Raw genomic sequence first — 144,179 nt, 5'->3', positions numbered from 1 at the left:
TTCGCCATGTGAAGACCCCGAGACCTGGCTCGAGACCTTCGAAAGGGTCTCAACATTCAATAACTGGAACTGCGAGGACAAGCTGCGCCACGTGTACTTCTACCTAGAAGACGCCGCGAGGACGTGGTTCGAGAACCGAGAATCCGCCCTACAAACATGGGATCTCTTTCGGACGACGTTCCTAAGCACGTTCACGAGCGTGGTCCGCAAGGAACGGGCCGCGGCTATGCTGGAGACCCGTGTGCAGCTGCCCAACGAAAATATTGCCATCTACACGGAAGAGATGAATCGCCTGTTTCGACACGCCGACCCAAGTATGCCCGAAGAGAAGAAAGTGAGGTTCCTCATGCGGGGTGTCAAACAGGAACTCTTCGCTGGATTGATAAGGAACCCGCCGAAGACGGTCACTGAATTTGCATCGGAGGCTTCCACGATCGAGAAAACGCTTGAGATGCGAACGCGGCAATACAACCGCAGCTTCTCGGCTACAAGCTACGCCGACGTTCAAGCCCTAGGACCCGCCGACCTGCGTGAGACGATTCGAGCAATCGTGCAAGAAGAGTTGCGAAAAATTCTACCTTCGTCGCAACCTCAAGTAGAGTCCATCGCCGACGTCGTGCGCCAGGAGATCCAGCATTCACTCGGCGCGCCTCAGCTAGCAGAGCCGCAGCCGCAAGCTATGAGCTATGCTGCTGCAGCCCGCCGTCATGCTCCTCCTCCACGCCCGCGCCAAGACGCCACACCGCCGCAGTACCGTCGCCAGACGCCGCCGCCGCCGCCACCGACGCCCTACCGACCACCTGTCGGCCAGCGCAACACCCCGAGGAAGACCGATGTCTGGCGTGCCCCCGACAACCGCCCGCTCTGCTACCACTGCGGAGAGGCCGGCCACACGTACCGCCGCTGCCAGTACCGACAGATGGGACTACGCGGATTCGCCATCAACGCGCCGCGCCCGCAGCCAGGCGAACGGCCGCGCGACATTGACGACTACCTCACCGGAACACAGTGGCAAGAACGACGACCTTCCCGCTCGCCGTCGCCCGGCCGCTACATGTCACCGCACCGCCGACCGTACACTGGCCCAAACCGGGGCCGGTCGCCTAGCCCGTATGCGGAAAACTAAGGGCAGCAACCGATGGAGGTGCGGTTGCTGTACGACGAACTACCGAAGATCCTCCGCCGACGACGACGACGCCGCGACGAAACCTTCAGAACACGACGCGACCCAGACAGACCCCTGACGACGAAATCTCGCGGACTGAAGAAGACCCGACGACGCAAAATGGAAGCAGCGGAACACACCGACGCAGCCGTGACCCCACGCCACGACCTAACTGCAACGCGAGACGACGAACTAGCGACCTCGACGTTCTTATCGACGGCCACAGCGTCACAGCTCTCGTCGACACCGGAGCCGACTATTCTGTCTTCAGTGGACCGTTCGCCACCAAGCTGAAGAAAGTAAAGACCGCTTGGAGTGGACCCGAAATCCGGACAGCTGGAGGCCACCTGATAACGCCGATTGGTGTCTGCACGGCGAGAGTCACCATCAGTAACCGGACTTATCCTGCGAGCTTTGTAATACTACAAAATTGCTCTAGGGACGTGATACTTGGAATGGACTTCCTAAGTGACCACGGCGCCGTCATCGACCTGAGGTCTGAGTCGATAACGCTAACCTCAGACAAAGCGCTCCCGCCCCACGCGACGCCAGGGAACCATGCATTGAACGTGATAGAAGAGCAGGTGACCGTTCCACCACGCTCCAGCGTCATTATTTCCGTCGGCACCGAAAAACCTGCGAACCTTGAAGGCGTCATCGAGGGCGATCAGCAACTACTCTTGAACCGTCAAATTTGCGTCGCAAGAGGTATAGCCAAACTGCGTGACGGAAAAGCAAAGGTAGTGCTGACAAATTTCAGCCACGAATATAGGCACCTCAACATTGGTACGACGGTCGCCTACATCGACGAATGTGTGGCCGCCAGCAATGCTTTCGCCCTCTTCGATGCTGCCGAACCCGCTTCAACGAATCGAGGTCCCGAACCAGATTTCGACGTCAACCGGAGCCTTCCGAAGGTCAAGCAAGACCAGCTGAAAACCCTGCTCCTGCAATACAAGGACTGTTTCTCGTCGTCATCGCGGGTCCGACAAACGCCCCTTGCTAAGCACCGCATTATAACAGAACAAAATTCTCGACCACTCCGACAGAGCCCCTACAGAGTTTCGACGCGAGAACGTGAGGCTATAAAGAAACAAGTCGACGAAATGCTACGCGACGACATCATCCAGCCTTCAAAGAGTCCGTGGGCGTCACCCGTGGTGTTAGTGAAGAAGAAGGACGGGACACTGCGCTTCTGCGTTGATTATCGGCGCCTGAACAAAATCACGAAGAAGGACGTGTACCCCCTCCCACGGATAGACGACACCCTGGATCGACTACACAGCGCGACGTACTTTTCGTCTATGGACCTCAAGACCGGCTATTGGCAGATCGAAGTAGACGAAAGAGACCGAGAAAAGACCGCTTTTATAACACCCGACGGCCTCTTTGAGTTCAAGGTCATGCCTTTCGGTCTTTGCTCGGCACCTGCGACGTTCCAGCGCGTCATGGACACCGTGCTGGCTGGCTTGAAGTGGCAGACTTGCCTTGTTTACTTGGACGACGTCGTTGTGTATTCCTCGAACTTCGACGAACACCTCCAGCGACTTCAATCCGTACTTCAAGCAATAAAGAACTCCGGGCTCACCCTGAAGCCAGAAAAGTGCCGCTTCGCGTACGAGGAGCTCTTGTTTTTGGGTCACGTGATCAGCAAGACTGGAGTGCTCCCAGACCCGCAGAAAACAGCTGCCATCGCCGCTTTCCCGCCACCCACCGACAAGAAGGCCGTGCGCCGATTTCTCGGCTTGTGTGCCTATTACAGACGCTTTGTCAAAGACTTTTCACGGATCGCCGAACCACTAACGCAGCTCACGAAGACCGACGTCGAATTCAGGTGGCAAACAGCGCAAGTCGAAGCATTTCATGAACTGAAACGACGCCTGCAGACGCCTCCGATACTTGCGCATTTCGACGAATACGCCGATACAGAGATTCACACCGATGCAAGCAGCATAGGACTCGGCGCCGTCCTTGTTCAGCGGACGGGCGGACTGGAAAGGGTTATCAGTTATGCTAGCCGGTCGCTGTCTAAAGCAGAGGTCAACTATTCCACAACAGAAAAGGAGTGCCTCGCCATCATCTGGGCTACGTCAAAGTTTCGCCCCTACCTCTACGGCAGGCCCTTCAAAGTTGTGAGCGACCATCACGCCTTGTGTTGGCTAGCTAACTTGAAGGACCCTTCAGGTCGCCTCGCACGGTGGAGCTTAAGACTTCAAGAATTTGACATTACTGTCGTGTACAAGTCCGGAAGGAAACACTCCGACGCCGACTGCTTGTCTCGTGCCCCCGTCGACCCGCCACCGCCCGACGACCAGGATGATGACAGTTTCTTGGGAGCCATAAGTGCCGAAGACTTCGCCGAACGACAGCGAGCCGACGCGGAAATGAAGGGTCTAGTGGATTACCTGGAGGGCAGGACCATCGCTGTGCCAAAAGTATTCAGGCGAGGATTGGCATCATTTTTCTTGAAAAACAACGTCCTCGTAAAGAAGAACTTCTCTCCGGCCCGAGCCAGCTACCTTATCGTTGTACCTTCGGGACTGCGACCAGAAATTCTGCATGCCATGCACGACGACCCGACGGCTGGACACCTCGGACTTTCCCGAACGCTCGCACGAGTACAGGAAAAGTACTACTGGCCGCGCCTTGCAGCCGACGTCACTCGCTACGTAAGGACGTGCCGAGACTGTCAGCGACGGAAGACACCGCCCACAAGACCAGCAGGCTTCCTTCAGCCGATCGAGCCTCCTCGGCGACCATTCCAGCAGATCGGGATGGACCTCCTGGGGCCGTTCCCAACGTCGACTTGCGGAAATAAATGGATCGTCGTGGCTACCGACTACCTCACCCGCTACGCCGAAACAAAAGCCCTGCCCAAAGGCAGTGCCGCTGAGGTAGCCAAGTTCTTCGTTGAGAGCATCGTCCTTCGACACGGCGCCCCGGAGGTTCTCATCACCGACAGAGGTACGGCGTTTACGGCTGACCTAACTCAGGCGATCCTGGAATACAGCCACACAAGCCACCGCCGCACCACCGCGTACCACCCACAGACCAACGGCCTCACCGAGCGTCTAAATAAGACCATCGCCGACATGCTGGCCATGTACGTCGACGTCGAACACAAGACGTGGGACGCCATCCTTCCGTACGTGACCTTCGCGTACAACACGGCCGTACAGGAAACGACGCAGATGACGCCGTACAAGTTGGTCTACGGACGGAGCCCGGCAACAACGCTCGACGCCATGCTACCAAACGTGACCGACGAGGAAAACATCGACGTGACCACCTACCTACAGCGCGCCGAAGAAGCACGACAGCTCGCCCGCCTACGGATCAAGAACCAGCAGACGACTGACAGCCGCCACTACAACCTTCGACGACGCCACATGGAATACCAACCCGGTGACCGTGTATGGGTATGGACGCCAATACGCCGACGAGGACTTAGTGAGAAGCTTCTTCGACGATACTTCGGACCGTACAGGGTACTTCGACGCCTCGGCGCACTCGACTATGAGGTTGCCCCTGACGGCATTACGAACTCTCAGCGGCGCCGTGCGCGACCTGAAGTCGTCCATGTCGTGCGCCTTAAGCCGTATTTTGCGCGTTAGCGAGCCTGGGGACTCTATTTTTTTTTCCTTTGTTATTGTAATTTATTTGTGTATGCACTTGTTTTTTTTTTCTTCTCTCTTCTATGTTCTTTCACAAGCATCGGGACGATGCTTTTTCAGAGGGGGGCAATGCCACGCCCACTTCTTGTCTGGTTTTGATGTATTCGGGTTTGACCAGCAGGGACAGTTATCAACGCTCAACGCTGTCGGCGAAGTAGTGTTCTAGAAGCGTCGCGATTGTAGTATATCGGTTTGTTAAGATTGCGCCCCGCACGCGAATGTTCCCGCTTTGTCTAGAGATTACGCCGCCACCAGTGATATCGCTGGAAAGTTCGATAGCGCCTGTATAAAAGCCGACGCGCTTGACTGCTTGTCAGTTGATCGACGAACGACGCCCTGTTCGCCGCTATCATTGTACAGTGTATATTGCTGTAGTTCCAGTTCTCATTTTCCGGCCACAAGTTTGGCCAAATAAACAGTTTCATCCTGCAAACGCCGACTGCTGTCTTCGTCGACGTCACGACCACGTGACAATATACAAGAATTCGAGAGAATCGACCGTGACCGGCGAGAGCGCTTCGGTGGAGCGACTGAGCGATGAGCGATCCACCTCGAATGCAACATACACCCAGGGCGCCTATGGATAACACGTTCGGGTACGACAGCTTGGACAGGCGGTCACGAGTCAGAAATCAAAACGGTGAGCGCAAATGTTACAATTGTTCTAAATTTGAACACATTTCGCGGGATTGCCTGGAGGAAAGACGTGTGGAAAAGTGTCTAAAATGCAGGAAATGCTGGGCATACTCAGAGGCATTGCCAAGAAAGTGGTCCCAGAAATGAGACCAACGCAGTCTCGGGAGACAATGACATTCATTTTTACCATACCTGTGAACTTATGAGTGCTTAAAATTCCTTCACATTCCTGCTCATTATTCCACAGATGCCTTCAACGAGTATGTGGCCGAGAAGCCCAACGAAGTGCCGGGAGCTGAACGTTTGAAAAAGATGAACCGTTTTATTGCAGAGATGCTTAACGATTTAAATAAATAATCAGTTACCAAATATTCTTGCCTGATCGTTTTTCTTCAAGTATATATGTAAGTGCAACAGTGAATTCTTACATCCTTATAATTACACTGCTGCTTACGATATACACATTACAAGCTTGAATTGCTGTATATATTTGCTCTTATTACCACGCTTCATAAACTGGCGTGTCCTTATCAATATGTTCCTTTGCTGCACGTCACTTTGTGACCCAAATCAGCTGATTCGGCCCATATTACCCATATCACCTGTAACACCCATCATAATCAACCTAACCTGTATCACCTATAAGACCTATATAACTATAACCTATATCACTATAAACCTGTATCGCCTATAAACCTGATACTATAACCTGTATCACCTATAAACGTATCCAATAACATGATATGTATGGGTCCTGTATATATAAGAATTTTCAGTAGGGCATGGTGAAGCTGAAGTGTCGTCCAACTGCACTGTTGCCATGCTTCAGCGCATGCTCCACCACCTTGAGCTTAAAACCGGCTGTGTAGCTAGCGTACCCTAAGCAACAGGTGCCCAGCCTTGCGAAGCACGACAAAACAGCCGCAACGGATGGTAGCACACAAACGTTCGACGTTCCACGTTGAGTGCACGGTGTGCGGTTGCGCTTTGCTTTTTGTTTTGTTTGCATGCCGCTGTGCTTGCCTGGCGCTATAAGCAAGGAGGTTTCTTCTGCATTGGACAGACGGCGCTTCGCCGCAAAAAGCGCGACTTTTAAATTTTGACCTGCATCGTTTGCGCTCGTGCTGCTCGCAACTGTTCAGCATGGTTGTCAAACTATGTTTTAATTTTTGTTCAGTTGTTTTGAGATATAATGGCGTGATTTAACATTGTTTCGATCGTCAACAACACCGGCAATATTGCCGAAATAAAATGAACATACACATACTGTGAAACACAGTGCGAAAATACGTCGGGGGACACAGGAAGGCAACACACACGCTTTCTACAAGAGGGCGTGTGTGTGTTGCCTTCCTGTGTCCCCGTCGTATTTTCGTGCTGTGTGTTTCACTATGCTACACCAATATGCCCAAGTTCGCTCTATTAATACATACAATAGGTTTTTTTTTTTTTGAGGACCGAAGTGGGGGGTGGGTTCATTACGCAAGTAAATACGGTAGTTGTTCAACTTAGTGATCGGGGTTGTTAACAATTTATGCAACATGGGTTGATTGAAATGACAATGGGGATGAAAGGATTAGCAGCAGTTACTGCACTGAACAAAGATAGGATGAAGTTGGATTGTAATGTTGTACCTCAAACTAAAAAAAAAGGTCTTGGAAATAATGCTGAACTTCCATAACCTGGAAAGCCATGCTGGCGTGTGTGCGTCTAATCTCTATTTTGTGGCTCATCGACTCTTCCTTTGTTTTGCCTTTTAAAGTGCGGGTGCCAGCGGTGAACTGCCACCACTATTCGCCATCGCAGATAGCGAAGTAGGCAGCTTTATCTTTTGTAAATTTATGTTCATTATCTGTGCAGTACTATCACTGTTGTTTTCATTACTCCGATCATGGGGGCTGAATACACGTAGCTTTCATTGCGTTTTTACTTCTGTGTGTGCATATGCTTGGTTTATTCAACTATAATGCATATTTTTGTAAAATGTTACTGTGCATCTAGAGATCCAATAGCAGTGCAATCTTGCTGCATTACCTTTTCTTAGAATATTTTGACATTCGGTACAAGATTCAGAAATATTTTGGGGTAATTCATAATGTCAGAAAAAAGCAAAAGGGGAATGGATTGAGGCTTTGTCTTTTTGATGTCATGAGTGGCTCCTTTTCTTGGACTTGACATAAGGAATTTCCTTCTGCAATGCGCAAGAGCACTTTTTTGTCGATGCCAGCTCCAAGTGCCCTTTACAGTCTGTGGTGGCCTTGTATCTCTTAGGAGTACAGACTGCTACAGGCTCAGGCTTTATGAGACCCATGGCCACGTTGGTTGTTGCTTTGCATCACCATTGTGTATGCTCCACCCGCAAAGGGCTCGGGTGCTGCATGGAGAAATGCAGCATTGCCACCCGTATACAGTAAACAGTATATCTGCCTTCAGTGGGACTTGAACACTGCTTGAAGACCCGATCCTGGGACGTCTGGGGAAGTAAAGAGAGCCCTGTACCTAGGGCAAAACACAAATTGTGCTGCTATAGTATGTTGCTATGGCCATGGCTCCACACGAAAAGCTGCTAGAGGAAAGATCCCTCATGGCTGTGCTGAACGCCCTCTTAACATGTGTGGGCCTGCTCACAAGAGTTAAAGCAACTCTTCGTCAGTCGGAGCCTCAATGTAGTGTGACCACGCAGGAGCACTATAGGCACTGCTCTTTTTAGTAGTGTATGGAACAGGAATCAGCACATTGTATGCACTCACCATAGGTACAACTCACCATGGGTGACCTCACTACTAGCGATGCCTGAACAAAAGAGTTGGCGGGCAGGAAAGAAAGTTAATTGTTCTGACTTTATGCTGTTAAAAAAAACAGACCGTCCCTGACACGGACAGCTGGTCAGGCAAACTTGTACCGTGGCCTGAAGTGTGCACGGTGCAGTTGTCAAAATGAATCTGTGGCGATTGGTGGTGTACACTCGCCTGTTTGCAATGTGCAGTTTTGGGTGATTCATGGAAGGCAGTATAGCTGATCGTCCGCCCAAAGGCAGCAGTTGCACATTGAATCCCACCTGCTGCACCGAACTGTTGCTGGCAATATTTTTAGCTGCCAAAGCTACCAGCAACGCTAGTTGAAATGATTAATCTGTCTGTGCTGCAAACTGCATAGCTTCGCACTCCAGGGCAAAAGCCTCTCACAGCAACCACTGTATTTGTTGTTTCATGATAAGGTGTGCCTAAGAGGGAATTATGTTGACGCATTAATATGAAGTGGCATGTACTGACTGAAAGATTTGTTGTACTCCCTTGTTGTTGCAAGGAATAGTAAATAACCAAAATTATGAAGAAACAGATGTACCATTGCAAAAAGATTTATTTTTGCATGCTGTCAGTTTCGAGAAGAGCTGAAACATATAGTTGCTAATTTAACTTGCAGAGCTAGCTTGTGAACTGGAAATTGTATAAGTATGCTTCTTTCTGGCATGTTTTATAGCTTCTTCCCACAAACTGTTCATCTCAGACCTGAAGGCAGCGATGGCGATCAGTGGCATTTGCTTTCCGTTGATGATAGAAAAGAATGCATTTTTGATAATGCTGGAGCCACATTTATATAGTATCAAATTTCTAAATTGGGATTATATTATTGATGTTTTTGTGGCTTACTGTTCACCTCTCGCTTTTTGCCCCGTCTTTTAGTATCGGTAAAATTCAATGATTCCCATTTTGAGGGTAGTGGTAATATTGTCATTAATAAGCACTATATGCACCTGTAGACTTACGTATATTCTGTGAACTGTATTTGCTTCAAGAAAAAATGATGAGGAATATTAGAACAAGTTTCAGTATCCCAATATAATGCAAAAGGGCATGCAGTTATGCGGGTGAAATGGGAGACTTACCAGCGACAACTTCAGTACATATGAGCACAACTACTCACACGTCTGAAGGGAGCAACTAACATTTTCAAAAACAAGCTATATCCCTTGAGTCTTACTATCATTCCGCATTATTCTACGTAGGTTCACCTGGGAAATGGTGTCTTCGTCAGTAATGACAAATGGGCATGGCTGCTGTCACGGCCCGAAGACTCTCTTTTCTGCAAGGAGGCGACGAAGCTCCTGTGGGGTGTGAGTGCCCTCCGAAACAGGAGCATAACTGGAGCGCCATGTCGACGCTTCGCCCGGCAGGACAATCATGCGCCACCCAGGAGGGCACTCACACCGTTGAAATTGGAGGCAGTTTCTAGTGACTATTTCATGCTTAACGAATTCCGCTTAATCTAATGACATTCAACTTTATCAGATATATGAACAGATGCTTAATATTGCTCCACATTCCTGCTCATTATTCTGCAGATTCCTTTGACATGTTCGTGAAGCAAAAGCCGAATGAAGTGCCGTGGCCGGACAGGTTGAAAAAAATGAACAGGTTCATTGCGGAAATGTTGAACGACCTCAATAAATAATTTGTCAAAACAATATTCTAGCCTGGTCGCTTTTCCTTGACGGTATATGTAAGTGCAACAACGAATTCTTACATCCTTACACTCTGTGTATTTGTGAGGTGTCATTACAGGATGCATTTCTGTATATATTTGCTTTTACTACATGCTTAATTCATAAACTGGTATGCCTTTCTCAATACGTTCTTTTGCTGCACGTCATTTGTGACCCAATTAAGTTGCTAATCGGGCCCATATCAGCCGAAGGTCACGAGATCGAATCCCAGTCGTGGGATTTGATCACGCGATCTTCTCGTTCCGCGGCATTCGATTCCGCGACCTTTTCGATGGAGGCAAAAATGTTTGAGGCCCATGTATACTTAGGTTTAGGTGCACATTAAAGAACCACAGGTGGTCTATATTTACAGAACCCTCCACTGTGGCGTCTGTCATAATCATATGGTGGTTTTGGGATGTTAAACCCGAACAATTATTAATCTGGCCGGCCCATATCACCTTCATTACCCGTATCACCTGTGACACCTGTATCACCTATATGACCTATATCACCTATAAACCTGTATCACCTATAAACCCATATCACCTATAAACCCGTATCACCTATAAAACCCGTATCACCTATAAAACACGTATCACCTATAAAACTCGTATCACCTATAAAACCCGTACCTCCTATAAACCCGTATCACCTATACAACCTATATCCAATAACATCGTATGTACGGGTCCTGTATATATAGGAATTTTCAGTAGGGTTAACTCTGGTCGAAATGATTGATACCGGCAGTTCTGGATGCCTACTGCGCGAATCGGCGGCAATGCGGTGCGGAGCAGAAATGCTGGAAGACGCCACCGCTCTGTATGGCTTTGGAAGTCGGGGCGTTCCAGCTGTTTGCGCGATTGCCAAGTGCAGGGCTGATTTAATGATCGATGCTGTCGTTGGCAAGGGCATTCCAATACTTGTTGTGCCAGACGAGGCCCAGTCGGTCGACTTGATTAATGGCCGCACGTTTACTGAGCTGCCATAGTGACATATGCTAAGTTGGGCGACAGCTTGCATTTCTGGCATAAAGACCAGCGTCCATTCTCTCACCTGAAGCCCCTTAATTGTTTCATGCCCGAAATTGCGCTCGAATGCTGTTCAAGAGACCACACTGCAGACTAACGTTGTAAACTGGGTAACACTGTCACCGCAGTCAAACGTCGCTGACTCAGTGCTGTTCGATAACTGCGGGCGCGAAATCGTCATTGACATGAAGGGCGGAGAGATTATTGTGCCGGCATTAACGAGTGGAGAAGAAGATGGGCTCCTCGGTAAAGGCCAGCGACTTGCGCAAGCGACAGAAGTGGACATCCCAGGTTGCGAGAAAATAAAGGAAGGTAATTGCAAAGAAGAGTGCGGCGCGGTTGAGTCAGAACAGATTCCCCTTACGGAAACGCAACGGCCGATCATGTGTGAGAAAATTAGAGTCGGTCTATCGGTTAAAGAGGTGCAACATCGCGAGCTCGCGCGTTTCTTATTTGAGTACCGGGATTGTTTCGCCACTAACCTCAGCGAGATTGGATGCACACCCATCCTTATGATGGACACACAGGAGGTACCTGATGGTACCCCCGTCGCTGTTCGACCCTACCGGACAAAATCAGCGAAGCGAGAAGCTATGCGCGACACCGTCGGAGAATGGGAAAAGGTGGGAATTGGGACTGAGTCGTTCTGCCCGTAGCTGTGCCAAGACTCACCCCCACGCGAGTGCGCCGTAGCAGTGTTGGCGGCCCGTGTGAGAACTTCAGTGCGCGGTGAATATAGATTTCATGAGTGAACTGTGACAATTTAAACAAACAGTTTTTTTTTTCTTTCCTTTCTGCCGAAGGAAGCGATTCTGCTTGTGTATCGGCGTGCATGTACTTTTTTTTACTTTATCATTTTTCTTCCATTAACGAGGACGTTAATGATTGTCAGGACGACCGAGTATACGCGACTGCTCCACATCTGTGAGTTTCGTTTTGCTCCTCTTTATGTGTTCTGTCATGCGAGTGTTCGCTAGCCATGTGAAGGGGCCTCCTCCTTGTTTATGGGCTGCTGAGATCGGCTTTCGCCGCGGAGCGCCGGGGCACACCAAGTTTCCTCGAATGCGTGGAATTGGGTCCTCGCCGGCTGCCCAGACCCTCCCACTTCGTGGAACCATCTCTGTGTGTGTGTGTGCGTGTTTGTGTCAACGTGCCCGTTTGTGTGCTCGGACTTGTGGCCGTAAAAACGAGAGCAAAAAAAAAAAAGCGTGGGAAGGACAAGACGAGTCTGCGAAGTGCGAGCGATTTGAACGGTTGTGCGTTTGAGCGGTGCGATTAGGGTGATTGTGCGTTGTTAGCGGTGCAATTTGAGCGGATGTGCGTATGAGACTTTGTTATCAGTTTTGCGTTGTAAATAAGTTTTTGATAATTAAATGTAAACTTCATTTTCTATTTTCAACCGTGCGTCGTGCACCAACCTTTTCCAAGTTTTTGGTGGCCAGGTGACATTGCACACATATTATCGAGGTTAGAATTATGTCAAAAGCTCAAATATGCTGTTATTAGAAATTTAATTACTACCACTATTTCCCATTTCTTTGTTCTTCTTTATTTAGTGAAACATTTAGTTTATCTTTCATAAATTGTTGGGATTTCATTGTTGTGTGCCCAGGTACGTGTACAGGTAACTTCCTCGTGAATATTTCCAGTTAATATTAAAAAAGTGCTGAAATAAGGTCAAATTGCTACACATAGTGTATGGGCAATGGCATTTTACTTCTGAAGGTTACTTTTGTATGTGCATATTTGCTCTCCGCTGATGGTTTTGTAGCTCTAAGCAGCCAAGGTTTCTGCTATGAGTAATTTTCGTTAACTTAATCTTGAAGGGCTTACAGATGAGTATAGGTATCTTTTACAAGGAGTTGATAATGTTTATAATTATTTTGTGCACATTAACATTGGCCAAAACAGCTTCATGCCGCTAGAGAAGTGGCAACACATCATGCGGAACACCACTGATGGGAGGTTCTGCCTGGAGCTGGTGCGGCACTTCTGGCCAGCTGCTGAAGCTGCCAAGCGCAGCCTCACTGGCCAGGCATGCCGCAGCTACTCCACCGGCCAAGTAAAGTTCCAGGCAACCCCAAAAAAGGTGGAGATGATGAGAGGTAAGCAAACGTGCATAATTATTACAAGTGTTGCACTGCAATGCACTTGGTGTTTCACTGCTTAAAGGGGCCCTCCAACACTTTTGAAGGACCTATTTTTTGTTTGCGTTTTGCGTAGACCGATGGCTGGGAATAATTTTAGCATAAGTCTAAGCACCGATATCAAATTGTTTAGTATTTTATCATGCAATAAAGTCACCACATCGCTGCCGACTGCATCGGCGCATAGTGGCGCTCGCCAGTACTATGTGGCCGGAAATGACGAAGATTGGCGCAGCCTATCAGAGGACGAATGTAACGTTAGAAGCAATTGTGGCGTAGCATTATAATTTGGATTATTACTGAGCTTAATTTTTCTTTTCCGAGCTTTTTATTGGTCCTCAAACAGACGCCATCGCAAAAACGAAGATCACTACTGCCACCACTACAATGCGGCTTCCATCTCGCTCTGTATCCAGCCAGCTGCATCACCGTCCTGGGGGTCGGCTTCCAGGCGGCAACGGCAATGCCGTACGGTCGTCGTCAACACCTCTCGCTGGTGTCGAATGCGAGTCCGAGGAGTTTGACTGCTGCCTTGGAGTGTCGTTGTAAAGAACGAAGCGCAAAGCCTCGCTTCGAAGCAAAAGCGCCTTTTTTTTCGCTTTTTTCACGGCGCCCCCGTGCATGCGCTCTCCCCTAGCGGAAATGTCGTGAAACGTCTCATCATCTCGGAGGCTTTGCTTCTGGCAATACCAGTTGTCCCGGCCCCTACCAAACCCCTGCCAAAACGGCAGAGGGCAGCACAGGAAAATGAAAGAGGCGGATTCTGTCAAGTCTGGGAAGCTCATTTCTATCAGCCTCACCCAGCTGTTCATCCGTGTAAACAAAACGGCGTGGTCAGGTACCACGCTGCTTGTTGCTATAGCAACAGCGTCATCAATACATTCGACTGAACAGGCAACAATGGTGTGCGAGCTTCCCCTAGGTAAGAGCTTTCAACCCATTTCATTGGAGCTCCATCCGACGTCACAGCAGAGTGTGAAATGTGGTCATGTGACCCCGCGAAAATTGAGTTGAGGGTAGGCATTTTTTTTTCTTGTATTTTGAATTTTCTAGATTGAATACCTTCGTACAGCATGCCGCTATTGCTGCCGTTCTTGCTGCACTAGTTTGTCCGTACTTCAGTCTACGCAATCCACGAGTAAAAAGGGGGGGGGGGGGGTTGAAGAGTGTTAGGGCCCCTTTAACATTAGTACTTGAGGTTTGATGCTTACCCACAGACACATTTCTGTAGGACAAAATTCAAATGAATTGCTAAAAAATGCAGGGTGGTTAAAACTTGTTAAAATATTGCCACATTGGCATCCTTACATCAAAATACCTTTCTGTCACATTAGCAGTTTTGTGAGACAACTGGGAATCGAAAATGAACCTTTAGATTTTCCTGTGCTGCCCTCTGCCATTTTAAAAGGTTTTTTCGGTGGTTCCTGGGGCAACTGGTATCGGAATAAAAGCCTCTGAGGTCCAGTGGCATTTTAAGACTTTTTTACTAGGTGAATGCATGCGCCGTGGTAACGCAAAAAAGATGAATTTGGTTGAAGCTGGTTACTGTGCTTACTGACCAATGTACGTGCAGCATGCATCTCATGTTGCAGCAAGATAGGTTGCATTTTATTGCTCTGAATTGCTATTGGCCAGTTTGATACAATTAACGTTTCATTTTACATTATCACGGAGTTTAAAGAGAAGAAAACTGCAATTGCATGGATTGCTCATGTTCTACAAAATGATGATTTTATCGCAATTGGTTAGCATATCACAGTCAAGAGGGGTGTGGTGTCAGAGAAAGGAAAAACACTCAGTTTCCTCTCTTGGCTTGCTATCACGAAGAAGTTCTTTTCAAGTTTTAACGGCCTTAACATCTTACACTGTGAAGCAAAATAAATTTGATTACACAACATTAAATTAATTTCCTGGGAGTAAAGAATGAGCTGGAACTATTACATTTCACTGTGCGAATTTTTCACGAAACTAACCTGCTGTAGAATTATGCGGTAGATTTTTCTTTGCATGGCTTATAGACATGATTTTAGCTAGAGTTCATTGTGTTTTTAATCAACTGACTTATGTACTTATTAGGAGGACTTATTGCGTATATTTACTGGTGTGAAAAAAGCAGCTCAAGAATTATCACAGCTACCGCTCCTTTACTTGAAAAAGTACTGGATCATTGCTCTTACAGTAGTGAATGCAACAGGTGTCAGCTTAGTGTATGCACTCACCATGGATGACCTCACTACTAGCAATGCCTCAACAAAGGAGCTGGCGGGCAGGAAAGAAAGTTGTTTATGCTGTTAAGAAGAAATGAACAGACCACCCCTCACACACAAATACCCACGCAAACTCGTGCTGTGGCCTGAAGTGAGCGCGGTGCAGCTGTTGAGACCTATCTGTCGTGGCAATTGATGGTGTGCACTCGCTTGTTTGCCATGTCTGTGACTCATGGACGGCAGTATAGCCAATTTTCTTCCCAGAGGTAGCAGGGGCACGCTGAATCCCACCTGTTGCACCAAACTGTTTCTGGCAGTATTTGTAGCTGCCAGCCACACTAGTTAAAATCAATAATCTGTCTCTGCTTAAGTTGTTTGATGCTGCAAACTGCATAGCTTTGCATTCCAGGGCAAAAGTCCCTTACAGCAATCACTGAATTTATTGTTTACTTATTAAGATGTGCCTATAAGAAGGAATTGTGTTGGCACATTAAAATGAAGTGGCATGTACTGGCTGAAAGATATGTTGTACTGCTGTGTGGTTGCAAGGAATAGCAAATAACCAAAAGTATCAAGAAACAGAAGTACCATTGCAAAAGTATTTATTTGTACTGCCAGTACTGAGAAGACCTGAAACATTGTTCCTCATTTAACTCACAGAGCTATCTAGTGAACTGGAAATTCTAGCGAATAGCCTTCTTGATAGCATGCTTTTAGCATCTTCCCACAAACTGTCCTGATGAGGCTTGAAAGCAGCAATGATGATCAGTGGCATTTGCTTTCTGTTGGTTCAAAATAATGCATTTTTGGTAATCCTGGAGCCAAATTAGTGTCGAATTTCTGAATTGGGATTCTGATATTGATGTTTTTGTGGCGTACTATTCATCTCACTGCTTTTGCCCCGTCTTTTAGTGGTGCTTAAGTGCAATCATTCCCATTTTGTAGATAGTGGTAATGTTGCCGTAAATAAGCTCTTTATGTGCCTGTAGACTTACATACATTTTGTGTACTGTATTTGCTCAACAAATCACGAGGAATATTAGAACATTAATTTATTTTCAGTATCCTAGTATAATGCAAGAGCATGCATTTATGCAACTGAATTGCGAGACCTATCAGGAACAACCTCATTACATATGAAATTAACTACTCACATGACTGAAAGGAGCAACTAATCTAATCAAAAAAAAAGTATTCCTTCAGTTTTAACATCATTCCTCATTATTCTGTGTAGGTTCACCTTGGCAAGGGGGTATTCATCTCCAAGGAGAAATGGGCATGGCTGCTTTCGCGGCCTAAAGACTCCTGGTTTTGCAAGGAGGCAACAAAGCTTCTGTGGGGTGTGAGTGCCCTGCGAAACCGGAGTCTGACTGGAGCGCCTTGTCGGCGCTTCACTCGGTAAGAGGAGCAGGCACCATCGAGGAGGGCACTCACACCACTGAAATTGCAGGCAGTGGCAAGTGAGTATTTCATGCTTCATTAATTTCACTTAATGTAATGACATTCATTTTTACCATACATGTGAACTTATGAGTGCTTAAAATTCCTTCACATTCCTGCTCATTATTCCACAGATGCCATCAACAAGTATGTGGCCGAGAAGCCCAACGAAGTTCCGGGAGCTGAACGTTTGAAAAAGATGAACCATTTTATTGCGGAGATGCTTAACGATTTAAATAAACAATCAGTTACCAAATATTCTTGCCTGATCGTTTTTCTTCAAGTATATATGTAAGTGCAACAGTGAATTCTTACATCCTTATAATTACACTGCTGCGAGATATCATTACAGCTTGAATTGCTGTATATATTTGCTTTTATTACACGCTTCAAAAACAGGCATGTCTTTATCAATATGTTCCTTTGCTGCACGTCATTTGTGACCCAAATCGCTGATTCGGCCCATATTACCCATATCACCTGTAACACCCATATAATCAACCTGCCTGTATCACCTATACGTCCTATATCACCTGTACAACCTATATAACCTATAAACCTGTATCACCTATAAACCTGTATCACCTATAAAGCCGCATCCCCTATACGACCTGTATCCTATAAGATCATATGTATGGGTCCTGTATATATAGGAATTTTCAGTAGGGATCCCTCTGAAATCCTGTTTTCTTTTCCTCTATATGTCACTTTTCTGTATTTTTGAGGGTGTCTGCAGCAATATATAGGCGCCAATGTTCAGGCAGAAAAACCGAAAGAAGTCCGCCTAGGTGCATTGCGCCGTTACCTGTGGAACTTCTTCACTGAAGCCGCGAGACAAGGAAAGCGAGGGCGCAGCACCACCAAAAAAAGGCGAAAATAAATCAGATTAAATGAGCCAGCCTTTTTCTTCTTGCCAAAATGGAATTATGCATGTTGCTTGTTTATCCTTAAACATTTGGGTCAGAATGTGCGTTACAATTTCTACTCATAAATTTTTGTAGTTTCTTTTAGCCAGTAAATTAAGTTTGCTATCATGAACACACACACGTCCCCCATGTGTATTCGCTGCCTGTTCCCATCCACCAAGCTCATCCATCATCCACTATATGCCACTATCCGCTATCCAGTATCCGGTATCTGCTATCCGGTATCCGCTATCCACTATCGGTATCCAGTATCGGTATTTGCTACCCGGTACCCACTATCTGTATCCACTAACCGGTATCCAGTATTATACTGGAGAGTGGTTTCCACTATGCCCACTATTTGACTTTTTCCAACAGGGTTGCGTGTTCTATTCTATTTCATTTTACGGTCCACGGCCATCCAGAAAGCTAACAATAGTGCAACTGCTGGAGTAGAGTCTAAAAGTCTATTGCACTCCAGCTTCAGAAGTTCAAATGAAATGTGTTGCATTTTACAGAGAATGCCAAGTCATAGAAACTACATCCAGAACAACTTCAACATGATAGATAAATTAGTGGTCTAGCCAGCACAATTTTCTTGACATTTTATTGCACTATGTTGTCCTTTGCAGAAGGTGCATAAGAACGCTGAGGAATGCAAGCACAATGACAAGAATGAGTTAAAAGGCTACGGTGCTACCATCACCATGAAGTTGCACAAGCAGTTGGACAAGTGGGAACTAGCCAAAAGAAGACTGCAAAATGCGATTCTCACAGAAGCTCCAGGAATAAAAAGACCACAGAACTACAAAAAATTTCAAGTATGAATAGAAGCAGATCTGAAGTAATAAGGATCACTGGACCGTCCTGCTGCTGGATCAACGGAGGAATCCTCCACCATTGTTGGCTTTATCAGGAGATCCAGCAAGCAGAACATGCCACTCCCTATCATAGCTGCTCACAACCTTCTGTCAATAAAGCACTGCATCAGGAATTGTTTTTCGTTGCCGACATTAGATGCGACTTCTCTTTGCTTTATTATGCCGTTTATTTTTACAGTTTTTCACCCTTCAATCAACCGAAAACTCCTAAGGAGTGTTTTACACCGACGAGCAAGAGAATAACACGACAGTGACGTGGGAGGCATTGCTCTTCAGCATTGCCCACGAGGCCCAGCCCAGGCGGGTCCAGAGGGCAGGCAAAATGGCGAGGGCCAGCAGTGCCTTGAAACAAGAGTCCAACTACACGGTTTTGCCCCATTTTAGAGGCAATGAAACCTTCTGTGTAAATATGGTTCTTCTTGGACATTTCATTATCATTATTTCTCAAGTGGTGCTGCACCCTATGTTTATCAGTCTCCTGAGCGAGTGATTTCGTGCTGCTTCATTTTTGTCACCCATGAATTCGTAGGTTAAAGTTGGGGCTAGGAAAAACATGAGAATATGCCGTGCCTTCTTTTGTAACATGATCACTACCGCTTCTTTTCAATTCCAGTGAACTTGTCAGTATCTGCAGCATGAAAACGTGCATATGCAAAAGCTTAAGACCGTAGGCTTTGCGACTGATGTTAGGAGAAACAGTTTACGAGGCGAATATGTCATTTCATGCAACGCGAATGTGAACAAATATCACATCACAGCGTTCGCTGGACTAGTTCTGCAAACGACACCAGTGTTGTAACTTTGCGTTTCCTTGCCTCTCTCTCTTTTCCTCCACTCGCGGTTGCCGCTGTTTCCTTTCAAGGTCCAAAGGAGACAGAGGTGCCGACTGAGGCAGCACAGTGCTCTCTCGCTAACGAATGAGCTTGACTTGACAGATTTATGGGACCAAGGAGCAGCGAATCGGGGGAGAGGAGTAGGAGAGCGGGCAGAGTGATACGGAGCATGAAGATCAGCGCGAAAATGCACCATGGACCTGAGGCAGTTGCAATCGGAGGATTCTAAACGCAGGAACAATTTTATAGTGTCTTTGTTGTGTGTTCTTATCTTGCATCATACAACAAACTGAGGTTCACCATCGAAGACGTCAGACTACTGTTCTTTACGAGACGTGCAAGTCACGGGTATAGTGAACTAGAATATACTCTAGTGGCACAACCAGCAGGTCGCGCCGCCTCTCTCGGCGGTCCGAAACACCACGAACCGCCGCTAGGGTTTCTCGTAGCGCCACTGCACCTTTTCCTAAGCGCAATCGCGAGGCGCGCGTCACCACTACAGCGCGGCTGCCCGAATCTCGAAAATCGCTTCGTCTGTGGCAACAATTTGACTACGTCACAAGTACCGATGTGTTCCGCTGCATTTTCTCGCACAGACCATGGTGGAGCAGCTGTCCGTATATTGTCAGGTGTCCCACTCAAAGACACGACCTCACGTTAAATATTAAAAACTGCGAATCAGTTTGGTGGAAATTCTATATAACTTTCTCAACATCGATAACAGAGATTTCTTGGGCCACAGGGTCACAGCTCAAGGCATTTCACCGCTGCCTCAAAAGGTGGATTCAATACTGCACAGCCCCGCTCCTACTGACGCTGTTGGTCTGCGTTCGTTTCTCGGCTTAGTCGAGTAGTACGAAAAGTTTGTTCCCTGCCTTGCTGCAGTCGTGGATCTGATGCGTGCACTGCTCCGCAAGAATCAAGTTATTACCTGGAGTGACGCCGTTGATGGTAGTTTCCGGAAGGTCAAGTTCTTGCTGTCATCCAGCAGAGTACTTCAGATGTTTGATCCCGCTCTTCTGGTGGTTGTCTCCACTGATGCGTCTGACTGCGGCCTTGGGGCCGTTGTTCAACAAGTGGATGGGCACCAGCTACGCACAGTCGTCTCCGCATCGCGCACTCTATCCTCAGCGGAGAGGAAGTATGTAGTTGGTGAACGGGAGGCACTTGCCTGCGTCTGGGCCTGCAAGCGTTGGCACACAAACCTTTGGGGACGGCGCTTCACGCTTCGTACGGACCACCAAGCCTTGGTCTCCCTTCTGTCATCTCAAGGCTCAGGAAGACGCCCTCTTCGCATCGCGCACTGGTCAGAACGTCTTATGCGCTATAATTATACGGTGGAGTACCGCAAAGGCTCAGAAAATCAAGTTGCGGATGCCCTGTCCCACCTTCCAGTGCCTGTTTTGCAGGAAGATGCCTCGGTCAACGAAGAGGTTGTGTCTCTCATTGGCCCACTCTGCCTCACCACAGAGCAGTTCCAGCAATCCCTGCATGAAGATTGCTACCTTGGAACAAGTAAAGGCTTACGTCTCATCATCTCGGCCTCCCCACAAGCCCATCTCGGGTGAACTGCAGCCATTTTTGCTGTGCGTGAAGAACTGTCTGTGGTCGACGACTTGCTTTCGCGTGGAGAATGCCTCGCAGTCCCTCCGTCCCTTGCCCCACAGGTTATTTCCACTGCACACGAAGCACACCCTGGGACAGATCGCACCAAGGCACGACTACGAGAGCGATTTTGGTGGCCTGGAATGGACAGACAAGTGGAGCTTGCCATCCACAACTGCTTAGTTCGCCAGAATGCAGACAAGAGTGCCAAGACTGAAGTAACTCCGCTGCAACCTGTACCCCTTCCAGAGCGGCCATGGCAGAAGGTCGCCATCGATATTGTCGGTTCCATGGAAAAAGTGCCACACGATTGCCGGTTCGTCATCACCCTCGTAGACTACTACTACAAGTGGCCAGAAGTACAGTTCTGCAGCGAGGTGTCGACGCACACAGTGACAAGCTTTCTGCTCAGTATTTTCTCGAGAGGGCTACCCTAATGAAGTTGTGTGTGACAAGAGGTCTCAGTTTTGCTCTCGAGAATTTAACCAGTTCCTGAAGGATCGTGCCATTCGCCTCTCTCAAACATCGTTGTACTACCCCCAGGCAAATGAACTTGCAGAACGCTTCAACCATGTGTTCAAAAACTTCGTACAGACAGCTTTGCTGGAACATCGGCCACTCCGCCCTGCGGTCATCGAGTACCTTGGCATCTACTGGTGCACACCGCACGCGACAACAGGGGTCGCCCCGGCTCTGTTGCTGCATAGAAGGCTGCCGAGAACACGTCTAGACGTACGTCGTCGGGTACCCGTCCTCTTCTTTCTCAAAGACCCAGCCACCGAACTCAGTTTGCTGCGTCGTAGGGTGAAGCAAAGGCAAAAGCGCAGCAAGAAGCAAACAGATCTTCGTCGAGCCGCAAAGACAACCAACATCGCTGTTGGAGACTTCACCTTCAAGGGAGACCTGTCGTTTGGCAGTCCCCGTAAAGTGGTGGAACAGCGCGGACGGTCCTCCTTCCGCCTCAAGTTTACAGACCTGGCGTGGCTCTGTGGTAGAATACCTGATTGCCATGCATAATGCTTTGCTTCTGGATTTTCACGTTATTCACGAGACAGGATTTTCACGTTATTCATGTTATGCCCCGAGAGTCATATTCGTCAAATCCTCTTACCCTCCCATGCCAATTTTGGTCTACACCAAGTTAAGGAGGCGATCATGAGAGCACCCACATGTAGGCGGCTGCACACGCACACAGACAGACAGACAAACGCTCAAAGTGCCAAAGGTTCGCTATGAAATTTTTCGCACTTAAAATAAAAGTGGCTGCCCACTCGCATATCTCACAAGAAAATGCTTAGCAGCATCTCAGTTTAGCATTTGTTGTTTTTCCCAAAAAGTCTCCAGCAATAAAGGTCGAGTTGGAGTCTTCAGTAAAACATTCATTTTTACGGATGGAGAAAGCCTAATAGACTTTTCTTTGATATCCTTTAAAGGAAGACACTTCTGGCAAAGCAGCAAGAGTTGTGGCCCACCTGTTTGTCTACAGGACTGTCTGTTGTAGGGGCACTCTCCCAAGCCTTACCGTATACTATATCGATGATCTTGTACATCCGCCAGCATTTGGGCAAAAACTTGGACTGATGCACTGTGTTATGCACAATGCTGTGCACAAATTTTCCAAAAGCAGTACACAATTGAAAATCTTGCATTGCTTAAGGAAACACTGTATGGAAACTCATTTACTTTACTAAGTTTAATTCCTGACTATTTTACAGCCTCTATACGGGCTTGCTCAACTTTTATTCAACCTCTTCACACATTCAGTCCTTGGCTCTAATGTGCCAAGCCACCACCACTATTAATAGGCAGCTTTTAATTCAAAGCATGTTATTGCCCAACTCCAAGGTAACTTTCCAGCCATGGTACTCAGATTCTTTTTGCGTGTGGTACTTTTGGATGAGCCATAAATCGAGCTATTAAAGATGATGGAGAAGCGCTTTTCCAGTTGCAATTGAGAGCGCTAGCTGGCATGGAAATATTGTAACCATAGGTGCACTACTGATGCATAATAATACAGGCGAATCATGGTTGTCAAATAATGCCAAGTTCTCACGCTTAATTTTAGGAATGTACATTATCTTTTTTTTACAGATATGTGAATGAAGGCGACCCTGTGAATCTGCGGGAATTACTGAATGCTTTTACAAATCATGGTAGGTGGATCTACGGTCGGCACCACAGGCCTTAATGCAGGAAAGTGAACTTCACTTTCCTGCATTAGAACAAACTAATGCAATATAAAAAAACTAGTACACCAACATGCCTATTGCACAGTCACATATTTCTCAAAAGTGATGCTAGCCTTTGTCAACTTATTGAGTTGCCTTCGTCAGTAAGCAGACACCAAGTTGTGTGTGCCAGATCTTCAGACTGTACTTGCACACTGGCATTCCAAAGTATATGTGTCACAGTGTATTGTGATGAATTTTTCAACACTACTTTCATATTATTTTACTTCAGTGAATTAGTGCTCAGGTTGTGCTGTGTATCTTGTTTCATGTGTTCTATATTGAGCAAAGGTTTTATGCATGTAGATGAAAATGTATCTTACACTGACATGACACATGTTGCTGTTTTGATTCCAATAAAATAGTACAACTAACATTTCTTGTATCGTTTGAGGTATAACAATTTGTCGTGCAATAAAAAAATAAGACCTTGCACATGCAAAAGAAATTGCTGTAAGATATGCTGGTGCAACGGTTCATTGGAGCTCATACAGCATAAAGCTCAATACTGCTACTTTTCTTTTTGATTCTTGTTTTCATGAAAGTTTTCCTGCAGCCTTTTGAAGAAGCCCTGAAACTGGATTCAAACAACGTCACACTCAAAGCAATGCCCCAGCTGGCAAATGTTCATGAAAACATAACAACTCTGAGAAAAGGAGTGTCGTATGCTTATCAGCTATTCAGCTCTGACACTTGCATCTCTAAAGGGGCTTGCATCTCTAAATGCCACAGCCTGAAGAACACTGCGGTGACATTACAGCAGTACAGAAGCTTTTATCAGTGTTTATTCTCACCAGCCTCCTCCTCTAAATATTTCAAAAATAAATATTTTGCATATGCTGCTTTGTTGTACCCTTATTTACACGCCTTTGCCAACAGTCTCTAAACAACAGCTATGGGACGAGCTATAATCACTCACAGAAACGTTCAAGTACACTCGTGTCGCACGAAGACGAATGTTTTTGATTTTACCATAACTGAGATTCAGCTACCACACCCATGGTTTGGCTTATGTGTGTATAATTTTTTGCGGTGCTAGGATATTTTAACACTTTTTTCTTGCCCTAGCAACTTTTCTTAAATGACTAATACTGCCAGTTCTATATTCACAAGTAACCTTTACTTTTACATAACGGCAAAGTTAATTGTCACAATGTGCATCCCAGCAGAAGTTTTGATACAAAGGCTGGAGGCACCTTTCAAATGTGTTAATCATTCCCGCCACCTCATTTTGGAAATGTTCTATCCCTTGTCTTATCTTCAAAAGAAATTAGTTTTCTTGATGGTAGCTGGTGAAAATGCAGTGTAACACACACGTGTTGTGATCAGGTAATTGGGTGCAGCTGTTCCTTCTTTCTTTTTCACTGTATATATTTCCGAGCTCTGATATTAAAAGTTAGTTGGAAGTAAGCGCTCGTGCCTGTTGTGTTTTTTGTCCTTTGTGTAAGAAGTCGACGCTATAAAGCTTGTAACTACTAGACGAGTTGATGGCATAGTAATGAATTTTCCTAAAATCTAAAAAACTCTTGGGTATTTTAATTTTTTTTTTTTTTGTTGACATGGCTCTTGCGAGTGTCTGGCTGCTCTATTGCAGGGGCTGCAATGCTCTAGTGATCCCAAAAGAAAGAGCAACTGGATAGGTAATTGTTCAAAGCTTCTCCGGGCATCCGTCTATGTGCTCAAAACAAGGAAGTGATGAGGAAGTGGGGGCCAGTCATTTTGCTCAAAAAGAAGACCTACTTGTTGGCCACTGACCTGAAGCGGCACAAGCGCTGTGCCCAATGCCCTGCTGCAAAGGTCACCCTGTTTCTTTTTGTACGAAGTGCAAAACTGCTCTATGTATTAACAATAATTCGAATTGTTGCATGTCCTTTCACAGGAACTCAGATACAAGTATCCCGAGCCCCAAGAAATGAGTTGTGAATCTGTTACATTCATGCCACATCCGCAGAAGGTTCCCACAGCCGAACACATCGAAGAATACAAGTGGCATCATGCTGAAAATGTTTGCCGTTGCTATGTACTGTGAAAAGGTAAAACACACTGCTCACTTGCAACAGATGCACGAAACGGCTCGTTCACTGCATGTAGCACGATGACGTGAAGCCTGCACCATTCGTTTGGAAGAAATGTGCAAAAAGCGCAATCGCACCATGCAACATGACATGGCCCCAACCGCACCACTGTCCCATACACTGGCACAAACACTGTGGGAGAGCACGCGCGCCCATTTCCTTTCCTTAACGCTGGCGCGATCGCGAACTGACAGCGGGAGCCAAGGAGCTGCTAGGAGAAGAGCACTGTCGCCCCTTTCCGGGCAACCCCTTCTTTCCCGCCGCTCCTCGCGGGAAAGGGAACTCGCCCTGCGAGGGAAACAACCCTCACGGTGTGGAGGGAGACGGGAGGTGAATAAAACAACCGAGCAGACGGGCAGACGGTCTCTCGTGCCCTACTGACCTGCGAGGTAACACCTCACCGCCCCAAGCTCCGCAAGCCGAACATCGACCGAAGGTGTAAGTGTTACCCTTTGTTTTCTACGAGAGCGGACTATCCCTCTACGCGACATTTACGCGTTATTGCTAGTGTAGCAATAAAGTGTTGTTTGTTGTTCTAGCCTGTTGCCTTATTCTCCCGAACCCGTCGTAGCTGCGATGACTCGCGCTACGGGAAGGGGACGTTGACACGTGCACGGTACGACTATTTGCGGCTGGGACTGGAGTTAGGCTTCTGCACCAGCCGTGCATAGAGCGGACCCCCCTCAACACGCACTGTATTTTTCGCTGTATAAGTCGAGTTTTTTTTCTGAATTTTTCGTCGGTGCGACTTACACAACAGTGCGACTTATATACAGTCAAAATCGGGTTTGATGCTGCGGCGGCCGCGGCTTCAGCCGCTTCAGCCAGCTTCGGCAGCCTGGATATCGCCGTGCGCCCCCTTTTGCCATGCACAGAAACCGCATTTTACAAGGAAATAAAAATAGCGGTAAATTAACTCTCTAGAAATAGCACAGCTGATGCAGCTTAGCACAGAAAATAAATAATCAAAGAGGGGTGAAAATGTGCAGGGATTTTTAAATTTTTAAATTGTGAAAGGCGAGTTTGGATTTCAGAGCCGCTTCCTTTGCCGTCACTTCCGTCCGCCATAGCACTCGTGGCTGCCGCTGCTGCTTTGGTGCGCGCGTCACGTGTGTTGTTGTGCCAGTCGTAGCGTGTGGCGTAGGCTCAGCGGCCTCGCTAATCTGACAACGGCACCATGACGCCACATGGAAGGCAAAGTCGGCGAAGTTTCGACGCCAAGTTCAAGCTGCGCACAGTTGAATTTGCCGTAGAACATGGAAATCGTGCTGCAGGGAGGGAATTTGATGTCGCTGAAAAAATGATCCGGGACTGGCGCAAAGCCCACAGCGTCCTTCGGACAATGAAGTCGACAAAGAAGACCAACCGCGGCAAGAAGGCATGCTAGCTGGACCTAGAGCGTAGCCTGCGAACGTGGGTGCTGCAACAGAGAGCCGAAGGAAGAGGCCTATCAACAGTGCAGCTGCGCCTGAAGGCGAAGGCTCTTGCAGCGGAGACTAACGCTGTGGGGTTCAATGGTGGTCCGTCGTGGTGTTTCCGCTTTATGCGGTGGAATCAGCTCGTCATGAGAGCCCGCACTGCAGTGTGTCAGAAGCTTCCTGACAACTTCCAGGCGCAGCTGGAATGCTTCAGCTCATTCGTGCGGGAGGAAGTAGTGAAGAACAACATCAGCGCGAGCCACATCGTCGACATGGATGAAGTGCCGTTGACCTTCGACATCCCGCTTGGGAGAAGCGTCGCCGAGAAAGGCCAAAAGACTGTCACGGTGAGGACAACAGGCCACGAGAAATTACACTTCACGGTTGTGCTCGCCTGCTGCGCAGACGGCACCAAGCTGCCTCCCATGCTTATTTTTAAGCGAAAAACTTTGCCAAAAGGTATTTTCCCTTCTACATTGATGGTTCAGGCGAACACAAAGGGTTGGATGGACGAAGAAATGATGGGTGTGTGGCTTGACCGCTGTTTTTCACGTCGACCCGACGGATTCTTCCACGTGAAGCCAGGAATGCTGGTGATGGATAGTATGCGGGCACATATCACCGACGTTGTCAAAAGAAAGATTGGTTCGAAGAATTGTATGCCTGTGATTATACCCGGCGGCATGACCAAGATGCTTCAGCCAGTCGATATTTCGGTTAATCGCAGCTTTAAGGCCGTCCTGCGACATTTGTGGGAATCATGGATGTCGGAGGGAGAACACAGCTTCACTAAAACGGGGCGCATGAGACGCGCTGAGTTAGGGGAAGTGGCGAAATGGGTGAATGAAGCATGGAATTCAAGGCCGGTTTGATCCCCTGCGTGACCGATGTTGAGTCCGAATCGAGCGAGTCAGAGGACAGTGACGTGCCGGGAGTACAACCCGAAATAGCTGCGCTATTTGTCAGCGACTCGGAAGAAGAAGACTTCGATGGATTTGATTAAACGCTGCTAGCCATCGCAATAATAAAAATACTTCTGACTGAAAATATTGTGTTTATGTATGTTGGGAAGAGCTCGCACGCGTGTGTGCAAACAGCTGGAAACTTGCAAACGCGACGGCCACCTCAAGCATGAATTTTCGTAGTGCTTTCTCATGACGCGGCACTCGATGGCCGGGTGAGCAGGTGCGTCTTGTACACCGGTGCGACTTATATACATTTTTTTTCAGAAAAACTGCCATTTTGAGGGGGGTGCGACTTATACATAGACTCTATAGACCAGAAAATACGGTACTTGAAGATAAATTTCCTGGATAACGCTTTAGGAACATCAGGCAGCGTGTGACCACCTATGGTTCACGTCCGACATGTCAAAAATTCGAGATCGCTTTGTTTCACTTCTTAGTGCTTAGTTTCCCGAAGTCACAGACACTTTTCGAGTGTGCAAATACTTGCAGAACGACTTGCCAAAGAAAAGATGCCCTGGTTCTGGCGCCCAAGCGGCTTCATTAACCCGCTCAAGCCAGGAAATCTGCCCCTACTCAATGTACTCAATGAAAGTGTAACGGAGGGTATGGTATCTCACACATGACGTGTCCAGCGATATGAGCATCCATCCTCATGAACTTGAACAAAACAAAGGCGCTCAAGTCAATGCTCGTATCATGCATGGTGCATAAAGTAGAACCAAATGTGTGGCTCGACTACATTTCTAACAGCTGCTTTACATGCACCGCCATGTATCACGTCGTCAACATGGATGAAGTGCTGCTGACATCAAACATTCCGCTTGCGAAAAGTGTCACCGAGAAAGGCCAGAAAACTGTCACGGTGAGGACAACAGGCCATGAGAAATCAGTTTACTGCTGTGCTCACCTGCTGTGCAGACAGCACAAAGCTGCCTGCCATGCTCATATTTAAGCGTAAAATCTTGTCCAAAGGATATTTTTTTTCCGACAGTAGTGGTTTAGGCAAAAACGAAGGGTTGGATGGATGAGGGAATGATGAGTATGTGGCTGTTTTTCACATTGACCCGATTAATTCTTTCACGTGAAGCCAGGAATGCTGGTGATGGACAGTATGCGGCCAAATATACCTACATTATCAAGAAAAAGATCAGTTCAAAGAACTGTGTGCCAGTGATCATACCCGGCGGCATGATGAAGATGCTGCAGCCACTCGACATTTCTGCCAACCGTAGTTTCAAGGCAGTTCTGCGACATTTGTGGGAAACATGGATGTCGGAGGGAGAGCACAGCTTCACAAGAACGGGTCGCATGAGACGCGCAGAGTTTAGCAAAAGTGGCTAAATGGGTAAGTGAAGCTTTGGATTCAATTTCTGAGAAAACTATCGTATAAACGCGTGTAAGGGCCACACCCGTGTATGGGCCGCACCCCGTTTCTATTAAGTACATATGCGAAAAAAAAAAAATCCGCGTAAGGGTCGCACCCACACGTTCATTAACCCACACATATTCAAAATGCGCGCGTACATGCGAGCTTTTGAACGTCGTCAATAGATGGTGCAAAAAAACGCAACCATCATCATCATTATTAAAATTTATAGCGGTTTACAGGTACAGTACGTCACTAGCATATTTTTGTTGAACTTTCTTCGTGCTAAGGTGTTCATAAAGTTTGCTAAATATTTTAACTATTTGATTAGTGTTCATACACTCGTTACCTAAAGGTTAAACCGGGATTTTATCCTTCGCGTCTTGCACCACTATACAAACGCACTCTCCATATCTGTATGGTGGCTAGCATAATATCGGCATTAGCATCACCAACTTGTGCAGTTCAGCAGCCGGCCTTTTGCAGGAGTTGTGCACGCCGTATTGTCTCTCGTGCTTGTCTTCTGCCAAGCGTTCACGTTGTGGCACGATCGGCAAGCACCTGAATAGCTACACGGCTGGCAACAAGTTAAAGGTGATCGACTTTGCGCACAAGCATGGGAAACGCGCCGCCGGCAGAAAATTCGACGTCGACGAAAAGTGCGTTCCAAGATGGTGTGCGCAAAAGGAAGCTCTGGAAAACACGAACAGCAAAAAGCACGCTTTCCGAGGAAAGCCATGCAAGTTTCCGGAACTAGAAGAAGAGTTGTTCCGTTATGTGACAGAAGTGCAGAACGATGGATATGCACTAACAACAGACATGCTGTGCGTGAAGGCACTAGCCTTGGCACGTTCGAAGGATATACCGGCCGGGACTTTCAAGGCTAGCGCTGGCTGGGTACGACGATTTCCGAAAAGGAAGGATCTCTCCTTTCGGGAAGGACCACGTTGTGCCAGCGGCTGCCAGAAGACTACACCAATAAGGCGCTTAGTTTTCGCAAATACGTCATCGGCCTTCGCCATCAACATAATTATCTACTGTCTCAAATAGCGAACGCAGATCAAACTCCTGTGTGGTATGACTGCCCGGAAAACTACACAGTCAAACTGAAAAGAAAAAGAGCGTCGCCGTGCGGACCACCGGCGCTGAGCGCCAACGCTGCACAGTGATGCTTTGTGTGACCGCGGACGGCTGGAAGCTACTCCCGTACGCTGTGTTGAAAAGAAAAAGGATTCCCAATGAAGTGTTCCCCAAAGGAGTCATAGTTCGAACCCAAGAAAAGGGGTGGATGAACTATGACTTGGTGCTCGAGTGGGTGAAGTGTGTTTGGCAAAACCGACCGGGAGCGTTGTTGGCCAAACGGTCACTTTTGGTGTTAAACAGTTTCCGCGGTCACCTTAGCGATAAGGTGAAGGAACAGCTGCGCCCTGTCGGCACAGACATGGCCGTCATTCCGGCCGGTCTCACTGGAATGCTGCAGCCTTTGGACGTCAGCGTTAATCGACCTTTTAAGGTTGAATTCCGAAGGCTCTACACTGAATGGATGGCAAGCGGCAGCCACGAGCAGACGCCGACCGGACGGCTGAAGAGGGCACCGCTTGCGACTGTCCTTGGTTGGATACTGTCGGCGTAGAGCTCAGTGTCGACGGACGTTGTGACCCGAAGCTTTAAGGTCACCGGTATATCCAACACCTTGGATGGCGCTGAAGACGACTGCTTGTGGGAGGATGGTGCTCCGCAACACACCATCTCGGACACCGAGTCTGAGGACTCGGTGAGCGACGATGATTAAGCACATATGCTCTACGCTGCAATAAACGTTCTTCATTTGCTAGCTGGTACTTTTTTTTTTCTTTAAAAAAATATTGCACGATGCGTGTATGGGCCACACCCTCAAAATTGGGCCTCGTTTCTTGAAAAAGAAGTGCGGCCCTTACACACTTTTATACGGTATTGTGGCGGGCTTTCGCAAGGCCGGCTTCATCCTCTGCGCGGCCGATGGCGATGTTGGAGAGTCCGATTCCAATGAGTCGGAGGACAACAGTGATGTGCCAGCAGTACTACGACCAGAAGTAACTGCATTGTTTGTGAGTGACTCAGAGAAAGACGACTTCGATGGTTTTGATTTAAACGCCACGAGCTACCAGAATATTAAAAATACTTCTGAAAGTATTCTGAAGTTTCTATGTACGTTGGCAGGCACCCACATGTGTGTCTGCTAGAAACGTGCCGAGCACATAAAAATGTCTGGTGGAAATGCCCTTTACACAAGCCCAACGATACAAAATGAGTTGATTGCGATAATCGGCAAGCAAATACAAGACGGAATCGTTAAAGCTGTGAACAAGTCTGGATTTTTCTCTGTTCTCACCGATGGCACAACTGATGGCACCCAAACTGAGCAGTTCTCCCTCTGTAGTACGGTATGTGGAGCATGAAACGATGAACATTAAAGAAGATTTTCTCACTTTTGTGCCAGTTTCAGATCTCAGCGGATCAGGTCATGGCGGAAACGTTAAAAAGCTGAGCTTGTTCGCCTCGGTTTAGACCTTAACCCCCGAATGCAGAGATGTTACTTGGCTCGTGCCTTCAACTTGACTTGAGCAAGTCGGCCCGAAGCAAGCAGCGGACTTGAAAACGCCCAAGTCGGCCTTCGCGTTTCATAGACGTTAGGCTGTCTTGCTTGGTCAAGTCAAGAACGAGCTTCAATGCAGAAACACGCTGCTCGCCTGGTACCAAGGTTAATAATGAAGTTGTTGGCGTAAGGCACGTGTTACAGCAAGGAAAGTTCGTATATTTGAAAAGAACTATCACATCGAAGTGCTACAAGCATATTTTTGTCACTTTACTGTTACCAAGCGGCACGTGGTTCCAGCCGCCGCAGCGATGCGCAGTGTTGCTTGTGTAAACCGTCCGTTGCCCGCTGGTTTCAGTGGCCGCCCAAGTGCGGCGCGTTACCCCAAGCTTGCTTGTTTTGGTCTGCGCACTAATAGAATTTCCCATAAAGATGCGAAACAAGGCATGGTTTGCATCGTGTCTTTTCGTCGTTTTTTTTCCTTATCGAATGCGGAGTATACATGCGCTGCCCTGGCTCGCAAGTTTTAAGCGAGGTATCGCGAATTTTCAAGGTACTAGCCTTTCTATTCGCCTATGGACATGCTTGTAGCGAGCTAGGTCGCAGTTATATATGAATAAATAAAAAATGCAACAAGTTCTGGAAACAAAGTGTATAAAGCCCTTGTTCAGGCCCATGTGGGTGCCGCCACCCAACAAAAGAAGCTAAAGAATAGAAGTGGAAATGCTAATTATTTGTCTACTTTTGTTGAACATCTGATTCTTGGTAAACAAGACAAGAGGCGGGGGTCGGGATCATGGGCTGCAGCGGAATTTTGCCTTGCGGGGTGCAGCAATGCCGCGCTGCATGTTCGTGAGGGGAGGGGGGGGGAATGCACATGGTCAGGATATGTTATCTGCTGGAAGCTTTGTCACGAACAACGAAAAAGACACAGGCCTGCCATGTGCATCCTGCGAGGTGAACGAAGAGCTCATCCACGTATTTGTAAGAGAGCACCTGTTTGTAACACAAAGCTACGAGGAAGTCCCAAGAAAAGCTTCGCGTTGTCACCAAAACATTTGTGCTGTTCCGTGGATTAAACCCGCACTAGGGGAAGCTTTTTTTTTTTCTGAGAAAAGCTTAAGGAATTTTTCATATCGTTGTGCTGCAAACTGATGCCTGTCAAGTTTCTCAATCCCACACAGCTGCACCGAACGAGACAAAAATGACATAAAATGTTGTGTACTATGAAAACATTTTTCGGCTCACGCTACGTCCCCCACGTCACTTTTCGAAGCGAAGTCGTCGAATCAAGGAGAAAGAACCATTCGCTGAGATGTCAACAAGGCACGTTGTGGTCCCAAGAGACACCTCAGCGCAAGGCGGCCCCGCACTTCACCGAGAACGAAAAAAGTGTGCTGATCGATCTTGTGAGGCAGTTCAGGCACATTATCGAGTGGGAAAAAAACTGATGTTGCGTCAGTGACAAAAAAAAAATGAAACGTGGAAAGAAATAGCCAAGCGCTACAACGCCAACCACAGGATTACCAGGCGCCACCACCTGCAGCTCAAGAAATGCTGGAACAACCTCAAGCAGAAATGGAAAGAGGAAGCTGCAAGAGAAAAGCGAGAGTGCCACAAAACTGGTAAGAACAACATTTTTTTGCATGACTGGTTCACTTGAGCTATTATTCTTGTGACCTTCCACATGTTTTGTATTCGGGAGATGAGTGATTGGGGAGCGTAAATACACCGGGGCTATTAATGCGCACGTGTGTGCAGTCGACACATCCTGTAACGCCAGGGAATTCGGCCACTTCATAAAAGTCCCGCATAACTTTAGGAAATCCCGCCAGCTGCGGGAAGCGCACCAGCATCGAGTACAAGTGCTTTGCGTAGGGTCACTTTTCCGACTGCGCGGCACACTGTCGACTGCAGAATGCGGACGAGATCTCCGGTGACTGTCTGGATTGTGCCAGCAGCGTAAAACCTGAGCGCCATCAGTAGCTGCAACATGGGAGGCACAGGCTGTCCTCGGTTGTCCCCGCTTTCTTGGAGCGGCAACATAGCCAGAAGCTGCCACACGGCGTTCTTAGTGAACCTGTAGCGAGCGTGGAATTGTTCTTAGTCGTGCAGCTCCATCGGGTTTCCTCGGTCATGTAAGGCGGGTCGCGGAATCTTCATCAGGCAATGTATACCTCAGAAAATGCTACGTCCATAGCGTGGCAAGCAAATTCAAAAGCGGACAACCTATCACGCGACGTCCATTCGAGAGGTGGCCATGTTGGAATAACGCATCAAGACTGTTTCAAGCTAGCCCCGCAGCAGACTTGAAACTCGTCCTGACTTCGACCGAGCCAAGTCGTCCTGCAAGTTGTCCGCAAGTTCGAGAACGATTTATGGCGAGCGGCAAAGCTGTCTTGAGTCAAGTACGAGTCAAGTACGAGACAAGTAACATCTCTGCATTCGGGGGTAATTGTATGAGAGGTCAAGGCTACGATGGAGCCGCTGTCACGAGTGGTTCATTTCGTGGAGTTCAGGCTCTCATAAATACTGTGAGACCAGGTGGCTTGAACGTCACGAAGCCGTAACTGTCTTCAGTGAAGCGTTGCCTGACATCGTCGAGTCGCAGAAAGAACTCATGGAGAGCGAAACTGGGAGAAATGCGACTGCTTCCGCGCTTCACAGTCGTCTGTGCAGCTTGTGGGAGAGCACACGCGCCCATTTCCTTTCCTTAAGGCTGGCGCGATCGCGAACTGATGGTGGTAGCCAAGGGACCACTAGGAGAGGAGCACCGTCGCCCTTTCTTGCCGGACAACCCCTTCTTCCCCGTCACTCCGCGCGCCAATCCTCGCTTCCCGGCTCGCGGGAAAGGGAACTCGCCCTGCGAGGGAAACAACCGTCGTGGTGGGGAGGGAGACGGGAGGTGAATAAAACAACAGGGCATACGAGCAGACGGTCTCTCGTGCCCTGCTGACCTGCGAAGTAACACCTCACCGCCCCGAGACCCGCCAGCCGATCATCGACCGAAGGTGTAAGCGTTACCCTTTGTTTTCTACGAGAGCGGACTATCCCTCTACGCGACATTTACGCGTTATTGCTAACGTAGCAATAAAGTGTTGTTTGTTGATCTAGCCTGTTGCCTTATTCGCCCGAACCCGACGTAGCTGCGATGACGCGCGCTACAGGAAGGGGACGTTGACACGGTACGACTATTTGCGGCTGGGACCGGAGCTAGGCTTCTGCACCAGCCGTGCGTAGAGCGGACCCCCTCATCTGGCGCCCAACGTGGGGCCCGAACCCACGACCCTGAGATTAAGAGTCTCATGCTCTACCGACTGAGCGAACAGATGGACCAAGATGGAAGCTTCAGTAGCCGCCGGGACGTCTCAGAGAGACCACCTCCCCGCGGCGAGCCCCCACACCCTCCATCGTCGTCGTGGCCCCAGCGCGCCCAGACATCGCAGCAGACGCCGTTGCGGAGGACCCCCCGCAGGCGACAACGCCGCCCGTACGCCCCGCCACTTGACCGCCGCTACCCGGCTGCCCTTTCTCCTCAATCACCAGCCCAGCCGAGAGAGCCGGCCGCCTCGCCTCAGAGCCGCTACCGGGATGTGGCCACCTGGACGAGCCAGGATGGAGTGGACCCCCCGGTGGCGTTCGTCTCATCGAGGCCCTGGCGCCGGCAGGAGAGGGCCCGCGTTGGGACGCCTCCGGCCCGCCTGTACCGCCTTTTCCAGGGCAGGACGGTGGCGGACGCGGACCGGAGGGCGAACGGGGCCTGCCTCCCGGTGCCCGCAGGAACGCGGCTATGTCCGTGCGGCGCCGTAATGGTGCACGAGTCTCATGCGCAGAGTAAGCTGCACCGGCGCCGCACGGGACACACCCTGCCACCGAGCCGCGACGCCTCTGAGGAACGCCCCAGCGAGGCGGCCAGGGCCATGCTCGCGCGGGCGGCCCGGGAGGCGGACTTCGCTCAGTGGCTACTAACTATAGCCACTGGCCATGCGGCCAGAGCGGGTCCGCCTGAGGGTCTGCCGGCTGAGGCCGGGACGACGGAGGCCGGGGCGGCGGCGGCGACGGAGGCCAGGACGGCGGCGGCAGCGGCAACGGCGGAGGACACGACCGTGGCTGCGCTGGGGGCTGCGGCGACACCACTGGGGGCACCGGCGGCACCCACGGCAGAGCCGCCAGGGCAGGAGGGAATGGACGTAGACCACGCCCTCCTTGCCTTCCTCGATGACGAATAAAAAAAAACATTTTTTTTTATTGTTCTCATGGTTCAGTCTCTGTCGTCCGAGGGCTTTCTTAAGGGGAGGAGGATGTGGGAGAGCACACGCGCCCATTTCCTTTCCTTAAGGCTGGCGCGATCGCGAACTGACGGTGGTAGCCAAGGGACCACTAGGAGAGGAGCACCGTCACCCTTTCCTGCCGGACAACCCCTTCTTCCCCGTCACTCCGCGCGCCAATCCTCGCTTCCCGGCTCGCGGGAAAGGGAACTCGCCCTGCAAGGGAAACAACCCTCGTGGTGGGGAGGGAGACAGGAGGTGAATAAAACAACCGGGCATACGAGCAGACGGTCTCTCGTGCCCTGCTGACCTGCGAAGTAACACCTCACCGCCCCGAGACCCGCCAGCCGATCATCGACCGAAGGTGTAAGTGTTACCCTTTGTTTTCTACGAGAGCGGACTATCCCTCTACGCGACATTTACGCGTTATTGCTAACGTAGCAATAAAGTGTTTGTTGATCTAGCCTGTTGCCTTATTCGCCCGAACCCGTCGTAGCTGCGATGACGCGCGCTACGGGAAGGGGACGTTGACACGGTACGACTATTTGCGGCTGGGACCGGAGCTAGGCTTCCGCACCAGCCGTGCGTAGAGCGGACCCCCTCAAGCTTGAACTTTCTCCTCTCTCTCGCAGTGAGTGAAAGGTTTCTCAGTGTAACGCTTCGTCTGTCTCAGTACCTGCAAGGCAATTTCGTGGACATCAGCGTCGCCCTCGAGCATATAGACTTGGTGCTGAAACAGCTTGGCAACATCAGAGAAGATGCTCATGACCAGTTCAAGAAGATTTTTGAATCATGTGAAGGAGCGGCGAAAGGATTCGATGTTCAGCCAGAGATTCCAAGAAAAGTCGGTTCTCAGAAGTACAGAGAGAACCACGATTCCTCTTCTCCTGAAGAATATTACAGACGTGCATGCTTCATTCCGTATTTGGACGATCTGCGGGCTGCATTGACGGAGCGCTTCACCGGTCACAGAGCGACGTTGTACAGTCTTCAACTCATGCTCCCGAATTACGCCGCTGACAGCAGCTTTGAGTCACTACAGCAGGCAGCAGAGTTCTACATGGCGGACATGGAACCGAAAAATCTCAGAGTGATCAAAGGAGAGTGGGAGATATGGAAGCAAAAATGGGAAGCAACACCTCCGGAAGAGATGCCGAGGCATGCGACTCAGGCCCTCAAGCACTGTAACACCAACCTGTTTCCCAACATCAGCACTCTGCTCAAGATACTTGCCACGCTTCCCGTCACCACAGCTGCAGCTGAGAGAAGCTTTTCGACGCTGAAGCGCCTCAAAACCTACCTTCGCAACAGCTCTGTTGAGGAACAGTTGAATGGGTTGGCTCTGATGTCACTCTACAGAGAGTCCGTTGACGTGAGCAACGTAATCGCAACGTTTACAAAGAAGGCACGGAGACTTGTCTTTTAGGCTTCCGTACTTAAGGAGCCAGTACAAAGAACTTTGAAGCAAACAGACGCACAGCACCGCGGACTTGTGGCACCTGTCGAGATCACTGCCGACCGTTCCACGCCAGACGCCGGGTTAAGCTATTATTGAGTGTGCCACAATAAAACGAACATTTCTATTCTCCGTCTTTTAAATGTTGGCTCTGAGTTTCTTTTTTCATGGAATTATTCAGACGAATTGTCCGCATAAAATATTATACTACTATGAAGATTCATCTAAAAACAAATTTCGAAACTATCAATAAATAGTATTTGGAAGGTCAGATAGCTTACATACTGCCATTTTTACCGAAAATACTATATAATGAAAATATGTGTTTTCTCAAATAGTCAAGAACTTCACCCCTTCCCCCCCCCCCCCCCCCCCCCCCCCCCCGAAAAAAATTCCTGGCTACGGGCCTGGTGCAGAGGCAGTGGCCCCCTCAAGCATGCATTTTCACAGTGCATTCTCACGACACCATACTTTAAAATCGGTGGCCAGATGGGCAGGTGTGTTTTATACACCAGTGCAACTTGTATAACTCATTTTTTGGAAAAACTGCCATTTTGTGGGGGGTGCGACTTATAAACAAGAAAACACAATACTTTGAGGGTCAGTTTCTGTGCGGGGGTGCTGACACCGTAAAGAAAAGTGTAATTAGGCCTACTGACAACTCACCTACAGCAAGTAAAACTTGTTTTTGCTTCCAACGCCCCATGTGTCGCAACCACCTGACGGGCGTGCTTGCGAGAAGGCAAGCAAAGGGAACTGTCAAGTTTTTGCCAATGAAGAATTGACATGTGCGCAAGTTGGGACTGGTTATGCATCTTTGAAATGGGCAGTGCAAAAACAAGGACACCAGAAAAAGTACAACACACCACAGAGCACCTTCTCACAACTAACTGTGAGAGTTGTGAGAAGGCGCTCTGTGGTGTGCTGTACTTTCTCTGGTGTCTTTGTTTTTGCACTGCCCATTTCAAAGTTTTGCCAATGAAGCAGTTCAGTAGGATTATTCTGAAAGCAACTGGCTTTACTCGGAGGAAACAGCATTCTTCAACCATAGTGAAGCACCATATGAAAGCGGTCGGAAACGCGAAGAAACTTTAAAACACTCAGTCGTGAGCTCCGAGAGCAGTGCTACGGAGACCTGGCACCCTTTGACCCAGATGGCGGGGAACAAAGGTCGCCCGTAAATCGGCTCACTTTTCTGCTTACAGTAGTGATAGCAAAGAGCACGCAAGTCAACACTCCCTTGAAGTGCAGTTGCATGCAGTAGCTGAGGTGATCCCACTGTAGACATGAGTACTGCTTCCAGGTCACAATACCCCAATTGCGTTTTTTTAAATAAAGCAGTTCTCCCTTATCACAGCACAGTCACACCCAAGTAGAATGAAGGTAGAAGCATAAAATGGCTAAGGAAAAATATGCATTCCAGGCTGATGTACTTCGTTGTTGTATGCATGCATGTTTCGTAAAAGTACCAGTTGACGTTGCATGCCTGGACCTTACTGCAGAAGTGGCCTTTGATTGTTAAAATCAGCTGTCTAGAGCACAAATGGTTCTTTGATGCAGTCATCCAAGTAAGCTATATTGTGTGAAGTCTTGGTGATTATCCATGAAGCAGGCTTGCATTGTGTTGCTTTCCCATACCTCACACGTGTATAAACACTGTGCACCTTCATTTTCCCGCAGAACAAGTGGACGCCATTGTCATTACCATTGGATCGCAAATGACAGGAGCCATGACCACGAGACCGTCGGTGCATCGGAGAAAAGTTCCTGCTTGGTGGTGTGTGTACCACTTTCACACCCCTACAGCTGCATTTTTATTGTGCTTCCGTACAAAACTGGTATGTCAAACCCCTACACCAGATGCAGGATCTTTTTAACCTAAATACTTATGAGAGCATTTCTGTTTGTCCTATATGTGCATCGCTATGTTGGCCCATTGTTAGCATTCAACACGCCAGTGTACGGTTCATGCACAATGTAGAGCACAAGCGGTTTTTTTAACCTTCATTCATTTTCTGTAATGTATCATGTATGAGTATGTTGGTGTCTCTGCAAAGCTGCCCTTTTGCGAGACAGCATTGTGCCTCTGTGTAGAAAAATTACACCATCTCCCACAAAAGGGAACCATGTGTGGATGTGAAGCAGCGGGGAGATGGTTCGCTCGAGAAACCAGATGGTCACTAATACTTGCATTTTCCACTGCTTATTCTCAGTAAAGCCTTTCCCTTACTTGCACTGCCTCTAATTTATGAGCATTAGACAAGCAATATTAAATGTATTGCACTGATGTTTCAGCTGATGTTACCACTTGCTAAATTTAGGTCACATTTTCGTTAATGTCTCGTAATTTTGCAACTGTTAAGCCCCTAAGCCTGGACGACAGGGCAGCCATCTTGGAAGGCAGAATGGGCCAAGCACAGAATGAAAGCATTATACGACTCACAGCATCAGTTTTCAAGTTGGTGCTGCGGTGCCGAAAGCTTGATGGCATCGTGAAGGACATCGTGTATCCTCGGCAGGTAAGCACCGAAGCGATGCACTATGGCAAAAATCATGAGGACAATGCTGTTCAAGCTTGTGAGCAAGTAATGGCACGTAGGGACAGATCTGTGGCTTGCGCATACACAGGGCTTCATGTGCATCCCCAATATCCATTCATTGCCGCTTCTCCTGACAGAATGGTGTTTGAAGGTAGTAACACTGGCCTTTTGGGAGTTAAGTGTCATGAAGATTCTGAAACTGGCAAGCAGTTTGTATGCCGTCTACCCGTCCCGTGTTAATTCACTGTTAATTATATTTAAAAATGGGGCATTTGTAGCTGGAAGCTTTGCCTGCACACAGCTAGCAGCATCATTTGCAGCCAATGCCACAGCATTACTCGTGCCTGTCCGTAGTTCACTGGAGTGCGTCGTTGTCTCCCACACTGCCTCTTTCTCTGTTCTTGCCTTTCTTTCTTTACTCCACATTAGAGTAGCAGGGCAGAGACAGAGCACCTCTGGTCAACCATTATTATACTCCAGGTGCGGTTTCCGTAATAAATTAAGAGGAAATTGGCCTCTTGGAACTTTCGAAAGGAAAGTGTAGTGCTTGAATTTCACTATGTTAAGTGTGTTTTGTCATTCTTTGCACCTTATTATGTTAAACTTGCGGTTTTACTTTTTCATAGGGTGATCGCCTCGCCTGTTAGCTCAGAACGCCCAAAGAATGGAGCTGAGACAGCGATTCGCTTGCCTGTTAGCTCAGAAAGTCCAAAGAATGAAGTCGAGACCAGGTTCACCAGAAAGTTCATTGTATGTATTCTCTCGTTTTTTCTTTGAAATAATTTTTGCTATTGCTGCGCCCTTACTGTGTTTTACATCTGTTAGCCAGAGATACCTTAACATTCAATAGTGCTATAATTCCTTGTTATAAAAATCTATGGTAACGCTTTAACTGCTAAAACTAACTATCTGTTCTTGTCTACCGTGTAGTGCATGGGCAGCAACACATGGACGTACACTGAAAATGACGTACTAATTCTTTTAATGGGTCAGCAGCATATGCTTCAGCATCTGCGTTATCATACGTCAACAATTTTTGTCAGTAGGTGTAGACTATTTAAATCCAATGAAATAATCTTTTTCCTGCCTGAATGTTATGCCAGTACTCTTTTTTAAGCCTGGGACCATGTTTTCTTGATTTATGATTTAATCTTGAGGTTTTTCATTTTGCTCAGCCTGCCTAATGCAAGAACCTTTTTTGTTGTTAAAAATAGCTTGCTGACATTATGCAGCCGTTCCACTTGGTTAAAGGATAGCCCAACAGAGAAAAAATCTTGCTAACTCATGTTTCTCTCCTGATATTTTTTGTTCATCAGGATTGAGCACAAAAGGAAGCTTCGCCTGCCATCTCGCAGTTCCAGCTCTCGGAGTTTCAAGAGGACCGCTCGGATTGATAGAGGTCCGGTGGCAGTGTTGAAGCTTCCTCAAGAGGAAAGCCCTCCTGAAGTGCCGCAGAGAAAAATCTTGCTAACTCATGTTGCTCTCCTGTTATTTTTTCTTCATCAGGATTGAGCGCAGAAGGAAGCGCCTGCCATCTCGCAGTTCCAGCTCAATATACTTCAGCAAATAAAGGTATGCTTCTGCAGCTTGATTTTAATGCTGTTTTTCCTGTTCATTCGTTAATTCGGATATTTTTTCCGGTCCCGTGAAATCCGAATTAACGAGCTTTTACTGTACTTGCATTTTCCACTGCTTATTCTCAGTAAAGCCTTTCCCTTACTTGCACTGCCTCTAATTTATGAGCATTAGACAAGCAATATTAAATGTATTGCACTGATGTTTCAGCTGATGTTAGCCCTTGCTAAATTTATATCACATTTTCATTAATGTCTCGTAATTTTTACAACTGTTCGGCCCCTAAGCCTGGACCACAGGGCAGCCATCTTGGAAGGCAGAATGGGCCAAGCACAGAATGAACGCATTGGACGACTCACAGCATCAGTTTTCAAGTGGGTGCTGCGGTGCCGAAAGCTTGATGGCATCGTGAAGGACATCGTGTATCCTCGGCAGGTAAGCACCGAAGCGATGCACTATGGCAAAAATCATGAGGACAATGCTGTTCAAGCTTGTGAGCAAGTAATGGCACGTAGGGACAGATCTGTGGCTTGCGCACACACAGAGCTTCATGTGCATCCCCAATATCCATTCATTGCCGCTTCTCCCGATAGAATGGTGTTTGAAGGTAGCAACACTGGCCTTATGGGAGTTAAGTGTCATGAAGATTCTGAAACTGGCAAGCAGTTTGTATGCCGTCTAACCGTCCCTTGTTAATTCACTGTTAATTATATTTAAAAATGGGGCATTTGTAGCCGGAAGCTTTGCCTGCACACAACTAGCAGCATCATTTGCAGTCTATACGACAGCATTACTCGTGCCTGTCCGTAGTTCCCTGGAGTGCGTCGTTGTCTCCCACACTGCCTCTTTCTCTGTTCTTGCCTTTCTTTCTTTACTCCACATTAGAGTAGCAGGGAAGAGACAGAGCACCTCTGGTCAACAACCATTATTATACTCCAGGTGTGGTTTCCGTAATAGATTAAGAGGAAACTGGCCACTTGGAACTTTCAAAAGGAAAGTGTAGTGCTTGAATTTCACTAAGTTAAGTGTGTTTTGTCATTCTTTGCACCTTCACATGTTAAACTTGCGGTTTTACTTTTTCATAGGGTGATCGTCTCGCCTGTTAGCTCAGAAGGTCCAAAGAATGGAGCTGAGACCAGGTTCACCAGAAAGTTCATTGTATGTATTCTCTCGTTTTTTCTTTGAAATAATTTTGCTATTGCTGCGGCCCTTACTGTGTTTTACATGTGTTAGCCAGAGATACCTTAACATTCAATAGTGCTATACCGTATGTACTCGTGTAAGGGCCGCACCCCTACTTTGGAGGGGGAATTTCGAAAAAAAAATTCAAAAAGTCCCGCGAGAAAAGTGCAGTTAGTAAATTGCAGCTAAGATGGCGCTGCCAGCTTTTCCGCTTCCGCCGACCTTCGACGGCGCCATTATTGCATTGTGTGGCGCATCGTTGGCATCGTGTGGGTAGCTTGGCAGTGTTTCTTCAGATCGGTGTTGTCGGTGTCACTTTGTCTGTAGTAGTGAGCCCTGTTTAAGACATCGCAGGTGAGGGACGATGGGCCGGCACTTGAGATCTTTCACTGTAGCCTTTAAACTGCAAGTGATTGAATATGCCGAGGAGCATGGCAAGCGAGAAGCTGGACGCAAATTTGACGTCAATGAGAAGCGCATGCATTACTGGATGAAACAGATAGATGCCCTCGCCGCTACCAACAGGAGCCGAAAGGCATTTCGCGGAAAGAAGTGCAAGTACCCGGAACTCGAAGGCGAACTTGTCAAATATGTCATCGACACTCGAAGGGACGGCTACGCCATCTCAACTGACATGATCCGCGTGAAAGCCCTGGCCATCGCTCGCCACATGGAAAGTACCCCAGGCACAATTCAAGGCAAGTCGGGGGTGGGCTACGTGGTTTATGAACCGTAACCAGCTCTCCATCCGCCGCCGAACAACGCTTTGTCAAAGGCTTCCAAGCGAGTACGAAAGCCATGTGATTAAGTTCCGTCGCTTTGTAAATGGTCTCAGGAGGGAGCATGAATACGACCTCTCCCAAATTGGGAATGCGGACCAGACTCCTGTGTGGTTCGATGCACCAGAAAGCACCGCAGTGGATTTAAAAGGTGCGAAAAGTGTGTCTGTGCACACGACCGGCGCAGAACGTCAAAGATGCATTGTGATGCTGTGCATCACGGCAGACGGCAGAAAACTTCCGCCGTACGTCATATTCAAGCGAAAGACTCTCCCTAAAGAGAAGTTCCCTCAGGGAATCATCGTACGTGCCCAGAAAAAGGGTTGGATGTCCGAGGAACTCGTCGTAGATTGGATGAAGACCATCTGGGCAAACAGACCTGGAGGCCTGTTACAACGGAAAGCCCTCCTTGTTCTGGACAGTTTCAGGGGCCACTTGACAGACCGCGTCAAGAACCGACTTGCCACGACTCGTACGGACTTGGCCGTTATTCCTGGAGGACTGACGAGTGTGCTGCAGCCGCTCGACAGTCTGCAGTTAATCGTCCGTTTAAATCGGAATTTCGCCGATGCTACTCGGAATGGATGGCTGGAGGCCATCATGAGAAGACCCCTACAGGACGGCTGAAGCAGGCATCGCTACAACAAGTGTGTGCGTGGATTTTGAGTGCGTGGCGTGCCGTGTCATTTGAAACAGTCGCGAAAAGCTTCAAGGTGACTGGAATTTCAAACTGCACGAGCGGCGCTGAGGATGAACGACTCTGGGAGGACGCCGACGCCGAGGCGAGCTCTTCCGAGAACGAGGACAGCGATAGCGAAATGGAATCATAATAAAAACATTCCTGGAATGTCATTTGCAACTCTCTTACACTCTGCTACTGTAGCGGAAACAGTACAGACCTTTGGTGAGCTGTCATCAGCCTGATTCGTGTAAGGGCCGCACCAAGCAAAAATTTCGAAAAAAAAAGTGCGGCCCTTACACTGAGTATATACGGTGATTCCTTTTTATAAAAATCTATGGTAACGCTTTAACTGCTAAAACTATCTGTTCTTGTTTACCGTGTAGTGCATGGGCAGCAACAGGTGGACGTACATTGAAAATGACATAATTCTTTTAATGGGTCAGCAGCATATGCTTCAGCATCTGCGTTATCGTACGTCAACAATTTTTGTCAGTAGATGTAGACTATTTAAATCCGATGAAATCATCTTTTTCCTCCCTGAATGTTATATGCCAGTACTCTTTTTTAAGCCTGGGACCATGTTTTCTTGATTTATGATTTAATCTTGAGCTTTTTCATTTTGCTCAGCCTGCCTAATGCAAGAACCTTTTTTGTTGTTAAAAATAACTTGCTGACATTATGCAGCCGTTCCACTTGCTTAAAGGATAGCCCAACAGAGAAAAAATCTTGCTAAGTCATGTTGCTCTCCTGTTATTTTTTTCATCATCAGGATTGAGCGCACAAGGAAGCGCCTGCCATCTCGCAGTTCCAGCTCTCAGAGTTCCAAGAGAACCGCTCGGCTTGACAGAGGTCCGGTGGCAGTGTTGAAGCTTCCTCAAGAGGAAAGCCCTCCTGAAGTGCCACAGAGAAAAAATCTTGCTAACTCATGTTGCTCTCCTGTTATTTTTTCTTCATCAGGATTGAGTGCAGAAGGAAGCGCCTGCCATCTCGCAGTTCCAGCTCTCGGAGTTCCAAGAGAACCGCTCGGCTTGACAGAGGTCCTGCGGCAGTGTTGAAGCTCCCTCAAGAGGAAAGCCCTCCTGAAGTGCCTCAAAGTAGGACAGAGCTGACGACCAAGACGGGTGGAGAGGAGGACGAGGACACCCAACCAGCAACATGACCTCCGAGATACGCGCTGCCGAGAGGGTGTCCCCGTACGTTGCTGGTGGCGGGAAATGACAAATTACCCAAATGGAGCCCCGCGGGCTATTCAAACTAATCCGGTAGAACTTGCATTGAAAATCACGGGACTGCTCAGATTCTTCGAATTAACCGAAACTTTGATTTAACCGAGATCGAATTATCAAGGTTTTATTGTATATTGGGGCAAAGAAGTTTAGAGAAACATGTATGTAGGTACAGTTACAAAGAGCTCTTTATTTTCCCCACATACTCTTTCTTCAAAAAAAGCTCTTCTCCAAGTCCTTCATTGAAGCCCACTGATCTTGAGAACGATTGCCGTGTAATCGTTGGATGATACCTTATCTATTTTGAACACTACACAGTGACAGTACGAAGGAAAAGGTGGACGTGGTGCTTTACCACATGTTAGCATCGGTAAGTAAAAGCGTGTTAATTCGAACTCGTTGAGCGCTACAAAATTGTTTGAATTAAGCGGAGTTCGAATTAGCGGGCAGGCACTAGAATGAGTGGACATCACACCACACTGCGCGGGCAGAACCCAAAGAAGCCACCTCTGGAAACTAGGCGCCACTACTCGTCTGTGGCTGGTGATTTCGTAAATTAAGTTCATGGAGCTTAAACAGCGAAAAGAATTAATTGATCGGTCAATGATACGCCAGAAAAAAGCACCAACATGCATTCATGTGAGCAGGGAGCCTTAAAGGGGCCCTGCAACACCTTTCCAAGTTATAATGGAATAGTCTCATTATTGACGTATGACGCTTCATGAGTCATGTGCCGCAAAATTTTTCGAATCCGTTAAATCTAAATGGTGTTGCAAAATTATATAAATCACGTTACGCAGCTTCCTCCCTCCGCTCAATGCAGCCAGCGTGCAGAAAGCTACGCAGGGCGTGGAGGGAGGGAGTGCGGAGGTGCGAGACTCCGCCCAAGAGGTATGTCGGAATTTCTTTCTTCATTTTTTCGTCTCTCACGTCTGGGCGCAACCACGTGGTCTGTGGCACCACATCCGGTCGGCTTGCGTGGTCCTCGTCAAGCGGAGCCCATCGCACCGTGTATCGCGCGCACCGCCCTACTGCGGTATCCTGCATTTGCTCAAAAACTGCGAGTCGGTTTGGTAATGTTGGGTGTGCACCTTGAACTGCCGTAGTGTTTTCATCGCTCTGCCAACCATGGACGCAAACCTGTGCGCACGTTTGGAATGAATGACAGATGAGTTGAGTTTTGACTGATACTCCGATACACTGCCTCGTAAGACGGCACTTGAATAGTATTCAACACGGCAACGTTGCATGCATTCTTCTCCCAGTGGGGGTACTGGATTGACAGCATTTTAGCCCGTGGGTGGGCACTTCGATGCTGTTTTTTCTTCGAATGCGGGTACACAGCGAGTGTGGCATGACAACAAAGAACCAAAGACTAGAAGAAATGATTGTGGGGCATCGGGCCAGCGCGGACCCATCCCCCGGCTGTCTGCAGCTACCGTGAAATGCGAGTCTGCTTGGTTGCTGCATCACGGTTACTCGGGAACGTGAGACTACGGGGAGGAGATGCCAAGGTACGGCTCGATGACATACTGAACAGACAGTGAACAGGACTCTCCCCATACAGTGAACACGGGTATCCTAAACTAGCCGGCGCCAGCACTGTTGTCGGAGAAATCCTGCACCCCTGCCTTGGTCAGTCGTGAGAACGTGCCAACAATGAAGTTCCCAAATGAACAGGCAACACTCGAATGGCTGCCACTCTCGACGGCAACCGGCGATGGTCAAAAACACAGAAATATTCACGATTTCGGCACTGCGCATGGTGAAGAGCAACCACGAGCAGACAAGCTGTCGGTGAGACCGGAAGTGCTAATACCATATTTACGCGATTCTAAGCACCCCCCCTGTTTTCACTATAAATATTTTGGAAAAAAGTTTGCTTGCGAATCTAAGCACCCCTCTTTCTTTTTCTTTTTTTCCCTTTCTGCAAACACGGCGCAGTCAGGGCCGCCAAGCGCGCCCTCTCGTCACTAACCTCGGAAGTCGCACTGTCGTTTGTTGCTAGGTTCACACAAGAGATGGCGGCACAAGATTCGGCAGCCAATCCAATTCACAAGTCCGGAGAGGTTGCGCTGGCTTCGCGGTGGCGGGTGGCGTGCGCACGTTTCTTTGTCAGTTGTTCGATAGCCCTGACATCGGCCAAAATGAGTACAAAGAGGGCATCCTACAACTTGAAGTTTAAGCGAGTTGCGATCGTGTTTGCCGAGGACAATGGCAACCACAGTGCTGCTGCAGAATTTGGCGTGGACCGAGCCTGTATCATCAGGTGGAGGAAGCAGCGGGACCGGATTCTCATCGGCGCCGCGACTCGCAAGAAATTCACGCGACCGCGCAAGGGCCGACAGCCTGAACTCGAAGAGGAAGTCTGCGAGTTTGTTCGCAGCGAAAGAAACAGGGGCTTCGCTGTCACTGCCGATGCCCTACAGACAAAGGCGATGGAGATCGCGAGGTCATCAGCACGAGCTGATGACCTCGCGATCGCACGAGTCATCAGCACGAGCTGAATACGCAGCGCAGCTGCGCGAGAGGCTAGCGGAAGTTTTACGTAAATCACGCAGTAATCTCGGCACTGCTAGGGCACAACAGAAGGCGCAGTACGACCGCTCGCATCGGAACGTACACTACGAAGTGGGCGATCTGGTGCTGCGACGCCATCATGTTCTTAGCGACGCTAGCAAACAGTTTGCAGCCTCGCTGGCACCGAAATGGTCCGGGCCGTACCGAGTGCGAGAGAAGGTTTCCTCGCTGGTTTATTGGCTCGCGAACATGAAAGGCAAACCGAGCGGCGGACCAGTGCACGTATGCGACCTGAAACGCTACGTGTCACGGGAGGAGCATGGGGACGACTATCAGTCCCCCTCCGAGCCGCAGGCGGCGGCTGAGAACGCTCGAAACCGAGTGAAGAGCCCCGAGCCGCGGTACTTTTTGCGAAACAGGCGGAGACAACTCTGCATGGTAGGCCGCGTTTGATATGTTCTACGCGGGGTGCAACGAATCACGCGCAACATGATCTGCGAGTGTTAATCCTTTTCTGTGTCGACTTTCACCGAACAGATGGACCGACATGGAAGCTTCAATAGCCGCCGGGACGTCTCAGAGAGACCACCTCCCCACGGCGAGCCCCCACTTCCTCCATCGTCGTCGCAGCCCCAGCACGCCCAGGCATCGCAGCAGATGCCATTGCGGAGGACCCCCGGCAGACGACAACACCGCCCGTACACCCCGCCACTTTGCCCTTTCTCCTCAACCACCAGCCCAGCCGAGAGAGCCAGCCGCCTCGCCTCAGAGCTGCTACCGGGATGTGGCCACCTGGACGAGCCAGGATGGAGTGGACCCCCCGGTGGCGTACGTCTCGTCGAGGCCCTGGCGCCGGCAGGAGAGGGCCCGCGTTGGGACGCCTCCGGCCCGCCTGTACCGCCCTTTCCAGGGCAGGTCGGTGGCGGACGCGGACCGGAGGGCGAACGGGGCCTGCCTCCCGGTGCCCGCAGGAACGCGGCTATGTCCGTGCGGCGCCGTAATGGTGCACGATTCTCCTGTGCAGAGTAAGCTGCACCGGCGCCGCATGGGACACACCCTGCCACCGAGCCGCGACGCCTCCGAGGAACGCCCCAGCGAGGCGGCCAGGGCCATGCTGGCACGGGCGGCCCGGGAGGCGGACTTTGCTCAGTGGCTACTAACTATAGCCACTGGCCATGCGGCGAGAGCGGGTCCGCCGGAGGGGCTGCCGGCGGAGGCCGGGATGGCAGCGGCAGTGGCGACGGAGGCCGGGACGGCAGCGGCAACGGCAACGACGGAGGACTCGACCGTGGCTGCACTAGGTGCTGCGGCAACACCACTGGGGGCACCGGCGGCACCCACGGCAGAGCCGCCAGGGCAGGAGGGCATGGACGTGGACCACGCCCTCCTTGCCTTCCTCGATGACGAATAAAAAAAAAACATTTTTTTTATTGTTCTCATGGTTCAGTCTCTGTCGTCCGAGGGCTTTCTTAAGGGAGGAGGATGTGGGAGAGCACGCGCGCCCATTTCCTTTCCTTAAGGCTGGCGCGATCGCGAACTGACGGCAGGAGCCAAGGGACCACTAGGAGAGGAGCACCGTCGCCCTTTCCGGACAACCGCTTCTTTCCCGCCACTCCTCGCGCCAATCCTCGCATGCCGGCTCGCGGGAAAGGGAACTCACCCTGCGAGGGAAACAACTCTCGCGGTGGGGAGGGACACGGAAGGTGAATAAAACAACTGGAGCAGACGGGCAGACGGTCTCGTGTGCCCTGCTGACCTGCGAGGTAACACCTCGCCGCCCCGAGACCCGCCAGCCGATCATCGATCGAAGGTGTAAGCGTTACCCTTTGTTTTCTACGAGAGCGGACTATCCCTCTACGCGACATTTACGCATTATTGCTAGCGTAGCAATAAAGTGTTTGTTGTGCTAGCCTGTTGCCTTATTTGCCCGAACCCGTCGTAGCTGCGATGACGCGAGCTACGGGAAGGGGGCGCTGACACGCGCACGGTACGACTATTTGCGGCTGGGACCGGAGCTAGGCTGCATCAGCCGTGCATAGAGCGGACCCCTTCAGCATGAATTTCAATTTATTGTCTGCTGATGCTCATTTTTAATTAATTATTTATTATTCAGTGTTTATTTCATTGAGCTATACCTGTCTTTCTTTTTTTTTTCACTGTTCACTCACATTCTGCATCAGAACACTTGTCCTTGTGTCTTTTTATCTGGTTGTTGTATTTTGTTTTTGATGTAACCGCTATAAATATATATGGATATTTATGTCTTTATACTCAAACGCAACTGTGTGAAAAAGAATGTTAATAAACTGGGACTGAAGCCCCGAATCTCCTACACCTTTGTTCCGTGCGCGCTATATATCCCGCTTGTATGTGCTGTTCAGATGAAGATAACCTGGCAGCATACTCCGAAGATCTGTTTTCTTTTTTTCCTTCGTTTACAATTTATCGGAGCCCTGTGTGACGAGCACAGCGAGTTTGTACTGTTACCACAAAGCTTGGTTTCAACGAGAGACACCTGAGAGCGCGGACTCAGACGCGTAAATGCCGCGCGCCAGCGAGCGGTTGCGCCCTCTACCGGCTGTATCGAACACTCTTTCAGCCTGGCCGGCTCGCTCACGACACTAGGAAAACCTTTCTAGCCACTATACTACCAGCGCACAGAGCCCTAATCCAATCCAGGCCAAGCCACAAGTGAAGTTCGCGTACCGAGCGCAGTGTTTAGTGTTATGTTGAATTCTAATGGCGGAGTCGGAGCAAGCTTTTCTGCTCCTTTTGGAGCAACGGTGTTCCAATGGCAGAGTGAGGGCGGGAGTCAAGCGTTCCAATGGGAGAGTCGGAGTGGATTCAGAGCAGGAGTCACTCCGTGGAGCAGGAAAAGTTGCTCCGCCAAAATCGGCGCTGTCGACCGAAACTCAGCCTGACGTACTTCCTTTAAGGGGGGACATGGGTTGTGGATACCAAAAATCATCAAAGAAAAAAGTGTTTTTTTAATTATATTATTAACATCTACAGCTATTATTTCGCATGTAAAGCCTAAGAGAAGTCTTATAAGATCAGTATTTCATCTGCAGTTTAGATCTGTGCAACGAGTACGAGCTGAATGTTAAATGTTTTTGGGTCATTTATTTAGCTTGTCGGAGTGATATCTCATGATCTAGAACAGCTAGAGCTGTAATTACTTTTTTAACATAAAGCCCAAGCTGTGTATCACAAAGTGCTGAGAGCAGAATTCTAATTTTCTGCTCATAGATTTTTTTAAATTGATTTTGTTTTTTCTTTACAGTAGTCATGGTATAAACACTGAATTTCGATCATCTGCAGAATGACTAGTTATGATCCGATCTGAAAACTGTTTGCAGCGTTGCACTTATTGCATATAGTAGTATCTAGCTATCTGATAATATTCACTTTCTGCTGAATGGATTTTTTCCTGTTGTCTCCGGAAACAATAGAGAGGCAGTTTTGTGTATCTTGTAAACCAGTTTGCTTACAAGAAGAATTATTGTATATTTGAAATCAGCATGAAAAACCAAACAAGTCTACTAATTTCATCAGGTTTGGACATAAGATACAGAAAATATCTCTACACACCATGTCCCCCCTTAACACGTTTGCCTGCTTGGGGGCGCTGCAGTTGTCGCGTGTTTTGACAGTAATGGCGGACAACATGGGCGTCTGGGCAAATCGTGCGGCATTGCTTCCGCTGATCGATAGCGACAGCTCCGACTCAGAAAACTCCAGTTTCTGCACGAGCGATTCATCGGATAGTGACAGCGACGCTGAAACTGCCGCGTACGAGCGGGAATTCGACAGCGGAATTAGCAGAATGGAATAACTACACGCAAGGTATTCTGGGCAACTCAAGCACTTCCGCTTCTCTTGCTCCCATGCTTGCTCCAGCGGCACGGATTGTGTTCCAATCGCGGATTTGGAGACGTCGCTCTACGCCAGAGTCGAGAGCTCGCTCGCGGTGTCCATCGGCTGCTCCGGCTCTGCCACTGGAATTCAACATTAGTGTTCCGTTTCCATGTCGCGTGTGTAGTAGCGTCCATTCTGCAGCAACACAATGGGCCGATACGGAAGCTACACAGCTGCTTTCAAGTTAAAGGTCATCGATCATGCACTGGAAAACGGCAACAGGGCCGCCGGCAGGCACTTCGGCGTGGACGAGTTTTGTGTGCGCTACTGGCGACGGCAGCATGAACAGCTGAAAGCCACGAACAAGACACGCAAGGCCTTCCGTGGGCCTAGGACTGGGAACCCTGGAAACACTGCAGTCTCTTTTGATGGAAGCTGGCACACAAGAGGACACACCTCTCACATAGGAGTAGCCACCGTGATAGAGGTATTTTCAGGATATGTGCTCGACTATGTAGTGCTTTCTAATTTTTGCCTCGGCTGTGAGTGCGGCCCTAAACCCGAGAGCCCAGACTATGCTGAGTGGAAAGCCAGGCATTCATGCCAGAAAAACACCTCATGCAAGGCTGGCCAAATGGAAGTAGAGGCAGCAATGATTTTATTTCAGCGCTCACTTTCGCTTCATGGCCTCAAATATACCAGAATGCTTTGCAATAGTGACAGCCATTCGGTCGTACAGCGCTGTCAACGAAGCCAAAGTGTACGGCTTCATAAAAGTTGAAAAGGAAGACTGTGCAAACCATGTGCAGAAGCGCATGGGGACTGCGCTTCGTAACCTTGTACAGAAGCACAAAGGGGAGAACTGTGAACGCATCAGCGGCAAGGGCCGCGTCACGGGTGACCTCACCACAAAATTGACAAGCTATTATTATGGCTGGGCACTCAAATACCATTCTGGGAATGTGGATGAGATGCACAAGGCGGTCTGGGCTACGTATTACCATGTGACGTCCACTGAGGAGAAATCAGACCACAGCTTTTGTCCTCAGGGCCCCGAGTCTTGGTGCAAACATAATGCAGCCGTGGCAAGGAATGAGCCAATCCCCAAAAGCAAATACAACTTGCCAGAGGCTGTTAGCAATGCACTGCGTCCTGTTTATGAGCGCTTGTCTGACAAGAAGTTCCTACAGAGATGTACGAGAGGCAAGACGCAGAATGCGAATGAGGCATTACATTCAGTCATCTGGAGCCTGGCACAGAAGGACAAGAACGCGTCACTGTTTGCCATTGCTGTTATGCGATTCAAGCTTGGCAACAAGGAGTCTAGTTCCCTTATTTTGCGTGAACTGCAGCTAGATCAAACATGCAAAGGTAGCCATCGGGCAGTCGAGAAAGATCATCGCCGTGCAGTTGGTGCGGAGAGGAAGCATGCATCTTCGCCGGCGTTCCAGGCAGCCGCAAAGAAGAAGCACAAGCAAAAGCCTGCTTCAGATTACCATATTTACTCGCATAATCCTCCCACTCGCGTAATTCTCGCACCCCCCACATCGCCCAACAAAAATGCGATTTTTTTTTCCTCGCGTAATTATCGCACCCCGAAAAATCGCAGCATCAAATGTCGTCTGCTTCTTCCAGCCAATGATGATGATAGCGCGCGGCAGCCTAGCGCCATCTCTTACGCATCATGCATACTACCAGCGCACGGAGCCCTAATCCAATCCAGGCCAAGCCACAAGTGAAGTTCGCGTACCGAGCATCGTGTTTAGTGTTGGTGTTCCGTTTCCGTGTCGCGTGTGTAGTAGCGTCCATTCTGCAGCAACACAATGGGCCGATACGGAAGCTACACAGCTGCTTTCAAGTTAAAGGTCATCGATCATGCACTGGAAAACGGCAACAGGGCTGCCGGCAGGCACTTCGGCGTGGACGAGTTTTGTGTGCGCTACTGGTGACGGCAGCACGAACAGCTGAAAGCCACGAACAAGACACGCAAGGCATTCCGTGGGCCTAAGACTGGGAAATATCCACAGGTTGAGGCGGCACTGCTTGACTACATCAAGGGTCTCCGCGTGGACGGGTGTGCCGTTATTATTAAACATAATATGCTAAAAGCTTCCAAGCTACACGACTATAAACTGTCTCTTTATATGTATAAAAACAAGCTTCCAAAAGACTAAGAACACACCCGTCATGACTACAGCATACGCAACAGGCAATTACCAGTACCACATACTCGCACAAACTACGGTAGAGCCAGACTTGAATATTGCATACCAGCACTTTACAACTCCTTAAAAACCCATATTAATTTTAGTGCTCCATTCCGTGTGTTCAAATCAAATGTGCGTGATTATTTGATGAAGCCATAAATATTTTTCTTTGCTCAAAACTAAATAATATTTCATGTTCTGTGCGTCACACAGAAAGTGCTCTTATGTTCTATATATATATATATATAGGTACAGTCGCCGACCGTTTATTCGGACGCTGGAAATTCGGACATGCTCGTTTATTCAGACACCTTCGCGGCACCGCCACTCGTCCCATTGAAGTAGTGTAAACTCACGACCGAAAATTCGGACGCCCCATAGCCAGCCGTTCGATTTTTCGGAGTCCGGCTGGCTGATAGAGTGCGACGTTGAACGCCATAACAAGCTGTCAGCAATGTTTACAATATTTTTACTAAGTTGCCAGCACTGAAATGTTGCACTGGCTATAACTGGAGATCGTGCCAGTGTCAAAAATCGAGAAGTTACCGATCTCGAAGGCTATGTTTGTTGGCTACACGTAACGGTTGTCTTTTGGCTTTAGCCAGTCACGTATCCATTGAACGGCTACCACGGCCAAACAGCAGGCCAAGCCAAGCCAAGCCAAGCTTGGAATCGGCTCTGTGTGGCGTTTGATGTGAATGACAGTGCGTACGAGTACGACGTGGATCCTAATTCGGACAAAGAGAGTACGACAACAGATTACAGAAGCGCTGCAACATCAACTAGATAAACGTCATTTCCTTTTGGCGTGTGAGGGTTTGCGTTCTCAGATGTTTCTGTGGCTAGGCCTGATCTGCATCCCGAGCTTTGTGTCCTGCTCGTGCGAGGCCTCATCTGCTGAAATTGCTCCGACGCTGCCTGTTCCATGTGCGCCGTTGGAACTAAAGAAACGCGGCAACTACAAGGCCCTGACGATGGCGAAAAATGCGGCGATTATTCACCAGATGGAAGTTGCTTGGGAGTTTTCGCCGAGTTGGGCGATGAGATCATCCGTCAGCTACTCGAACCAGCGCATGTGGACAGTGACTGCCTGACGACGCACCTCCCACACCACAGCCATCAAATGCGGATTTAGCGTAGGCCGTTGCAGTGCTATTGCCGACCATCAGGGGTGGCCAAACATTGGCTGAAATACAGGCCGACTTGGTCGCGCGTAAGCGCACATGTGTACAGACGCGCACTAATAAGTTTTTTCCGGCCGCTGGGCCAATAAATGTGCTTTTTTCTGGTGAATCCTTTTTTTCGGACTCCCGATTATTCGGACTTTTCAGCGGTTCCCGCCAAGTCCGAATAAACGGTCGGCGACTGTATTTTTATATTTTCTTTTATTATGCTGTTTGTTTTGCTTACAAGTGTACATCTGTGTGAAATCCACTGCATGTGCTGCCCTCTGTAGGCCCCCAGGTCCCGTCAAGCTGTTTTGCATCGCTTTTTGCCTGAGGGACCCCCAACAAGTGCGTTGAAAATAAAGTGGATTCTGATTCTGATTGACTTGATCAGAAACCAGGCGCGCATAATTGCCCGGAAGGAGGGCATCCCGGCGCAAGATTTCCGCGCGAGCAACGGGTGCGCCACACGATTTATGCATCGAAGTGGATTGTCACTCAGGAGGCGGACGACCTTGTGTCAGCGGCTACCCTCGGCGTATGAAGACAAGATCGTCGATTTTCATCGATTCGTGATTAGGATCCGGGAGGAAAAAAACTTCCTGCTCTCGCAGATCGGAAACGCGGATCAAACGCCGCTCAACTTTGACATGCCTTCGAGCACAACTGTTGAACAAAAAGGTGTGCGGAGTGTGCACATCAGGACAACAGGTGCCGAGAAGCAGAGGTGCACCGTCATGCTCGCCATAACAGCGGATAGGCGGAAGCTGCCACCATTTGTTATTTTTAAACGGCACACCCTCCCAAAGGCCAAGTTCCTCTCTGGTATTCATGTACGAGCACAGGAAAAAGGTTGGATGACCGCTGACCTTATGGTCGATTGGGTAAAGACTGTCTGGGGACGCCGCCCAGGGGCACTTCTTTACCCATCGCTGCTGGTCGTCGACAGCTTCCGCGGTCACCTTGTCGACTCCGTTCGGACGAAGCTGAAGGAGCTGCGGACTGATCTCGCCATCATTCCAGGCGGTCTGACATCGACGCTGCAGCCTCTGGACGTATCCTTGAACAAACCGTTCAAGGATAATGTTCGGAGGCTGTATGCCGAATGGATGGCTGAAGGCGACCATGTCATGACTCCCGGGGGAAAGATAAAAAAAGCCGTCAGTGGAGCTCCTCTGTGCGTGGGTAATGGAGGCATGGGCCATGATTTCCCCAAAAATCATAGTCCGCAGTTTAAAAAAAACTGGAATTTCCAACGCCTTGGACGGGACGGAAGACGACGTGGTTCACGATGGCGATGGAGACAATGCTGAAGCTGGCGACGACTCTGATGACGCCGGTACGAGCAACGTCGACGGCAGTCTTGACTCTGACTCCGAGTAGTTCGGCGAAGAGACACTTTATTTGCTAGTGGCTTTAGTGTCTGCAAATAAACATTGATTTGTGTTAAACCTGTAGTTTTATTGTTAAGGTAAGTCTTGTATTAGCACTTTTCATAGCTTGTAGTTAGTTGCTGGCGGGAGAACCCCGATTTGCGGCCGCTTCGTTTTTTGTTTTTTTTTTTCTAGCGCTCTACGTTTTCGCGGAAAATTTTCCCCGCGTAATTCTCGCACCCCCGAACTTTCCATCGGTTTTCTGGAAAAAAAAGTGCGAGGATTATGCGAGTAAATACGGTACTCCCCAGGGGCTTTCTGAGTGATTGTAATTACACATGCTATGGCTTTCAAGCATGAAATTTTCATTTTCACAAGTTTTTCAGTTTTTTGCGTTTTTCTCAAATAAAGATTTTTGCATGTTTTGAATTTTGGGATCAACAATGTGTCTCTAATACTCATTCAATTCTCTTTATTCTTTTTCTGATTGAATGCTAGAGGATTAGAGGGTGCAAGAAAACTATGATAGAATGTTTTAGGACATTGCAACATTTTGAAATACTCTAGACATCACCAGGGAAAATTTACAGCTAAGAGACTGCGACATTAAAACTTCATAACTTTGGCTAAAATTTAGACAAGCATTCAGCAGGTATGTTCCTGAATGTTCAAATAGTGCGAATATGCAATTCTTTGCATCAGTCCAAAAAAAATTACAACTATTCTTATTTTATAAGTTTGGGATGTGACTTGTATAAGAAGTAATGTATCAAGAGAGCTCAAGTTCAGCAGGCATTTTTTTTGGACTGATGCAAAGAATTGCATATTCGCACTATTTGAACATTCAGGAACATACCTGCTGAACTTGAGCTCTCTTGATACATTACTTCTTATGCAAGTCACATCCCAAACTTATAAAATAAGAATAGTTGTAATTTTTTTTGGACTGATGCAAAGAAAATGTAATTACAGTAGAACCTCGTTGATACGTTTCCGAAAAAACGCGGAAAAGAAACGTACGATCCGGGAAAACGTACGATCCAAATCCAGTAAAAATTGAGGCTGACAAGCCCATATTGAGGTGCAAGGGCAAAAAACATTTATTTCTCAAAAAACATGGAGGGACTCTTCGATTTTCGAACTCCTGGCATCTTGCTGGCCGCCGTAGGTGAGCCAGCTAGTTCCGGTCCTGACCGAAAATAACGTCGTGGTCACGTGTATTGAGATCCCGAGATAACCCGAATATTGCAAAATCGAACCCTGGGACAACCAGCGTAAACGTAAAGAAACGCTACCGCCGTGTCAGCAGACGAAACATTGCGCCGCGTGAGCGTCGGTTGGGCTAGGTTTGCCGAAGGGCAGAAGTGATATTCTCGAGCATACGCATTTGGGATACGATCACGTACATTCGCAAGATCAAGCGTGACTTGCCCCGTCCGTGAAAAAAAACGCCCCCCCCCCCCTCTAAAGGCTTAACAAGCTCTACTCTTCGCCGTGCACGTAACAATCGCGGTACAACACGATATGCGAAATCTCGCGAAAGTGATAAGCGTCCCCGAAAGCGACAGCTGCTCGCGGCTATCGCATACTACGTCGCACACTTGCGCTGATCAGTTCGCGTTCTGTCTTGAGACACGTGCTGGTATGTTCGCCGCCACTCGTAATCGCACCATCTCGTACGGCGGCACGGGCTTTAAAAGATAACGCCCGGCGTAATGGTAACCGAAGGTGAAGTCCCCAAGCGCCTGCACTGCGATCTGTCGAGTCCTCACAAAGATAGCGGCGAGCGCACATCGTCTCGTTTTGGCGTCTGATAACCAGAAACCTCCCAGATATCTTCCAGAACAAATCTTTTCTGGCAGCTTCTGAGGACCCGCTGGTAGGCACAATTGCCCAGCCAGAGAAATACGAACGTCGACTGGAACTGCGCCGGGCGGAGCAACCCAAAAACGAATGCGCTCCGGGAGAAAAGTGTGGAGGAAATTATCGGCCATATTGACTAGGCACAATGGCGGCGTTGCTATGGTTACGGGTCGCGGCGTGTTGTGCGGCGGTGGCGATGCGGCGGCGGCATGTGCGTTTCCGCGGCAAGCCGTTTGAAGATTTTGACGGCCAGCGTCGCCGCCTGCCTTCAGGTCGGTGTGTGGTTGACAGAGAGCGGCGATCGAGCAATTCGTACAAGGCGTGGAGGGGACAATTGAGCGAAGCAGAGAAAGCGCGGAGGGGGGAAAGGCACTGCGGAGAAGCTGCCATCGCCACGCGGCGGCTGTCTGCCACTTCGCGCTTCACAAGTACAGGAGAGGGCCCTTTTTGCACACCCGAATGAGAGTTTCCGAGTACAAAACGTATCATACGACCACAGCTTTTCGCGGTGCTGAATGTTGCTGCCGAATAATCGTATTTTCCGGGAACGTATTAACCGGAACGCATTACACACAGCTGTATTCGGCTATTTTTAATTTTCGCAATTTCGAGCGTAGGAGCCGGGAAATCGTACTAAGCGGGAACGTATCAACGAGGTTCTACTGTACATATTTGTAATCAGTATACAAAGCTGAATATTCTCTGAAAAAATCATGTGTCTAGGGCCAATAGTAATAGATTTCTCTCTCAGGTGCCACGTCCCCCCTTAAGGGGAGACGCGGGTCTTGGAACGGCCAAAAATGGTCAAAAAATCGATTTTTCGCAAAGCTTATTTTCGAGGCGTTTGTACTTCTGAGCACCTACTCTCAAATTGCTAATGCTAAATTCGGTCGGGAAACGCGATAAAATCGGCTTTCAAAGCACCCCGGCAGCACTAAAATGTCCCCAAAATGACGAAATTTGTTCGAACTTCCCGCGCGCGCCATGAGCGTTGCAGCGGGCCGAGCGCCGCCATCTTGGGCTAGATTTGAAGCTGTTTTCTTTGTGCACATTTTGCGCCATCTCAAAATGGCGTCGCTCAAGCAGAACGGCCGCCGTCGCGGGTTTTCTCAAGGTCGTTTCCAGGCCACTGATTGGCTCTCACACGGCGCGCTTTTCAAGCGCGCCTTTCCGAGTCTCCCATTGGCTGGCGCGACCGACACGTCAATTTTTTTTCTTTGTGTTGGGTTCTCCGCCGTGGCTGTCCGTTTGTGTGCGCCTGCTTTTGCGATCATGCGTGTTTCTCAACGGACCGTGTTTCCACTTTGTGCCGGTAGTTTTTCCACGCGATCGAGATGCCTGGAGACTCTCGTCTGAAACCATCGACGCAACGAGCTTTTGGAAGCCGCAAAAAACGGGCTTGGAACAAGAAGGCGCCGGCTACAAGTGCACCGTCGGCAGCGGAGTTGGAGTCGCGGCCGGACCCTTTGGATCTGCCGGGAACTTCAACTGACGACACCGTGGGACCAAGTTCGACTAGCGAAACACTTCGGGTTGATGCCGCGTACTACTCAACGGCGGAGCAGGCGCAGCGAGTTGAGAGATCGGCGCAAACGAAGACCGTTCTGTCTGGAAAGTCTGCTACCCAGCGCAAGTTCGACCTTCTTGGAGTCAGCGCGGAGTGCCAGACCGGTGACGCCGGGACCGATTTTTTGCTCGTCAATATGAAATATTTTAACAACTTTTTTGCACAAGCGAAGTGCGACAAATGTGACGCAAAAAGTCTCAGCGTGAGGAAGGCAACGGACAAGGAGTACGGCCTTGCGGTAAAGCTTATTTTTTCTTGCAGCAGTTGTGATTTCGAGAAGAAGCAATTTTCTTCTCCGAGAGTGAGCGGAACTGCCACCATCACTCCCTTCGAAGTCAACATGAGGGCCATGAAGGGGATACAGATGATAGGCAAAGGTGTTACTGCCCTTTCAGACTTTTGTGCGTGTATGAACCTTTCGCACCGAGGCTTGCACCACAAGACGTTTCAGGGACACCTAAAAAGTTTAGTGAAAGCCTACGAAAACACAGCGACTGAAAGTGAAGCTGCTAGTGTGGCAGTAATAAAAGAGCTGTATACAGACTTCTTGAACCCCATAGGGAACATCGATGTTGTGTTTGACGGCTCATGGATGACGCGAGGTCGGAGCTCACACATAGGTGTGGGCTGCATCATTGAGCTCTACACTGGCCTTGTAATTGACCATGTTGTTTACTCAAACTTTTGTCTCGGCTGTGCCCTGGGACCACAGCCGCAAGACGAAGGGTACACCGACTGGCTGGCAACCCACGAGTGCCAACGAAACATCGAATGCAACTCTGGCCGCATGGAAGTAGAGGCTGCGCTGACCATGTTTCAGAGGTCCTGGGCCAAGCATGGTCTGCGCTACACGACTGTGCTTTCTGATGGAGACAGCCGCACTTTTCATGCCTTGTCCGAAGCCGAGGTGTACGGCTTTATCCAAATAGACAAAAAGGACTGCATCAACTATGTCCACAAGCGAATGGGTGCAGCTTTACGGAACATTGTGGACAAAAAGAAGGCTCAGGGTGAGTCTCTTGGGGGTAGAGGAAAGCTCACACAAGAGAAGATAAGAAGATCGCGAATTACTACGGATATGCCCTGAGGAGCAATATCAATGACGTGCCAGCTATGAAGAGGGCAGTCGAAGCTACACTGCTGCACATGACATCGACAGATGATGCACCAAAGCACTCAAAGTGCCCCGAGGGTGCTAGCTCTTGGTGCAAGTACAATAGAGCCTTGGCCAATGGGGAGAGTCCACCTTCACACAAGAATGCCCTGCCGGCTTGTGTTGCAGCTGCTCTGGAGCCAGTCTTTGCGAGGCTCAGTGATGAGAGCCTGCTGGCACGGTGCTGTGAAGGGAAGACCCAGAACGCGAGTGAGAGTCTTCATTCAGTCATCTGGACCCAAACTTCAAAGAATGGGAACGCTTCGCTGGAAAGTGTGAAGCGAGCTGCCGCTGAGGCTGTTGCCATCTACAACCAAGGAAGAAGGGCAACCAACGAGTCCATTGCTGCAAGTTTGGGCTATGTTGCTGGGGATTGCCTTGTTCGACGAAGCCTAGAAAAAGACTCTGCGTTTACGCAAGGCAAATGCAACTCATCTGAAGAGCACCAACACAAAAAAGACTCTTGCAAGGCGACACAAAACGGGTGCAACTGAAGATTACAGTCCTGGACTACTTTGAAGGTATTCTCTCAAGCATAGCAGCCTATTACCCAGGGTAACATGCTGCCTAACATCTAGAAGGTTCTTCCTAAAGACTGAAAAGACATGAGCAGCCAGTCGCTTGAGCCTCATACCCCATGGCTTTTCCAGAACCCCCCAGCCGCTTGTCATGGTGGGGTTTTGATCATGCTTTACACATTGGAAAAATTTTTTAGATATGATTCCTTGGGTGGAACAAGACACTTTCTGTTTTGTTTTGAAGGGAAACAGATGGGGAACATGTGAATAAAATTTATGGTTAAAGGTTCCTTTCATAAATTTATACAGTGCGTGTCAAACTTCAAACGCGATTTTCTCAGCTTCACATTTTTTGCCAACTTGACCAGCCTTACGGATCTTTTCATTATGTTTTTGTAAGGTAATTTTGATAAATTTTATACCGTTGAATTCGTAAGAAATAGGACTGTGGAGCTATGCTATTTTTTTGTGGCTAAGATGAACATATGAAATTTTGTGAACAATAATGTGAGCTAATTGCATTTCAAGATTACACAGTGTCAATACAATTTAAAGTTCTTATATGATGATATATCTCAGTGACAATATAAATAGCATAGCTCCACATGGCAGGTCTTTGGCTACAGCTGCATCTTAAACAGAACCTAAAAATACTGAGGGAAAGTGTCTTAATGACCCGTAAGAAATTACCTAATTAGATTTCACTTATGCTCTCACAATTTGATAACTAATTGAAGTACATGAAAACTAATTATATTTTTGAAATCAGGAGGAAGAAATACATATACACACCCAATTTCATTACAATATCTCCAATAATAAAACTTTTCATTTCGAGACCAGTGTCTCCCCTTAACTGTAAGTTCGAATTAACCTAGTTCGAATTTACAAGACTTCACCGCAGTACATTTCTTCTGTCAAAAGATTTGAATGTGCACGATAGCTTCATTGAGATGCACGGAGGGCAGATCCATCTGGCGATGTCAGAAGAAAACCAAATGGTATGCGACAAGAGTGCATTCTGCAACCTTTCTGGCTGATGCGCAGGTGACACGGCACGTGAGATGTCTGTTGCTGTGCCAGTTCACTTGGTTATGTCGATGTACGAGGCGCCTTGACGTTCAAAGCAGGAATGGGCACTAAAAACAATTGTTTTCCCTATGGTAGGGAAAGCATTAAGAATACTTATAATTACCTAAGTTTGCAACTTCCCCTACTAATTTACCAGCCCTGTGTCGCATGCTCGCCGGCTGCCTTGGTGAATGTGGGGGCCACAGGAAAAACAGTGTCAAGTGCATCAGAAACAAAATGGTACATTAGCTTTCGGCAGCGCTGGCTCGATGTGGAGGACAGGGTTCCACTGCCTGCTTCTGTTCATCGTAATGGCTTGGGCCAAGACCAAGAATCTTGGCACTTCCATAGCACTCTCCATCCTCGCCGTACAACACTATAAACTGCAAAACAACAAAGAAAAAAAGTTCATCAGCTCTACGAAAAGCTCGTTTTACTGTTGCATAATTAATAATTTGCACATGCTACAGGACAATAAGCACTATGACGGGAGAGAGTCAACAGTGTGAAGTACACACAGCAATATAACATACAGTGATAACGAGAAAAGATAAACAATTGACCACCAGGAGACGATGTGCTACAGTTGAACCAGGGTGTCTACTAAATTAACATTTCTAAATTCTCTGAGTGAAAGTGAACTTTGCTTTATGTTAAGACAGGCTGATGCCGTATCCCTTGATATGTCCTTTTCTAGTATGCATGTTAAAGAATAAGAATGACTTAATCCCATTTGAATAGTAAAGAATACAGTTAGACCTCGATATGACAAAGTCTGTAAAATCGGCAATTTACTTCGTTATAGTGAAACTTTGTTCAACTGAAATTCGACTTTTTATGTAAGGTATAATTGCTGAAGGATTCATTTTTACACTGAAAATGCCGCAAAAATGCTAGACTAATATGGCACTCTGCAAAATTTTATTTTTTTACGTAAAAAAAATTCAATTTTGCTGAACCTGAGATCTGAGAACCACGATTTTTGATGCCACTGCGGCGAAGTCTTTTTCACAGCGCCAGTATGTCAAGTGTAAAGACGAAAGAATTACAGATTTAATGCACTGTGTAATTGTGCCTATTCTGGGGCCGTATTCTCCGATCGCAAAGGTGCACGCTCATTCGCTATTGAGCAAAACCGGAATAGTGAGGGCGCCATCTGGTATTTCAGTCAACGTGACGGTGCTCTAGGGTGCTCCTGACATGCCTGGAATAAACGAACACACCTTATCACCGTCGGTTGATGGTGAAGTCTAGCATTTCAGTGATATAGACGGTAGCTTCTAGTATTCAATCCTCGATGGATGTGCGCAGAATTTTTTACGCTGAAGCTTTTAGCGAGCATTACCTTGGAGATGTTTTCAGTACTTGTTCCTATCCAGCAAGTGTTTCTTCGTGGTATGAACGTTCCAGGAGCATGAACCGTGCATTGCTCGCATGGTTTATCACGCATCACGCTGGCAACATGTCCAGATGTTAAGACGATGTCGATGCGGCGACACACTACAGCTGAACTCTGAATACGCTGTGTTAAACTCTCAACGGAAATACATCCCACACAAAGTTGAATTCTTTAAATATTGCACTGTGCATTAAACAATTTCCCAAAAAATGTTGAAAGCACTTTCCACACATCTTATATTTCAAGTGGCCACAGCCAGGCCTGGCCACTGTGTAGAAACCAGTATGCTCTAGAAAACGCCACACCTGGGTTGCTCAGCGCTCGTACAGTACACTCGCTCCTGTGTTGTGAGACATTCGTAACACCAACGGCCAGTGCAACAACGACATCACAGGCAAGTAGTTCTTCAGTTATTGAACGCATCAGATTCTACATCACCAAACGCGATAGTATTGCCTTTCGTGATCGTTTGAGAATACGGGCCCTGCTGCCGCGGCTTGTCATCAAAACCTCGAGCCTTGGCCACAATAATGCAACGCTGATGCTATATATTACCCAGCCAAACCATTTGCTCTACACTCAGTCCGATGAACGCACAACATCAAAAACTGCCACAGGATAGAAAAAAAAAGTTGCTGTTTCGCCGCGAGGGCAAAGCAATGAATGCGACAGCAACAAATTGGAATGTTATATGAATAAAGGCTAGAAGCTCACTCCTCTAGGAACTGCAGACACTGCAGCAAGTGAAGTAACCTGTCTATGGCTTCGCCGGAAACTTTGCGATCATAGCACAACACATACAAAGGTATGAGCCGTCTGCTGATTTCCTCTACAGATACAGCGGCGTGCGCGACTACAGCCAGAGGTACAAACTACACATTTCCTGCCGGACTCACTCAGCCCCGCCCTTATCCCCTACCTCTGGCTCCTATCTCCATGTGCCTTTCGCGCGAAGAAGACGGCCGACTCGTTTCATCTTTCATTGAGCCCGTTCCTCAGTAGTTATCGATTTGGACTTTCCATGGAAAATGGCGGCAACGCCAAAAATTCGCTGGGATTGTCCATATAATTGCTATCGCAATAAAAACATAGCAATACAGCTACGGCCTAAGATCACATGAAAGCAGGGTTGCCACTGACTTTCCAGCCAATGTCGCCAAACGACGAGCAAAAAGTCGCCAAAAGTCGCCATTTTTCTTCAAATTTCACCAAAAAATGTCGCCACTCTAGATATGTGTGGCATGCCAAGTAATAAAAGTTGAAAATTATGCGTAGCCCTGCAGAATACAGTTCCATCCATAACTCCTAAATTATACTGATGTTTTGCCAATGCCACTGGCATCGCCAGCTTTACCATGGGAGTAAAGCTTTTTTATTCCACCCAAGTGGTCAAATCGCCACAGCCACGTCTGAAATAGCTTCAATGCCTCCTGGTACACTTATAGGCATTTTGGTGCGCACCCAGGGTCTTGCAAGTACATTCGGTACCTGCCACGAACCCCACTTAATACGTACCAACCGCCACTTGCAAATTGCGTTTTGTGATTGACTTGAGTCTCATGATGAGCACCGCTGATACCAGGAATGTGCGGAATAGACTATGGCTCTCTCGCATAAAGCGTTCGGAAACGACACGGAACACAAGGACTGTGGTGGAAGAGCGGACGACTCGTCCGGCTTTCCCCGATGCGCGTGCGCACGTTAACAATGCGCACACACATCGCCGAATCTGCGCTGATGCGCAGCATTCGCTGCCGTGTGAAGCCGATCGTTTATAGTTGTGTGCAGTACATTGCCAACTAAGCTGACACTGTCACTGTACTGTTGATGTACCATACACACGCATTTGTTATGAAAGGGTTCGTGATGCCCACTCTGATCCTGGTCGCACAAGGGCGTGGCAGTGGCGTGCTGGTTTCGTTCGTGAAGGCAACGCGTCTGAGCGACACACTTAGCGGTCTCACACAAAGAGGCAGCATGAATGACGGCACGGCGCGTTTGGGTTCTTGCCTACTAAATGCGCGCAGTACGCATGCAACTGCGCAAGGCCGCATGTACTACCAAGCAGATAAGTGAAGATGCTTATCATAAGGGTTGTCAGCGATTAAGGCATACTGGTACGTTTGCCACCAGCCGCCATCATGCCTCCGTGCATTTCCGCTGATTATCGATAAAGACATCGCCGCACGGCGCCATAATAGCGGCCCCTTTGAATTTATGGTCTGCATCACCCCATAACACAAAGGCATTGCGGCAAAGCTGACCTACAGACTCTGCTGTTGTCTCAAACAGATCGACTCGTGAAAGCGCTGGTTCGAACCTACCAGATGATAGACGGGGCAGAGGTGGGGGCTTCAATTAATGCCTTTCGGAATCTCAATTTGGGCAGAAAGTCCGAAAAATCAGACGCCGAAGAGTTTAAGCGTCTGAAATTTCGGACGTTCTTATACATTGACGTCTATGGGGCTGGTGACGGTGCCATGAAAGTGTCCGAATTTTTGAGCACGTCCAGAAAATCGGGCGTCCGAAAAATCGGCAGTTGACTAATTCAAAGCGAGCGATGTCGCTCGGCAGATGGGTATCCTGTGAACAAAATTCAAGACGTCATGTGGATGGTGCGAAATACCACGTTTTGAGACACTGTTTGAAAAATAAATGCACTTTTTTGTGCCTCCGCTAGCCTCTCGTTACTTTGATGGTCTTCTTTTTCTGTTGGACACAACAAAAAGTCGCCCCTCACGTTACTTTTGCGGCTTGTTTTTTCTTCCTTGACGCCATGAAAAGTCACCCCTCGCATTACAATCGAGTAAATACGTTAATTATGTGCTGCAAATCAGATACAGTTGATAAAAGTAATTGCACCGGCCATAGCCACCAAGAAGCTGTTAAAAAAAAGAACAAATGTACTCAGACTGCATGATGCAACAAGATTTGTCTTGCAATCAGCTGCTTGCAGGGGCGCAACAGCCGAGATAGGATTTGGAGCAACTTCGGAGCAGAAAAATGTTGCTTTTAGAGCAGAAAAACCAAATTTGTGGCAGATTACAGGAAAAAAGACCCTCCCTTATCTTTAGCACCACATCTCAAATTTAGAGCAGAATAACGAAGAAAGCTTACCTCCAGAACAGAAAACAAAAAAATGTACAAACTGTTCAACGTCAGCTGACTCGAGCACAGTGTAAGTGAGCTCTGCTACTTCAAGAAACCACCCCACAGTGCAAACAATGATGAAGTCCACATTACCACTTACCTGTCAAACCATTTTGCAGGTGCTGCAAATGCTAATGTGGACCTGCCAACCTGGCAACCTCAAACTTTGGCAGAATCCTAGAATAGGGACGAGCCAAGGTGGCGAAAAAAGAAAGCTGGCGCACCTTTTTATATCCTGTTTCTCAGGGCCGCACAAACATCAGACCCAGCCTCTGAATGATTGCCAGGAAATATTTAGGTGTCAGCAATCATTAAGGCCCCTAGCTTTCCGCGATTCTGCGAAAAATCACGGAATTGACGTTTTTTCGCGGAAAAGTGAAAAAAAAAAATGTAGATTCCACGAAAAATAACTGAATTTACGTTTTTTTTCGCGGAAATGCAAAAAAACAACAAAAAAACATTACAGGCCACGCTTCTGTGAACTACCGAGGAACACTGTTTCTCCAAAGCTTCTGAAAGGTGTCGCTACACGCCGTTAAAACGACAGATAAAGTAGAAGGTGACGGGATTCTCAAACAAGCCTCGACTCGAATTTCGTCCTTCACTTGGCCGAGTTGAGCATAGCGCCGCTGCTCGACTGAAAATGACGCCGCGCTTCTCAAGAATTGCTGCAGATTATCGCTAATATGTGGTTGCTTTTTCTGCCGAGAAACGGCGTTCCGATCGACTTTCTCAGTTTATCGGGCTGCGTGACGTACTCGCGTACTCGCAACCACGCTCGTTACGTACTCGATGGCAACGCGGAGGTAATATTTTTGTACTCTCTTTACGAAAAAGAAAAAAAGTTCGCGTTAGATATGAGCAAATCAATGCGCTAGTGTATTTTAAGTCATGGAAAAATGGTTCATTTGCTCTATCGTCTTTAAGGGGGGACGTGGCTTTCGGTACCAACTTTCTTATTTCTTCATGGATTTTGATGAAAATTGGCACACTTATTTGAAATGTTGTTTTAATGCTACTGTAGAAATTTCATGAATATATCTTTACAACTTTTTGATTTACAATATATTTCACCTTCTGCTCTTGTTCCGAGTCTGACTCGCTTAAAAAATGCGATAGGAAACTCGTTCAAAGTGCTATGCATTCTAAGATGTCTGGTTGCGGGCGTGACATTCTTAGATTTTTTTATTTGCAACAAAATTTTTTTTAGTTTTCCTTTTTCATGAGGTGACTGCGCAGCAGGCATCGAGGCTTTGTGCAACTCGTCAAATAGCTAATTATCAAAACGCCATACTGAAAAAGCAAGAATGTCACGCCCTGAACTGTGCTTCAAGGAATATAGAAAAAAAAACGGAACTGAAATAGACCCAGCGGTCAGTGAGAAATCAGCGGAACAAGCGAAGCAGGAAGCAAGAAAAGTCGTTTTGAGAAAACGGCTTTTAAAGTTGTACCAACGATATTACTTCATCAAAAGGCACTGGGGTCGTAATCTTTTGAGTCCTTCGTAATGTGCACTTTCTTGAGTGCCCTGTCTTTAGTTTGAGGTGCCTTGCTTCTCTAAAACACAAGAAGATTGTGATCTTTAAGGTGTTTTATAAGGTTGGACCTCCTGCACATGTGGCCTTTCATCGGTTGTGCCTTTGTTTTCTTTCTTTTTTCTTAAAATCCTTTTCTGATATACAAAGAACATGTAGCATGAATTTAAACGAAGTTATGAAGTGGTGTAATAGACATGACAAAAAACAAGATATTGTAATTCAAGTAGGTCATGTATTATGATGATTTGCCAGCTTTCTTGTATTCATGCTCTCATTAACATAATTAACAGTCTTGATTGCAATTGATCATTGAATCATTTTTATAGGATACTAAAAGCGGCTCTCATCATGGCAACCTATCACTTCCTCCTAAATAACAGGCAGTTATGGCCAAGACATAGGTGGAATAGGAATTCCTTAGCAGTTTATTCAAGACGCGAACTGGGCAGATATGAATTCATCTCCCTGTTTCACTCGTCAAGCTAATTTGTAAACCTCGCCTGCGATGCGCTTCATCATTCACCCGGTCGCGGACACGGTTTTCTGCGAGGCTTTTATTTTTTCAGATGATTCATGAGCGCTTACGGCGATACCACGCACGGCTCCAAGCGCGCCTAAATTGCATCAACAGTGCTTTATTTCACCTCTAAGTGCTCGGCCGCATAGTCCGGGAAGTCGGCACGCGATGTGCTGGGTGGCGGCATTCGGTGACGATGCGCAATATGCCTAGGTGCGGCGACGAAAAATAGGCGCGCAACGTGTTTGGCGTCGCATTGCGGGACGCCGACGCGCGCCCGCTGCGAGACGAGCTTGGCCGTGGGGTCCGCTGCCGATGCGTGAAATGACCATCCGCTGTACCGAGAAGCCGGCGGGGGAAGCGCTTCGTTCCTTGCGAAGAAGCACACTGCCGCGAGTCCGCTAACGCGTTGCTCTTGCCCGCAAAGTTCGAGGTTCGTCTCGCGTGCCGATGCCGTGAGCGGAGTTAGGCCTAGTGACGACTCCGAGCAGTAGACGCACCGGCCGCGGTGCCCGATGTTTCAAAGTTCGTAAGGCGTGGTCGCGAGTACAAAGAGTCGTCCTGCGATCATCTTCGTCACGACGTCCGAAGTGCGCATAAGCAGAACCTCCAACCACGGATCCGATGAGTCAACGCTAGAAAGTCGGTCCGAGACGCGCGTTTGCGATGTTCGCTACGAGTGCGGCGCGCCATCGTAATCCCACCGAGCTTCCGCTAGTAGCTCCAAACTAAAACGTAGTTCTTGTTCAAAGTTATCGAGCCGTGAACACAGAGCGATTGCGAACACGCAACGAAGTAGCGCGACTTTCGACAGCCGTGAGCTCGAGACGCACGAGCTGCAGACGACGATGTCCCGGAGCGAGCATCGGACCAATGGCGAGGCGCGCTGGGGCAACATGGCGGACGCGGCCAATCGGAGGGCTCGAAACGACCTTCGAACATTTGCTTTTTGTGCGCTTGTTTTCGAAGGGAGGAGCCAGCTGCGGCGGGGAATTTGAAGACGGAGAAATGCGCTTTCCGATGAGCCCAAGATATCGGCGCCCGGTGGCGTCATTGCGGAGCTATGATTTTTTGAAAATCAGTGTTTTTTTGCGATTTCCCCAATAATTTTCGCCACCTCGGCAGGCGCAACAATTTTTTTATAGCACTTCTACGCGGTTTTCGGTGAAGATATTTTGGAATCGGATATAAAAAGGGCTACAGAAACTGAAAATGTGATTTTCAAAAAATCGATTTTTTTGCCATTTTTCGCGATACGAAAGCCGCGTCCCCCCTTAACTAGCGAGAGAAATTGAAGCCGCCAGTAGCCGCCACCAATCACAAGGCTTAACGGTAGCCGTACGTAGCCGTAGCCACCTATCCACCCAACGCACTTGCTGTTTGCGACTCCACGTGCATGTGTTCCCGTTTGCTTTGGTTCGAGATCGATGCGCGAATCGAGATGGCACCTTCAGGATCTCATTTAAGCAAAAAGACAGCCAAGGAACGCGCTCGAGAATACAAGCACGCTGACTTTTACGAAGATGGAGGTGTGCTTTTTTGCCGGACTTGCGCGAGAGCAGTTGACCACCGCCGCAAGTAAACTATTGACGAGCACATCAGGAGCAACCGTCATCGTAAGAATGCCGGAACAAGGGACTCCTCTAAGCGACAAAGTGGCGAAGAACAATCAGAAGACGGAGCTGGGGGTTCAGGAACGCCGAAAAAGCAAAGTCGACTGCAAACGCTGGAATCCGCAATCACGGCTGGTGAAGCGAGGAACGACGTTGTTCTCAAATTCTTGGATGCACTGATATCTGCGAATATTCCCCTTGAGAAGGTGGACAACCCGAAACTGAGAACGTTTCTGCAGACACACGTTCGGAACAGAGGGTCGGTGCCTGGATCTGATGCGCTCCGCCGACGACTTCCAGAATTGTTCAAGAAGCACGAGGCAAATTTGAAAGCTATGTTTCAAGGCACCACAGTTTCAGTGATTACAGATGAAACGACCGATGACTGATCAAAATCGGTTGTGAACGTGCTGTTTGTTCAGTCGGCCAGAAGTGCGAGTACTTCGCTGCAACCTGTACTCGTGGAAGTGAAATTCGTGGATGAAGTGAACTCGTCCGTGATAGGGCGCATTGTGACAAGAACACTGACGAGGTACGGAGTTGAATTTGAGGATGTATCGGGCTTTGTTAGCGATAACGCTAGCTATATGGTGAAGTCCTTTAAGGAGTGCATAAAGCCACTTTGCGAGGGTGCTGTTCACATTACTTGTGTAGCCCATACAGTGAACATTGTTGGCAGTACACTGCAGGCATCTTTTCCCTTAGTGGACAAGTTTGTCGCCTGTATGAAGAAGGCCTTCCGTCTCTCGAGTAGAAAGAGAGCTTTCTACAAATCACATCTGGAAGAGTGTGGAGTTCAATGTGCCAAGGCACCCCCAGCACCTGTCCAAAGCAGGTGGAATTCATGGATTGAGGCTGTTGAACAGCATTCTGCCTACTTTGAGCACTATCCTACCTTGCTTAAGCAAGTCCACCAGAAGTATGGAGAAGCAGCGTGCGTTGATTCCCTTCTGAAACTTCCTAGTGAACACTCAACTGAGCTTAAGTACAGCATGCGATGCATTGCAGTATTTGGAAAAAAAGTTTCAAGCTTGCTGAAAGCAGCAGAGGGTCAGCGCGTAGCCTGCCACAAAGCGTACAATGCTTTGTTTACACTTTGGGGTTACCTTGAAGCAGCTGCAAAGGAAGATTTTGCAGCACAATTGAAGAGAGAAGATGTCGCACATGATGAGGCCCATCAGATTGGTAACAAGATGACGGCTGCAATGACCAAAGCGGCTAACAAAGCACTAATATACTTGGAGAAGTCCGACACCTGGAAGTTCTTCAAAGATGTTAGGTGCTTGGACCCTCTGCAAGTTGGGTGCCTTTCCAAGAAAAGGTCCGAGTTGACAGGTGTGCCTCAGCTTGCAGGCGAATCGCTAGTTCTAGCTGCCGAATGGGAGGTGTACCTGAAGAGTGCCCAAGAACTAAAGACCAGTGACACACTTGGCTCCATTTCTTTCCAAACAAGAAAACCCAGGAGCTGACTTCGATGTCCTGGCTTTCTGGGCAGGGATGCAGCAACTCACCCCAACCCTTTCGTCAATTGCCCTGAAGTACCTGGCAATACCAATCAACTCTGTTGATGCAGAGAGATCGTTTAGCCGTTATGGTGACATTGTGTCCCATAAGCGTCACTCTCTCAATGAAGAGAGCACCAAGTATCACCTGATGCTCTCCCACAACAGTTTCCTGCAATTTTAATTATTGCAGGCATGTTTTGAGCCTGAACGTGTGCAATGAATAAATGTTACGTGTTCCTTTGCGTCTGTTCAATATTGCCGCAAAAATTTGCATGTTTAAGGTTGCCGCGGAATTTTGCAGATTTCTCTATCTGGAATTGCAGAATTCCAAATTTTCCACCGCATAAAGTTAGAGGCCCTAGCAATCATACTGAGGGTACATGAGTGCCCGAGCCCCTGTGCCACTCTTCATCGTTACACTCGGCCACGACTGAGAGCATACAGAGCTCTCAAGTTTTTAGTCGTTTCAAAAACGAATCAGCAGGGTCTGACTGTAATTACAAACCGAAAGCTCTTTTTACCTACTGCTAGGCAAAGCCACGGGGGTGGAAGGTACACGGTGAAAATCAAGTAAAAGCCATGTGCCTCACCACTATGAGACTTGTCAAGAGGACTCCCTACAACCTAATGCGCACCTGTCCAATGGCAATGGCCCTGTGATGGTCATCCAGAGTGACCTTGAGTCCACCAATGTGCGGCCACTCTGCAGCCCCTGTGGCTGCCTTGGTGTCTCCATTTAGAACTGCCACACACCAGGCTAGGCTGTTCCTGTGCTGTGTCCTGAACAAGCACCGTAGGGTGGGTGCCGCGTCACCTGTCACCTGCAAAGGCGGCTTCCGGCAGATCCAATGAGGCTTGTCCGTGTACAAAGTGCGCCAGTATAGGGCTGGGTGGTGCTGGCCAGGGACCTGCAGTGTACAAGAGGTGGCATTTAGCATGTTCACTACTACTGTGTCACTTTTACTGGTCTGGTGCATCACACAATCACAAGGAGTTTGGCTACCAATTCAAGTTTCTTGAATGTGCGGAAACAGCCCCACGATGCAATATTAAAACGACAAGAATTTTTCGTCCAAGTTTTTCTCGAACAGACATCTCGAAGAGACAATGAAGTTTTTGCAAATGAAGACAAATAAAAATTTCAATCGTAGAGTTTTGAGTCAAAACCATGACGAGATTATGGGACATGCTACTGTGGGGAACCATGAAATTAACTTTGACCAGCTCAGAATCTTTGGCATGCACCTAAAATCAATGTATACAGATTCCTCGCCCCATCTCAATGCAGCCACCGTGACTGAGAATCGAATCTTCAAACCCTCGCCCTCCTTGTTGCACTTAGCAGCGCAACAACAAGGGCGCTATCCTATCAAAGCAGGTCATAAAAGAAGACATACTTGGGGAAATTTTACCATGTTCCAAGCACATACATTTTCTGACTACATGGCACCCCACACATTTATATATTCAAATGCATTATGTGTTGTCTTGAGGTGTCGAACGTCTATTTTGTTCATTGGCCATTTATGTGCAGTGTCACAGAGTTTTGATTTCTTGGTCAAAAAAACATGGTTGATCCCTCCGTCATAGGAATCGGAATAACACGAAAGTAAAACGTGTCCTTACAGAAGTAGTTGAGTGTTTGTTATACATTTATATGAGAGAGTTTGCACAACGTATATAGATGTCTAGCAGCTATAGCACCGTTTAACGTCAATGCACCCACTGTAATGCTTAGTGGTTCATCTCCATCCCGACGACTGATGCACACGTTCAATGATTAAACAAACTCTTGTGGTAGCTGTAGAAGTTAACGGTGAAAGCGTAATCAGAGAACAAGGTGTGATAGCCAGAAGAGCGTCGCATATTGTACGCAGAACTTGGTCGCCATCCCGCGGCAAGCTAAAGTGTGATTGAACACCACGGCCGGACTAGAGGGAAACGCAAAGCGCGTCGTGCCGCCCTTGTAGCCCGGCCACGATTTTTCTCGGGGGGAGCGTAAGCGGGGAATGCGGTGCTACAGCCAGGTGAGGCAGGCGCGCGTCGCAGAGGTATTTTTGGTTTGGATTGCTTGGAGCGAGACAGACACTTTTACGACGCTTGGGCTCAGATCGCCACCTCACGGTGTGTTAAGGCACTGACAAAATTGCAATTCTATTGAAAACGCGCCGAATGGGACGAACGTTTAGCAACAAGCGTTGCAGGTGCTAATCGTGGAGGCCACAGTAATGACGAATCACTTTATCGGTAATAGAGGGCAACAACACCCCGCCGACCGAGAGCACTGTGAGAGGAGAGTGCGAGATATAAAAGGCGCGTTTGTAAAGTGTCTAGAGTCTGTGCCTGTGGTGCAGTGGATAGCGTGCCCGACATCTGTTCTTGCGGACCGAGCCGTCGTGGGTTCGATGCCCGTTGAGAGAACTTTTTTTTCTTTGCCATCTGATGGTGTACATTTTTTCGTCATTTCCGTGACGGAAATCCATCAATGAAGTCTTGGTGGACCCCGGCATAGAACACTTTTGCGTTAAAAAGTGTCTCCTTCGCAGGTGCTGCTGCACCATGCAAATGTCCTAATATTTCTTTCAGTTTCTGTACTGCACTCACCGCTCTGCTGCTTAGTACTGAAACTAAAATTGTAATATTCTCACAAACACACATACACAAAATGCAGTGGAATGGGAAAAGTTTACGCCTGAGCCATGCCACTTCCATAAGTGAACAATGCAAACCTTGACTGAACATAATGTGCAATACAGCGAAGTTTCTCACTGCACATACAACTTCATTGTGCCAAGGTTCAACTGTAGCAGGGCTGGGCAAAGATACCGCATTTACTCGATTCTACCGCGCCCTCGATTGTAACGCACACCTGTTTTCCACGACCAAAAAGAAAGAAAAAACGTACAACATCGATTTAACGCGCACCCATTTTTCGTGGGAGAAATGAACAAAAGTACGTAGGAGTCCACCTTCACACATTCAGAAGAACAGGTATTTGGGTTTTAAAGAACTACAGTTTAAAAAAAAAAAACACAAAATCAAACAGCAGGCCTTGCCGCTGAAACTGTCACCACTACAGCGGCGATATGAGTCGCGTAATGGATCAGTCTTCGTCGCTGTCTGACAACTCCTTGTCACTGTCAACGCTCTTCGAGTTCGGCAAACCGGCCCTGCTTCTGTCCACAGAAACCTTTTCGTGAAGCTTTGCTGTAAAACAATCTTCTGCTTCTGTTAGCACCAGTCTCGCACAAACGTTTTGGCAACTCCGAACGACCGCGATGCGGCCCTATTTCCGTCCGTCTCTGCACATGTAATAACTTTTCTTTGAAATGTGACATCGTGGTGCACTCGTCGAGTATTTGGAGGGGGCACTTCCATGACGCCGATGCGAATGCAGAACGAGATGACAAACTCCTCAGCACACGTACGAACTGAAACAATGACAGAAATGGCCGAGGCCCGTAGGAGGCGGCCATTTTGAAATGCCGATGGCAATACGATAACCGTTTTTTCGGTACTCGATTCTAACGCGCATGCGATTTTACGACTCATTTTGCCGAAAAAAAGGTGCGCATTAGATTCGAGTAAATACGGTACATTGAAATCGCGATACGATACCAGATACTAGGGCAAGAAGTATTTGAGATACAGGTACAAGATAAATCTGTAATAATTGTATCCGATACGATACTTCCCAATTGTATCTTAAGATACTTCGATACATATGCAAATTTTCTATTATAGACCTATATAATGAAGCAGCAAAGGCCTATGTAGAACTGTGTTTAATTTTAACAAACCACCTATTTGTGTCACAAGATACAAACTTTCTTGCTCAAGGTGTATTAGTTTTAATTCCTAAACAACCTACAGTAATACCTCGTTAACTCGAAGTAGTAAAAACCAGAAAAAATTTCGAGATAAGCAGATTTTCGAGATAAGCAAAGTTGGGCAAATTCCATTGAGAAGTTCAGTTCTATCTAGAAACGTTATCCCTACTGACCAGTTTCTTAACAGGAGCGCCAAACTGACTCTTTGTAAAGGTTTTGAAGAAAAATAATGACATACCAGCGCTATTAACCAGCTGTGTTTTTCGGCACTGCCTTTTTATTTAGTGCAGAGAGACCGACTAAGGCTGGTCTGCCTCTCAGTAACACTTGCACCTAGCAAAGCTTTCTCGAGTTGCTTAACACATCGCATGTGCCGATCATCCGCGCTGCTGCACTCAAATTTATTTCGCATCAAGCGAAGCATGTTTCTTGTTTCGGCGGATGTCGTCACCCCTCGAGTAGCTGCGTCGACGCTGCCGCGATCACTGTGCGTGACGCCACGTTGTTTGGCTTAAGAAAATGGTCAAACCAGCCGATGTTGCAGGCTAGGTCAGTTTAGCCCACCGCTAAGTCCAGAGAATCGGCCTTATCTGTCGATGTGACTGGAAGGGGCTCCCCTCGCACGATGCCACACATTCAGCGCCGTTTTGACGTCCGGAAACTTCGAGCCTCGAATCCATTTCTTTGATTAGGGCTACCTTTCTTTGCAGCATCAGTGACTTGCTTTGCTTTGGTGGCGTTATCCTCGCCACATCGCACGGCCGACGAAAAAATCCGCGCGACGTGCCTTGCGTAAATAAAATGCCGAAATCTCATCTCTGACGGTAAACAAAACGTGTACAGCTCAGACCACTTATAACGTAACCGCTTACAGTGCAGTACCGGCTATAATGCGGTTTTTTCTGACTCCCGTTTACTCTCCCATAGAACTCTATGTATACGCATACCGCTTACTGTGCAGACCCCGGAGATGAAAGACCGGTTATAATGCGGCTGCCGGAACATTGTCAGAGATGCGAGGGTGCGAGCGTGCTTCTCAGCGGAGATGCGCCGGCGGGGGAGAGAGCGGCGACGGCATTACAAAGGAGGAGGGGACGCGGAACGAACAAACAAGGAGCGGGGGGAGAAAAAAAAAAGGGATGGCTGTGGGGGACAGCAGCCCGGCGCAGGTGCGTGGTGTGAGGAGGGGGAGCGGTTGCGCGGCCGACGGAGAAGCCTTTGCCCCCTTCGGCCGCTTGACATGCGCGCTTCGTCGTAGAGCGCAGATATCGCGCGTGCAACCTCGACTCCCCCGCAAGTAACAATGCTTTGAGACGCGATTGAGCTTTCGCCTTTGCCACCAACAGGCGGACTTACAAGCTTGAAAGACTTTTTCAGGATAGTTGCCGCGGCTGTTCTCCCGATCGCGAACCGAAACTTCGTTTCACGCGTGATGCCCTCGGTTTAGCTCGCGAGTGCGATCTCTTCTACTCCCGACCTCCGTGTTGCCTAGGGCAAGCTTCTCGCGGTGGCATGCGAAGTTGCAACGCGCACGCTAGGCCTAACGAGCGCTAGCTGCCATGTCGGCGGCCGCAGACTACAGAATATGCGGTTTGGTGCCGAGTCAATGAAACATTTTGCAGTTGTTGCATTTAGAAGGGGTGACTTACATCTTTAACGAAAACGCGTTTTCGACATCGCGGACGCGCAGTGTGTTACCGCGGCGACTTCCCGTGACGGCGCATTTTTTCCGCGTTCGTTATTTCGGCACTGCAGGTCGGCGGACGCTAACAGTTCAACATTTTCAAATGTAAGCAGATGCAAACTTACGCCCCAGTCGCATGCCGCGATAGTCGGAATCGCGCGCCTGCCTGTTGGTCATGTTTTGTACACGTGCAACCTTTCAAAAATGTTGTTTTGGTTATAGTGCGGTACCGCTTATAGTGCGGATATCCGCGACTCCGGCGACTTACGTTATAAGCGGTCTATGCTGTACGACCCGAGCTATTTTGCAGGGCCTGCTTATGTGCACGTCTATAGAGCATCACATGACAAGACACAGGGTTGCTCAACAAAGTTGGTATGCCGCTAGGTTCCGACTTTACTTTCAGGAACAGTGTCGTCGTAAACGCGGCAGCCTCGCGCGAACCTTGTGAAACGTATGACATTTTGCCGCTAGTATTTTGTGAAACAGTTAAGCGGCGAAGTTTCGGTTCCATTATCAGTCGAGATTTCGAGATAACCGAAAGTGGGCACGGAAATACTTCGAGATAAAGGGCAATAAATACATTGCACCTATGGGAAATTGTTCGTGTCGCGTGGTTAGTGCCGCAGGGGCACGGACACACAGAGACTGACGCGTACACGCTGCTCGCTCGGACGAAAGTGTAACCCAGACTTTTTTGGGGCACGAACATATATATGATGCATGGCAGTAACAGGAGGCGCCACACTCCAGTGGCGGCCTAATCAAAAGGCTGAATTGTGGCGACCTCTACATCTCCCCCCTTGAGAAAGTCTGATGGGAGGATGGAGGACACCAAACACATCACAATGTCACAAGTTCAAACGGCACGGCGGAACAACGCGCCGGCCGTAACGTGTTCGTGTAACACCATCACTACGGTCCCTGGCTGCAGGGGAATGTTGCAAAGGCTGCCCTTGGGGGACCGCAGGTTCCACGCTGTTGGCAGGCTGAGGTTCCTGAAGGAGAACTTGCTGCAGTGGCGATGGTTCTTGTGCAGCTGTCGGCAGCGATTCCCCACTGGAGGCAGAAGGCACGAAGGCACTAGGTGACGGCGGTTGCGCTGTAGAACACCACCTCGGTCTGTTTCAACCACGTAGCTTCTTGGCCTTTGCCCCGGGCTGAGGACCGTAGCTTGCACTTGGTCAGGGCGCACCCACACACGCTGACCCGTTTGGAGAGGTGGCAGGTCTCGAGCTCCGTGATGCCTATTGTAGTCGTCGGTCTGCTTACGCTTGTAGGCTACATCCTTGGCGACGACATCTTTCCTAGGCAGCCAGTTGGGACGTAGCTGGGAGTTTTGCTTCGGGACTCTGGTTCTCAGCTGACGTCCCATCAACAGCTGGGCTGGACTGAAGCCATCGACTCCCGGAGTGTCCCGATAACTGAGCAGAGCGAGGTGAGGGTCTTTGGACTTCCGGAACAGGTCCTTGACTGTTCGTACCATCCTCTCTGCCTCTCCGTTTGACTGGGCGTAGTGTGGGCTACTGGTCGCATGGTTGAAGCCATAAGACACTGCGAATGCCGCAAACTCTTGCGACGAAAACGGTGGACCGTTGTCCGACCTGACGTCTTGTGGGATTCCGTGGCGTGCGAAGATGCTTTTGAGAGCATCGATGACTGCCCGAGCTGTAGTGCTTCTCAGGGTCACCACCTCGGGAAACTTCGAGTAGTAGTCCACCACCAGGAGGAACGTCTGGCCATTGAGATGGAACAAGTCCATTCCGAGAAATTCCCAGGGCGTCCAGGTAGAGCTGTGGAGACTAGGGTTCCGCAAGGTTCACCCGGGTGGATGCGCACTGTTCGCAGTTGGTGACGAGAGAGGCGATGTCTGCTGAGATACCCGGCCACCAAACTGACTCCCGAGCTAGGGCTTTGGTTCTGTTGATGCCCTGATGGGCTTCGTGCAACAGCGTCAAGACCGCTGGCCGAAGAGATGATGGGATGACAATCCGGGGACCTTTCAGCAGGATACCGTCGCAGACAGAGAGCTCGTCTGCCACGGAGGCGTACTTTGACACATGCAGAGGTAGCTTGGTCTTTCGTGGCCAACCTTGCTGGCAGAAGGAGATGAGGGCCTTGCACTCTGCATCGGATTCTTGTGCCTGTCGTACATCTTCAGGGCGGAGTGGCAAGACTTCTGACATGCACCTGACTACTTGTGCTGCGAAGAGTTCCACCGTGTCCACAGGAGTGGATGCCTTGTGGGTGATACGTGATAAGGTATCTGCTGTTGCTAACAGTTTTCCTGGCACGTGCAGCATGCGAAACTGGTACTGCATTGTCTTGAGCCGTAGTCTCTGAATACGAGGCGGCAACATATCCAGTTCCATCTTGCCCAGAAGTGAGACGAGAGGCAGGTGGTCTGTCTCGACGTCGAAGGTGATGCCACGGACAAACTCGTCGAACCTTTGGATAGCCCATGTCGTTGCCAAAGCTTCTTTTTCGGTCTGGCTGTAACGCTGTTCGGTACTCGTCATTGACCTCGAAGCGAATGCGACTGGGCGACGCTCTCCCGAGGGTTGAGTCTGCAGCAGTACTGCGCCGAGTCCGAAAGAGCTTGCATCTGCGGATACTGTCGTGGCATACGACGGGTGGTACTTGGCCATGCACCTGTCTGACGTCAAGAGTTCTTTGACCTTCTTGAATGCTGCCTCTTGCTCATGCTGCCACACCCAGCTCGCAGACTTGTTCAGCAAGGCTCTGATGGGTGCTGTGACGTCCGAGATGTGTGGCAGGAATCTGGCAAGATGATTCACCATTCCAAGCAGTGGTCTAACACCCGCGACGTCTGTGGGAGCTTCCATAGCTTTGACTGCTTCAACCTTGCTTGGATCCGGCCTGATACCCTTAGCTGAGACGAGAACACCAAGGAAGGAGACCTCAGATACCCCAAAGCGACACTTGTCCTCGTTCAATGTGATGCCTGCTTTTGCAAGGCGAGATAGCACCAGGCTCAGTCTGGCGTCATGCTCCTGGCGGGTGCGTCCAAAAACCAGAATGTCATCTATCATGTTGGCGACCCCTTCTTGGCCCTCCAGGATTCTTGCCATCTGTTTCTGGAAGTACTCGGGAGCGGAGGTGATGCCAAAGGGGAGCCGGCAAAAGCAGTATCGGCCATATGGGGTGATGAATGTCGTCAGCTCTTGGGAATCGGCAGAAAGCTTCACCTGATGGAAGCTTGCGGTCGCATCCAGCCTTGAAAAAACTGTTGCGTCACCGAGGAGGCCAAGGACTTGCTCAACCGTTGGCAAAATATGCCGTTCACGGAGGACGACTTTGTTGAGTTGAGTCAAGTTGACGCATAGCCGGTAGGAACCATCGTCTTTCCTGACGACAACGAGGCCAGAGCACCATGGAGTTGGCTTGTCGATCCTGCGGGTCACTCCCGCGCTTTCCAATTTGTCCAGCTCGCGGCGGACAACCTCGAGCAGCGGGATGGGGATCCTGCGGGGGACGCTTAGCGAGAAGGGCACGGCATCGGGTTTCAGTCGAATAACGTATTCGTCTTTGAGAGTGCCCAATCCTTTGAAGATCTCGGCGTGCAGCGTTGCTTTGGGAGTCTTGAGTTCGTCAAGAAATTTCACAACTTTCAGGGCTTGGAGCGCTGGCAGTCCTAAAAGAGGCACAGTGAGTGAGTGGATTACGTATAGGCGCTGGCTGCTTGTTTTTCCTTGCCACCGAAGTCGTGCCAGATACGAGCCTAGCACGCGAAGTGGCTGTCCTCCAGGGCCAGTGAGCAGACTGTCGACTTTGTCGAGCTTGGCAGGCAGCGTAGGGAAGTCGCTGGGTACAGCAGATACTTCGGCGCCGGAGTCGACTTTGAACTGCGCTGTGTAGTTGTCAACGGTCACGTCGACGAACTTTGCAGCGGCGGGCGTGCCCACGGCATGCAGGTGAACGGAGCCGAGCTTGTTCTGCTGGTGCTTCCGCGAGCGGCAAACTTCGGCGAAGTGGCCTTTCTTTTTGCAGAAGTTGCAGGCGGAGCGTCGAGCCGGGCAGTCCGAACGTCGGTGAGGCGCGCGGCCGCAGAATTCACATGTGGACGGCTCGCGAGCGCACTCGGCTGTCCGCTGCGACGTAGTAGGCTTAGCTCCAGAGCGGCGACTAGAGGCGAACTTGCTGGCTTTCGCGGCGTCGAGGTTGAGCTCGCGTGCGTGCTCGGTGCGGTTCTGGGTCAACTCCTTCTCTTTGTCGGCGTCTTCGGACTGACGGGATTGTGTCCATGCCTCCTTGAGCGTCAGCTTAGAGTTTCGGCCCAGCTGATCCGAGAGGCGAGAGTCGCGGAGGCCGACGACGAACCGGTCGCGTACGAGCCTTTCCTCGACAGCAGCTGACTGGTAGTTGCAGCGCTTCACCATTCTGCACAGTTCCGCGTAGTACGTGTCGACGCTTTCGCCGGGTAGCTGAACACGCCTGTGGAACCGCGACGACTCGTAGAGCTCGTTGGCCGGGTGCACGAAGTGCTCAGTGAAGCGGGCGGCAACAACTTGGTACGAGGCGAGCGACTCGGCGTCGAGCGAGAACGTCTCGAGGAGCGGACGTGCCTCCAAGCCCATGCAGTACAGTAGCGAGCGTACCTGCACATCTTCCGACGCTTTTGTCAGTCCTGAAACCGCGGTGAAGTCTTCGTAGCGGCTGAGCCATGTCGACCATGTTGCCGGGTTCGCGAGGTCGAACGGTGCCGGTGGCTGAAGGTTCACGCCGTACAGTTTTGGCGGCTCGCCGTTCTCGAGGTCCATCGTGCTGCCGTGCCGTCGTGGTAAGGCCTAGGGCTGGGGGGCGTTATTCCTACGCTCCGAACTTACTGTCACGCGATGTCATCCCACTTCTGACACCATGTCGCGTGGTTAGTGCCGCAGGGGCACGGACACGCAGAGACTGACGCGTACACGCTGCTCGCTCGGACGAAAGTGTAACCCAGACTTTATTGGGGCACGAACATATATATGATGCACGGCAGTAACAGGGGGCGCCACACTCCAGTGGCGGCCTAATCAAAAGGCTGAATTGTGGCGACCTCTACAGTTCGGTACCGCGGAAAACTTCCGACTTAGCCAATTTTTCGAGATATGCGAGTTCGAGTTAACGAGGTATTACTGTATTAGGGTTTGTTTGGCTGCTTAACATGACAGCTCTTTAACCGCTGCGCTGTTAGTGGTTTTTGCGTGACACTTCTGTAATTTATGGGTGTCGCGGCTCTACTTGGCGACCAGCTAGTAGGTTGCCATCTGCTTGCAAGAACGTCATTAAGAAGCCTACACACAATTACGCAAATACCGCTGTGCAGTCTTACCTTGTCCGCAAGCGTATTTTTGTTTTCATAATACCGCATCCACCGACAGGTGTAGAGCAGCAACAACGTTGGTAGCGATATTGTTTGTGAGGCATCGTGTGAAGACGATGAACTACAGAGTCGGCGCTCATAATTAATTGAGAACATAAAACAGCAGTGATTTTTCATATTTTACTTATCTGCTGGTGTAAAGCGTTCGCTGGGAGCCTATTCACTAACGTGCATTCTTCTACCACTTCTTCGGGAGAACCTGAGCCGCCAGGAAACGCCTCAGACGTGTTCTAGAGGCACAAAGCGCCTCAAGTTATCACTGCTATTCACACTATTGCTACTTCTGGCTCTGCTACCTACAGATTTGTGACAATAAGAATACTTTAAGGTGACCTAGACAAAGGAAAACCAATATATTTAAGTGAAATAGCAAGGTGGTTCCGTACTAAACCATCAAACACCAAGTACAAATTTGCATCTCCTAGCGTACGCCATCGCCGCCAGCAAATAAATAGAGTGCCACAGCAAATATTGCCTAAAGTACCCACCGCAAAGCCTTTTCTTTCTTTTTGCCAAAGTGGAGAAAAGATCCTGGCACACTCGCACGACCGCCCGATAGCGCGTAGTGGCGACGCCGAAGAGCATTTCGAAACTATTGCAGGGTCCGGGATACGCGGTGAACGCAGTGACCGACATAGCGACAGAACGGGCAGTGTCTGCTTTCCGCGGTATATGTGCGTGCGTCTAACCGCGATCTGCTACTAAACGAAAACTGACACAGTTCCAGTGAAACGCGGTACGGCCGCGTGGCGCCGATCGTCTCCCGGCTAGTTGCGCTCAGCGCGTCGCCTACTCGCCTCACGCCGTCGCTACCGGGCCGCTTGCTGTGCCGCACGCGCGCATTTATCGTGGGAATGTTGTTCGTACCCACTTCGCTCCAGATCGTGCAAAGATGCGGCGAGTAGCTTGTTCGGTTAACGCAGCGATGACGAGCTTCATGCAAGCGATGCGCACTCCGCGATGCTCTATTGGTCCTGGCCGCGGACGGAGGCGCGTTGGGTGGTCGCCTAATAAAAGCGTGCAGTATGGTTAAAACTGCGCTACGCTTGCTGTATCGTACACGTGCGTTTAGTGTGATAGCGTCAATGCAGCGAGGTCTCTCGGCGCCCGCGACCCGCAACCACGGTGCCCGCAACGCTAACTACGCAACAGCGACCTGCTTTCGCTTCTACAACGCGGTGCGCGCCTGATGACGGCTTAGTAGCGTTTGCTGTCGGGCTAGTTGGTACATGGCTGAAGTTCTTCGTCCCTGTCCGAGCATTTGTGCCATTAATTCAACTTCAGCCTTGAAGACGGCCGCGAGCAACGAAGCGGCAGCGATCGGCTGCCCAGCGCGTTCAGGTTGTCGCCTAATGAAAGCGTGCAGTAGGCTTAAAATGTAGCGCTGCGCTGCACGCGTGCCCGAGCAGATAGCTGAAGATACTTATTGTGATAAGGTTGTCGGCGATTAGTCATGTCGGCGCATTCGTCGGTGGCCGCCACCTCGCCTTCGTTCTTTCCCGATGCTTACCCGCAAAGGCGTCGCCGCAATCGCGCGGAAGTCGGAATCGGGGATCGACTGATCTGCGCACTTCACAAAAAGGCGGAAGACCTTTGGCGGCACATTCTGGCATCGGGAAGTTGAGCGACGCAGTAAAATATTATGGCACAAAAAGTTATCGCGGTACGCAGGGTACGCACTAACCAGTAGGCATAGGGCGAACCACTACGGCTTAAGCGGTCAGCGAATGCATTGGGCTCTATGGGACTCGGTCGGGGATTCGTCGCAACTACGTTTTAACCGTTAGTACGTTTAAAGCGGGTACGTATTGAGGAGGTTTGACTGTATTGTGATAAGGTTGTCGGCAATAAGTCATGTCGGCGCATTCGTCGGTGGCCGCCACCTCGCCTTCGTTCTTTCCCGATGCTTACCCGCAAAGGCGTCGACGCAATCGCGCGGAAGTCGGAATCGGGGATCGACTGGTCTGCGCACTTCTCAAAAAGGCGGAAGACCTTTGGCGGCACATTCTGGCGTCGGGAAGTTGAGCGGCGCAGTAAAATTTTATGGCACAAAAAGTTGTCGCGGTACGCAGGGTACGCACTAACCGGTAGGCACAGGGCGAACCACTACGGCTTATGCGGTCAGCGAATGCATTGAGCTCTATGGGACTCGGTCGGGGATTCGTCGCAACTACGTTTTAACCGTTAGTACGTTTAAAGCGGGTACGTATTAACGAGGTTTGACTGTAGCTTGCTGAATCATAGGAATACAAATGTAATGTTTATTAGACTGCTATAAAAGCGGAGCCAAGACTGGAACCACAGACGTTAATCTGATATGACGCCTGTATCGTAGGAGTACACATCGCCAGTGTATCATGTAGTGTTTATTGCTTTCTTGCAAAATTAGATAGCCAGCAACACAACCACAATTGAATTTGCACCGACATTACGCCTGCATAGGCTGTTTTTACAAACCAGTTTATAGACTTGGCGTGGCTCCGTGGTAGAATACCTGATTGCCACGCAAAATGCTTGGGTTCGATTCCTGCTGGGATCCTAATTTTCATTCTTTACATTCGTCGGGTCAACGCTGATGTCGGTTTTTCTTAACGCTCTCGCATTTAAGGGGGGATGCGGGTCTTAGAATAGTAAAAAATGGACAGAAAATCAGTTTTGAGAAAAACGCATTTTAGGCATGTTTGCACCCCTAAGCAGCTGCCCTCAATATATTATCGCCGATTTCGCCCTGGAAATGGGTTAAAACTTATTTTTAAGACGCCACGGGAGCCGCAAAATGCATCTCAACAGGCAAAATTTGTTCAAACTTCCCGCGCGCGCCGCGGGCGCAGCAGCTGGCTGATTGCCGCCATCTTTGGCTTGTTTTGAAGCTGTTTTCTTTGTGTACATTTTGCGGCGTTTCAAAATGGCGTCGCTGCAACAGAACAGCCGCTATCGGCACTTTTCCGAAGGGTGGTTGTAGAACGCTCATTGGCCAGAGCGCGCGCGCGAGGCGAGCCCCTTCTCTCGCGCCTCCCATTGGCTGGCGCAACCTGAGGCGGCCATTTTGTTTTTGTATTTTTGTTCTGCGCTCACGACTGCCGTGTTGCCGGTGTCGTGTGCTCGTGTGTTGTTACAAGTGTCATCTTCCTCTGCTTATGCTCGCGTTCATGCGGCCCGCCGACACACAGTTACCTTATTTTGTGCTGGCACATCCGGAGATTCTCGTGTAAAGAAGACGCGCCAAGCGTACGAGGGCGCAATGCCGAAACTACTTGTCGCTATTGGAGCGTCGAGTCTACGAGAACCGCCCGGTTCCCTTTGGTCAAGCTGGAGCCATCGGATCATTAGGCAACGCTTCAGTGGCATTCGAAACCGCGTTCGTATGGCATACTATGCGGGACTGCCGAGTGCGCGGGAAATACGGCGACGGGAGGAGTGCTTGGCATCGCAGCGCGCAACGAAGCAGCGGAAGTTCAAGCCGTTGGATGTTGGTGAACGGCGGCAAGGAAAATGGCACAGAATTTATCCGCGTGGACTTATCCGATGATAAAAACGTTCTTTGGGCTTGTGCTTCGTTCCGAGTTCGGCTCAAGCAGTGACCTTTTTCAAGGCAGAGGGTATAGGCTGCTTTCAAAGCCTGTGCTTCATTATCATAGGTGCGACTCGCGCGAGAAGCATTTCTCGTAGAAGGTAGCTGGTGATAGTGGTGCTAAGATAATTAATGTCATTTGTAGTGAAATGCATTAAATTAGGGCCACAAATACTGTCGACAAGGGTGCAACGGTAGTCGCTTCAACCACGACCTGACAGAGCAACACCGAAATTGCAGAGACGCCGTGTTACACTTTGGGAAATTGATTTGTGCTCCACAGCCTTGAGAAGGTTAAAAACTGACATTGGAAGTTGCAAAAGGAGCACTTATACAGTAGTGACACCAAGCACAGACTCAAAATTACACAAACCAGCAGGGGACCCAGAGTACAGCCCTTGCCTGCTGTTGAGCCAAGTGCTATTGCTGGACAATAATAACTGATTTTTGGTTTAATAAATAACCCACGTGCTTTTTAGACTTAATCTCTCTATTTTATTTGCCTGTTGCAAAGCCACATTCATAGACAAATTTTGTATTTCTTTAGCTTGCAAGGAATTGGTACAGGCCTATGAATTGCTAAAGGTGGAGTTTATCACTCTGGTACTGGGTGCACTATGTGGCTTTATAAGAAGATTTTGCCAGTACATTGGCAGGTCATGGTCACATATTTGGTATGGCTGTTCTCGTGAAGAAGAAACCTATCAAATGATATAGCCACTAGTGCTGTGGCTGCACTTCCACAAAAGTTACAGTTGTCTGAAACTTCAAATGCGTTTTTCTCAGTTTGATATTTTTGCTCAACGCACTCAGCCTTACGGGTTTTTTTTCCATGTTGTTGCTGAGTAAAAATCACAAATTTGGTATCATTTTACTCGTATTGAAACGATCTGGGGGGTGATGCTATTTGCATTACTCTAGCACCATTTTACAAATTTTAATTAAAGATACTAATGAGAGTGAATCAGAAAAAATAACCGCCAGTGAATGTTCATCTGTTTTCTGACCTTCACAGTGCTCTCAAGGGAATAAAAATAGCATCACCCCCTACAGCATGATCTGGGCATTGGGCCCATGCACTTGCATATTGGTTTTAGTAGGTCGAAATTGCCTAAAAGCCCCGTAAGAAGCAGGCACTAATTATTTTTTCGAACCTCGAGATCTTTTGAACTAGTGCAGCTATTAAAAACTAATTACAGATTTGAAATCAGCATAAAAAACTGGTCAAGACAGTGGAGTTTGGTTCATATTGACTCAAAAATAAAGAAAAACATTTTAGGACCCACGTCCCCCCTTAAGTTACCAATGTCTGTTCTCGCCGTTCCCGGGTATATATAAACTGTCAAACACCTGTGGCGCATACCCGTACACCGGGGCCCGGGGTAAACGAGTATGTGCCACACGTGTCTGGAAGAAAGGGTTTGACGACATACGCGACAGGGATTTCCCGTTATCCATGTCACGACCCTGCAGTCATATTCGTCAAATGCTCTTACCCTCACACGCCAATTTCGGTCTCCACAAAGTTAAGGATGCGATCATCAGAGCATCCAGACGTAGGCGGCTAGCTAGCTAGCTAGCTAGAGCGTTAGCTAGACCGTTCGCAGACTGTTAAAAAATAAGAATAAAGCAGAGAACGTATTTTAGCAGCAGGTTACAAAAGACATATTACAATAAGCAGACGGGCGAAAGAGATGGCTCAAAGCTTGTGCTAAGCCGCGCAAAGCTCGATGCACAGCGAAGCTGATCGGTCTCGCGCATTGCTTTATTGCTGTATCTAGGCAGAACTTGGCAGTAGAGAGGTTGAACTTGGCTGTAGCGAGGCTTGAACTTGGCTGTAGCGAGGCTTGAACTTGGCTGTAGCGAGGTTGAACTTGGCTGTAGCGAGGTTGAACTTGGCTGTAATGGTACTGAACTTTAGCTTTAACTGTGTCTATATAATTGCTATTGCAAAAAAAAGCAAAAAAGCTGCGGGTTAAGATCGCATGAAAGCACGGCAACTGCCTGAATTACGGCACATCCTATTATGGTGGCCATGTTTCCGTTTTCCGACATCGCGCGCCGAACCGAGCAAGTGGGACCCGTGCCGGTGTCGCGAATTTCGGGCGCCGCTATGCCTAGGCTCTGAAAAGCTTTGTAATTCGGCTTTGTAGCAAAACATCCACATAAGCAGTTGCGTGGCTGATAATTGCGAGCTGCAGCCCCAAAAAATATCGGTTGACTGCCTAAAACTTGTTTCAGCAGTGCCCTCACCGGGGAAGAAAAAGAAAAAAAGCTTTCACTTGCTGTAAATGGGCCTGTTAGTTACGCTCGCTCTTGCCTGGAAATTTATTCTATTCTTCACAGAGTCCTAAATAGCATCTTTGAAGCTCGGGATCAGAGCGAGTGAGCTCTCCGATAACCGCCAACAAGCGTCGTCGTCTTTTATCTCGCCGATCGGGGTGGCTTGCACGGTACTAGCCTTGTCGACAACATCCGCTTCCTGAACGATTGCGATCGCTTGCAAGATAACTCAAGCTCGTCACATCTACTGCTACCACCTCTGCAGTTAATCATGCTTGTTGCTTGGCACGCGGCGATAACAAGACACCATATTGGGCGCCAACACACAGCACGCATGACAAAGAATACAGAACTACACGGTGTAGTCGCAGAACACCCTGACAACATTGCGCGATACGATGCGCTGTTGTTCATGGTTCCCGCATGCCACACATTAGCCGGATTGTCTCCTACTCCACCGCTCCGAAGGCGAGAAGAGCATCGAGATGAGCTCCTTCCCCACAGCCGCAGTGGCCGTTCGATTTGAAAAAATGCGTTCACAAAACCTCGAGCCGGCTTTACCGCGACTTTCTTTCCCGTTCAATAATGTTACTGTGGATTTTCCCTGATGGGAACAGAATTTCCCTGAGTTTTTCCAGACTATCGAAAATCCCTGAGAATTCCTGGTTTTCCCGGTCGGTAGACACCCCGTGAAAATCTGCTTATCTAGAAATTTTTTCTGGTTTTTACTACTTCGAGTTAACGAGGTATTACTATACTTACCAATTCACACTGTGAGTTCCAAATCTACCGGCAAGCTGGCCATTGCATGCTTTCTCTTTTACATGCCTCGCAAACTCTGCCTTGGCAGACATTGCTTGGTGCTTTGCCAATTGAAATCGCTTCAAAATGCACTATCTGGGTTTCACTACTATCCGTCAGTCAACCTGATGCAGTACAACACCGGTGAGCGCCAGGTACTCACAGACTTGGCCATACTTTAGAACAACTGTAGCGCAGTCAAGCCATAAGTGGTTGTGTGCTGCATAGTTACTGCAGGCATGATGGGGTGCCGTGGCGATGGTCTCACGATCATACCGGTACTGTAGCTTTTTTTTCTTTCTTTTTTTTTTGGAAATTGGGCTGAGGCAGTTTTTGGGAGATTTATGGCCGCGATCGTACAATCGGGAAGACTGGTCAGAAATCTGGAGTCTTTCGGGCAAATCGAGGGAGGTATGTGTAATGGAATTAACAAATCCACTCACTACACTGATGCGCTGGGTACGATGGCAGAGCCGTGCCACGTAGTAGGCCACAGGGCAGCCGCCTATGTTGCAGCGCTGACCTACTGTCCAGGAGTGGACACCTGCAAACAACAACACATTAATAGCGTTAGCTCAGCAACAGTTGTTATGGCCGAATGGTAAAGGGACTGTAAAATGTTTATCCAACAATTCCTCGTTTTCATTGTAACTGAGCAAAGACAAGCCAATATGGCCACACATTGACAGAAAACTTTAAATTGTAGGCATAATGCAACACGAAACTGTGATCTGAAATCATGCCATTATACATGGAGGAAGGAAAAGTTATTGGAGGCTTCAGAAAATACTACAGCAAAAGAGAAATTGTAGTCCTCAAAGAAATACTGGCACCGCCGACCCAAACATACATGTTTCCTCGTGGAATGACTTACAGTGCAGCACAGTTAGAAAACGGACAAAAAAAGAGAAGGACAAAAGCACTGCACCGCAACCGTAAAATACAAACCTGTGAATCAGTGCACACAAGAAATCACTAGAGCATTTTGCATAAGATTAAGTGACAACTGCACTAGTCATCCTTCAATCATACTTTCAGAAAAAGAATGTGATTACCTGGCTGCCAAGAAATTATTCATGTCGTTTAGTCACGCATGCGCAGAGATTTGTTGGCTGAATATCATACAGTTGAATCCGTTCCGAACTCAAAAATGCCATGAAAAGCAGTCCTTATATCAGTAGCGCATTGAATATGGACTTTCCCTTCAATACGTGTGCGAATTTGTGACAAAAGCATTGGTTTTTTTCTTTGCACAGTTTTTGTTACAAAGTGCTAACAACCTTTCTGGTGACAAAGTAAACATTTTTGGTTTGTGAAGCAGAACCCACTGCGTGCATTAATTAACCCTTTGAGGGTCGAATTTTTTCGCGAAATCCAGTCCAAAAATGCGTAATTTGTTTATTGCTGAAATAAATTCTTCAGACGATTCTATTTCGGAAAAAAATTGTCTAAAATTTTTTTTCGTGACCGTAAAGTGACAAAAAAATCATTTTTGTTGTTACATACACATGGTTTATTCGTAGTAAAATCAAGCAAAATCCTAAAAAAAAAATTCAACAGCTTTTTATAAATAAAAATTATGCATTGTATTATACATAGCTCACAGACATACAAAAATAAGCGCACCAGAGTGCTTTTCCGGTTAAAAATGTTCGTGCTCTATCACTAAAAACTTTTCAGCGTTAGTCTTTGAAGCATGGCTCGCCGCGCACGCTTTTCAAATGTCGCTCCTTGATCGTCATCGGAGTCTGAACTGGTCACAAAATCCTTGTCACAAACTGAAATCCAATGAATCACATTCCGATTCGGCCCTTGGGCATAGTCCACATCGGAAGAATCGCTGCTCGACTCACCGGCAGCAGAGCAACCGGCGCGCGCTTCCATAGCGTGCGAACTGCGTCTGTGAGCGCACGGAAGAATACTCTATGGTTGTGCGCCCGTTCGGAAAGCAAAATGAGTGAAAAAGCTAACACTAATCCGTCGTATTATCGCCAATAAGACGTAGTTAGTTTTTCCGAGACCCTAAAACAGGAAACGCAGTCACGGCGGCGTCGTTTGTGTAATTTAGCGCCGCATGGAAACAGATATAATCGTGCCCCGGGGAGCAATAAACGAGATAGTAACGAGCGGTCACCCTTTGAGAGATTAGAAATCAAACAGCCATCTGCTTCGCAGATGCAAAAAGCGAAAACCACCCGAAGGACGAAACCGAAACCAGCCGCACCGCGTGCGTGCATTCTGATGCACTATTTAAAGCCACCGCGCCTCTTTGGAAAGCAAAAAAAAAAAAAAAAAGACGGAGAGACATCGGCGCATGAAAAAAATTGCCGTATTCCCAAACAAGAGAACTGATCGAAAAAGGCGCGCGTTTTAAACCAACCGCGCCGCGGGCGCGCTCGGTCGCGCAACCGATAGCCGGCGCACCGTTTTGCGAAGGATAAAAAAAGCAACAACGGAGAGACATCGGCGCATGAAAAAAATTTCATGTATATTCCCGAAGCGTGGCAGCACATGCAAAACATGCGAAATGGTCAAAAAAAGCGCGCACTTTAAACCAGCTGCACCGCGAACGTGCTCGGATGGGCAAGCGATAGCCGGCGCGCCGTTTTGGGAAGCAAAAATGAAATACAACGGAGAGACATCGGCGCATGAAAAAAATTCCACGTATTCCCGAAGTGTGGCAGCACAGACTAATCAAGAGAAATGATTGAAAAAAGCGCGCGTTTAAAAAATAAACGCTATGCCGTACATGTACGGCGAAAACACTTTGGTACCAGTAAGCTTCTGCCGTACATGTACGGTGAAAACCCTCAAAGGGTTAAACTGCCTTTGCAATGAATTGATCTGCCACTACCGAGAGAGTGCACAATGCCTGCGAAGAAATTCTCCCAGGCATCTTCAAAATCTCCACTTGCCATTATGGCTTTTAAAGCTACACAACAGCTACACATTAACACAGCTAAGCGTGCCCACACTCTGCAGAGCACCGGTGTGTCCGGCCCAGCTGTGCATGGAAGCCAAGCGGTGCAGGCGCACAGGGACCCTGGGGAGGTGCTTCGTGTCGTCTGCTACAGCACTGGTACAGGGTCGTCCACTCTTGGTACGAACACGGCGCCGCGTGGCTGCGCTCCGCGGGGCGCCGGTGCTAGCGGTGCGGCCGCGCATCGAAGCTGATCGGCACAGGCGCACAAGAGCTTGGAGGCGGGGCTTCGTTTCGATTGAAAAGCGCGGGAGCACGCCGTGCGTGTTTTGCCGTGAAGCAAAAAACGTAAAGCGCCTGAGAAACCACGAAGCGTTGCAGGAAAGCGCGCTTCGCTCAGCACAACGTGTTGTGTAGTTACGGTATTTGAGAATTGAGCGGTCCCTCTTTTTTCAATACCATAGTACCATTTTAATGTATACATCGACGCACAGATGGACAGATTGACGAACGGACGGACAGATGCGCGGACAGTCGGACGGACAGATGGACGGACATAGTACGGTCTATTTTTAAGCCATATTCGCGCTATGAATGCTCTATCTACGGTATATGTAACACCCAGGCCCGTAGCCAGGAATTTTTTCAGGGGGGGGGGGCACTTGCTGAAAACGTTGACTATTTCAGAAAAACACATATTCTCATTATTTATTTACGGTAAAAACACCTACTCCAGCCCCGACTTGGACGCGGCCAGCGGCTTCCGCGGGTCCCCGACAGGGGTTCCCGCGAAAGCTCCTCAGGATCAAATAAAGTTCATTGTCTGTTCACCGAAATTGCGGGGGGGGGGGTGCCAGGGCCCCTACCCCCCCCCCCCCCCCCCGCCCTGGCTTCGGGCCTGGTAACACCTGTGTGTCGGTCCGACGGGGACGTACGCCGACGACGGCGACAACGGACATCGTGAGAGAATAAGGAGCTCCCCTCCTAAAAAGAGGGGCCGCTCAATTCTCAAATACCGTGACTACATAACACGTTGCTCTGAGCGAAGCGCGCTTTCCTGCAACGCGTCATGGTTCCTGAGGTGCTTTAAGTTTGCTTCATGGCAAAACACGCACGGCACGCTCCCGCGCTTTTCAATCGAAACGAAACCCCGCCTCCGAGCTCTTGTGCGCCTGTGCCGATCAGCTTCGATGCGCGGCCGCACCGTTAGCGCTGGCGCCCCGCGGAGCCCAGCCATGCGACGCCGTGTTCGTACCAAGAGTGGACGACCCTGTTCACTGCTCTTGCTCTGCAGTGAGCTACACTTAATAAATACGACCGAGCACACGAGGTGGCATCACGGGAAAGAGTGCTTCACTAAGTGGATCATTTTCAGATTCCTTTTGTCGTTTATGTTCTGAGAAGCTTGTTTTTATTTATGCATATTCACTAAACAGGCTGTTCATAACCTGTACACCAGCGCTGCTCCAGTTAGTGAAGACAGAAGGCCTGCATCCGAAATCTGTGTGCTGTGCTCGGTGATCTAGGATATCTTCGCCGCAATTAATTGGAGTGACACACTGAAGGCAATCTGTATCTGTGCAGGTGCATAATCATTGTAAATGATCGCATTTGTAATGCAATATTTTGACACAAATGTCTCGTTTTCAAAGTCACAAATCCGCATGCAGCGAGAATAACGAAGTTTAGGCAAATCCATGAGCTACTCATCATTCCTATGCTGGCTACTTTCCACACCTAGCAGACACAGTAACTTTTGTAAGAAACTGTATGCCAGCACGAAACATATCCTGGCTGTAACAGAATTACGGTGTGGGCCTTCATCATTTTCTTCGATGGGTCACAGAAAAACCCATGGGCACATCTGCTTGATCAAAATTTTCATAGAGGTTTCACAGGTCTTACACAGACGCACATAATCAGTACAGTTAAGCCTGGGGGGTTATTCCATGAGAGATCGAACATGCCTGTTCAGTCAATATTTTGGTTTTGCCTGGGTTTTTTATATGTTATGTGGGCACATTCAAAGTGCACGGAACCAAAAATTTTATTTCCATGAAACGCTCCTAGCGCGCCAAAAAGTATTTGAAGGTGGCCGTGCGGGTGTCCGGTTTTAGCTCACTGCAATATTTTCTGATTTCACAGCCGCATTTAACGCGAACTATGGTGGAACCTCAATTATCCGTCCCCCGGTTTTGTGATGACCCGCATTTTACAACGAATCGGTTTGGTCCCGGCAAAAACCCACTTAGAAATAATGTACAGTGAACTCCCGTTAAGACGAACTCGGTTAAGACGAATTCTCGCTTATGCCAAACAACACAGGACCGGTTGTTTGGTTCCCCATATACTCAATGCAAAAAAAATTCGCTTAAGATGAACCGCCCAAGTGTATTCTTCTGTTAAGACGAACTCTCGCGGTGCCAGCACGTCGTGCTCGGTCGGGGAGAGTTGTCTGGAGGACAAGTTGACGACGAAATTTCCGTTGACCGGACTGCGGTGGACTTGGACCCCCAAGCCATTGTATTCCCCTCCCGTTCTTCAGTTTCCCAGCTGGAGTACAAAGGAGAACAGAAGAACACAAGAGCTTGGGGCCCCTCCGCCGTGGTCAGCGGGGCAAACGCAAGGGGAGTGGGGAAAAAAAAAAAGAAAGCGACAACAGGAACAAAAATGGTCTGTGCATTACACCACGATTGCGGCGCACTCCCGTCAGAGGGGTCAGGTGCATTGTCATCGCCATCACACAATGGCGGCCGAGCACATGTATTTTGTGGTCAATTCGCGTTGGTTCGCATAGGGCCTGTGTGCGTTGTATCTGTTCCCAGTGAAGTGCAAATTGTGATCAGCCATTTTGATTATGGAAGCGCACGACAAGGGAAGGCTATTTTGCACAGTGAATATAGCTGCATTGTGTCTTTTTCGTGGCGAGGCTTGTGACCGTGAGTAGCCCGATGGGATATCTTCAGCTGCACGTCGATCAGGAAAAGTTACCACGGGCCGAAAACGGCAAAATATCCGGGCCTCGAAGAAAACCTTGCAGACTTTCTTAAGCAACTCAGCGTATAATGACTGTCAAGGCACAGCACGCGACCGAGGCCCATCCAGAAGTGATCTTAGAGCCACAAAAACAGGCTCACAGAAGAAAACGAACTGCCAGGACAATAAATTTTGCGTTCTTTGAAGGAAAGTTGTGCTTCTCTCTCTCTCTTTTTTTGTAATCGTCAACATAGGAGCGTGCTACAGTTTTATCATTAAAATGTGGTAGCAGTATGTACATGAATTTTTTTTATTTTTGAACCCGCGAAATCAGGTGCTCGTACGATTCGTGTAAGTACTCTGCTTGAAGGCATAGTTTTTATCTATATGAGCCAAATAAATGCTTTTTCATGTCTTTTTGCCGCCATTGTAGGCCTACTCCATTCAGTGTTTTCAAGTAACATATTTGGATGCACTTGGCATGTTACCATGTCTCTTTTTAGGGGCACTTCTGATAAGCCGAACTCCTGATAAGACGAACAGATGACCGCGGCCCCTTCGAGTTCGTCTTAACGGGAGTCTACTGTATTTAAAACCTTGGTTATACGACGCAATTTTACGCCGATCCCGCATCTTACGACTTTTCGATTCCGTCCGAGTGAAAACACCACCTTCTTTATTCGAATCGGACGCTGACAAAAATATTCCCGAGGCAAAATAAGAACTTAAGTTACCCTAGATTGTCGGTTAGAAAAGTAGAGTGAGACAGTATGCCTTCTTAGAATGTAAAATTTATTCTCCAGGTAGTTCATGTGCTTCTGTGATCCAGTTTCCCTGGCTCAAGATCGCTTCAGGATACGCCTCGATCGCATGTGTATCCAGGGTCGTTACCTAGACAAGCTCGATCTAGTACACGGAGAAGCTCCAACTGGCCGTAAAGCTCATCTTTGAGATCCGGATATTTCCACGTTTTCAGTCCGTGGAAACTTTCTGGTCGACATACAGCTGATCTGCCTTTTTTTGTGGCACTCGCAGTCACAGGCCTTGAGCACGCAATAGGACGCGACGCAGCTATTTTTACAGTGCAAAATAACTTGTGCTTGACGTAGATGTTCATAAAAACAGCGGGGCATCGCCAGTTGCACTTCACAAGGGAACAAATAAGATGCGCACAGCTCAGTCGCGCACAGAAGCATCCTACGCAAACTCGTGCTCCGTCGCCATTATGTGATGGCGATGACACTGTGTCTGACTCTTCTGACGGGAGGCAGTTGCCGACGCCGTGAGTGATGCCGTGAGGCAGTTGCCGACGCCGTTTCGGTTTCATTTTCACGTGCAGGCACTTTTCAGACTCAATTTGTCGGGAGAAAAATGCGCATTGGATTCGATATCTTACAGTTAATGATAATGACTCGCTCACACCTCATTTAATTAAGTAATGCTGCCATTAGCTGCCATTTTCAAAAATAATTTAATCTTCCATCCTTGGAGAACCTCAGGGCCTTGTCATGGGCTATTGAGGCGGTCTGTTCCCCTTTTTTGGGCAAAGCTGACTGTCACTGCCAAATATTTAGTTTTTTGATTATACGACGCCCAGATTATACAACGGTTTTGCGTGGTCCCCTCAAAGTTGTATTATCGGGGTTCCACTGTATAAAGGTTGTGTCGAAAATATGTTCTGCTGGTTTTAATACACATCACTGTGAATTGCATACATGCTTTTTTTTATGATATCCTCAAAAGGCAAAAAATGTGAAAAAATGGCAAACACGGCCCAAATAAAAAGAAATTGCTACGTTTGATGCACCTTGGTGCCTTTCCTGTTTCTCACAGAAACATCAAAACAGTGTCAAATATAGAAAAGAGCCTGTGCAACATTTCTGCAGAAGATTGTTTTCCTACGAGCAGCGCAAAAGAAGAAATAGTTGAAGAAGCGAGTTTTTTCGAAAATACTTATTTTCAAAAAATAATAAAGAAAACTCCAGTCTCAATTTTAACGACTATTTTTTACTGAAGAGCACTTATGTCCGTGAAAACACGGTCTTAACATCATATGTCCTCATTTGCTTTGTTCACGAGATACAACGGGCCAAAATGATCTTTGCTGTGTGTGCTCACTTCAGTTCGATTGATGGTTGTTATCAGCTTGCATTGTGCGTAAATCTGCAGTTTTAATTACTTTGCTGCAGCAAAACTTTGCTTTGGTGTCTTGTCTAGAAAAATGTATTCCTAGGTATGTGTAAATACGGGCTTGTGAACTCGCGGAAGCATTCTTTATCAACACTGACCGGTGTGCGTCCCAACAACCTTGCCGGTCTCCATGTCAACAAAGCTTCCGGGCCTTGGCTCCAAGTACTGCTCCACAAAAGCCCGGAAATCACGCTTCCCAATGAAGCAGAGACCCATGCTCTGTGCAGGAAGAACAAAATGAAAAACCCTTTAACCCTTTGAGTGCCGAATTTTTCTGATAGTTAGTTAGTTAGGTTGGTTTTAATGGCGCAAGAGTGACTATGGCTATGCTGCACCAGCCACATGGTGAGAGAAAGAGAAAAGAGCGAAACAAAAAAACAGAAGCCAATAAACTGTACTCTAGGCAATGTACACTATGACCATGACTATGAGAATGTGGTCATCTATTACCCTTGTCACACGGGTAGTCTAACCACAGTTAAGCACGACGGCCGTTAAAGGGGTCATGAAGCACCCCTTGGGCTTGTTGAAAAAAACACAACCTGCGGAAAGCTGACACGGCTATGAACTGCTCTGCAAAATATTACAGTCGTGCGCACCACGTAAAGGCCACAAGCGGAGCGCGAAGTTGACGTTTCCTCAGGCGCCCTCTTTTCAAACAGAGGCCGCTTCTCACTCTCGTCGGTGGGCGGGGCGTCTGCATGTGTACGTCGCGGAGACATAGCATGCTTATTGGCCGATAGCCGGATGAGATGCGCTTCTTGCCATGGGGTGCCGCCACTTGCCCGCACCGCACTGCTCAGTCTGCTAACTTTACACGGTAGCCGCACTCGCGCATGCGAATCACAGCGGGAGAGCGATCGCGTTTCATGACGCGCGTTGACGTAACTTCTTACCCCCGTTTCATCCCTCCCTGTCTAGCTTCCAGTGCGCTCGTCGGCACGAGAAAAGAGAGAAAGCGCTGAGAGCGTGCGCCAAACCCCCGTAACTCCGCTGATTCTTGACGGATTCGAGAAATTTTTGCGGCAATCGATTCGGGAGGCAGTAAACTCCAATACTAAGGTCATTAGATCATTACTTGGAAAAGTGGTTCATGACCCCTTTAAGTCTAACGGCTGTTGTACCTTGTCACACGACAACCCTAACCGCAGTTAATCCGCTAACGGCCGTTTTCGTAAACGGAGGTAGGCAACCCCTGTTAGCGCCGTAAACTGACAACATGGCTGCCTCCATGTCGGACGCGAGCAGCTCGGCTCCCAGCGAAATATCAAGCCAAAAGCGTGTCAACTGGACCGTTGCGACGATGGAGGCGTCGATACGCATTTGGGAAGATAAATTACCGGCTTTGAGGTACCAGTTTGTCCGTGCTGCAAAAATATCGTGTGCATTTCACGAGATTGATACACAGCAGCGTTCGTTCATTGAACAGGGCTTCACGCTATTTGATAGACGCGCATCAAAACACGCTGCTGACGCGTCCATAATCGAGCGTGAAGCCCTGTACAAGGCGGTGTAATAGCGGTGTTGCACGAACGCAGCCATGTATGAACTAAAGAACGCTTGGAAGCGCTGCAAACGTGTGACAGCGCCTCTGTCTGGTTTACGGTAACTGTGGTTACGTCCGTTAACTGCAGTTGGGGATAACAGCGGTTAAGCTTACCCGTGTGACAAGGGTATATGACATATGGGGTAAAATGAATAGTGCAGTGTGGCTGTAGAAAGGCCTACATTATCACTCGCTGTACAGACGCGTAAAATGTACATATACATTGAAGTTATGTGCATGATATGCGGGGTGGTCAATGGGTATGTATTCTGCGCGAGATGATCATATTAAAACCGTAGAGATATGTACATAGCACTGCTGCCTTGCCCGTGTCCTTGTTTCCAAGAGCCAGGAGGCAAGTGCTTTATTTTAAAACAACCGCCGCAGCAACAGCCTCTTTAAAGAGGCCGTGCTACAGGTTGCAAAAGTTTAAAAAGCTCCCAGCACTATATGTGGCATAGAGTGTAGTGCTTAAAGCTTATTTAATCAGCCTGTTTCATCTAAGAAGCTCAGTGGTATTAAAGGTTCTTCACCTAAAAGTAAGGATGAATGTAATGGTATGTGTTACTTATAAAGCAGATGGAAGTATTTTTGTCTTTGAGTTTCCATATCTGGACAGGTTGTTAAGATGTGTAATACTGTTAATTGTTCATGACATTTATTGCATGTTGGTGGGTCCTCATCTGCCAAAGGACAGTTATGTGTAATATGTGTGTGACCTATTCGAAGTTGACATAGGACAACTTCGATGAACCTTTTTTGATGGTAACATGCTTTCCATTCACCAAGTACAGGGTTGATGAGTTGAATTTCGTTGTTTATATTTGATTCCCATTCGCTTTGCCATCTGAGTGTTAATGATCTACGAAGTGCTTTAATTACATCCGTTAGAGGGACATTTATGTTAGAAATATTGAGATGTTGTGCTGCTGCTGCATGCTGATCTGCCCTTTCATTTCCTGGGATCCCGACGTGGCTAGGGACCCAGCAGAAACGTATACAGTAGAAGCCCGCTGATACGTTTTTGAAGGGACCGTAGGAAATACAGTCGCCGACCGTTTATTCGGACGCCGAAAATTCGGACATGCTCGTTTATACGGACACCTTCGCGGCACCGCCACTCGTCCCATTGAAGTAATGTAAACTCACGACCGAAAATTCGGACGCCCCACAGCCCGCCGTTCCATTTTTCGGACTCCGACTGGCACTGGCTATAACTGGAGATCGTGCCAGTGTCAAAAATCCAGGCAGAAGTTACGGATCTCGAAGGCTATGTTTGTTGGCTACACGTAACGGTTGCCTTTTCGCTTTAGCCAGTCACGTATCCATTGAACGGCTACCACGGCCAAACAGCAGGCCAAGCCAAGCCAAGCTCGGAATCTGCTCTGTGCGGCGTTTGAGGCGAATGACAGCGCGTACGAGTACGACGCGGATCCTCATTCGGACGAAGAGAGTACGACAACAGATTACAGAAGCGCTGCAACATCAACTAGACCAACATCGTTTCCTTTTGGCGTGTGAGGGTTTGCGTTCTCATGTTTCTGTGGCTAGGCCTGATCTGCATCCCGAGCTTTGTGTCCTGCTCATGCGAGGCCTGATCTGCTGAAATTGCTCCGACGCTGCCCGTTCCATGTGCGCCGTCGGAACTAAAGAAATGCGGCAACTACAAGGCCCTGACGATGGCGAAAAAAAGCGGCGATTATTCACCAGGTGGAAGTTGCTTGGGAGTTTTCGCCGAGTTGGGCGATGAGATCCGTCAGCTACTCGAACCAGTGCATGTGGACAGTGACTGCCGTGATGACGCACCTCCCACACCACAGCCATCAAATGCGGATTTAGCGTAGGCTGTTGCAGTGCTATTGACGACCCGCAGGGGTGGCCAAACATTGGCTGAAATACAGGCCGACTTGGTCGCGCGTAAGCGTACATGTGTACAGACGCGCACTAACAAGTTTTTTCCGGCCGCTGGGCCAATAAAAGTGCTTTTTTCTGGTGAATCCTTTTTTTCGGACTCACGATTATTCGGACTTTTCAGCGGTTCCCGCCGAGTCCGAATAAACGGTCGGCGACTGTAAATGTAAGAGAGGGGAAATGCAAGAGCTGAAAAAGAAAAAACGACAAAATATTTAGTGGTACAGAATTTTATTTCAATGCTTATGTCACGATTATCTCGGGGGTGCTTGCAATAATGTATCGGGAGAAAGTGAGACGAGCACAGGAGACCGTGGTAGGACGGCAAAACAAAGTTTATAATGCGCAAAAAGATAACATGAAAAGGCGTTAAGTACACTGAATAATTCAAACCAAACCCTATTTACATTTTCCAAAAATCTCAGTGCATGCTTAGAACGGCAACTAGCTAAACAATGTGTTCTAGCTAGGCTTAGCCCAGTCTCATCAATTCAGTCTGGCCACTATGGACCTTGCAGCAATAGACTGTTCTTACATTACGCCGCGACGACTCGATGTTCCCGTTGCGTGAATCTCTCGTCGAAACCATCGCCGACGTCCTCAGTAGTCCTCCGAGTTCATCATCGGTTGCCTTCGTCCAGCCTGCTGCTTGCTCTCGTCGCGTGCGTCCCCAGTAGTCTTCTCCGGCCTCGGTCCGTCGAGGTTAGGCCTAACTGGGCCTTGGTCCCTTGCTTCAGGACTCCACAGGTGACGGGCGCCTCCTTGACTGCACTGTGGTCTGCAGCCGTCCTGCCGAGAAGAGAAGGGCTGCTGGCGATCCCGGAACTGCCGTAATGAGGGGCGATGGGTCCAGGCAGCCTCGCTTGGAGCCTTCCAAGGTCGACGGCCACTCCCCGGGCCTTGCGTGCCACCACCTCCAGAACCGAGTACCAGCCACCTTCGCCGCGGATGCGACGCTTGCTCCTTCCTCGATCTTCTCCGTCCGGCGCCCCACAGCACAGTGCCACAATCATCCTTCATCGTTCCCCATCACGGCTCGGGTCGCATGCCACGAGCCCCTATCTAGCCAATCCTCTGCGTCGACGTGGCTGGTGCGCGTGCCATTGGGTGACTTTGCTTCTCGCGCACCGTCGCCGCGCTTCCACGTTTGGCACGTGCCTCGTGCCCCTCCTTTACTCCCATTACAGCTTACGAGCAGCACGAAAATCGGCGCGCTCAGCCACGATCTAGTCGACGGATAGAAACGCGGAGCTGAGGACGGCCTCATCCACAGAAATGTAATCAACGTATGTGATTTTTTTAACACCAACAGCTGTAGGCATGAAAGAACTAAGCACACGCAATCACGACCAGCGCGGCGAGTCCGACCGCGAACCGCGCGCACGACCATGCGAGCTCCAACCAGCTCTAACTCCTCCCATCCTCCAACAAATAACGATGATGATGAGTCTACGCCAACGCGATGGCAGAAGTGAATGCCAATCTCAAAGGCCTTGCTTTAGCAAGCAATTACGTCATAAACGCCATGTTTGTACAATACAAATCTCAAAGGCTATGCTTTTGTCAATAGTAAATGCCAATCTCGAAGGCCTTGCTTTCGTTTGCAATTACGTCATAGACGCCATCTTTGCAATAGGAATCTCGAAGGCGATGCATTTGTTTGCATCAATTGAAAGATCCTGTTGCTTGCACCTCTCATGCGGCTAATGTTACAGTCAAACCAGGCCAAGCTGCGTGAAAATGCACCAATGACCGCTCTCTTCTGTAGTCACTCGGTCGGCTCCGAGCGCACTTCGCGACGTATCATACGGGAACGGTCCGACAGTTACGACGTAACAGCGGGGTTCCCAATACATTGTATCCTATGGGAGCTATGCCGGGGCCGGCGGAAAACGACGTAACAGCCGGGAAAACGCAGCAGTGAGGAACGTAACAGCGGGGTTTTACTGTAGGCTGACCTTTACTTAGGTGTGAAAGTGTGTTTAAAATATTGCCAATAATGGGCTCATACTGAGACAGTGGATTCAAAGCCTTCACAGCACTTAGAGAATCTGTGTATATTACTGCTTTCTTGTATCTGGCATTTACAATCCTTTGAAGTGCCATCCACAAAGCATAACATTCAGCCGTGTAGACCGAGACAAACTGCGGTAGTCTAATCGTACGCTCCCACGTACTTTAGACAATGCTACTTCCAACATACGTACAGTCGAACCCACTTATAACGATCCTACATATAACGATCTATCGGTTATAACGACCATGTTTGGGTGCACTTACGATTTTTCTATACTAACCATTGAAGCTGCATCCAGATATAGCGAACATTTTTCAAAGCCTCCTACTTTTACAACGAACACTTCAGTCACGGTCGCGGTAAAAATATGGCGCATATGAAGCGAAAAAAAGTTAAAACATGCCTTCTAAAGCGTGACAGGGGCGCGCGCTCACGCGTTCCCCGCTCCAGTTTACTCGCGACTAAGATAACTCTGATCGGCGAGCACCGCACGCAGATTTCGGACGCTGCGAGCGACGTCGCTCACTTTCCAGGCGTTTCTTCAGTGGTAGAATGGCAGTGCGGAAAAAAAAAATAGTAGGCAGCATGAAGCCTTGCGGTCAGCTTTCACACAGTAACCCTTCCTGACGCCGTTCTCTGTAGCTACGACCGCCTGTGATGAACCATTTATGCCTTGGAACGCAAGAAGGCATAAATGCAAGAAGTGATAACCGCGATAACTTTCCATCGCAAAAAGATTCACTGCGTCCCTAAACTCGTTAACGCCACAATGTGCCGCGAAAAGTCGTCCGTCTTTTCGGTAACGGCAGAGACCAGTCGATCGGTGATTACGACTTCCGCACGATTGTGGCGATGCCATCGCGGATAAGCATAGGAAAAGAACGAAGGCGAGGTGGCGGCTGTCGATGAACGTGCCATTATGCCTTATAGCCGACAACCTTATCACAGTCATCTGTAGGTATCTGTTCGGCTGCGCGCGTGGCGTACGCCGTACACTGCGCATTGACGGCGGTACGAGCGCGCCATGCTGCCGTTCGCAAGTTCGCCGCCGCCGCGTGGTGCGAGACCGCTTTAAAGTGCGCGTCGCTTTGTAGAAACGAAAATAGCTCGCTGTTGTTGAGCGGCGCGGGCAACGAGAAACATCGATGCACTGACAGAGAGCGTATACTGCGTGTTTGACTAGGTGACAACTGAAGTACGCCGTGCATCGTCATGCAGGGCCGCGAGAGCATCGCGGAGACGTAGAGTGCGCGTTGCTTGGAAAATGCTTGTTTTCGCCGCGTTGAACGAAGAGGCTAGTCGCCGCACCAGTGCACGGTCCGGAGTGAAGCAAGCACGGAGAACGTACAAACGCGCGCATACGGCATACAGCAAGCGGCCCGGCAGTGACTCCGCGACCCGAGTAGGCGACGCACTGCATGCAACTAGCCAGGGATGATCGGCTCCACGTCGCGGTACCGTGCTTCGGTGAAACGGTGTCAGCTCATTGAAAAGGCGATTAATTCACTCGTGAGCACGCAGCAGGCGTCGCTTCACGACGCGAAAAGGCTTAGCTTGTCACCGAAGGGGTTGTTAGCACTTTAATAAAAGTGCACAAAGAAAAAAAAAACGGCTTGGCCGCTAAGTGCACGTTTTTAAGGGCGAGTCCATATACAACGAACTACTGATAAAACGACCACTTTTGGCGACACTTTCGAGTTCGTTATAAACGGGTTCGATTGTATTTGTTTTGGAACCATCTGTATAGAATTCTTTATAATTGTTATAAGTTTCCTGCACCATGCGAAATTCCTGTAGAATATGTTCACGTAGTGTATTATTTTTCTTTAAATGTGCCAGCGATAGATCGACCAATTTCGTGAACTCATTCCACGGAGCTAGTCTGGATGACCTTGGCATGACAGTGAGTGCTTCAGTGGGGGCATTGCACTCACCGACATTTTCTTCAAATCTGAGCATCAGCAGTTTGATGACATTTGGCTTGTTTGCATAGTGTAAGCGTTGTGATGATGCTATGTCGCAGTGTGTGATGATGTTATGACATATGTGGTTTGGCAGGGAATAAATTCTGAGAACGTACGCAAACATAAGTTGCGTTCTTCTCTGTTCTAGGGATGGCTCGTTACATTCCGCATACAGGCTGAGAATTGGCGAAGTTCTGTAGGCACCTGTTGCTAAGCGTAGCTCTTTATTATAGAGAGGATCTAGTCGTTGAAGGTACGAGTGTCTGGCAGAGCCATATACTGTGCTACCTTAGTCTAATATACTACGTACCAGAGAGCGGTAGATCTGCAGCAGACACTTACGGTCAGAGCCCCAACGCTTGCAGGACAGAACTTTCAGAACATTGAGTGCATTGTTTGTTTTAATTTTCAGGCAGTTGATGTGAGCAAGGAAGTTCAATTTTTTTTATCAAATACGATGCCTAAAATCTTGTGTACATGTTTCACCGGCAATACTGCTTCATTTAATTTCAGGATGGTGTCCGGTTGTAAGCCTCTATTTTGGGAGAAAACAACAGCAACAGTTTTTTGCGAGGAAAACCGGAACCTGCTTTCAGATGCCCATTTGTTGAGTTTGTTTAATTAAAGCAATTTGAATTTGACATTCACAGGATGCCATATTCGATGCACGGCACACGATCTGAAGATCATCCACGCAAAGTGAGTGCATTAGTGCGGTAGGTACAACCCTGTTAACAGAGTTCATCTTGACTACAAACAGCGTTGTGCTTAGAACACAGCCCTGAGGCACACCGTTTCCTTGAATGAACACACGCGATCGCACCGTGCCAAGGCGCACTTGAAATGTTTGGTTCGACAAGAAACCTGAGAGACAGTTCAGCATTTTGCCTCGAATCCCCAACTCTGCCAAGTCCCTCAAAGTTCCTAATCTCCATGTCGTGTCATATGCTTTTTCGAGGTCGAAAAAGACAGCTAAGCAGTCTTGTTTGTGCAGGAACGCATTGCGTACTTCATTTTCTAATTGGACCAGGCGGTCAATTGTTGAACAACTTTTCTTGCACCCGCACTGATGGCTATCCAACAAGTTCTCTGTTTCAAGGATATATGATAGTCTGATATTTATAATGGTTTCATACGATTTTGCAAGGCAGCTTGTGAGCGCAATCAGTCTAGTTACTCGCTAATGTGGGCTGTTTTCCGGCTTTCACAAATGAGACTATGATTGCTTTCTTCCATTCATTTGGCATTTCACCTGTTTCCCAGATTATGTTGAAAAAACGAAGCAGGGCCTCTACTGGTTTCGGGGACAAGTGAGCGAGCATCGCATTATGTATTCTATCAGGACCAGGTGCTGTACTTTTGCCTGCAGTGAGCACCCTATTGATTTCAAGAAGCATTAATGGGTTGTTGTATAATTTGTCAGGACCTCCTGTAATTGGAAGCTTTTGTTTTTCAGCCAATTCTTTATATTTTAGGAAAGCTGCCGAATAATTCGCTGAGCTGGATATTGAGTGGAAGTGTTGGCCCAATATGTCTGCTTGTTCCTGTAAGTTTGTTTGGCTGCCAGCTGTTCAGAGAATAGGAACTGTGTAGGAGGTGTAATCACCCCTAAACTTACGCACCTGATCCCACATTCTCTTGGACGTTACTGAACTATTGATGGAGGAGATGTAATTTTTCCAAGATACCTTTTCTGCTTGCCTGCGTACATATCTTGCTTTTGTTCGTGCTTTTTCAAATATGAGAAGATTTTCTTGCGTGGGATACCTGCGGAAGATACCCCATGCTTTGTTTTGTAATTTTTCAACTTGTTTACTACCGCTATTCCACCAGGGTTTTACCGCATTTACTCAAATTTAGGCCGGCCCCGATTCTAAGCCGACCCCCGAAATTCGCAAGGCCAGAAAAGCCTTGCGAATTTCGTGCGAAATCATTGTAACTCGAATCTAAGCCGACCCCCCCCCCCCACTTTCGCACATCGTTTTTTCGAAAAAAGCATCGGCTTAGATTCGAATAAATATGGCAGTTTTTTACAAAAGATGCTAGAAGATTGTGGGATAGCCTCCGCTGCTGCTGCTAGTATGCACGCAGTGATCCTGTCATTCAATTTATCTACACTTAGCCCCTCAATTATCTCTGTTTCAAGAGACCAGTTTGCAGACTCAAGCTTCTAGCGCGGTGGTCTACAGGGGATCATGGGAAATGGAGACAAGCTGTACAATGGCAGGCATGTGGTCACTACCATAAGGATTATCAATGACCCTCCAGCTAAAATCGGTAACTATAGATGGAGAACACAGCACTAAATCCAAGCAGCTCATAGCTCCAGTACTTGGGGAGCAGTATGTGGCTGTGCCAGTGTTTAGAAGACATACATCACTCGCAAATATAAAATCTTGGATTATTTGTCCTCGAGCATCCGTCGCAGTGCTTCCCCACAATGTGTCATGGGCAACAAAATCCCCTGTGATAATAAAAGGTTCCGGCAGCTGGTTTAAAATCAACTCCAAACGTCTTACAGTGAATGGTGTTGTTGGTGAAATGTAGACGGAACAAATTGTGACAGTTTTATGTGCTAAGATTGTAACAGCTACAGCTTCTATGTGGCTGTTAACAGTTACTCGTCTTGTAGCAACAACTGCCTTGGACGCAACACGACCGTGCGTGGACTTTCAGAAGGCTTCAATCGTCGAAGCCAAGTAAAAGTGTTCCATTCTGGCTGCGACTCGAGTGCGAGGCCCAAGTGGCCAGACTGCAGTTAGGGCACCAGACCTTGACCCTAGTTACTACGTTGCGAGAGCTTGAAACTTTATTGTTATTTTATTTTTTGGAAATTTATTTAGAATGTTTCGTGTAAAGTTTTTACTGTTGCTTTTACTGAGTGTTGATTTTTTCTCCTTTTTCTTGGTTGTAATTATAAATATGTGTGCTGTGCCTCCCAGCGTCCTCTCAATCTATCTCCAAATGCACACCCCCAAGATTTGTGACAACCTGCCACAACGACAAACAGTCGAGTGCAATGTGAACAAGCGTCTCTCGTATCTTCAACCGTGCCTCCATGACTAGCTCCGGCTGCGCGCTCTTGCCTGAGGTGATTATCGAGGCCAAGCTTCAACAGTGCTGCTGTTGCAGGCAACGCGGCATACCGAAGGTAACGTCACTGCGTTAGCTCCGTGTCTCAAGACACCCCGCATACGCCACTGCTGTTTTTTGCCAAAAAATACTAGTATTTGCATTCACTTTTGAGAACTTTTGCATCAATTTTTTAATTCAGCAAGGCACAAATTGTGATTACAGCATAGACCGCTTATAACGTAAGTCGCCGGAGTCGCGAATATCCGCACTATAAACAATACCGCACTATAACCAAAACAACATTTTTGAAAGGTTGCACATGTGCCAAAATGACCAACAGGCAGGCGCGCGATTCCGACTATCGGGGCATGCGACTGGGACGTAAGTTTGCATCTGCTTACAGTTGAAAATGTTGAACGGTTAGCGTCCGCGGACCTGCCATGCAGACGTAACGAACACAGAATAAATGCGCCGTCACGGGAAGTCGCCGCGGTAACATACTGCGCGTGCGTGATGTCGAAAACGGTGGCAACCACAAACCACCACTCGAGTGTTTCACACGCACGCCCGCGTTTTCGTTAGCGATGTAAGTCACCCATTCTAAATGCAACAACTGCAAAATGTTTCATTTACTCGGCACCAAACCGCATATTCTGTAGTCCGCGGTCACCGACATGGCAGCTAGCGCTTGTTAGGCCTAGCATGCGTGTTGCAACTTGGCACGCCGTCGTGAGAAGCTTGCCCTAGACAACACAGAGATTGGGCGTAGAAGAGATCGCACTTGCGAGCTAAACCGAGGGCATCACGCGTGAAACGAAGTTTCAGTTCGCGGTCGGGAGAACAGCCGCAGCAACTATCCTGAAAAAGTCTTTCAAGCTTGTAAGTCCGCCTGCTGGTGGCAAAGGCGAAAGCTCAGTTGTATCGACGTGGGCGCCTAAGACGCCACGTCGAAGGAACGCCGGGTGCACGCCGGAACGGCGGCCCCGAAGCAGACGAAAGGCACGCAGCAGAGTGCCGAGCAGAAGACCGAACGCTGTTTAATATGTACAGTGAAATATATACAATTGAAGTGTGCCCCCTGGGGGCAGGAGAACCGGTTCCGAAAACGGAACCGAAACCACAACACCACATCAGTCGTGTCTCAAAGCATTGTTACTTGCGGTGGAATCGAGGTTGCACGCGCGATATCTGCGCTCTACGATGAAGCAACTATTTTCCCAATGGAGACAAACAGCAGTAACGCGCTCTTGATGCGTACGCGGGCACCCGTACGTAGCGGAGCGCGCATGTTAAGCAGCCGAAGTAAAGGGGGCAAAGGCTTCTCCATGAGCCATGCAAGCGCTCCCCCTCCTCACACCACGCACCCGCGCCGGGCTGCTGCCTCCCATCTCCCCGCTCCTTGTTCGTTCGTTCTGCGTCCCCTCCTCCTTCATAACGCCGTCGCCGCTCTCTCCCCCGCCGATGCATCTCCGCTGAGAAGCACGCTCGCTCCCTCGCATCTCTGAGAACGTTCCGGCAGCTGCATTATAACCGGTCTTTCATCTCAGGGGACTGCACAATAAGCGGTATGCGTATACATGGAGTTCTATGGGAGGGTAAACGGGAGTCAGAAAAAACCGCATTATAGCCGGTACTGCACTGTAAGCGGTTATGTTATAAGTGGTTGGAGCCATCCTTTTTAAGGGGAGACGCGGGTCTTGGAACGGTCAAAAATGGTCAAAAAATCTATTTTTCGCAAAGCTTATTTTCGAGGCGTTTGTACTTCTGAGCACCTACTCTCAAATTGCTAACGCTAAATTCGGTCGGGAAACGCAATAAAATCGGCTTTCAAAGCACCCTGGCAGCACTAAAATGTCCCGAAAAGGACGAAATTTGTTCGAACTTCCTGTGCGCGCCATGAGCGTTGCAGCGGGCCGAGCACCGCCATCTTGGGCTAGATTTGAAGCTGTTTTCTTTGTGCACATATTGCGCCATCTCAAAATGGCGTCGCTCAAGCAGAACAGCCGCCGTCGCGGGTTTTCTGAAGGTCGTTTCCAGGCCACTCATTGGCTCTCACGCGGCGCGCTTTTCAAGCGCGCCTTTCCAAGTCTCCCATTGGCTGGCGCGACCGACACGTCATTTTTTTTTCTTTGTGTTGGGTTCTCCGCCGTGGCTGTCCGTTTGTGTGCGCCTGCTTTTGCGATCGTGCGTGTTTCTCGACGCACCGTGTTTCCACTTTGTGCCGGTAGTTTTTCCACGCGATCGAGATGCCTGGAGACTCGTCTGAAACCATCGACGCAACGAGCTTTTGGAAGCCGTAAAAAACGGGCTTGGAACAAGAAGGCGCCAACTACAAGTGCACCGTCGGCAGCGGAGTTGGAGTCGCGGCCGGACCCTTTGGATCTGCCGGGAACTTCAACTGACGACACCGTGGGACCAAGTTCGACTAGCGAAACACTTCGGGTTGATGCCGCGTACTACTCAACGGCAGAGCAGGCGCAGCGAGTTGAGAGATCGGCGCAAACGAAGACCGTTCTGTCTGGAAAGTCTGCTACTCAGCGCAAGTTCGACCTTCGTGGAGTCAGCGCGGAGCGCCAGACCGGTGATGCCGGGACCGATTTTTTGCTCGTCGATATGAAAGTTTTGAATAACTTTTTTGCACAAGCGAAGTGCAACAAATGTGACGCAAAAAGTCTCAGCGTGAGCGTGAGGAAGGCAACGGACAAGGAGTACGGCCTTGCGGTAAAGCTTATTTTTTCTTGCAGCAGTTGCGATTTCGCAGCACCGTGCCAGCAGTTGTGAGAGCCTGCTGGCACGGTGCTGTGAAGGGAAGACCCAGAACGCGAGTGAGAGTCTTCATTCAGTCATCTGGACCCAAACTTCAAAGAATGGGAACGCTTCGCTGGAAAGTGTGAAGCGAGCTGCCGCTGAGGCTGTTGCCATCTACAACCAAGGAAGAAGGGCAACCAACGAGTCCATTGCTGCAAGTTTGGGCTATGTTGCTGGGGATTGCCTTGTTCGACGAAGCCTAGAAAAAGACTGTGTTTACGCAAGGCAAATGCAACTCATCTGAGGAGCACCAACACAAAAAAGACTCTTGCAAGGCGACACAAAACGGGTGCAACTGAAGATGACAGTCCTGGACTACAGTCGAACCTCGATATATCGAACGGCACGGCGATCGCAAAATAGTTCGATATATCCAGAATTCGATATAAAAAATCACGTAAAAAATGCGTCAAGAACTTGTGGAAAACAACCAACGAACCAATCGTGGTGCAGTAAATACTCACTTGAAGATTCAAACAAAGTATTTATTGTGTTGGCTTAAAATACTGAAAAAGAGTAGCCTGCTTTTTGTTGGCAATGGCGTGTTTGACGACTGCGTCCTCAACATAGTCCAGGCAATCCACAAGTGAAAGGCCGGTGCCTTCAATCGCGCTGCAGTGGCGGCGCGCAAGGGCCAAAGCGGCTACGACCTCAGCTGATGTCGGGAGCGGGGCACCATCAGCGCTTGCGGGATCCACCTCGGCAGCGTCTTCATTCGGCTGCTCAGCGGTAGCTTCGGCGACGATCTCTACATCCGTTAGCTCCGCCGTTGTACCAGTGCTGTCGTCACCTCCAACGAAGTCTTCGATGCACATGCTTTGCGGCTCCGCACCAACAAAGCTCTCCAGCTTGCTCCACGTTTCGGCGAGCTCGCTTTCTTCATCTGCGCATGCCAACCCAGCTTCCTCGGATTCTTCCACTGATGCTTCGTCAGTGCGTCCACCGAAGCCCGCATGCCGAAAGCAGTTGGCTATCGTCGACTGCTTGACGTTTTCCCACGACGCCTTGAGCATTTGGATGGCGCCCAAAAGATCGATCTTCAGATCTTGGCCCATCCGGAGTCTTACAAGCAAAATGTCGATCAGCCGACGCTTGTAGATAGACTTAAATGTGCGGATAATGCCCTGGTCCAACGGTTGGAGCTTCGAAGTGGTGTTGGGCGGCAGAAATACCACTTCGATGTTGCTCAGCTGGGCATCGGTGTGGTGTGCCGTGCAGTTATCGACGATAAGGCATACCTTCCGTCCCTGACGCACCAGGTCCGAATCCCACGCCTTCAGCCTGGATTGCTTCCAGTTTTGCTGCAAAAGTCAGGGTCGTCCGTTTCTTCGCGTCTGCAGCCATCGCTACACACACCACAACGCGCAGCAGGCCTAACACACGAGCACAACAACGACCAATGCGACGGATGCCTGGCGATACTATCAAGGAGGAGCTGGTGCAACAAGTGCAGTGCGTCATTGCTGCAAGGCTGCGGCGTGCGTATGCCGCTACGTTCAAGTGGCGCACTCGGCGCCATCGATGTGTGCAGCAGTCGTAAACGCCCACCGCGCTACCGCTATTTTCGAGAGTTGCGGGAAAGCTCGCCGCCTGTCAACGGAGCGCGGCGGGAAAGCTCGCCGCCTGTCAACGGAGCGCGGGCGGTTTGGGGTGGCCGAGTTCGATATATCCATTATACGTCAAACTTCGTTCGAAATAAAAAATTAGAAATGCATGCGATTTCCCACGTGATATAGGAACCGTTCGATATAGGCAATAATTCGATATGTCCGTGTTCGATATATCGAGGTTTGACTGTAGTACTTTGAAGGTATTCTCTCAAGCATAGCAACCTATTACCCAGGGTAACATGCTGCCTAACATCTAGAAGGTTCTTCCTAAAGACTGAAAAGACATGAGCAGCCAGTCGCTTGAGCCTCATACCCCATGGCCTTTCCAGAACCCCCCAGCCGCTTGTCATGGTGGGGTTTTGATCATGCTTTACACATTGGAAAATTTTGTTAGATATGATTCCTTGGGTGGAACAAGACACTCTGTTTTGTTTTGAAGGGAAACAGATGGGGAACATGTGAATAAAATTTATGATTAAAGGTTCCTTTTTGAAATTTATACAGTGCGTGTCAAACTTCAAACGAGATTTTCTTAGCTTCACATTTTTTGCCAACTTGACCAGCCTTACGGATCTTTTCATTATGTTTCTGTAAGGTAATTTTTATAAATTTTATACCGTTGAATTCGTAAGAAATAGGACTGTGGAGATATGCTATTTTTTTGTGGCTAAGATGAACATATGAAATTTTGTGAACAATAATGTGAGCTAGTTGCATTTCAAGATGACACAATGTCAATACAATTGAAAGTTCTTATATGATGATATATCTCTGTGACAATATAAATAGCATAGCTCCACATGGCAGGTCTTTGGCTACAGCTGCATCTTAAACAGAACCTAAAAATACTGAGGGAAAGTGTCTTAATGACCCGTAAGAAATTACCTAATTAGATTTCACTTATGCTCTCACAATTTGATAACTAATTGAAGTACATGAAAACTAATTATATTTTTGAAAACAGGAGGAAGAAATACATATACACACCCAATTTCATTACAATATCTCCAATAATAAAACTTTCCGTTTCGAGACCAGTGTCTCCCCTTAATGCTTCAGCTTCCCTGTGACCTGAGCATAAGCAACGGAGGAAGCAGTGCCCAACTGACCTCCTTCTTGGTTGCAATCTTGTGTAGCCCTATGTTCTCCGCAATCTGCTTGACTGTAGCCTTCTCAAGGTCACCCAAGGGGAACAGGCTTCGCTGTAGTGCCTCCTGCTTGACCTGAGCCAAGAAGAAGCTCTGGTCCTTCACAGCATCTACGCCCTGCATCAGCCGCACACCTGCGGTGAACACATTGGCAGACATGGGAAAGGGAACACGGAAAACCTGCATCTGTTTTGCCAACACGGTATATTTGCACTTTAAATGGTAGTATGCAGCAGCCGCCAAGTACAAATTAACTTCTCTTGACTCACCTCTCGACTTGACTTGCTCTCTTACTGTCAAGTGAACAGTCAAGTGTATTACATTCTTTGATTCTGGCCATAAAAACCAGGGGCACAATTGACGGTCAAGGCCCCACTTCGATCTATTAAAATATGATATATGCTGCAAATAAGCAAGCAACACTTTCCCACTGGCTCAATGAACGCCCATGAACGGGATACTGCCCTTGCATTTCCTCATCAGAGTTACACGAGATTTACATAACGAACCCGAGTGCAAATATTTTCCAATGCTGCACTTCTGGTATTCACACCATGCATAGAATGACAGAGAGGTGAGCTAGTTGTTATGTCAAAGATACAGGCCGTGAAAACACGTACACAAGAGAGAAGTCAAGACACCACAATTGCCAACTAACAACTGAAAAAGCACACAGCGGCAAAGAAGGTACACAATAACTTATCGGCGCATGCTCAGGCAAGAAGCGATACCTATCAGTCCAGCACGCATGGTAGTCTACGTGAGAGAACTGTTCAGGCACTTGATTTCCTCTTCATGCAAGTTAACCCTTTAAAGTACACAGGACACATGTCCCCATAACTAAATCTGGTGTACCTAACGAACTGCCTCGTCTGCAAGCGTATTACTTGCACGTTGGACTCGTTTAAAGGGGCATTGACATAAAATTTCATGTCCGAGATGTGTCCTTCATTCGATTGTTCGGTATGCATAGGTATCTTTGACCAAGTTTGAATGGCGTCCACCACCTGAAAGTTATTTTATTTCGAGGGCAAAGAGCGTACAAAAGCTTAAAGGGGCTTTCAGCACCCTGCGACATGGACACTACTGTGACGTGGTCGGTGTGGCGCATACCATCCTGAGTGACGATTCACCAGTAGCGATGACGTCAACGATTTGAGTGTTTTTATCATGGCGCCGACGCTTGGAAACCTGATTGACCTTCGTCGCGCCGCTTTCAATGATTTCATAAAATCACAAGACGCAAATCACCAAGAAAAGACAGGCAAAAGGAAAGAGCATGATTCGACGTGTGTTTGTCAGTCGGCATGTCGGGGAATTGTGTTGTTGGCAGCACGGAAAAAGCGGAATGGGTGTGTCATTTCATTACACGTGAGGTACACGCCGACAAGCTATCAGAGTGGTGTAGCGTATAGATAAATATCATTGCTAACAAGTAACACGCAGTTAGTGTTAATAGTGAATTTTAGTTCGTCCGTAGAAGTCTTTGCGATAGCGTAATACTGGGTTACTGTAGCCGTAACCGTGAGAGGCCGGATAGGTGGGGCCATCTGGCGGTGCAAAGAAGATCTGCAAGCACAGAATTGCTATTGTAGAAACCTAACGTATTCTATTTCTCCGATGGTGTGCATTCGCTATACTGATATTCTATAGACCCCTTTGCGTATACCGGAATGCCGTGCTTGCTAAAATTCTCTGATAGTATAGCTAATTGAGACACACCAGCGAGCATGGCCCAAGTGTGCGTCCCCGGGCACCTCCTCGTTGCTGCTTGGAACGGCGTCTATTTTTTAATAGCTGTTTTGCAAAGCGTCGAAGCGGAAATGATTCATGACGTCGCGAATCGCGACGATTCGAAGTTCCAGAATGTCGTCTTCAACACTAGTCGACACTTTTGACGGCGGAGACTGTGATGCTGGTGACAAGGCATGACTGAATGTGTGCACCCAGCAGACGAAATGTTAGCTGAGCAGCTGAGCCTCACGTCAATCCTTTCTGTAGACAAGTGGTCAGCTGAGGCGCGGTCTAAGGGTGGCGCTGCCGGCGCTAAACAATGGCGGGCTTGCCAGCCGTTTTGAATCGTGCTAGATATCGGTGATCTAAATCAATAAAACACATAGTTATTCATCCCTCAGTGGGATTTTATTCATATCAGATAGTTATTCATCCCACAAGACGAGCTGCCTCTCTCACGTCAATGACTGCCCCCAGCTCTTCTGACTTACTCGCCATGAAAGCTACAAAGAATTGACACGGGGAAAGAATTACAAATCCAGAAGGTTTACATATGGTGCGGGGATGGAGTATGGGCTAGTGCGATACATACCTGCCGGAGATGAAGAGAGCATACACACACTTGAGATTCGTTCTGCAGTGATGAACTTCAACACAGTGGTCTCCGACGTACTCGTGAAAGGAAGTACCCGTTACACGCAACAAAATGTAATTGTTTTCAGAACAAACAATGAAATGAAGGCGTTTCTGGGACTCAACTTAGTTATGAGTTACCATGTGTTGCCAGCGCTGAGAAAGCATTGATCAAGGCAGCCTAACCTTGGTCTGCCTTTTATTGCCACTGTGATATATCGTCATCGGTTTGAGCAGCTTCGAAGTGCTCTGCATTCTGCAGACAACAAGTCTCAGTTGAGTAGAGAGGAGCCCAATTTTGTCACAGCCTATAAAGTGCTGCCTCTTATCGTGTATTACAATAGTCAAGAGTGACTGTTACAAGCGCAGTGCAAATTGCGCGAAATCAGAGTTTGAAAACCTTGCAAAAAGTTTTCGCAGTCTCTGCAGTGTCCTTGTGCATTACAGTGGCAAGGAATTGTTTTGTATACTTCAATACCGCAAAGAAGTATCGAATGCCGCTTTTGCGTGTTGGTTCCCTTAAGGTACATAGGGACTTATATGTTTTGGCTAATAACTTCTTCCTTACAAATTCGGTTATTCTTTTCACTGCTTTCTTGCTCTTTTCAAGGCCAACGCAAATAAAAAACATCATTGTATCATGTTTACATTCTCTGGTTTTCTTGTGTACCGCGGAGGTTAATCGACGGCTGGCTTACGCATGCGCTACACTACGTATTATCAATACAGTAAAACCTCGTTATAACGAAGTTGAAGGGGGAGTCATAATTACTTCGTTATAACCATTAGTTCGTTATAGCCAATGTCCATTTCTACCGACAATTAGAGGATGTACTCACCACCGACTCTCACAGCAGCCCGCCACGCAAACGAAAAACGGCCGTCGCACGGAGAAAAACTAGCAAAAGGAAAAAAAAAATAACAGCATGGAACTGCTACTTTATTCCCGCCAAACTCGGCACACCATCTGGCGGCTCATTTGGCAGAAAAAAAGTCCTTAATAGACTTCTGCCGTGTCTTCCTCAGACGGATGATGGCTTTTTCAGCCGCTGCCGCTATGTCGAGTCTGTCCTCGCCGTCATCGTGAGCGCCGAAGAAGCGGCGCAGCAGGTCTGCCGCATCCAGCGCTTGCGCAGACGTCGGAACATCGGGTTCGCCAACTCCGGGCTGTCGTCAACACATTCGTCACTGTCATAATTCACCACCCCTGTCACCGCGCGCACAATTTCAGCCTCTGTCAGCTCTTCGGTTGTCACCACATCAGCATCGGCACTGACGTACATGTACGTGCAGGTGTCGCAGTCGGGCACAACTCCGGCGTCAAGGAGAGCGTCCCATGACGCCAGGTCTTGGTCACCCGCGGCACCCTCATTAGCGGCAGCACTGATATCTTCACTGTCACCTCCGCTGTTGACGCCAAATGTGGCATGCCGGAAGCAGTTGGCGATCGTGCTTGCTGTTACAGACATTTAAGCAGCCTGTAGCATCTTGATCGCCATGTAGAGGTCGATTGTAGTCTCGCACTTCATGCTCATATTGAGTAGAATTCGGTCGATTACACGCTTGCGGTATCGTGCTCAACGCTACGCCGAAATCTTGGGCAACTTTTTTCTTCTTGACGCCGGACTCAACTGCTTTCAACATAGCCGCCTTCTGCGTGATTGTAATCATTTTGCGCTTTCGCTTGCCGTTGCCGTCGTCCATCTCCTGTCTAGCGGCGGGAACCGAGAGAGACGCTGTTCTGATGCATGCGCAGCGAACGACAAGCAACAACAAGGCCCGCAGTCGCCGCGTCAGCCGCGTCGCTGGCGTCGCCGTCCACGTAAAGTCCCTGAAAAATAACTAAAGTAGCGCCAACTGCGTCCCTTCGCCTCTGCCTCCTCTCCTAGAAGCTGCATCAGCGCCTCTAGTGTGTCCTCTGGGAAACTACGAATTTTACCTGCTGTAGTGAAAACACCTTCTTTCTGCTGTTGTACCGGTGATTGCTGCCACTTGCACAACAGGTCGGCATCCCGAAGCATCCAGAACCAACGTAGGATCTGACTCAAGCGCGGTCGACCACGCACCGTGCACCCATCAAGTAAGCAACCGAGACGTGGACAAACAAGATGGCGTTCGTACGACCTTCTGAAAAACTAGTGCGCCACTCTTAAAAACTAGACATTTCTTAGCGCCGCCGAGTTTTCAGTGGCGCTGCCATCAGGAGCGAGCACTTTTGCCTACTAAAACATTATGTACCGTACAATTTTATACTGCCGGACACCATGAAATGACGCCACTTGCTTCTGTATACATTACATTGCCGTATTTATCGTTATTAGGAGCTGGCTCGCCAGTTTTTTAAGCTGGGGCGAAGTCCCTCGCTGTAACCTGCATCCATCCATTCAACGCGTCGTGGAACGCGAAGAGGAACGCTACGCGCGTCGTGTCTTCCCTCTAGCGTGGCCATTAATTCTCAGAGGGTGAGCGTGGAACTCGCTCGACAGCCAGGCGAGCGTCGGACAGCTATATTTAGGGCCACCTTGTCGTGCGCGTCTCGAGCGCAGTTTTCAAACTGAAAGAACATTAGGAGCATTACGTCTGGAAGTGTCGACAATGGAGAATCAGACGCTCTTAGATATTTCTTGTATATATACTTCATCAATGTGTATATAATTGAAAATGGGTACATGGTTCATCAAAATTATAAATTAATAAAACATTGTGTATATATGTATGTATAACAACGTGTGTCACGTCTTCATATGATGGTAGAGGTAGAGGACTTGTACGGAAGATTGACGGGTTTTCGTGATCTCCAAGCCAGCTCCTCAATCATCATTCACTTCGTGCAAATAGCGTGATTTTTTTAATACTCCTTATTTCGCAAACTTTTCCCACTGCATCACTTAGAACCGCAGCGCACTCGGGGGCGCTAGCGGAATAATTGCACTAGCCTCTCTTTCTGTCCAATAGCCATGCTCTGCGAGCTTCGCAGCTCAACTAACTTCATCTGCAATCTACAAAGCGCACGAGAGAGGAGGTGCCTGCACACTGACACGAATGGCGCTACTTTAGTTATTTTCAGGGACTTTACGTCCACGCGGTCCACGCGCCATGCCACGCGCGCAACAGGAGAGCGGGCGGGTCCACGAGTTCCGCAGGACAGGGGAGGCCGGTTGACGTGCGCGGGTGGGTCCACGAGTTTCAGTGGAAAGGGGAGGCAGGCAGACGCGCACCCTCGCGCGTGTTGACAGGCGGCTCCTCGGGAGCGCGAGGCGCGAGTTTTGAATTACCGCATCCGTGATGGGACGTAAACCGTCGCGCGCTATAAGACATTGACTTGCCGGCTACCAAAATGATCAGTAAATGCTCGGTGGGGAAAAAAAAGGTTCGTTATATCCATTGCGAGGAACTTTTAGCTTCGTTAAAACGAGGTTTTAAATACATGGGCGTCTATGGGAATTTCAAGGGGAATTACGATTGCTTCGTTATATCCATTAGTTCGTTATATCCCGCTTCATTATAACGAGCTTCTACTGTATACCAGGCCTCCACCGTTTGTGGTGTCTTGACTTCTCTCTTGCGTCCCATGTTTTCATGCCCTGTCTCTTTAACATGCACACCATGCTTACATAACTTGCACGTTCTAGCCAGAACAACAACTTTGCTGCAAAAACTGGAAGAGAGAAAGTTTGAAGGGGTACAGACACCAAATATCACGGCCGAGATTGCCTACGCGATCGATTCCCATGAACATGTGATATCATCTACCAAATCTCCACCGTGAATATACCTTGGGAGGTAATTTATATGAATTTTGAAGTTCACATGCATGATCCAGCACTATACGCCATACCTCGCGACAGCGGCGTTATCTAAGGTGACCTGAAGGTGACCTCCAACTTCCAAAAACGTCACCGCTGCAGCCGACCTCTCAGCTGGCGCAGCTAGTATGATGACATCATAGTCGCCATTGTGCTTTTGCCGCGCTTGCACCAGCAGGCTACTTTCAGCGGCTACTTTCACTCAAGTGTGTTTGCCTCAAGAAAGTTGTCGCCGTCAGATAATGATGATAACAATGACACTGACGATGACGGCTCAAAACATGCGGCAGGCAAAAGAGCGCCAGCAACAATGCAGGCAGCATGGAAGTACGACACAGTTCTCTGTGCCGCTTCACACGCTAGACGCCGTTAGCTGCACCGCGCGGCTTGCCATTCTTGGAGCTATACCAAACAGAAACTGGTTGGTAATCAACAGATGGTAATTAATCAGCTGCCGCGCGCTGCAGCAAGTATTGTGGCGTGTTATGACTAAAGGCCCCCTCCAGTAACATACTGCAGCAAAAAAATGCCAAACCAAACTTTTTGTGTCAGTACCCCTTCAAATCCCTCGTTACCACACTTATTCAAATCGATTACCAGTGATCGATGCTTTGAATTGCCGATTTTGGCATGTTGGCTTTGTTTCTCATTCACCTAGCTTCTCCTAGTGGTTAGTCCAGGCACTGCACTTTCAGTATCCGTTTGAATTTTCCCGCTTTGGCAACATTGTGATTTTTTTATCGACCTTTTTGCAAACCAGCGTGTTGTTGGGAAAGTGGGCATGGCTGATGCACTTGAGGAAAATGCGTGCCACCCGTGGCTATGCTGCAGTGACATCAAGGTTCTGTAATCAAACGAACTGCTCGGAACTACCTTGCACTGCTCGGAACTACCTTGCAACTGCACCTAAACTGAGTGACGAGGACACAAGCTTTGAGTCGGAAGATGACAGCACCTCAGCTTCAAGCTCGAATGGCGACGATGTTTTGCGTCAGTCTGGGATATCCACAGCCATTCAGGGGTTAGTTTCATTTACAGGCTCAAGTGGTCTCCTCCACGGCGTGTGTGTAGCTGCCGACCTTTGTGCATAATCTGATAGCTGCTATGGTTACGCGCAAGGTCCACACGCCACTCAGATGTGATGTGCTTTACCCTCTTCATGACAAGAAGGACGCCCCGAGCACATCTTGGCCCGACACTATGGAGAGGCGTGAGACGTACGACTGTGCACGATTTCATTCTTTTTTTTTTTCATTGCAGAGGTGACCAATACTATTTTCAAAGAATACAAATAAATATGCTTGGATGCATACTCTAGAATGCTAGCCTATGCGGAGAGAGGTGCTTCACGGAAAGAGGTGACACCAGACAAACTGATGAGGTTCAGTGGCCTGCTGATTTATATAGGCATTGTTCACATCCTGGACATTCATCTATATTGGAACACCAGCAGGCCTTTCTAATAAAAAAAAAATTAAAAATTTTGTGCGACAACTGCAAGTGCCCCTGTGTCTCACTAAAACCAGGAAATGCTTCAGCGCATGGCACAAGCGATGAAGCATTTCCTAGTTTCACATTTTTTTAATCTATGTTAATACCAGCATTGTATAGAGCATTTATTATTTTTTATACTGTTACTGGGTCATTTATCTCCAAAATATGTATTATGAATTATCTTTGTTTACAATGTTTTTGTAGTGTTTTTTTATTTTGTGTTCATCAACCGGCAACAAAAAAATTACTTTCTAATTTTTATATGTTCCATAGTATTTTTCTTACTCTACAACTTATATTTTCTGGAAAGAGCATTTCATTATGCACAATTTGGTATGCTGCAATGCGTCCTGGAGTACTCTTTAAACTGGCAAAAGATTTCTTCCCAAGACCTATGCAAAGTGGCCCTTTTCTCGGGGTACAAAAGAGTTAATGGCACCTGGTGAGGAAAATGAACTAGCACCACAAAAGAGCAAGACACTCACGCCCATCAGGCAGCGGATGCAGACGAGCGTAGTGACCAGTGGCAACCAAGTCGGCACCCAGCCTCCTCGTGGCATACTCATGAAAGACACCAAACTTGACGGCTCGGTTGCACAACATGTCCGGGTTGGGTGTCCACCCCATCTGGTATTCGTCCAGCATGGTGCTGAGGAAGAATGGGTGAATGATTGACTGATAGCTGGCATCTTATGGCACAAGGGTCAATGATGGCAAGAGGACATCAAGACGTCATGCATAGTGTTCAAGTGGCATACCGTACTACTACGTAACATCACCATACGGAGGTCTAAAACGGTCTCTGCAAATCACATATAATATTTACACATGTATAACCCGTGTGTTGCATGGCTGCACTGCAATTTAGCATTATTTGCAGGTTGCATTATTTATATAAGTGTTGTCCACATCGTGGGCATCCATCTATATTGGAACACCAGCAGGTTATTCTCGTAAAAAAAACAAAGATTTTATGCGAAAAGTGCACGAGTGCACCTGCATCTCACGAAAACCAGGAAATGCTTCCTCGCATTGCACGAGCAGTGAAGCAGTACCTTGGCTCAGATTTTTTGTCTATTTTAATAGACACATTGTGTAGAAAATTTATTATTTTTCATGCGATTCCTGGGTCATTTATCTTCAAAATGTATATTCTGAATTTTCTTTGTTCTGAGCGTTTTTACATATATAGTGTTTTTATTGCAATGTTTATCAGCTGGCGACAAAAAGTTACACACTTTACAATTTTTATACATTCCACAATAATTTTGTTGCTTTACAACTTATATTTTATTGGAAAGATCATTTCATTATGCATAATTTGGCATGCTGCAATGCATGCTGGAGTACTTTTCAAACTGGCAAAAACTGGCATGTGAAAAATAACCATTTTCTCGCGGTAACGAAACTGTTAAACAAGAAAATTTCAATACACTGTGCATTATTTTAAATATTCCATGGAGGTTGAGATGGCACAGTGTGCTTGCAGGTCCACCTTCCAGTTCAACTTCTCCCAAAATGGAACTCACATTACCAAAGTTTTTAGCTCTAAAGAGTATACAAGGCTGCAGCAGCTTCCTGTGAACCACATGTTAGGCCAGCCTCAAGTTGCATGCTGGTCGCAGTTCAAACATTACTAGAGTCTCACATGCAGATTACAAAGTCACTAGGTCTAAAAAATTAAAAGTAGTATTTGCATTCTTAGTCAGAATCACTTAACGATCCTCAATAACAGTCTACTACTAGCACTCCAGCACACAATAAGACTTGCTTGTAAAAGGAAAGCATTATTCATATACCCAAAATGCTGGCAATTATGAGATCCAAAAACTAGGCAACAATGCAATATTTCCATTAGCATCAGTGTCCTGCATCTGTTGTTTATGGTTCAGCCCCTCGTCTTTGGTCCAAGAAGTCACCATTATGAACCCATACCTGCCAACCTCACAGCATGAAAATTCGGGAGACCGCAGGGGGAGCGGGGGGGGGGGGGGGGGGGGGGGGGGGTCGCATACGCGGAAATTACTGAGACTGGAAACTGACATCAGAATTGTCACCTTTCCACGAAGTCACAAAGCATGGAAACCCAGCTGTGTATGAGTCCAGAAACACTTGCAAGTACTTTGATTTTGACGCCGTCATCGACCTTCTAACTGAACTCTGGAAAACGCAACCCCCACGGCAGACGGCGCAGCGTACGAAATGCGGGGCCCAAGATGGAGACGCAAAAGTTCTGGCTAGGCTCAACGGAAACGATTGCCGCAAATGAACTGAACGGTGGCCGGAGCGGCAAGACTGCGACACGCGGCGCTGTTTCTCCCAAGCACGCCGATATCGAGAGTGCAAAGGACAATGGGGGCCGCTTACATACTGCCGGTCTGCCGGCCACCCCTCCTTTGGAAAATGGAATGTGCTCGACAGTCTCGCCATCTCATTATCGGAGTGCTCGTGCAGCGCCGTGGCTCCGGCCGCCGTACAATTTTGGCAATCTTTTTCCGTTGAGACTGTACCTTCTCCCTCGCCTTCTTTCGTTACGGTGGCGAGCGCTTCTCACGGCCAGGTGGCCAGCCTTCGCCCAGATGCGCAGTGCCTAGAATGTACTCAACGGTACTCTACGATATGGTTACAGCGAAATAGAAATGTGGTGGCGAGTGCTCTTCCGCAGCACCGCTACAGCAGGAAAGGCTGACGTATGCGCACGATTTTAAAAAAAAAGAGAGAAAAAAATCCGCCTCTGCTGTGGTGGCCACTTTTCGGGAGATTCGAGATGACATTCGTACAATCGAGAGATTAGGTCCAAATTCGGGAGTTTCCCGGACAATTCGGGAGAGTTGGCAGGTATGTGAACCTCTGACAGTCAGCAAAACACAACAATATCACTTTGCAGCATAACTTAACTGCAACATAGGGATGAAGCAAAACTATAGATTCCAATGTTGATGTACAGCTGTACCTTGGCGTCATCCAAAACTTTTTTTAATCACCAGCTGGGCAGAACAGTAACACTGACTATTTACTTCCTGTGCCTTTTGCACTAGGTTCTTTCATTGCATTATAAATACCAAAATGCTCTCCTATGAACAAGATTTCTCCCCAGAGCAAAGACATAGAAAAAGCCTAAGTTTACAAATCTCACAAAAGTTCACCGGCATTAGATAAAGGCACTAACAAGCGCATGCTTTTCTACTTTTGCCAATGATAGGCACATGAATTTGATGTGCACGCTTCAAGCAGCAATACTGCGCTCACACTTTTTTTAACATAGACCACATAACTAAAGAACCTATACAAGATAGATGTTTTCCCAGACCTATCCAACATAGTGATACTGAACAATCTGGCAAGATGCTGGTACAAACAGTAGTCTATAAACACAATTAAAATGAGGAGGCCTGCTGAGATAATCAATAAACACAATACTATATTATACTTGAACTCAGTTCATAGTGCTAAATACCGAGATTTAAGCGTCAAAACAACAACATGATTAAGAGGCACGCTGTAACGAGGGACTGCGGATTAATTTCGACCACTTGGGGTTCTTTAACGTGCACATAGATCTAACTACACAGGTGTTCTTGTATTTCACCCACACTGAAATGTGACTGCTGCCACTTGGAATGAAACTGACATCCTCAAAATAATTACTGTATAAGCACTTGCAATACAATCTTTTTATGCTTGCCACTACCACACATTTTAAAGAAGTACAATCACAATATGCTCATCCTTATCTGTTCCCTGTGTCAGCCTCCCAATTTTTCTCACTATGTCTTCTACTCCACATGATTGCATTGTCGCTAGTTGCTTACTTAAAAATAATGAGACAGTCACTAATTGACAAATGGAAGTATACAGAACATGCGCTCACCTGAACACACTGTGCCAGTATGTCTTGACAAAGTCCACTGTCTTCATTGGTATTTTCAGGTGATCACACACAAACTGTGCATCGCTCTCTTCTGCATCGAGAACACAACGTTCGCCAGCATCACGACTGTCCCAGTTGCGCATGAAGACACCAACAACATCGTACCCTGCAAAGGAACATTGGTCCAGTTGATATGGTAAAGGACACAAAACAAGAGAGCTGACAGTAAAGGCACATGTCACTCAAAATAGGGGTCTAATGCACATTCCTCCTTTTTCAAATAACATAAGCTGTCTGTACAGCAATCACGAATTGAAACGCGACGTCAAAACGTTTAGTGTAAAGACTGGTATGCGCAGTTGCTCAAGATAACCGCGTCACGTCACTATGAATCTGGCCACTAAAGGTAATGTTGGCTCAGATGTAGGTTTTCATGCTGCAATTACGGTAATACGGCACAAACTGAACATGATAGAATGTTACTGAGCCCTAAATACAAGATCAATATCAACGGTGATGACCTTTTCCAATATGAAGGCAAGCACATGAATGTTAATAGCGATGCAGTCCTTGAGAGCCCACTTTTACTGCAAACGAGACAGCAGAATTTGCTGAGGTATGGTAACAATGGTTTTTGACAGCTTACTAGTAGGCTCTGAAAAGCTACCAGTACTAAAAAGCTACCTTTGCCGGCCACTATAGGCGTGCGCAGGATTCCCCATCAGAGGGGGGTGAAGGTTCATCACAGCCCCCCCCCCCCCCTAAGAATTCAATGTACAAGGCAGATTTTGCCCCCCCCCCCTTTAGGTGACTAGCAGGGTCAATGTATGGGGCAGATTTGGCCTTGATACGCATATGTTGCATCATGTGATGATCATCCGTCTGTATATATGTGTGTGTGTTTGTTGAATAAAAATTTTCGTTGATAGTCAGCGCTCGTGTCATCGGTTCTTTCCTTCTTCTGTTGTATTCATGCGTGCGTGCGCTGTTTTATGATGAAGTTCAACAAACTCGCCCAAATAGCTACCTTGCTCCAGTATTGATCCTAGTTAGACACCTCACAGCATGTGGACAATGTGTCTGATTTTTTCAACTTTGTCAAGCCTAAGGAAACATGTCACCACCACTCTCTTGCACTGTGCAATGCCAGTGTATTGGCGTTCTGTTCTTTTTTTTTTTTTGTCTGCATTCACGCAAAGGACTGCAAGCTCATCTTCATTGTCTGGCCACCGCACTGTTGGCACAGATACTTTACACATTACAGCGTGCTGCTATTGTTTGGAGCAGTTACTGATAAACATCACAGTTTGGAGCAGCATTTCTCTTTTGGAGCAATAGGAGCGGCACTTCCATCACTGCACAGAAAATATCCGTGTGACAACAATTAGTTTAACGTAAGACCAACATCACGTGGAGTACTAAAGTAGTGACGTGGCTGCATTTCAGACATGCACCTCCACTCTGTGGCGCCATTTCCACCAAAACGTACAGCCGTGTCTCCCATAAAAAAGACCCTGTTGTCTCTGCTGTCAGTGTTGGGGGATCTGACCTTCGCATTGGACATGGGAAAGTGGAGCTTTGATCAGTTGGCATCAGGGGCTGCGATGTTGTCGTCCTACACGTGGTCATATTCTCCATACACATCTCCAATGTCACTCCTTTTACAGCTCTTTTCAGACAATTTCACTATCATGACATGTCTGGAAAAGGTGCCACGCTTTGTTTCTAGACTTCAAAACTAAAATAAATTAGCTTTAATTTGCCTGTTGTCTATCAGAAATCGTCACAGCATTCCCTGCAAGCATGCAAAGCTCACGCTGCAGTCAGTATCACATCAGGTTACCATCCATCGAATTTCAGCATCTACACTCCTTTAAGGGAAGTGTCACACAAAAATATATGGCATCAGCAAAGAGAAAATGGGTACAGCACTGCACTGTAAACATCACAGTGATAAATAATGAAGCAAATTAACTTGCGAAACAGATTACAGGAGTGTGTGTGCAAGACTTTGGTGCGAGACGTGTGTTTGATTGGCAGCCATACTTTGCGTGCTTTACACCCATGCCACCATCAAACATAACATCACTTCCACAGAATTACATCAAAAGAACATTCTCTTTGCACAGTGTCACAAAACGAAAAATATGTCATTTGAAGATGATTCCTATGACCATAGCCTCTAGTGCATTACCTCATTTAAAGGGACTGACAACTGATTTTTCTCAACCCATATTTTTACGGCACGACAGAAAGCTCACCCTTCCAGTGTTTGTAGCTGCAGTAGTTAACCCCAAAAGCAAGTAGTTATTTACAAGCAGTATTTTTAGATCTGAAAGGTTCTAAACTCGGACGTACCTTTCCTGTAGCAACGCTGAGAACTGATAGCGATGCCGCCAGCCCTTCTCGCGATTTGTGAAAGCTATCGTTCTGCTTTCGCAGCAGTTCCTGTAACTATGCTTAGCCACCTTTATTTAGAGCTTTTCAACTATTTTTGAAAATAACAAGCTGTTTCAATAAGATGATGTGGCATTATACACCTTCCCTGTATTTGTGCCGCATTGTGTGGGAATGCGTCAAACGTTCCCTGCGCCTGTGTCATGGGTGGCTTGTCCCGGCGTCGTTATTCTCGATGCATGAGCCAAGCCATCGAAAACGTCACTATGCATATGCGCGGCCGCGCCGAGTAGCAGCGCGCGTCATTTCTGAGACGAAGTGTAGGTAGCAAAACTATGTCGCTCCAAAATCTTAGCGACCTGGAACCTGCGTGCACGGTTGCACGAGTCCGCTGAAAAAGTTGCTCGAGACGCGCTGACGAGCATGGAATCATTACGTCACGCGACGGCAGCGCCACTTTAATTCATACAACTGACGCAGGGCTCTATGTACATTTTTATGGAGTAATACTTTTTTTAATATGAAGAAACGAACAATATTTCAATACTAACAAAAAAAATCGTCAAACACGCACAGCAATCAACAGCCACATGGCCGGGTACATTGGATCGTTCATGTTTTTGCCGCCACAGGCGCCACAGGTCATTTTTAGTGACTTTCAATTAAGAAATAAAAATATAAATCCACCTCACGAAAAAAACAGGGTTGGTTTGAGTCAACGCGACGGACAATCTTTCCATCAGTGGAGCCATCTCATTTCATGTTCTGGGCACTTGTCGGTCCCTTTAAGTGAATTTCTCTTTCTTTTTTGAGGGGTAGGGGGGGGGGGGCGATTGTCTGTATCGCACGTAGATCATTGAAAAGAAATGTTCGAAATACTGAAAAGTTCCTTTCGAAAATATGCCCTTAGCCATTTTACAAATTGGTCACAGATGCACAAGAGAAAACAAGTCAAGCAAGAATCCAAGCAAAAACTATCATATCACTTAAAAAAATGTTGATGAAACAGTGGATTAGCAGACAAAAATTCTACTTTTTATTCCAGAGTATGGAAAAACATGGGTCGTTACCTATCTTTTTGGAACATCCCCATCATTGGGTCTACACATATGGTCTAAAATTGAATGCGAATGAGCCATGTGAACTTGTTTAATTGAGAATGTGATTAGTTATGTGTGATAGCAAACATATAGTGTTATGAATCAGTAACATTTGTTGCAAATTACATTATATGTCACGTGACAGGGTATTGAAACAAGTAACAGTCATCCCAGAATTGAAGTAATATTTTGTAGTGAATGAGGTTTCCTGACCGTGTAAAGCAGTGGTTCTCAAGTGGGGGTTCGCGGACCCCAGGGGTTACACGAAGCCATTTCTGGAGGTCCGCGAAACCCATAATCAAACAAACAAAAAAAATGCCTTTTTTGAAGGCACAGTATGTCGAGTGACAGCGGCCCCTTCTGATTTTTGGAATTCCTCACCGCATAACGATTTTGCATTGCGGCGGAGCTGACTTATGTTGTCCCTTCTCCATGAGATGGCTGTAAAGCTTTTGTTGTTGCAATTTTCTACGACATGTGCTTTTTCCAGGCTTGCATATTTGAGGAGCAAGGATAGCTAGAAACAGCTAGAATGTAGCTGCAGACCGCACAACTTATTGACAAGCTGTGGGATCAAACTGGCATACCTTAGATTGACCATTCTTTGTCACGAAGAAACAAAGGGCACTGATTCCATGCTGCATGTTGTATTTATTTATGACACTCCACCCAGCCACCCCTTTTTTTTTTTCTCTCACTGCAAGAGGTCCCCGAAACATCCATGGCTGAGAACCACTGGTGTAAACAGTTCATGAGAGGGTTCTCAATTTTTATGAACTACATTTTTTTTAGTTTCTGGCGTTGTTCGACATGCTTCAACATTTTATTGTGTCTATGTGAAGTTTGTGTTTGCAGCTGCTACTTTGAATGCATGCATTTTTCTCTGCATGTGGATTTTTTTATGTATTGTTTAATTATCTTGCACCTCGTGGTGCTTTATCGACGGCAATCCACAGGTGTTGCACAATAGAGCCAACTGCAATCAAGGAACTCTATACCGATCGGGCTCAATCATGACTGAAAGCACACCATACAACACCTGTGACAGAATTTCACCCGTATTTAAAGCTCTAAGTATGCACTCCTTTCCAATTATTGTACAGGAAAATGTTATTTATGTTTTCTAAAGCTTCAAACTACAATTTACTATGATGGCCATTTTTCCATACTACTGTCATTTTCTAGTGTAGTCAGCACATGCCGTTTTCAGAAAAAAAACTTGCGTAGCTTGCACTGGAAGCGCAAATGCTTAAGAGACAGCAGAGCTGATAGCCACCTACATAGTCTTGGCCATCGGTCGGCAAACTCCCTCATGAGTCTACTCACTCAGACTCACCTCGGGCCGTGAGTCCGGGTGAGTAATATTTGGGTGAGTTCGAGTCCGAGGTGAGCCTTAACCACAAAATATATTTCTTGAGTAAGTCCGAGTCTTTTTCATGGGAAGTTCTTGATAAAACATCTCACGCGAGTCATGTGTTACACAAAAATGTTCTTACTAGATTCAGACCACTGATTACACGTACCTGAAGGCACAAGATCAAAAGGCATATCGTAGAGCACTGATTATGTGAGATATTGGCGTTAATAGCTCTGACACGATGATCGAAAAAGCTCATTTTACGCTAACGGATTCATTAGTCGACTCACTCACGCTCACTCAGACTCAGGTCAAGCCAGGAGTCTCAGTGAGTATGGCTGAATAATATGTTGGTGAGTCTGAGTGAGACCGGTTGAGAAAAAGTTTAGTGAGTCTGAGTCCGAGTGAGCCCTCAGAGCAAACATATTTCTTGAGTGAGCTCCAATCTTTTGCCGACCTATGGTCCTGGCCTTTGCTGTTCTGCAAATGTTCTTTCTTTCTTCCTCCATTTCGTTGTTCTTCTCTCTGTTTATTTCTATTTATTTCTCTCTCTCTCTATCATCTCCGTCTCTGCATTTCTCACTTGCTTCCTCCTTCTTTCTGTTCTCTCAGCTCTCTATCTCAATTTTGCTATGCTATGCTCTACTCTTTCCCGTCCCTCTCATGCTCACTTCCCTTTCCCAACCACTTGCTACACTGCAAGGCTAGCATGCCTGGATAGCCGAGTGGTTAGGATGCTCGCCTTCGGATCGTGGGTACACGGGTTCAAATGCCGCCTCGTGAAGGATTTTTACAGCGAAAGCTGTTACGAGATCATTTCACCGGCCGTTTTTGGCGCCGTAGTTGTCCGCCGCCGGTGTCCGTAACCAGTATCGCTCGAAATAAGAAAAAAAAACGAAATAAGAAAAAAATTCCAGGATGGAACGAGGTTCGAACCTGGGCCGTCTGCGTGGGAGCCCAGTATTCAACCTCTGAGCCATGCCGGTGCTTGAAACTGCTTTGCAAGAAGGTCCTATACAGTCTCCATGTCGGGAAGGAACCACATTAACATATGCAATATAGCGTGGTAGAAGAGTAAAATAAGCACCAAGCGTCGCACAACGCGAATTCTGTAACCAGGCGTTACACAATGCGATTGATTGCGCAACGAGTAGGTTGTTGAATGCTTCCAACCCATTACAAAGGGCTCTGCCATAATTCTTCATCGTCATCAGGCACAGCATCAACAAAGTGCGCATAATGCCTTACATGCGTTTAGCAGATACCAACGCTCTCCGTGGAATGACAAAAAATGGCCAGTGCCTGCTGCTCTACTTCTCAAAAATTACAATGATTTATAGCGTAGTGGGTTCCTCGCAAGTGCACTTGTATTGGTTGCCAAGGAAGCCCATAAGCACATGATCCATTTCCTCGGGGTCTCAGTGAAATTACAATGATTTATAGCATAGTGGGTTCCTCGCAAGTGCACTTGTATTGGTTGCCAAGGAAGCCCATAAGCGCATGATTCATTTCCTCGGAGTCTCAGTAAAGTTCTCCCCCCCCCCCCTCCTCGCCCTCCCACGTCAACGTATATGTTATACAGCATGGTGGGAGAGGGAAATAACGGCCGGGCATCACTAAATGCAAATTGCATAACTGGTGGGCCATTTAAAGCTTCCAACCCATTACAAAGGGCTGAGCCATAATTCTTCATCGTCATCAGTCGTCGCGTCAACAAAGTGCACATAATGCCTTACAGACGTGTAGCTGGTGCCTTGCTTCTCCGCAGAATGACGAATAATGGCTTAGTAGGTGCTTCCCAACTTCACAAAAATTGTGATTTATGGCGCAGTGGGTACCTTGCTTGTATTTATGGCGTAGTGCGTACTTGTATTAGTAGCCCCAAGAGAGCTTACAACCGGCTCTAGAAACGTCGCTCTTTCAGCTTCCGCTGTGACTGTGCTGCGGTTTCAGCACAGGCCTGGAGTTTTTTTTTTTCACCAAGAATTTCTCTCTTTCTCTACATCTCTCACCCACTAGGGTTATTACAGGCCACGCCAGGGAGATCGGCGCACGTGTTCTGGGACTGGAAGCGAAACATAAGGGGTCGGAGATGAAGAAGAGGATGTAGAGAGCGCGTGCCGGTTCGTGATGATCATTTCCGTTTCCGACAGACAAATTACGGCGAGTGGCAGTGTTAAAGGGACACTAAAGAGCAAAACGATTTTTCTCGCATTAGTAAAGTATAGGTTGTATTCACTGAGGACACGCCCACACTGGCGCGCGGGCTGATGGGAAGGGCGTGAGCTGCTTCCGCTTCCGTCGGCCATGATCCTGGCCACTTTGTGAAGCTCTCTCGGTGCATGTGGATGTTCTCTGCCTCCGTTCGCGAAGCAGCAGCTGACCATGTTCTGTTGCAGTCTCTGAAATCATGCTAAATTGCGCCGTCTATTGACGTAGCAATAGGTCACGGCGAAAAAAGAGCGTCAACTTTTATGGACTTCGTTCAGCCATCTACAACCAACGCAAGAAATGTCGGAAAGGTGTTGTACCGAGTAGTTCGCCGCACTGTTCGCTCTCACATCAACAAAAGTTGGACTAACTACGAAGTGTGCAGCGTTCATTTCATTGCTGGTGAGTACCAATTTAGGTTCCAAATGTTACACTTGACGCATTTTATGCTTCAGAGCGTCCGTGTTTGTTGTCCCGTCACCACGCCGCTTGGAGACGGGCAGTTAAATTTCTGGTTGGCTGGGTGTTTACGTTTGCGTAGCCGCATTTTTATTGTAAACGATAATGTCAGCGTGCACTGGCGCAGTTGCATTTTTTCGCTCCGTTTGCGACGTCTCTCCTGTAAAACGTTAGCTCTGAGATTTGCCTCGGTGACTGCTTCTCACTTCAAGAGGCGGTGCTGGCGTACTACAAGACCTGTAATTACACTTGTATTACTCACTTGCAGAAAAGCCATCCTATTTGTTGGACGAGACAAACCCCAACTAGGCACGAAGTCTTCGGGAGACTACGAAAGCAACCCTAAAGAATCCTTGATGTGGGAAATTTTCACCCTCGGCACACGCTCGACATCGAAGTGCAACTCGTCCATGCACAGGAACAGTGGCTCAACACTGCCGCAAAGCTTGATTTTTTCCACGTAGTGCTCCCTTGCCGTCTCGTCCAAGCTTTTGCGCATATGCAATCAAACTGATTAAAGGCGTATATCACTTCGCAGCGTCTTCGACCGCGTCCGTCTAGGGTTATCCAGCGGTAGTTGCTAGTAAACAGCAAGAATTCCTGTCCTACAAGGGCAGCACCTGTCAAATCCCAGATAAAGCAAAACACACATTGTGGGACACTACGGCACAGACGCCATACAGTGGCCAGAATCATGGCGGACCGCCCGAAGGACGGCGTCACCATAGTTGCTAGCGCTGCTCACAGCACCGTGTTGACGTCATGTGAATACAACCTATTCTTCCATGATACCAAAAATACCACGCTTGCTGCGAGAAGACGCTTAATAAGCGAGAAAACGCGCAAAAAGAAAATACAGGTGGCGACGCCACTTTGGAATTCCCGCACCATTTGCCGTGACGTCACATAGTTTTGACGGCGCCTGCTTGGGCCTACGTAGTTCCAAATCGGTTAAATCGAAGTACATTGTCATCTGAGGGGGCCAGAGACTTGACATAACGAATTTGTGGTAATTTCGTCGAGCCAGTGGCGCCAAAATACGTGAAATGCTCTTTGAAACCTTTTACGTCACGAATTACAAAGTTCGGTACGAAATTTAAAAATGAATCTTTGAACTTGGTTTTGTCCTCTAATAATAAACCTATGGTGGTGAAATAAACTACACAAGAGTTTTCCGAGCACACTTTATTATCAATCTAAACCAATTCATTGTTTCTCTTTAGTGTCCCTTTAAATTACAGCAAGTTAACAGCTTCGCAGTTAAAATACACTGCTACTTTATCAGCTAAGCGAGGTCAGCAGGCAACCACAGTGACACATCGTATTGGTGAACGTATAAAGAGCACATAGAGTTTGTACATTAATTGAGCGGGTATTTTGGTTTCCTGAGAGGGTCTCACAGATGGTTGGATCCATAGCACACTCTTTACTTCGAAAGCATCGTCCAGCCTCAGATGCATGCACTGCCCGAGTACCAAAACACGGCGTGATTCATGAGAACAAAAAATGTAGGGACTGGATATTCATAAAAAAGTTCATTTTGGAATAATTTACAGCACAACACAGTTAGAAAACGGGGTCAGTAGAAGAAAAGAACACGAGTGCTGAACTCGCAACTAAATTTATATTGAAGCAGAAAGAAACATATTGGTGATAACGAATCGAGTAATCTCTGCACAACATTAAGCCCCGTGCAACCAGCCAACGGACGCACCCACACGTTTATCGACGCAAGCCTTATCCGGACAAAGGCTGTGGGCGCAAACGTAACAATGACATCACAACTCTCGTAAATCCGATATTTTCTCGAACTACGCTGTACCACGGACGCAATGGCAAAACTTTACAACGAAGGAAATAATTTGCAAAGGTAATTGTCGTTCCTACCTTTCTTTTTCAGCAGGTAGGCAGCAACACTGCTATCCACACCGCCAGACATGCCGCACACAACTCTTCCCAGTTTCCTTACTAACATGTTTTTCCTACCCTGATCACTTAGTACGTGTGGTAGTCTAGAAACTCGGTCGCCACATACTCAGCATGTCAAATGCACAAAGCACGCACACATAACACATAACCCAAGACAAACCATCACAGCATGTGCCGGCGTGCGTGGACGTGCGCTCAACATGTGCGCTCAACATGTGCGCTCGCTAAAAGAGACGGCGTAAATAGCGACGATGTCGATCGCGATGGAACGACGCCAGTATTCACTTTCGATTTTGTTTATTCAAAACGGTGCCCACAATGTATTTTGTTTTGTCTCTGCACTCTAGTCCATGCCAGGTGGGTTTCGTACTACTGTTAACGTGTAAATTTTATGCTACAGTTTATTCGGGTGGCTTCCACGAATATTAACATGACATTTTCGACGGTTCATTTTCTCCATAGGGCGGCACCAGGGGGGCTCACAAAGAGGGGGGGGGGGGGGGCATAATTTTTGCCGCTCATCCCCCCCCCTTTGCCCGAAAAGAGCAAACGTAGCCAAAACCCAAAGCATAAGTTCCCTTCCTCCCTGACCCCCACCCCCTTCCCAAATCAGCATGGATGGTCGATTAATTTTAATGGATTAATCGCTAATCGTTCGTCGATTTTCATCGATTAATTGCTTTCGATGTGACGTTTTAATTGATTAATCGATATTTTTGATGGGTGCTTTAAAAGGATATCTCATTGTTTGAGAGGCATTGTCTGTGTTTGATCTCGATTGAAGTCTTATATCGGATGTGCAATTGATATCACATGCATAGGCGTGAGCACGGGGGGGAGGGGGGCTGCCACCCCCCCTATTCACCCAAGAGGGGGAGCGCAACGTCAGCCCCACACTGACATAGCAGCTAGGGAGGGTGGCGCTGCGACACGAGGGGCGGGGGTGGCGCAATGTCAGCACCATACATTGACATAATTGGGAGGGGGGCGCTGCGACAAACCTGCGCCTAGCGTGCCTTGATGCGCGTTTTGTTGCGCGTTTTGGGGGCGCACACATCGAGGCACACTACCTTCGCCCCCCCCCGCCCCTGAAGGGGGAACCCTGCGCACGCCTATGATCATATGTGCGCATTTGCGCCTTCGTGAAAATTTGCACTTTCGTCCAATGGACACAGGGGGCCCGTCATCTTTGGGTGATGTCACGGATTGAAGGATCTCTGGCCACGTCCATGGACGATTCGGCAGCATGTCGTATTTCCTCGAAGCCTGCCCGCTCGAGCGCACCGAAATCGGAGGCTTTTCGGCGACCACACTGCTCAAAAAGACGCACCGGAAACATGCAGCGTGGCCGAGGGTGAGGAAATCCCGAGGAAGGCAATTGGCACACACGAGGAGGAAGAGGAAGTAAATAAGACACTCGCACTCGTAGGGACGCATCTTTTCTCCGTTTGTCCGTTAGATATTGTGGAACCATTTGAATCGTGCCTGTAGTAACTGTAATAATAATAATTATTATTATCTGGTGTTTTACGTCCCAAAACCACAATATGATTATGAGAAACGCCGTATGGGAGGGCTCCAAACTTCGACCGCCTGGAGTTCTTAAATGTGCACCTAAATCTAAGTACACGGGCCACAAGTATTTCCGCTTCCACCGAAAAAACGGCCGCCGCGGTCAGGATTCGATCCCGCGACCTTCGGTTCAGTATTCGAGCACCGTAACCACTATAGACCACCGGAGCCCGAACTGGTAACGCGTCTAATGTATGAGACGTTAGAACATATAAGCGAAAGAAGGAGAATTTTAAGGGCTCGCTTTTCTTTGTTAAACACAAAGAAAAACGTATATATGGGTATAATACAACGGAGGCGTTGTCAACAGTGATATAAATATTTATTTCCCAACAGTTTCTGGTGGGGACCCCCCTTCCTAGGGGGATGAGTTAAAACTGACGTCGAAGTTCGATCTTGCTTCCTGCCGCGCCCTCTCGCCTTCAAGGACATTTCAGAGAGTGGGAGAGATAGCTTACGAGAAAAAGAAATAAAGGAAAAAAGAAAAAAGGAGAGAGAAGAACACCGACGAAGTCAGAAAACGAGGCGAGGAAAAAAAAATCACAGCATATCCACGGAGTGAATGATGAGTGGGCGAAGCTGCGGAGGTTCATCGGTAAACCGTGAATCTTCCGTGAATTCTGCCCAGTACATCATCACCGACGTGAGATCGGGCGCGTTTATACTAAAGGTTCGATGAGTTATGACGACTTGCAGCTCACTTTAATTTTACATGTACGCTGTGAATTTTCATTGTTTAGAAAACCATTGCTTTAGAAAACATCTGGCGTCTTTCGTTAAGCAGCTGGCGTCTTTTCGTTTTGCTTTAGAAACATCTGGAGTTCTTTCGTTTTGCTTTTAGAAAACATCTGGCGTCTTTCGTTGGTTTATTTCATCAATCAACGGCGTTTTGAAGAAAATTTTTATTGTTTAATCACGCACAGGAGAAATCTCACCTGGCACTACCTTGGAGGTAAACAATGGCTGCTAATGGGAATGAGAGACAGAAGAAGTCGGCTTTTAGCTAACACTTACACTTCTACTTCTACTAACGTTTCCTACTGGAACATGCCAATGGCTGCTAATGGGGAATGAGAGACAGAAGAATTCGGCTTTTAGTTAACGCGCACGCTGTGAATTTTTTATTGTTCAACAATGCACAGGAAAAATCTCCCACCGGCACCACCTTGGAGGTCAAGATCTGGTACTAGCGTTACGACTGGTTACGCACTACTACTACTACGACTACGAGGGACGAACGGGTGCCGCCTTAAAGGAGTACTGACACGATTTTGAAGTGCAGCAAAACGGACGTTTTTGGTTTCCTTGGCATGTAGTGTTAACGCTCTCCCCACACCGCATCCGGGAAACACGTATAAATATTTAAGTTTGATTTTAAAGTTTTCATCTCCCAGCATCTGCAAGGCAGCTTCACCGCATGGAGAGCCATATGACGTTTCAAGTCAGCTCACTTGGTTTGCGAAATCTGGGTTCTGCATGCAGCCTAAATAACAGAAATTGCTGTCGGAGGCACTGGACGACAGTTCACTCATCACGAACCACATTCCACTGACAGCAAAGACAGCAGGTGCACATTTCGTGGGTTGCAGTCTGCCAGTGACGTCACAGGCAGACTTGACACGTCACTATGAAGCCGCCCTCTCGAAACCGAAACCGAAATTGCTGGTTGAAAGAAGCGGTATTAAAAATATATGCAATGCATCCCCAGGCACCACGACACTTTTTTTAGGGTTCTCGACACCCGTGCTTTCATTTAAAACAACAACCCGAAAAAATTTAAAATTCATGTCAGTACTCCTTTAAGGAGCTTCGCTCCTTAAAAAAGAACGCTGTGTATGGCATGAAGTCGTTGAAGGTGTTTGTCGGTTCGCGTCGGGCGCAGGGCCACCCAAAATTGTCGCGCAGGGCAGAATGAGGCACCTGCGGGAAGAGTGTCCCCTTAATGGGTCGGCATACCGCCTTTCATCTCCGCCCGCTCCCTGTGAATAGGCTCCAAGTGATAGAGGAGCGTAATCACTTTACATTGTACAAGTAGTGAAAAACATGAACAAAAAATAAAGTAAAGAAAAGCAAGAAAGTAAACGACACTGCACACGTACGAGCCAGTCAAGAAACAGGCATGATCCCAATTATGATTCCGTGTTGCCAAATTCATTTTGGCTTATCTCTCGGAGGCAGGAGAGTCTTCCAGGGTCCTTTGATGCCGGCTGTTAATGTTCTAAATATAAAGATAAAATATGCCTCACGTTGTTCGCACGCGCGCGTGTTTTGGAACCGGACTGTAAAAGAGTTGCGCACTATTCGGGACTGTCAGAAGCGTTTTCTTGTTCTTGGCATCTCTTAAAGGCATTGAAAAGTGATGCACCTCTTCTTTTTCTGAGCTCGTTTTATGCCGTACCGTCTGGGATCACTTCTTGTTCGAGGAATAGATCGGTGCCCAATATTTTCATTTCATATGCCTTTTATTTCAAATATACTGTCTTCCAGAGAAAGAAGGACGTGATACCGTAGCGCTGAACTCGAAGAAACACTGAGAGAAAAAGAAGTAGGAAAGTCGGCCTCATACTCTTTATATTCGAGTTTTGCCCGTGTCTTCAGAATTGGATAGCGCGAAATCGACCATACTTCGAAGGAACACAGATGAACAGGACAGGCGCTACTCGCAACTAATTAAGCTTTATTCAGAAAAGTCTCCCTAGATATATACACTAGGGCACAGCACGGGCCGTGATTCTCGGCCCGGGCCTGGCCCGAGCCCGGCACTCGTTGAAGTTTAGCCGCCCGAACCCAGCCCGGTGACTCAATAGCGAGACCCGGGCTCGGCCCGAACCCTAGAAAAAATATTAACTACCAGGCCCGACCCGACCGCAGATCGGGCCCGACAGGAACCCGAGCCAGTAATCTAGGCGGTTGTGCCCGTATATGGAATCGACAGCAAGGTGTTCTCTTTCGCTACCGCGAGAAAAGGGGCCGTTTTTACTAGGTGTGAAAAATATTTTTTTCCGGCTAGATACTAACGCCTTATTCACATTGTTTGGTACCAAAATGTAGCTAAAAGAACGCTCTGCCCAATAACACAATTGTTGTACATATATTTATTACACATATTAATGAAAAAAATGTTTACAAAGAAAAGTTTATACAGTGATTATACATTTAACTTTAAAAAGGAGGATAACTTAAAAAATAATGAGGTTAAAAAAATTCAAGATATACAATTTGTAGCTTCTCATGTTGCAAAAAGGTTGTACAACTTTCAAAAATTATTGCTAAAAGCTGTTCTTCCCACAAAAAAAAGAAAGTTAGTGAGGGTGCGTCTCGTGCCATTCTCGAAAACAGTTCCTCGTCGGGATGAAACAGATCCCGCATGGCTGACACAAAACTGTTGTTTTCATCTGTGTCTTTTGTTTGTCGTAGCAGAGCTTGCAATTTCGGCGCTTTTCTTGCACCTGGGGCTTGTGTTCCGACTTTTTTGGTGGTGGAGGAGGGGGAACATGTCTTTTCGTCCGTGCCAGGAATCTGGTTGATCAGCTCAATCCGAAATGCGAGCCGGTCAAAGCCAGTCTTTCTTGACAGATCATCTATTTCAGGGTGATCCCTCCGGTGTGCCTCAAAAAGAATAAAACTCTTCACGACGGCAATGTCGATGCAGTGAAAGAACAGCGTCTTCCACCATCTCACACATTTCATCAACACGTTATAGGTAGCAATGAGTTGATCTGACTTGTAAACATGGTGCCCGCCCCCGCAGACGATGCACTTCGGTGAGCAGGTTGGAGGCTTCGTTGGGGCATGCTTGTCACCGCAATTGTGGCAGTTTCCGCTTGCTGGGGCCGGACAAACGTCTTGGCGGTGCCCGACGCGGCGGCAGTTATAGTACGCAGCACGCTTCCACTTTTGGCCGATGAGGAAAACATGTGTGGATGCCCGCGCAGAAGCGGATAGCTTTGGGGAGAGGGCCGGTGGCCAGTGTGATAATCAAAGATCGATTTTTCCGAAATGGTCGAGCATCGATTATTGGGAGGTCCGGGTTGTATGGGACAAGTCCTTCCAAAATCTCTTTGTGGGGCTCATCATTGTGGGCCATGTGAATAATGCACCGCACGGCATCGTCGGGTGGAGCGAGGTAGGCGGTGACATCGGTTCGGCTAGCGCCAAGAGGGATAGAAGTGAGGTGAGCATAAGCCCGAGCCCGGGCCTCTACAGGGGTGCTGATTGTGAAGATATTATTGATCGGGTGGAGCCGCAACTGGCCCTGGGCGAGAGCTTCCTGCAGGGAAACTTCAGCCGCAGAGGAGATCGCTGTTAGAAGCGTGCGAGGGGTTTGTTTGGTTACGTCCAAACCGCGGGATCGGACAAAGACCTTGAAGTCTCCCCTCGGAAGCTGTGGGAGAGGCGCGCGTCGAGAGTGGCGTGGAGAGTGTGGTGGAGCAGAATGCGAAGGCGTCGGCATCCCATCTTGCGTTTCTTCGGTGGTTCGGCGGCCGTCGCTGCCGCTGCATTCCGCTTGGCCGATCAGGCCTGCTGATTGTTGAGGAGAGTTGTCAGCAGACGCAGGGCGGTGTTTGTTTCGGAGACTTAGGATGGTCTCCCATTCTCCATTTTCAAGTTCGGTTGCGTCAATATCCGTGCCATCCACACGGTATTCCATGTCTAGGTGAGCGGTGGCCACACGGAAGTGAGGCCTAAGGTGGGCGTGGCTCCGCCGAGCAGACAGAAAAAGAGGACGGACCGTAGGGCCGACACCTGTGGGTTGGCGACAGTCGGGTGGTATCAAAGTGAGCGGCTCACCTTACCGAATGCAAAGCGGGAGAAATCGATACGATGCGGTCGAAATCTCGGGCACTGGTGATAGTTGAAGCAGGAGCTCATGTGCAGCGCGTCCGCTCGCAACGGCTCCCAAAACTCCTTTTAAACACCAAGCATGCCCTTGTACTTTCCTATCAAGAGCGGCCTACTTCACTTTTCGCGTTGCAATGACGTGTTTGTTTGCTATGTGTGCTGTGCTTATCAGATTTACGGCACGCTTGTCCTTCCACTGTAAGTACAGCACGTCATTGCATCGCATCCAGCGAATGCCTCCTCGAGCTGCTCTTTTCTCCCAGGTGGTGTCTTTCAGCTGGGAGGGGAATCCGCGGCGATCTTTGCGCGTTGTTCCGCAAGACAGAGTTTTCCGCTCAAGTAGATGTAAGAGAGACGTGGATGTGTAGAAATTATCCAGGCAGATGATGTATCCTTGATCTAAGTATGACTCGCAGAGGAGCGTTACAACGTCATAGGCCAGTCCCTTTGAGCTGGGTGCTTCTCTCTTCCCGGTATAAACAGTGAATTGGACAGTGTAGCCTGTGCTTGAATCTACGAGGACCCAAGTTTATACCCCCATTTGACCCCGTTGTCACGCATGTACTGACGGATTCCTGATCATCCTTTAGACTTCACCATTCTCTCGTCCACACACAAGTTGCGGTACGGCTGAAAAAGCTGAGAAGACACGTCATTGATGTGCTGCAGTAGGTTTGCTATCCTGTGCAGATTGCCATCGCGGACGGGGTCGCAAAGAAACGCCTCCTGGGCATAATCTTCGGAGGAATGGGGCCTGAAAATAACTCCGAGGTGTTCCAATACAGATGAAGGCGAGAGAGAGAGAGAGAGAAAGAGAAGAGGAAAGGCAGGGAGGTTAACCAGACAAACGTCCGGTTTGCTACCCTGCACTGGGGATAAAGGAACAGGGAATAGAAAGAGGAAGAGAGAGAGAAGGAGAGCACTGCACGTGCAAGGGGGGGGGGGGGTACAATCAGTCACTGAGGCTGGAGCTTCTCTGACCTACATGACATCAGTGCTCTGAAATTCCATTGGCAAATCGCGGCATTTGAGAGGGCCGTGGGCGAGCCGTTTGTGTGTGGTGCTGTGGCTTTGGCTGTGGTTCTGGCTGTGGTTCTGGCTGTGGCTCTAGCTGCAGCTTTGGCAATGCCTGCCATGCTTCAGTGCCCATGTGCTCTGGTGCGGTCTTATCCTCAGAAATCGACTTGGGCGTGCCTAGTCTAGGCAGCAGAGTATGAGGTGTCACCTGAGAACTGCGCTTCACAGAGTTCCCTGAACCTCTACGGCGTCGGGAGCGTCGCCTTGTGACGACAGCAACAGCTTCCCGACGAGACGAGCGGTCTCGTACCATCTGCTTTAGGATCTCGTTTTCCTTCTGTTTCTTGGGGCACTCGCTTGACGAAGCGTCACGGGACCCGAGGCAGTTGCGGCACTTGAGGTCCGTGGCATCACAGGAGTCTGGCCTGCAGCGTGTGGTTCGGCGCAGCGCGAGCAAATGATCGTGCTCTGACACACGGCGCTCACGTATCCAAACCTCATACATTTGCGGCATTGGAGTGGCCTTGGAATGAACAGTCGTACAGGATGCCGAAAGTGGCCTACCTTGACATGCGAGGGCAAAGATTCACCCTTGAATGTTAGTTTTATACAGCGAGATGTATGCGCGACATGTGTATTATAGGGACGCCATCTACTGTTGGCTTTACCAGACTGGGCAAGTGTGTGTTGGAAACAGAGACGTCCACATCGTAGATGACACCAGTAGTGGTACCACTGGCCAGTGGGATGTACGAGCGAACTTTTATGCCATCAAGTTCCGTAATATTGCTCAGTGTGCTCAGTGCAGTCTCATGTGCAACGTCGACAGCCAGGACATTTTTTCGTGCGTTGACTCTCACGTCCCTTCATTTGGCACCGCCGCTTCGAGAAGCACCGAGACCGACTGTCTGTTGAGTTGTCTCAGGTTGTCGGTAGCGAATTCTGGCACGAAAATAATCGTACTGACTGCGGTCTTCCGAGTAGATTTGAGAGTTGACTTGCCTGAAGACAGGGGGGACCCGGTGTTTCTTCGCTTCGCCTTACGGCGTCGTACGAACTCAAAGTCGTCATCGGACCAGTCCTCACTGCTGAGCGAGTAGACAGTGGTTTCGTCGCTGTCCGTAGCACTATGGAGCCCAGTGCGCTTCCTGGAGACCGCCGCCGCTGTCGCCGCCATCCCCCGCAGGGCCCGGGGACGTCTATACTTGCATCGGCGCAAGTATAGACGTCCCCGAGGCGGATATCCCGCGGTGAAGGCAGAAATATTAAACTAGCGGATCGGTAGTCACAAGCGTTCTGTAAAGCGAACACTTCGTCTTCCTTTTTCCGATGAAGGCGATGCAACTCAACAATTCCCATGTAGATGACGATTACAATGCACTTCATCGGGACTGAAGTTCCTCCACGAACAGTCTCTTTACGCGTACGTCTGCCTCTCTAAAATATGCATCCACGCAAATTTGTTCGTGTAGTCGCAGATCATGCTGATAAGCTGCGTGGTTACTCCGGAGCGCACCGCCGACTTCGACCCCCGGGTTTCGTCTCGGCAGAAACTGTACACGCTTGACAGATGCCGGCAAGGAATCGTGTCCGTAGGACGTTGAGACCCTGAAAATGAGTAAAATTGCTGTGAGTACACGCTCCACCACTCGTAACTAGAGCTGTGCACGG

At 48.1% G+C, this 144,179-nt stretch overlaps 1 protein-coding gene and 1 non-coding gene across 2 annotated transcripts; both read right to left on the bottom strand.

The window, feature by feature from the left end:
• Positions 1-34,899: 34,899 nt before the first annotated feature.
• On the bottom strand, positions 34,900-34,975 carry Trnak-cuu (transfer RNA lysine (anticodon CUU)). The gene has a single exon. It is a non-coding gene; the product is annotated as a tRNA-Lys (tRNA).
• Positions 34,976-62,600: 27,625 nt separating this feature from the next.
• On the bottom strand, positions 62,601-135,281 carry LOC119372600 (mitochondrial tRNA-specific 2-thiouridylase 1). The gene is made up of 8 exons (XM_037643080.2): positions 135,036-135,281; positions 125,625-125,790; positions 122,239-122,402; positions 114,048-114,220; positions 98,106-98,226; positions 90,365-90,465; positions 73,002-73,274; positions 62,601-63,027 (listed from the first exon to the last, which is right to left on the bottom strand). Exons 1-8 carry the CDS (start codon positions 135,121-135,123, stop codon positions 62,890-62,892), a joined length of 1,224 nt encoding a protein of 407 aa, XP_037499008.1. The 5' UTR covers positions 135,124-135,281; the 3' UTR covers positions 62,601-62,889.
• Positions 135,282-144,179: the final 8,898 nt, after the last annotated feature.

The sequence above is a fragment of the Rhipicephalus sanguineus genome, chromosome 10 (assembly GCF_013339695.2).
Source record: "Rhipicephalus sanguineus isolate Rsan-2018 chromosome 10, BIME_Rsan_1.4, whole genome shotgun sequence".
Taxonomy (NCBI): Eukaryota; Metazoa; Arthropoda; class Arachnida; order Ixodida; family Ixodidae; genus Rhipicephalus; species Rhipicephalus sanguineus.
Note: the sequence above shows the minus strand (reverse complement) of the source record. Positions and strands in the feature narration are given on the sequence as shown.

What these genes read in the sequence shown, in the direction of transcription:
- LOC119372600 (XM_037643080.2), bottom strand. Translation starts at nt 135,123, where the DNA reads ATGTTAGTAAGGAAACTGGGAAGAGTTGTGTGCGGCATGTCTGGCGGT. An exon ending in TACTGGCACAGTGTGTTCAG is followed by an intron (nt 122,403 to 125,624) that starts GTGAGCGCATGT and finishes ATTCTTCCTCAG; the next exon opens with CACCATGCTGGACGAATACC. An exon ending in AGATTGCAACCAAGAAGGAG is followed by an intron (nt 98,227 to 114,047) that starts GTCAGTTGGGCA and finishes CTTCCTGCACAG; the next exon opens with AGCATGGGTCTCTGCTTCAT.